Here is a 128,503-nt window from a genome sequence, read left to right on the forward strand (position 1 = left end):
TATTAGCACCCATCCCTGGTGCAGGCCTGCATATTTTATTTTAACTTTTAGTCACTATAGCGCCCAAAACTGCCCTGCCTGTTACTCACTGCCCTGCCTGTTACTCACTGTAGCACCAAAACTGCCCTAGCACTCTTTAGGGTACATTCGAGTACAATGTGCATGTAGCTCACCCGGGTCGATGTCTCAGTGGTGGGAACAGGTCACATGCATACATGTGTTTGTTTGTTCATTTCAAGAAACGAACAAATTTGGCGGCTGGACAGCAAAAATCTTGAGCGAACCCAAAAATCCACTTATTTCAAGTAAAAAGGTCATTATTTATTTAGTTAATTTCAACTTTAGAGGCTGTAATTCAAGCCAAACTTTTTTTACTTTTTCAACTTACTGCAAAGCAGTAAATCTCAAAGTTAAGACCCAGTCTGAAATGGGCATTTTGTACAGACATCACGTGAGGATCGTGATGGCCCACGGTTGAATGTTCGATTAGTCCGGCTGTCATAGCTAACGTCTTCTTTTTACAGAGACGATCCCAGTGAGCTACTTGAAGGCACCCTATGATTTATTATTCAGTGAATAATACACTGTAATACAATACAGACCCAGATGCTGATGGGGTAATTATATTGAATGACAGAATTAAAAATCAAAACGATAATAGCAGGTGGTAACTTTGCTCAGTTACAAAACTTAAAAGAATAAAAACAGTATAACAGCTGTTTCTAAACTTAATTTTTTGGCTCTATTGTGTTCTGAAGTTCAGTTTAAGTAAACAGGGTGCCCCCTACAAAATGCAACAGTTGTGATTTTAGGAAACTAAAATGGGATTGTAGGACAACCTAATATTGTCATGATAAGTTTGGTATTGCAAGATGTGCTTGGGCATTAGCTTCAATATGACACCAATTGTAAGTTGATCCTTTTCCAGATGCCTGAACATTCATTGTTTGACTAAAGTAGTCGGAAATGCCCACTACTGCACTTTAGAAGCATTGGTTATCTGGATTTCACATCTAACATCAAAATCAATGAGCTGCTTCCAACAGAAACAAAAACTCGATTGAATCTTAACTTTTATCACTCTTAAAAAATTTCAGATCAATCATATCAATAGTTATTTAGAAGTCTTTTTGCCTATTCTCCAAATCCTTCCACATGTCCAAATGTGGCCATTGTCATTTTATCGTACATCAGTTAAAAAAAAGATTGCTCTCAGCCAACATGAAAGAACATAAATTGCAATTGGTATCCAATCAAAGCTTATGGTCAAGTGCACTATACACTACCAAAGTTTATATCATCAAATTTTCTTGATTGTTCATAATTACAGTTTTTGAAACTGATGCGTTTTTGGAGGGACACCTATAATAGCTGTTGAAATGCTTTTTGGCAGCCAGGGGAGAGTAGGATTCTCAAAGGGAAGACAGTGGCGTACATATAGCGCATTTGGGAAATAAACTCTTCATATGTTCATACACCGCACAACAAACATTTCTTATTACAGCTTCAACAATAAAAATTTCTCGCTGATAGGAAATCAGATCTTCATCATTCAAACCTAACTATGAGGTGTTTCACGTGAAAGGGGCGGGGGGGGGGGGGAGGACTTCCAATAATGACTTCTTTTATCAAGTGGTATTAAATTTGTGTTTCTTTTTGTTTAGAAGTTGTGCACCATGTTACACATACATTTTGTTAAAAACATGGTTAGATTATCAACTATTTTTTTTTTTCATTCTTGCAAAATGTTTCATAGAATTCTCTGAGAAGTTGCAGTTGTAAAGAGGAGAGAAATAAAATCTGATAACGCTTGTCCAAAGCTTCACAGAAAATCCTGTTGCCGACCAAGATTTGGTCATTAAGAGAAGCCATAATTTGTGTCAAGTTAGCATTTTAAAGAGATTTTACACTTTACATCAAACATTTGTTTGAAAGTGATATTTATTAGAGCATATGCAATACAGCAACAGTAACACCCTTGAGAAATTAATTGCCATATTCGGTCACATTGCAATATTTGGTCTTTTTGTCAGGCAAAACAACCTACATAATGACACACTAGCAGGGCAATTCATCAAGGCAACAGAAAGGGACACAGGGGAAAAAAAGTGCCTGAGTGAATCATAGAAGACCAAGCTCTCGGTGAAAGATTTACTCAAACAGGAAAGAGGTACAGCATATAAGGGCAGCCAGCCTCCAGACTGTTATGATGGAATAGAACCCGTGTTTGTATGGTTTAAAGACATGCAAACTTAGTTGACAGGAAAATGAACCAACTTAGGTATTGACTAGATGCGTATTATGATTTGCAATGTGTCAGGTCACAAAGACAATTAATCCACATGACAAGAACAACTTTGCATGAGGGGATTCAAAAGTAGAGGTCAACAATTGCTGTGTTATTTAGTTTTCACCAAGGAGATAACGCATTTCTCTTCAGAGATATTTTCTCTTCACAACGATTAAAAAGTGTGGCACAGTCTTACCTTTAAAGTGAAACCAGCAACTGGGGCAAGCTCATGTTTTCCATGACTCCCGGTCTTCATTCTGTGCATCATCAGTGACAGAAGATGCTACTGAGACGAGAGAAGCTGGGGCTATCCTTGAGGGCTGGATGACTCCTGACTCCTTGGCTATGGAGATGCTCCTCACAGAGTACAGGCAATCATTACTGCTCCTCCAGTGAAGGTTAATGAAGCACGTCTATTGTCTCTGGGTCCAGCACAGGAGTAAGATGCCATGGGTATAGAAGACCCGTAGGCTTGCTAAAGTGGGGAAACATTGCTATGGGTGCCGAGTCCTTGGGTATAGGTGACCCGTCGGACTGTCCAGTGAGGATGGGCCAAAACAGGGATCTTTATTCACTGAGTCTCGTAGGTGATGTCTTGCACTTCACCACATTCGCAGCAGATTCTCCAAGTCTGCACTTCAGGTCCTGCTTGTCCTTGTAGGATTGTAAAAGGCTGTGAATACTGATTAGTGTGCCCTTATAAAATAGCATAGCTAACCACCAAACAACTGGCCAGTGGTAAGGTGGTCTTCCAACTGACATTCAATGTGGCACAATGCAGAAGTTTCATTGGAGTCAACATTGATTTGAATTTGTTGACTCTCAAGCAATTTGATCGTCAGAGAAAGCAAATCCCAACTTAAGTGTCCTACATGTATATATTTAGACCTGTTCTGTATACCAATACTCTAATATAGTAAAATGCCATTTTTAATATATTTTCAAAGAGTATGGTGGCATATTGATCTCATTTAATCAATGTTCGCAGTAGCGTTAATCCTTTATCATTGCCTTCAGTATTATTCCCATGCAATATTCACATGCAACTAAACTTTCAAAGTTAACCTGATGAGTATAAAGTATTGACTCAGACATATTCAAGTTGACTATGAAAGGACAATAAATATTACCATATTATGCTATGAATTATCAATAACATATATGCGTATGAGTAATAACTTGAGTACTATATTATTCAAACATTTCCAGAGTTTTCAAATTTAAAAAAATAATTTCACATTTTACTGGTATTTTCAATGGTTTTTGATAGTCGGTAATTGAAGAAAGTAAAATATTTATGGTTAGAAAGTTGGCACATGATCCATATGTGAGAAGAATTAGATTACCATTTTTATTTGTCAAGGTAGGTCTATAACGTGTTTAAATGAAATAATCAGAGAACAGTTTCCAAATTATATTTCGATGAAACACTGAGGCACACAGAGTATGGTGGCATTAATGTTAAATCTATTTTTGCAGTAACATTACCAACCCCCCCCCCCCTTCATTGCCAAAGGAATTATTCCAACGAAATTTTCACATCCATTTTTTTTATTTGCAAAGTTAAGCTGGTGAGTATACAGTATACATGTAGATTCCGACATATTAGAGTTGACAACTATAAAGCATGTGAAGTGCTGCTATAAAGCGTGTCACCTTTTCAGATTGGTAGCGCACGATCATTGAGGGCGTACTTGTGGGAAAAGAGGCATTGTGCATAAGTCTGTTGCTAGCCAGGGAACAGAGTGCTGCATAGACTCAAATCGGGGTAATAGCGCACCAGGCCCGTCATTTTTAATCCTTGTTCTGTTCTTTCAGTATATTTTATTTTTTTAAGAATGTGGTGATTATGTGATGTGAACATGTTTTTTTTTCTTGTTTTGTTTTGTCTCATACATGTAGTGCAATATTGTGGCACACGTATCTTCTGTGCATAATTCTTATAATTTACTATTTCACTGTATTGATGTCCTTTATATTATTATATTGTTATTGTAACATGTGTGTGTCACTATTTATAGCTATAGCTTCCTATGGTTGTGAGTCCAAGGGCAGACTAGCGTAGAGTGGATGCCTTTGAGATCTGGGCATACAGACGCGTTCTCCGAGTGTTGTGGATGGAGAGGAGGACCAACCGCTGGGTATTGGATACCACAGGGAGTGAGTTGATGCTGAGACAACAGATGGCTGTGCGGAAGATGCATTTCTTTGGCCACGTCATGCGCCGCAAAGGAATCGACAAAGAAATAATCCAGGGATTGGTCTATGGGAAGAGACGTCATCCAACAACATCATGGAACCAACGACATAAAGCAGTGGACCAGACAGGGACTTGCAGCAGCATCAAGATCAGCAGTGGATCAAGATTGTTGGCGTAGACTAGTAATGGCCACTGAGTGCAAATTGCGCCATCGGACTGAAGAGAGAGGGAGGCACTTGACCATGATTCATTCATGTGGTATCCCCCATTCAACTACTAAAGTGGCATGGTGGCAGCGTTGATAACATTTCCATGCACTTTTCAGCTCATAAAAGGACTGGTCACAACAAAACCGCCGACTTTGAGTGCTACATTTGGACTTCCGACCCTGTGCATCATTCACAAACAGGTGAACAGCTAGCCAGCTGATACTACAGCTGCGTAATAACACTAACCTTCAGTTTTTACCAACAAGAGTGTCTTTACCCTTCCAATCACCATGGCCAGTTCACATCGAGCACCAAAACAATGGTGTTTGGACAAGAATGAAACTGTATACTCCTTCGACATCTGGAAACACAACCTACAATACATATCATTTCAAATATTTCAAGCTTCCTTGTAAAGTTCACATGGAACTCCACCGAGTAAATGAAACCCAATCCCGAGCTTATTTGGCCAAAAACAAAAACAATGAACACGTTATATTCAACCTATCGTAAGCTATCCATCTCCACATCAGAGAAAACAGCCCGGAGTAAAGATTTAAACTTTGTTCCCACTCCGGCCAAACCACTTCCAAAGACGAATGAGAATTGCATACCTCATGCAAAACAAACCCTTCAAACATACAAAGACCATTCAAACCTTCGTGAGGAACTTTTCACAGTCTTCTTCCTACTACAAGCACGGCCACTACGTACACTGTTTAAAACCAAGAAGAATCGTGATTTCATATGGGACGAGTAGTGTGACGACTCTTTCAACACCCTCAAGACAGGATTGCAGGAGGCCCCTATCCTGGGTTACTCTCAACTGGAGGGCCAATACATACTCGATCTGATGCCAGCAGTGATGGGATCAGTGAGTTCTCTCGCAAGTTTAGGAAGGGAAAGAAAGAGTTATCGCCTATTCAAGTCTGGCATTGTCCGAACCAGGTGCCTACCTATGTTGCCCAATACCTACATGTTCCACAACCCTAACCCTGGAAGCATCTGCATGTAACCCTAAGCATCTAACCCTAAGCATCTAACCCTAAGCATCTAACCCTAAGCATCTAACCCTAACCTAAACCCCAACCATCTAACCCTAACCATCTAAACCTAACGATCTAACCCTAACCATCTAACCCTAACCATCTAACCCTAACCATCTAAACCTAACCATCTAAACCTAACCATCTAAACCTAACCATCTAACCCTAACCATCTAAACCTAACCCTAACCCTAAGCCTAACCCTGAGGATTTGGGGGAACATATATAGGTATTGGGGAACAGGTATTGGGGAACATCGGGTAGACCCCGTCCAAACCCAAACCTAATTGCTGTGTAACAAGGCGTAAATTGCTAGCTGTTGTCCAGCTTCCTCAAGCATCGAATGCAACACCTCTAGGGCCGAGCCACCTGTAGAAGAAGCCATGCAGGCGGGATCTCTACATGCAGAGCCAATCAAAACATGCAGAGCCAATCAAAACAAGCAAGGCCCAACTAAAGAACGACACCATAACCTGGGTTCTGAAGGAGAAAAATGCAGCAGTCGACCATACCAGAGTGCTGTATCAATAAATGGTCCAGCATCAAAAACTTACTGGTCCAACTGGGACCACTTCGAGTGAGCTGGTGCCAGACATCGATCTTGAGGAGACATTGAGCTGGACTGCTACCAAGATGACAAAAACGTTCATCGTCACCAAGTTTCAGTCCGGCATAGCAACCAAGATCAGAAAAGGATGTGGATGTTTGACATCATCTTCAATGCCAAGCTTAAGAAGAAACGAACCGTTAGGTCCCAAATTATTCTTTCTGAGTACTGCTCCCATTAGAGACGTCCCATAATTTAAAAGTGTTATTAAAGTGCTCTTTATAAAATATTCTAAAATCTTTCTTAACTTGTTTGGAAAAGGTTCTTAAATGGTTCTTAAATTGTTATGAAAATGTTCTGAAAAGTATTCTCTTAATTAAAACAAATTAAACTGGGAGTGTAAGACATCTCTAGTACCACAGTTAACAAGAGGTAACTTTTCATGTTGGCAAAATTGTTATTTTTTATGAATGTAATTTGTGAGTTATTGTGTATAAGCTTTCAGGTCGGGACACCCTGGCTTAATTAAAGAGGGCCCATTGTAATGCAAATCATACATCGCTACGAGTGTTGCTATGAAGCACGTCACGTGATCAGTTGCATAGTGCGCTTTCATTGAGGGCGTACATGTACATGTACTTGCATGAAGAGGCGCAGCACATCAGTCTGTTGCTAGCCAGGGCACGGAGCACACGAACAGTTTACCCGATGGTAAGTCTACACTACACTACGCTACGAGTCATACGCTGCACTGTGTACAGCTGGAGGTCCAGACTGCACCGCCATATCAGTGTGACGAGCCGACATGCTTATTGGTTGGGCCTTTGAGTACGCATACATCCATTATTTAATGTGTGGCTTGGATGCGCTGCATAGCGAGCACTGTATTGACTCAAACTGGGGTAGAAGCACATACTGTGGAGGCATGCAATTGAAGCACGAGTCCATTTCCTACCCAGGCTGCTAAGGATTGCATCCATCGTGTTTTTAGCATTACATTACTAATAAATGTGTTGCATCTAGTAACTGCTGTCACTGTCATTTTATTGCATTGTTCACTGACTCATTCAGTTTTCTTGCCTATAGATGGGGATATGTTTTCTCTAAACAGTGAGGATTACTGGTGACCAACTTAAAAATACTAGTTTCCTAATTCGTGTAACTGGAGGAACATAGGGAGCAAATTGCTAGTTCAGGAATATTTTTCAAGCAAAATAATCAATTGAAATAAATCATGTTACAGCCTAACATTGTACTGAATCATTTCTAAAAAGTCAAACAAGCCCTTTTGAAATACTGTGTGCCTCAGTGTTTTATCAAAAGATATTTGGAAACTTTTTTCTAAATAATGATTATTCAAATGCTCATGAACGTTTATTGTTTTCAGGCATACAACTGGGACTTTAGGGGAAAAAAACAAGGAACTCTAAAATCACACAAGACTTTGTATGGTATTTTCAATTTGTAATAGCATTCACAAAAACTTAAAAACAAGGAAATCAGCAGATCCAAGTAAAACTTGTATGCCCTGGTGTTGACTTCTGTTCAATTTTTTTTTCTTGATTTTTAGTACCAAAATAAAATGGAAGACAAAGTAAAGTAATAAACTGCTGACAATTATTTAAATTCGGCCATTACTGTTAAGTAGACTTCAACATTTATCTTTTGTTTGATCAGTCACAGAGTCAAAATTTCACTTCTTTTCCCCTCCCATGCCTTTTACTCGGGCTTGTCACCAACAGTCAGATCTTGTTTATAGGCACTGTGACAGTCCATTCCATCAACAGACAAAAGCAGGAGATTGAAAGGTTTTTAAGTCACAGTTGGCTTATCAATATATGACAGTCAAAGCATAGCTGTATCAGGTTGCATAAACAGTCACAGCCAGTCAATCCTGCTTTATGAAGACAGGGAGCACTAAACTGTTAAAAACAGTCACTTAATCTCATTTGACTGCTGGGCTAGACTTGCTGAAATTGCCCCCCCCCCCTTCCCCCCCCCCCCCAGAGAGGGAGGGTTCACTGAGCATTTGTTTATAAAATATCTTGTCATTTTAAAATGTATTTTTTTTGAAATCAGAAATTATGATTTGTTTTTGACATTTATGTCCTCGCACTTACTACGTGGACAAGCACAAAGTTTCGACTTGAGAACGCCTACTTGAGGCAACACTTACACTCACTTAATAAGCTAGTGAAAACAGCATAATCCTTCTTACATGTAGTTGGGTTTGCCTTCTCTGACCCCAAATTCTTTAGAAAATAAAGAAAAGTCAAATGACACCAACAAAATGCATATCAAAAAGTAATTAACAATAAAAAGTAACACAAATTTGAAGTTAAAAAAAATTTGAAAATGTTGAATGTATTTAATAGTAGAATTAATTTTTTTATCAAGTATCAAAGATTTAAAAGTGTTGCCATGCTGAGTCACAAAGTCAAGATTTAGGATAAGGGGGGGGGGTTCATAGACTTGTTTTTTCTTTTTGTTCCAAACAATTTCTATTTCAAGAGCTCTGGTGAACATGTTTTTCAAAGGAAGTGACAAAATTAAGTGGTTACTCACCATATGCATACATGTGCATTACTTGTGCGGCCGTCCACATAAAAGACAAATGGTGCCAATGGTTTGGCTTTGCATGGTTTACCTAATGTGGGTGATGACCTGCTTGCAAGAGCAATACTAACATCCAGTACAATTAATTGAAATAAAACAATGCAAAGGGCTGTGGCTTTCAGTGTGAACTTTTACCCAATTTTCTTTATGACTAATTACAAATTAGCTAGGGATTACTTTGAATTAATCTTAACCTAAAAAAACCTAATGAACTAGACCTTCAATCCAGCCAATGACTTGAAGTTGAAGGCAACTAACTGAGGTAAGAACTAGAATTGTGTGTCTAGAATGGGAGTGTACATGCCTGACAAGGAGGGTTGATGCATGGCAGCTTTGATTGGAACAACATTTTGCACGTAGACAGTATCGGTAAAGAAGGGATGTAATTATGGCAAGTGATGGCAATAGGCCTAGAGACATTAGACAACATGGCAAGAATTATCACTTTAGGCAAGAATTAATTGGCACTTTAGGCGAGATTTGGCACTTGAGGCAAGAGTTGGCACTTAAGGCGAGAGATGGCACTTTAGGCGAGAGATGGCACTTTAGGCGAGAGATGGCACTTGAGGCAAGAGATGGCACTTGAGGCTAGAGATGGCACTTGAGGCAAGAGATGGCACTTTAGACAAGGATTGGCACTTTAGGTAAGAATTAATTGGCACTTTAGGCGAGAATTGGCACTTGAGGCAAGAGTTGGCACTTAAGGCAAGAGATGGCACTTTAGGCGAGAGATGGCACTTTAGGCGAGAGATGGCACTTGAGGCAAGAGATGGCACTTGAGGCTAGAGATGGCACTTGAGGCAAGAGATGGCACTTTAGACAAGGATTGGCACTTTAGGTAAGAATTAATTGGCACTTTAGGCAAGAATTAATTGGCACTTTAGGCAAGAAATAGTTGGCACTTTAGGTAAGAATTAATTGGCACTTTAGGCAAATATTGGCACTTTAGGCAAGAAAGGTAGCAGGCAAGACAGGACAATTAACATAAGGCAAGAAAGGGCAATTTTCGTTCACTATAGAATGTCAAGTGAGTACATGTACATGAATGTTACTTACAGAGCTGAGTTTTGAGGACAGACACCCACAGACAAGCTAAAAGGGGAACTAGATGTTAACTATTGGTGGAGTGAGTATTGGAGGCCTGTGGAATATTGAGATGCTAGCACAGCAAAGGACTCCAGATATCACTGATGATGGAACTGATGTCCTGCAGAAAAATCCTGTGCCAGACATCCAAGGCCTTTCAGACTCGGCACTTTGTGGCACTCAATACTTATGATGAGGTGCTACCGATCGGTAAAATGCTGAATTATCAAAAATTTCCTGCAATCTCCTCAAAGAACCATGCGCCTTGTGTTCATGGAGTCCAGTGCTAAGATCCTCACCGATGTACCCAATGCAGACCTTTCTGTATTCACAGGTGTTACATCAGGTTAGGTCTCAGAGTCTTACTCATCCTTGTAGGCTATTGCAGATCATGTTAGGCATGGAAAACCTAGATGCCAGTGTCATTCAGGAAGGACTAAATGCAATAAGAGCTGCCTATGAAGGGAAGTGTAATGGACCAGATGAACCTGATGGGTAGACCTTGAGTATACGAAACACTTCAGTCAGTGAAAGACTTTGGATCAAGTGTCTCAACTTGATGTACCCCAAATCGGTTGTGTTGGATTGTTGCCTTGACATAGCAAAGTTGTCGCAGGAAAGGATCGTGGTCAACGATGAAGGATTGCCAGACAAGGGTGCCAATGACTGATGAATAGATCCCAGGGCACTGGACAGATTGATTGTGGAGATGCCTGTCAATGTGTGGCTCTCTGATAGACAAAAGGGCTGAGGGTACTGCCAGACTGCCTGGAGGCCTCAATATCCAGGAAGAAGATTCGATCCAAGGTGAGCCAGATGCTGCTGTGTGTGAACCAGCTGAAGTGTCTCAGGAACTGCTGGAGGTACTGTGCTGTGTAATAAAATGATGAAAGTGTCATCCACAAACTGAAGATAACTGTTGCTCTCAAATCCACCAAAGCTGTACAGAACTATATGATGATATTGGCCAGAACTGGAGATGGGGTTAATCCTGTGGAAGTTCCAGCTGACTGCTTGAAGAATTGACCTGTCCACTGGATGAAGGACGGCAGGATGTAGATGGGTAGGAGATCACAAACCTAATCCAGAGAGAGGGTTTCACACTCACACAGCTTGTCTTCATGAAGGTTTCCTGACCGAGACCTTGAGACATGCCTCACCCATGGGATTGGTGATGAATACCTGGAGTCTCCACTGAAGCTGCACATGGCTTTGTTGGGATCACAAGTGAGGTGTTCGCAGCAGCGCAGCGGCGCGGCGGCGGCGGCGGCGGCGGCGGCGGCGGCGGCAGCGCGGCGGCGGCGGCGGCGGCGGCGGCGGCAGCGCAGCAGGTGATGGTGATGGTGGTGGTGAGGGTGAGGGGGGTGGTGGCGGCCGCCAGTGGGGGTGATGGGGATGGTGGGGGTGATGATCCCAATGACACCATGATCGCAACCTCACAGTGTTCCCAACTACACCATGGTCAACCCCGATGAAGGCTACCAGATATTCACTGCCATCCCCACAGGCTACTCATGCCTCGGTGCCAAGGGGGACTCCGACTTGACTACGCCCTGCAGAAATATGAAGCCCCACACTCCAAACCAGGTTCATGATCTCTGACCCACCTACATCCTGCTGTCTTTCTTCCAATGAACAGCCAGTTGTCCAAGCAGCCTTCTGGAACTTCCACAGGATCAACTCTATCCCCAGTTTTAGTCAATGCCTTCATATAGGAGTACTGCCTTCGTAGATCTGAGACCAAGAGTTTGTCTTCAGTACACGGATGAGACTCTCATCACTTCATCATACAGCATGGGACCTCCAGCAGGTCCTGAAAGACTTCAACTGGATTTACAGCAGCATCTGGCGCAGTGAGGATCAGGCGCCTTGAATCTCATCCCTGGATGCTAAGGTCTGAAAACAGTCTGACAACACCCTCGACCCCTGAGTCTATTAGAGATGACCGACAGACACTGACTGGCAACATCCACAACCAATCCTTCCTGCACCCGGAAATCCAAACACCAGTCAAAGAGCAACCTTGTCCGGGAAGCCTGCATCAGCAACCACAATCCTGGCCGGCAACAACTTTACCATGTCAAGACAGCACTACAACACAACAGATTCAAGGCTCATCCAGTCAAGACGCAAGATCCAAAGTCTTTCACCTACCAAAGGGTCCCCTACACCCAAGGTCGAACCCACTAGGCTCACCCCGCCTATTACACAGCCCAACACAAGCAGTTCTCATCACATCCAGTACTTCCTAAATGACAAAGGTATCCGGGCTTTCCACACCCACAAGATCCACAATAGCCCACAGGACAAGCAAGCCTCCAAGACCGAACCTGATGCATCCCCTGCGAATGCAGAAGGTGTACACTGGGTACACCAGCAAGAGAACTCAACGCCAGACAGCACAAACACAGAGCACATGGCAGATGGGGAGAATTACAGGAAATCAGTGAACACCCAACACTCACCAAAAGGGACACCATCATCATGAGTATCAAGCAGCTACATCCATGCTCTGTCCGTCTAGCAATGAAGGTCAGCAAACAGACGATAGCTCTGCAAAACTTCAGCATCACCATCAGAGACATCTGTTACCCTCTACATGTACGTAGTAGCTCAAACATCCACAGACCCCCAATTCCCTTCCTCCTCCAATCTCTTAGACCTCCTCCTCCAATGTCTTCTAAGGATGTGACGTTTCATTTTGTAAATGTTTAGCAAACATTTAAAGAACCATCTCAATGTTGAGCCCTTTCACAAAGACTGATGACTGCCCATTGTGCAGACCAACATGATCGACACAATAATTTAATAATAAACGAGTAACATAATAAAAAGAGGGCTGTCATTGAAAACAATAAAAGATGAGCACGTAGCCTGAAAGTTATCTAGTACTGCAGTTCTCCTTAGCTTTTAGCAAATTGAATAGGTTTGAATTATTTTTGTTATGCGTGCTCAACTCAAAGGAAGATAGCGGAAAATAGGTTCCTGTTTTTAAAATTTGAGTTTTGTTAAAACCTTTGGAAAAATACGATTTAGAACTTTGTTTATTATTTTAAATGTTTAAATGTGTAAATGTCACATCCATAATTTCCTCACTCCACCAATACATAGTTCCCCTTTTGCCTGTGGATTTCAGTTTAATGTTGACACTCAGCCTGCAGAGGATGAAATTACTTTTTGATATCAGATTTTATATATTTATTGAATTTGTTAAAAGCACAAGTAAACTAATGTGCACAGTTTAACTGGCTAAATTAAATGTATGATATACATCTTTTGTCCAAGTGGATTTTTGTAAATTTTCACTTACTGCTTCTAACGGTTTCAGCTTCTTTTCAAAAAAATCAATGTACCCACTGACACCCTATAGTGAACATAGTTAAACAGTACAACTGCCAATGCATCAACCTTCCGCTAGAATCATTCGTGGGTTTATCTCTATCCTAAATGCTGGAGATAGTTTATCATGAATTGCTTCCTGCATGTACACTCCCAGCAAGTTCTTATTAAAAAGGGGCCTATGGGTCATTCTTCAGTATCAAGTGTCTACTTTCATGTCCCGACACTTTAAGGCACTATAAATCAAAAAAATATAGAATGAAAATGAGATTTTTACGCAGTGAAATTAACTTAAAAACGACTCCTATTATGTGCAGTGTTAAAAACTCTTTAAAATAATGGACAAGATGCTCATTTGTTACAATACTCCCTCAAAACCCCCTCAAAGTGCATGTCCCAGTGTATTTCTCAATATGTACCTACTGCCATAATTTGTAAAGTAAACAACTTGCAAAGGTAATTATACCTCCAAAAGCCAATTAATATAATAATTGTCATTTCCGTCACAAAAGGTGTGACGGATATGACTTTTGCATTCTTTTCACAATCAATATTTCTTTGGGCCCTATTGAAAATAAAGGAACCCAGCATTAATTATTTCCTGTAGAAAACTACTTCACATAACCACTATGATACAATAGATACTAAAATAACAGAGAGAGATATGTTGCAAGGATTAATGAAGTCCCTGAAAGCCATCAGCCCTATTTTGGGTGCATAATAATTGTCAATTATCAGATTGATCTTCGATCAGGCCAATTAAATATGTTGAACACTTTCAAGTGCTTCAACATGGGGGGGTGCACATATTGTGATGTACGTGAGTAACCACTAGCTTAATTGTCACTTCCTTAACATGCTCAAAATTCAACAAGTTTAAATAGGATTCTGTGAGAATCTTAGATCTGCAGTTTATGCAACAGGATTGGTACCATTGCGAATCCCGCGCTTTGTGAATGCAAATCGCCATGATCGCAACCTTGGTAATACGATTCTTTCCCTGCTAAATACTCACGACCGGACCATGAACGTCTTGCAGTTTTTCAGGTTTTAAGAAAATCGAGTTGATGGCGGACACACTGAAACCACCTCACAAGTGGAGATACAAGACGTTCCTCAACAACGAATCTGGAGAAAGTTGCATGACCCAACATGGCAACGACACCAAATTTTTCGAGACGGGCATTGTTACAGTTTTTGCAGGCTAGGCTACACATGTGCAGCGCACGCAGACAACAACCACCACGCGTGAATATTATCCATTCATTCTGCGCCTGTCAGTGTCACAAAACAAAACACCACCACCGGTGCGCGCAATCACGTGGGCGTACGTCATACCAAGTGCATACCTTCCGATTTTTCGTAAACATCGGTTTCGTTTGAAACACAGCTTTCACTTCCAGTGCGATGTTATTTTGTCACGTTTTGTATATACTGGTAACGGTCTTTGTTCTGCTTTGAAAACATCAATTTTTGTCGACAGTCTCAATGTTAGAGTTGCTATGCTTGCATTGGATTGTTTAATTAGATGTCGAAATGATTACGTAAACCGTCATGACTCTGAGCCAAAGCAAGTCCGAAATTTCAGAAACGTCACTCTCAAAGATTTTTTTTAGAGGGCGCTGTACACAACTATCTGGGGTACCTGTGCGCTTTCCTATGGGGCATTTAAAAAAAAAAAAAAGCTGGAGTGGAGGCTACTGTTTTTCAACTTGGTGCGGATTTTGGACTTAATTTCCCTTTTTTTTTTAAATCCTCCAGAGCCTCGGATCAGAAAAGAAAAAGAAAATTGTTGCTGTACAAGTAGTATACTACGGAGCTCTGGAAGTGCCATCCGACTTGTTCAGATACTGACTTATTTTATCTTAGGATGACGACATAATACAGGCAAGATGACGACATCCTGAGATGATTCATTAGGGGATGGCGACATTCTGAAAGTAGGATGACGACATCTTGAGATAATATATTATGGGACGACGACATCCTGAAAATAGGATGACGATATCCTGATATAATCTATTAGGGCATGACAACATCCTAAAAGTAGGATGACGACATCCTGAGATAAATTATCAGGGGATGACGACATCCTGAAAATAGGATGACGACATCCTCATACAATTTATTATGGGATGACGACATTCTGAAAAAATAGGATGACAACATCTTTAGATAGTTTGTTATGGGATCCTGGAAGCAGAGTGACGACATCATGACATAATTTATCACAGGGTGCATTGAAGCCATCTTCAATACGCACAGGTGGACGTGCGGCTTGTAAACAATTTACCCTATCGCTGTATATACAAGGTATTTATTTGATGATGAGAGGTCATGATGTATATGCGTTTCCAAGATGGATTCAATGCACCCCGTAATATCTCAGGATGTCCTCATCCTACTTTCAGGATGTCAGCGTCATATCATAATAAAATATCTCGGGATGTCGTCATTCTATTTTAAGGATGTCGTCATCCCATAATAAATTATCTCAGGATGTTGTCATCCTATTTTCAGGATGTCGTCATCCCATCATAAATTATCTCAGGATGTCGTCATCCTATTTTCAGGATGTCGTCATCCCCTAATAAACTATCTCAGGATGCCATCATGCCAGAAGACATTGTCTTAAGATGTTGTCATCCTATTATCAGGATGTCGTCATCTTGCCTGTATTTTGTCGTCATCCGGAGATAAAATATGTCAGTGTCTGAACAAATCGGATGGCACTTCCAGAGCTCCCTACTTATCCAATGAAAAGCCGCGCAAAACAACACGGTGTTGTCATATGAAACTAGGACTCCTGTAAAATCTGGATTCTGTACCTGTTATTGGTTAAACCCTCCCGCGTGACCATCACCAGTCTGCTTAATTACTGCGCATGCCTAAGAATAATTTAGTAGAGCGATGGCGGTCACGTGGAAAGGTTTAAAGCTAGTACAGTCCATCATTGGCAGCTATCCAAAAAGTAACTGAGGTAATTATTGTTGAAAAATAACATACTCGGTTGAAAGATAGTAAGGGGGCTAAACGCCCTGTGAAATTATTCTTTCTGGCAAGCTGTCATTTTGAAAATTTCCGCGGCAAATTTCCCTACTTCGTTTTTTATTCAGCGAAGCGCTCACGCGGGTGCACTTGCTAAACATCATGACTTTTATTTTGACTGAGCACGTTGCTTCAAACAAACAGTAAATGCACAAATTACAAGAGATGGACTTTACCTTTAACCAATAACGGGTCACAGAATCCAGTTTTTGTAGGAGACGCGTTTTCATATGACACCGTATTGTTTTGCACGGCTTTTGATAGGATAAGAGCACAGCCGCGGTTGAACCGCGTGTAAAACGAAAGAATGTGCGTCCACGAGTCGGGTAGCTGCATTGGCCCACATGTACTGTACGTACGGCATGAGAAGGGCGGGTCCATCACTGCCAGTGCTGGTATGGTATGTGATGGGTTGCTCGTGTTTTCCAGCAGGACACGTAGGCTCTCGGCCAAGAACGGGAAATTTCACCTTCTATATGAAATGTAAGTTAACTTAGTGTATCAACATCTTAATGCTGGAACTTGTACTGGATTAGCCCCATAAATGTGGCCTATTTACTGGACTGCCTCCGTAAACATAGGCCACACATCCACATGTACAAAAATCGTGTCGACGGAGCCAAATTTTGATTTTCACATTTAGGCTTAGTTTGTAGGGTTTTTTTGCTTTAGAAGCATACTCACCCTCTTTACAGGCTAATCAGAAAGTGCTGCCTTTTTCAGATGTCTAATTTTTGTGAAATTTCATGTTGAAATTTTGATACGCAAACGTGTAAAAATGAATCTGGAAATTTCACGAAAAATATACATCTGAAAAAGGCAGCACTTTCTGATTAGCCTATAAAGAGGGTGAGTATGCTTCTAAAGCAAAAAAACCCTACAAACTAAGCCTAAATGTGAAAATCAAAATTTGGCTCCGTCGACACGATTTTTGTACATGTGGATGTGTGGCCTATGTTTACGGAGGCAGTCCAGTAAATAGGCCACATTTATGGGGCTAGTACTGGATGTTTTGGGCCAAATTTAGAGATACCGAGATCACACAAATTTAGCTTGAGTAACTCCAGCTGACATGTTCCATATTCATTCATATGTAACGCTGGAGGAATAACCTGTTCGTTTCCATGTGGTAGCAAGAGACCCTAAAAAAACGGCCTCTCCAAAATTGTCCGAATTTCACCTCTTTTCCACCCCAGCGTTCATTTACATACTTCATACATTCAGCAGTCATTTACGAAGCCTAATGATCGACTTGAAACAGACCACAAAAAAAGTGAAAAATCTTGACGATTTCGGTGGCTTGTCCGTAAAAATACACCAGTTCCAACGGCTGTCTTCCATTTTGTTTTACTAATTATGTAAATGTATGCATCACGTGATGACATCAAAAAAAATCTGCGCGCGCGATGTATGTGGGTACCACACCGCTTTCAGGCGCCGCATTTTTCGTCTGGTGCGTTGCCGTGGAGGGCATTCTCGTTGTCCTGCTTTCCGTGACAAAGCACCAGACGAAAATTGAACTCACTTGCGGCGCCTGAAAGCGGTGTGGTACCCACAAACATCGCGCTCGCAGATTTTTTTGATGTCATCATGTGATGCATACATTTACATAATGGTAAAACAAAATGGAAGACAGCCGTTGGAACTGGCGTATTTGTACGGACAAGCCAACGAAATCGTCAAGATTTTTCACTTTTTTTGTGTGGTCTGTTTCAAGTCGATCATTAGCTGCCTGGGGTTACCCAGCCCTGAATTTTATCATTGGGTTGTCATGTAGGGCTGGAGCTAATTTTTCACGTAACCGAGCAGCGTAGGCAGGTCCCAAAAAAAATTGCGAGGTTATGAATATGAGGTTTACCACCCGCATCACAGCTTTGGTACTGGAACCGCAACCGATAGTGCATGAAACAGTCATCGGGTGTTACGCTTCCGCGTGACGTCATGCGCCAACAGCCAGCGCAGCCGGCAAAAACGAGTAGTTGACAGCACTCTGTGCCTGGTAATCGACCGCCATTCATTGTACACAATTTTTTTTGTGCACAAACCAATTGCAGTCTTGGCCATGCCTGCAAGGTTGTCAGGTTAGCGGTTATTCCTCCTTTTTTCCATTTTTGGAAAATGTTCAATTTTGTCCCCGTTACACACTAATTGCAACTGCAACTCACCCCAAACTTGCCTGGAATAACCATTACACAGGTCCTTGAAGTAAAAAACGATCCACGATGAAGATTCAGCCTACAATTGCAGTGAAAAAAGGAGGAATAACCGCTAACCTTACAACCTTGCAGGCATGGCCAAGACCGCAATTGGTTTGTGCACAAAAAAATTGTGTACAATGAATGGCGGTCGATTACCAGGCACAGAGTGCTGTCAACTACTCGTTTTTGCCGGCTGCGCTGGCTGTTGGCGCATGACGTCACGCGGAAGCGTAACACCCGATGACTGTTTCATGCACTATCGGTTGCGGTTCCAGTACCAAAGCTGTGATGCGGGTGGTAAACCTCATATTCAAAACCTCGCAATTTTTTTTGGGACCTGCCTACGCTGCTCGGTTACGTGAAAAATTAGCTCCAGCCCTACATGACAACCCAATGATAAAATTCAGGGCTGGGTAACTCCAGCTAGTCGATCATTAGCTTCGTAAATGACTGCTGAATGTATGAAGTATGTAAATGAACTCTGGGGTGGGATAAAAGAGGTGAAATTCGGACAATTTTGGAGAGGCCGTTTTTTTAGGGTCTCTTGCTACCACATGGAAACGAACAGCTGTTATTCCTCCAGCGTTACATGTGAATGAATATGGAACATGTCGGCTGGAGTTACTCAAGCTAACACAAATTTAGCCCGGGCGTGTCATCATCAGTGCCATTGTCACTGACAGCAGCAAAAACCGACAACGGGACCGTCCGGAAATTAGGTATAAAACTCCAGGTTGTACCACTTAGGCTAATTTATGTTTTTCCTTTGAATAAAAACAAATTCCTCAAAAATTATCTCAAAAAAACCCCTCAGTCTTAGAACAAAATAGTGGATGAAAATGAACAGCCAGATGACAGATACTGAGATACTGAGTCCCATCAATGTGACTGAAATACTGGACTTAAGTCACAAAGCCACGTACAGCCTGTGCGCGGAGCGTCCCGTTGTTAGAGGGAGCCGAAAATTAATTAAAGATTGAAATTATTTTGTGAGATGAAAATCAACCTAGCTATAATATGACTGCTAAATAGCACAAAATCGTTAAATTCGGCACCTTCAGAGGTCTAGTTACCCCCAAAACATGGTAATTCGTCAAAGAAAGCAGAAGGTTTTTGACAAGCATGATGTCTCCAGACTGTTTCCCGGCCACCCTAATAATAGTCGAGAGGCTAAAGGGGTCAAGAAATCAGATGAAAGCTTTTAATCATCTACTGAGCGTGTGTCTATTTTGGCAAAGGCTCCACGGCTGTTACCTGTCATTCCAAAATCTGCAGCGAAGCGCGCCATCTTGGTGCGCTCTTCATCCGCGGTGGCCATGGGTGTCGCGAGGGGGGGGCAAGGGGGGGGCACTTGCCCCCCCCTGGAAAAGCAAAAAAAAAAAAAAAAAAAGGAAGAAAAAAAAGAAAAAAAAAAAAAAGAGGCGCGAAGACAAAGTGGTGTAAATTTAATGAGTTGGGGGGGGGGGCAAAATGTCCCTGCCCCCCTCTAAAACTGATAAATCGAGAATGTGTTGAGAAATGCAACCTTTTATTGGCAAAAATTTTTTTGGCCCCCCTTTAGAAAAAATCCTGGCGACGCCCATGGCGGTGGCGCATTGCATCCGAGCACTTTACAGAGTGCCAAAGATTTTGGAATGACAGGTAACAGCTTTGCCAAAATTGACGCACGCTTAGTCGATGATTAAAGCTTTCGTCTGGTTCCTTGACCCCTTTAGCCTCTTGACTATTATTAGGGTGGCGGGGGAAACAGTCTGGAGACGTCATGCTTGTCAAAAACCGTCTGCATTCTTTGACGAATCACCATGATTTTTGAATAACCAGACCTCTGAAGGTACCGAATTTAACGATTTGGTGCTATTTATCAGTCATACTATAGCTAGGTTGATTTTCATCTCACAAAATAATTTCAATCTTTAATAATTTTCGGCTCCCTCTAGCAACGGGATGCTCCGCACACAGACTGTACGTGGCTTTGTGACTTACAATACGGAGGTAGTCCAGTATTTCAGTCACATTTATGGGACTAGATGACAGGGATTCAAATTAGGGATCTTGTAATACTCGTAGAAAATTTTTTTTTTCTTCATATATATATCATCTCAACAGCAGCGTATCCAGCTTTTGATGTCACGGGGGCAACTGCACATCCGCGCCAAAATGTAGACATGTTTTTCCCTCTGGAAACTTGCCCTCCGTAAAATTGGGGGGGGGGGGGGCCTCCGGACACTTGCCCCCCGTAAAATTAAAAAGTGTGGGGGGGGGGGGGGGGGGCTGGTACCCATCTTCCAAGTGGGGGCGCTCCTCAAAACTGACCATTATTATGCATACTACACATTTATACATTTCACTGCGCATTGTAATGGTTGTTGAGCAGGTTTTCTTTGGTGGGATTGATGTCGGAAAAATCTTTAAACATTTATTAAAATCATTGCTGACAAAAAAAAAAATTGTCAAAAAAATCCGCCAGGGGGGACAAAGTGCCCCCCCCCCCACTGGATATGCCACTGCATCTCAATGAAGGTCATTCATTGCAAAAATGATAAGACATGAATGTGGGACTGAGAAATTTTTCCAAATTTGTTAAGAAATACTTCAAAAATGTTCTTGTCTCTCCATAGACTTTGTACACAATCGTGGAAGTGCTGTCAGGTTGCAACATTTTTTCCCATCTTGCTACCCACTAAGCTACTGCTCGATGACAAATGTTCTTTAAAATGCTTTCATATAAAGTAATGATGTGCAAACCCGACCTGAAACCGCAGTGTTGGAGGTCTCGAGGCCGGCCTCGAGGCAGATTTTCATGGCCTCGGCCTTGGCCTCGGAGGTGCAATGCCTCGGCCTTGGCCTCGGCCTCGGAGCCTTCTGGCCTCGGCGAATCAGTCGAGGCCGGCTCGAGGCCGCCCATTTTGATGTGTTTTCTATTCCTATTAATTTAAATTTAAGCCCTCGAGATTCTGCCGCAGTGGGTTCCGTGAAACGAACGCATATATATACAATGTACGCACGAATGAACTGGAAATGGTTGCATTATAGTTTATACGTACTCACGTACCTAGCATCTTCGCCTAGCCTGCGCTTCAGTTTTCCACGTGCGTGCAAGCGTTATAACTGTCACCGCGTGCCAGACTACAATAGTCTGGCACCAATCCCATTTGCGTACAATAACATGTGGTAGTAGACTAGTCTGGTTGCAGTGTTGTACAAAATTTTCTCGTTTCGCCTCTGTACCCCGACCTTTAAAAATAATTTGCAGCAAGGTGCGGCAAGCTTAATCATTTCTTTTTATAGGCCATTGTTTCAGTAAAAGTCTGAACTTTCTGGGTACGATCGAGTGTACAAGTCCGTACCATTTTCCCCCCATAAAGATATGATAAAAACAATTACGATTTATCAAGTAGATTTTATTTTTAGACGGCAATTTAAATGAAAGTTCCGGCTCACACGGTAATGTTTGGCGCAAATGGTCAATATGGAAAGCGCGATTTCAATATGGAAAGTGCGTTTTTCCATCCAAATGAATGCAAAGTTCTGAATGAATGTTTTAATAATAGGAGTCAGTATTCCTCGTGGTACCAGGATACTTTTTTTGTATTTTTAGAGCCATGTTGATACTTATTACATGTATAAGCACGGTTTGAAATTGACTAATTTTGCGTGGTTACAGATATACGGCCAAAACCTCTGGACTCCCTACCTCTTGCCATGATCTTAAAATTCTTCGAAGCCATTGGATTCAAATCGGATGATCCGAGAATTCACGGTCATTTTGATGAACTGAGTGATATCATGCACGCATGTTCCGTGTTGCCGTGTTGTTTGGAGCGGGATTGGCCATTGCCAGACTTTGCCTGGTACCGTGGTATTAACAGTGATAATGCGTGGACACTTATCCCGTTGTGTGGAGCGGGATTGGAACTATGCTTTGCCCGTGCGTAACGGCGGGCCATCTGGCATTGTCTGGTCGCATCGCGGTGTTTGCTCGGCGCGCGCCTGGACAGTGCGAAGGTCGGGGGGGGGGCGTAACTTTTTGGTTATGAGTGGTAAAAACCTGATTCAAAAATCAAGTTGTTGTATATTTAATGGGGATTCCTATGATATTAAGCATTTTGATAGGTTTTTTAAAGTAAGATTCATAAAACATGCCAAAAGTAAATGATGTAAATCTTACAGAATTGAAACTCAAAATTTGGCCATTTAAATTGTTGTATCTCCAAAGGGCAAACACCTATGAGTCTGATTCAAACGCCATTGATTTTGTTGTGTAATTTGCTTTCAGTGATACAAAACTTGAGATTTCTTTCTTTAAAAAATAAAATCTGTACAAGAGGAAACCCGTTGCAAGCTGTAAATTTGTAAGCCAGGCACTCCAAAACTCATAGTTCAGTCGGAAAAGGGGGGTATCGTGCACCCTCGGAAATCAATTTCTAATCAACGTGTCTAGGTCAGAAAAAATGCGTAGAAAACGATTTGCTATGTTAAAAAATTCAAAAAATGTCCCACGTATTGTTTTTATGCAAATTAGTGCCGCCATTACCGAAAAATCTATTTTTAATTATATCTCAGCCAATATTGCTGATAACTGAACGAACTAGGTGTCTAAACCCATGTTTTCAAGGTCAGAGATCACAATAAAACTATTCTGGAAGTGACCACATGTGTCTGTGGCATAGGAATATGCAAATTAGTGCCGCAAATACCGGAAAGTCATGTTTTTGGCATATCTCGGCCAATATAGCACATAACTACACCAGTAAGGTGTCTAAACCCATGTTTTGAGGGTCAAGTATAATTAGAAGACCATTCACGAAGTAACAATGTGTGTCTTTGGCATGAAAATATGTAAATTATAAAGTGTCGGTTTATCCGATATTTGATTTTTAGCCAATATATCGGCCAATATTTCACATAACTACACAAATAAGGTGTCTAAACCCATGTTTTGAGGGTCAGGTATCATTAGAAGACCATTCACGAAGTAACTATGCGTGTCCTTGGCAGGTAAATATGTAAATTCAAAAGTGTCGATTTATCGTAAATTTGATTTTTAGCCAATATCTCGGCCAATATTGCAGCTAATGTTGACAGAAGGGTTTTTGATAAGCAATAATGATCAAAGTTTATTTTAAGCCATCATATTTAAAATAAACTGTACTATTGGCTGAAATTGAATATAATATTGGCTAAAAATCAATTTTTTGATAAACCGGCAAATTAGAATTTACATATTTTCATGCCAAAGACACACATAGTTACTTCGTAAATGGTCTTCTAATGATACCTGACCCTCAAAACATGGGTTTAGACACCTTATTGGTGTAGTTATGTGCAATATTGGCCGAGATATTGGCTAAAAATCAAATATCTGATAAACCGACACTTAATATTTTACATATTTTCATGCCAAAGACACACATAGTTACTTCGTGAATGGTCTTCTAATGATACTTGACCATCAAAACATGGGTTTAGACACCTTACTGGTGTAGTTATGTTCTATATTGGCCGAGATATGCCAAAAACATGATGTTCCGGTATTAGCGGCACTAATTTGCATATTCCTATGCCACAGACACATGTGGTGACTTCCAAAATAGTTTTATTGTGATCTCTGACCTTGAAAACATGGGTTTAGACACCTAGTTCGTTCAGTTATCTGCAATATTGGCTGAGATATAATTAAAAATAGATTTTTCGGTAATGGCGGCACTAATTTGCATAAAAACAATACGTGGGACATTTTTTGAATTTTTTAACATAGCAAATCGTTTTCTACGCATTTTTTCTGACCTAGACACGTTGATTAGAAATTGATTTCCGAGGGTGCACGATACCCCCCTTTTCCGACTAAACTATCAGTGAATTCAACTGAAAAGATGTTAAAACTCCCACATAATCTTAGCCTTGTTTTAGTGATTTATATTTTATTACGTGTTTTGATAGCTGGCCTCGGCCTCGGCCTTGGCCTCGGAGGCGGTGGCCTCGGCCTCGCGGTTGTGGCCTCGGCCTCGGCCTTGGCCTCGTTGGTTGTGGCCTCAGCCTTGGCCTCGGCCTCGGAGGTTGTGGCCTCGACTACAACACTGTGAAACCGAAACCGACCCGACCCGAAACGGACTTCGGGTCGGGTCGGGTCGGTTTAGATACATTGTAACAGTTTTCATGATACCGCGTGATGATACCAAGCGTTTGTTCAATAAGCAGAGTTGCTCTCGATGAACCAACTGAGTGTGACAGACAGAGAGACGATGGTTTTGCAAAAGAATTCATGCCATGTGGGTAAGGGCAGGCACAAAAAAATGATAACTTTGTCCAAGCAAGGTATATTCGTTTTTTTCGGGGTTTTTTTCAAGTCGGGTCGGTTTGGATCGGTTTCACCTTAATTTTTGTCGGGTCGGGTCGGTTTGAGGGAGTTAAGATTGGTTTCAGTTCGGATTCGGTTTATATCTCCAATGTTTTGGGTCGGTTTGGCCTGGTCAACCCGACTCGATGCACATCATTAATATAAAGCCCCTGTCACACTTTTGCGTATCCTAATTCCTTATGAGTTCCTTATCAAAATTTTTCAATACCCAGCCATACGCTCAAAACGTCAATTTTTTAAAATTATTTTGACTTTAATGTACGACGCACATCTAGTGTACAAGTAACGAATCCAGTGCATCCACTGCATATGAGATGCATATGAGTTGCGGCAAGTACGCTATCTGTGTGTTTCTCATAAGTTACGAATAAGTACAATGCGCTGCCCACTCGCAGAATGAGCAGTACTAATTCTTGCAGCACGTCGGCATTCGCTATGGGTTCGTTCAGCGTGTGCTGTATCTTCGCTGCAAGTACGCTATGTACATGTATACACCGGCTCATATGCTGACGGGGTGCGTGGAGATCAGCGTATTACCGCGTATGAACCGCTTATCCCCTACGAACACATAGCGTACTCGTATCGCGCTCGACCGATGCGGGGCCGATGTGCTGCGTATATAACATATGACCTGCGTAACAGCGTACGCAGCGTAGTTTTGTGCATGCCCAAAACTATCCGGCGTATTGGGCCGTACCATGCGTATGCCTGCGTACATAAAACTTACACAAAATGCTAGAGATGCATATGAGGTGCGTATTGTACGTACGACTGCGTATGAAAAAAATGTCAATGCGCAACTCATAAGGAATTAGGATACGCAGAAGTGTGACAGAACCCTAACCAGTTAATTAGAGGCTTCGCTACAAAACCTGGATCTGATAAAATTTGAAAAAGTTGTTGAATAGGATGTGAATTTCTTTGGAATTTTAGAAAAGTGAATTTTGTAACCCAGAAATGTCTAAGTGATTATATTACACAACATGTACTGCACAAAAAATTGTACGGTTGTCCCTGCAACAAGGATTAAAACCTGAGTCCCAATTAAACAAATTCAGGTTTGTTTGTTTGTGTTTGAAATTGGATTGGAAGATTTTTCTCTCTCTTTTTAGTCCTTTAAAGAAGCGATTGGAATCACTTTCTCATTCTACGTTATGTTGCAGGACACAGTGGAAGCCAACTTTTACAATTAGAGGGTAGAGGACCTGCTGGGTCGGGCAACAAGAAGTATGTGCAACATCAAGTTGGTGGATGGATGTCTAGGTTACCAAGTACACCATATCGTGACGGTTACCAGCAAGGGTCAGGTGCAGTCACTGCTAGGTCAGATTCACACAATAGCGCTGAACCACCAACTGCAACAAGCGGCCCTTGCACAGTCACAGCGTCTTTCGGCTGAACCTGAGCGGCTATTACTGATAGGCCAGCTTCGTACAAGTGGGCCACCAACTGCAAAGAGCGGCCCTTGCGCAGTTACAGTGCTTCTGGCTGAAGCTGGGTGGCAGCAACTGTCTGACCAAGGAATTTGGTGGGGTTGTTTTGCGGCCCTGCCCACACTCCCCTAACAAGAACAGGATGAGTCATCTAGTCCCTAACCCAGTCCCCAACAGTGGGTGCAGTGCCAAAAACCCATTGAGCTGACACTGGGCGTCACGTGTGAGATGATCTACCAGTCTTTTGGAGCCACGTCATGGTTGGAGCGCACTTGAACCTTCTTTGAAGGTATGACATATCAAATCCTTTGTGGTCAGAAGGACCCCGTGTAAACTGGCCAAAGCGCACAGCAAGATGACCTTGGACACATAGAGATAAGAGCTCCTGGGCTCTGTGTATGTCCACTAACGCTGCCTAGCACATATACAATAAACAGACCCAACGCGCTGAGCCATTGAGCAACGGCACATTTTATTGGAGTTTAGATGTACAATTAATACACCAAAGGAATTCATATGCCACTGTTTGGTTTAACAGCACTGGGTTTTTTTGGCAAGCAATTCATGTGAACTGTTCAGATATTCCTCTTTCATTCATCCTGTTTTGTTGTAATTTGACTTGTGATTTACACAATCTCAACTCTGCCTCTAACTTGTTCTTCAAGAATTATTTCTAATTTTGCTTTTTATCTATGAACAGGCTACTGACTAGGATCCTGGCTGCGAGTTTTGGAGCCATAATACCCTACGCTGCCCCGACCTCTTACTTTGTAGAGACCCAGACCAGAGCCCCTATAGAGCTGACAGGCTGACGCTGGAAGCCATGCTGGAGGAGACTAGTGATAGGCCTAAGACCAAGCTAGGCATCCGCAAATGCAAGAATGCATGGGGACAATCGCCAACAAGTGTGACTGCCAAGGTATGCAGTTTACTCTTTGCAAGTGGGCCGTCAGTAAAGAACTTATGCAAGAAATGCCTCTTCCCTCCTGTCCGCATGGTGTATACGCAGTGGTGTCAGTGGCTCCCCCCCCCCCCTTCTCTCCTCCCCTCCCTTTTATGCATATATGCTTTGTGTTGTTTAATGAACCACACAAAATAAGGACACAAATAGTACAATCAAGCTGCTTTGGGTATATTTTGTTGAAATCAGTGCTTCTGAGTCTTGATTCAGGATGAAGCTGATCTCACTTGCCAGCCGTAAAGGGAATATACAAACACCTAGGCCAACACTGAATGGAGCCTTTTCCCACTGGATGAAAGTTGAAACATTGACCTGCTGACATGGAAAGCGTGTGATGCTGACTGTATCGCACGGTAATTATACAGTGTGTGGTGCGTGAGTGCACAGCACACGATGGTACACAACAGTAGGGTACCACTGTACATACCGCACTGCCCGCTAACATGTGGCCGGTCTGATCCGGACAACCACATGAACGATAAAGTGGGTAAAATCCAACACATGCGATTTTAGAAGGTTTCAGACTAAGTTATAAAAAATGCAATGCTTTAACAATCACAGTGTGTCTTGAGTATTATTAGACCTGTGATTTGACTTGTAATTGACTCTACATGTATTTCAACTCGGCGTCTTGATCTGATATTATGTATTATGTTTGATTGGTGAACAGGCCGTGCTGGTTTCCAGTAAAGGCTTGCGAAGGAGATCAAGAGACCACTTGGCTTAGCTCCAGCACCCTCTGCGGCCCTCACCTGGAGACCTCTTACCCAGAGACATATAGACTGGATCATACAGGTGGAGCTAGAGGGGACCCATGCTGTAGGGAGCCCACACTGGAGGGGGCCTACGCTGGAGGGAGCCCAGGCTGGAGGGATCCCACGCTGGAGGGAACCCACACTGGAGGGGACCCACTCTGGGGGGACCCACACTGGAGGGGACCCACGCTGGAGGGAACCCACACTGGAGGGAACCCACGATGGAGGGGATCCACGCTGGAGGGGATCCACACTGGAGGGGACCACAGGCACAAGACCAGGGGAATGTGGTAACTGTTTACTTCTTTCTTGAATGTAAAAATATATCCTAGTTCGGTGTTGATTTGCATTGTTCAAGTATTAACAGTGGCGGATCAGATGGGCAGAATGGGAAGTGCATTCATCTTGTCTGTTTTCCTTTTTTTTCACTTCACTTGTGATATATTCAAGACAGAAACTTTTCAACCACATTGAATATCAAGTACAATGTGCCCTGCTTGAATGTTCAGGTTTGCATCCTTTATTGGCACCCCCCTCATTTCTGTAAATGTTGGATCCGCCACTGAATAACATAGTAATATTTCTTTTAATATGTTTTTGGTATTAATCATATGTTATGTGACACAGTATGTCAAAACCATGCTGTATTATCAAATTTCAGAAAAAAAGTGGTGTTTGTAAGAGCAAAGTCTATAGATGTATCTCTTATAAGACATATTAAGAAAAGTACGTTGTCATTTGCACAACGCCATTGTGCACGGTGAGACAAAATGTTCTGAACACGTGCGCATGTTACTCAAATTTTCTGAATTGAAAAATTGAAAAAAGGTGCAGCCGATGAGCGTCAAGAACATTTGAATCCAAAATGCCGAGATGCATGTGGCAATCTGTAGTCGCATCATTTGAGAGAGACCTATATGTCACTAATATTGCAGTAACTGAAAATTGACTTCTTGCCCAAATGTGCCTGAATTTGACATACCACGTCACATATATATGCTCTATCAACTGATATTCCTGCCGTAATTTGTGCAAATTAAGTTGTTTTGTACATTAAGGGTAAAATGTACATTGGGGAAAAATGACTTGGTTTTGTGAATTCAAAAAAATCTGCTCATTAAACAGGTACTTGAGAAACGTTTGCTCATTGGCTAATGCTATTTACAATACCACAATATCCAAAATTGAAAGGGGTATTCCTGCCTGAAATCCCCCAAAATGTCATGTTTTGGATTGTTTACTTTTTTAAGGTCTGATTGCAAGGAAACTAACCTTATGCCTTACCGTCCCCTTATGTCTTAACATCTGATGTGAAGGCATATACGCATACGTTAATCCTGTCCGGTCCATTCAACGTTCAATACACAGTGTGTGTCACATAAACTACACAGAGCACCAACACAAATGGTTTTTTCTGATGCATCCACAGCTTGATTTTCGAAAACAAAATATTGACCCCGGAAATTTGTTCTCGCACGGTTCTTGCAAGAATAACACAAACGCAGCCAGTTTTTAATGGATGCTTGTATGGAAGTTTATATTTTGCTTTTACTGTTCTTGCCATTTAATTGTATCCAAAAGTGTTTTGTAGCCAAGTGGGTGCACTCCAGGCGGTAATGTACCATTAACCATAACCCCTTGGGTATTGTTAATAGAAAGTATCCTGAATCCGCCAAAATCCATCAGTTTTGTCATGCAAACAAATGTTGGTATCCAGTGAGTCCATCAGTATCCACCAGTGAGCCAGGGGTTCAATTGTTGAGATCCTGAATCCGTCAAAAGCCCCCCCCCCCCCCCCCCCAACTGCTCAATATGGAAGCATTCTGAATCTATCAAAATCCTGCCGTGCTATTGGGCTTACTGTCCTGAATCCATCAAAATACCCCAACTTGTTCAATATGAAGTATCCTGATTCAGCTGAAATCCTCCAAAACAGGGGTGTGGATTTTCAGGTACGTAAGAGTTAAAAACAACTTTTGGTACTGAGTAGTTGTAACAATGGGGTTTTGGCCTGAAATGACGTCACACCAGACAGAAAAATTAGCCTGAGCTGAAGCAGGCAAGCAACTTTTCCTCGGATCAGCCGATTTCCTTGGTTTTAACTTCTCAAGAATGCCATTCATAAATTGAATAACACTGTACAAAGTCTTGTTGTGGTTTGGAATTTCTGGTTTTTTTTTCTAAATTCCCAATTGCATGTCTGCAAAAGGCTTCTATGTACACATACCCTTGCAATTGGCAAAACGAAAACTGAAAAATGGCTAGAATTTGTCTATTTGTTGCATTGGGGACAGATTTTGTTTTTGTTAAGGTTTTTTGTCCCCTTTTTGTGTGTTGCTTTTCTGCAAAGTAGCGGAAAAGCCTTTCTGTTTGTTCTCATTTTTTTTCTCTCTCCTTTTTGTTCCGTGGCAAATCCCATAGACTTTGTACACGATTTTTCTACTTGTAAACGACTTTTGGTATTAATCTTTGTTATATATATATATATACTGTGTACTGCAGCTGCGGTAGTCGGATTTGACATCCCGCAGCCGCAATCAGTCCTTCACATTGGTCTTCGGCCACCTGGTCCTGTCGTGGGGGAGTTGCTGTAGGCAATGGAGTTGTTTCGCAGTGCGGAGGGGTCCGAATCCAGCCCATTTGAGGTCAGCACGTATTGTGCCCAGCAGATTTATGCAATTCCGTCCTCGTCTTGGTTTGTAGGCTTGAGAGCCAGTAACAGCAAAGTCTAAGGCCCTCTGAGCGGGTGTGTCGGGATCCATACGTAGGACATGGCCTAACATTGACCATCTTTGCTTTGTGACCTTTGATGAGAAGGGTTCTTCATTGCACAGTTCGCATAGTGCCTGGTTGCTGATAAGGCTCTTTGGCCAGCAGTGACCTGTGTCTGCGGTGGCACGCATCCAGCTTGTCAAGCATGACTTTGGGTGCTGCCCAGCTGTTGCAATTGTAGAGCATGATTGATACGCAGTATGTGTTGTAAAGACGGAGTCTTGTCTTCAGCGGGATCTTGGTTCGCTGGCTCCAGAGTTTCTGTAACGTGTGGAATGTTACATTGCCTTGAATGCAGCGAGCTGTGATGTCTGAAGTGCTGCACAGTAAGGAGCCTAGGGTCTTGTTCTTGTGCCAACTCTCATTGCCGCGGACAGCCTTGCCATGTGAGTCCGTCTCCGTGGCTTCTGCAAGGTATACGTGAGTAAACTCTGTCTTCGTCTCGTTCATGAACAAGTTGTCGACTTTTAGTTTCTCCGCTGCTACTGGCTGGAGATGGTCCAGGGGTTTCTTTTCTTCATCCGGAGAGTCAACATCGTGTGCGTACTCCATTTCTAGTGGCAGACCTAGGCTGGAGATCGGTGGGTTGGGCCTGTTGGAGCTTTCTCGGATGGATGAAAGTGCAGCAGCAAGGTAGCAGGTGAAAAGGACTGGTGATAGGCTATCACCCTGGGGGGATCCTATTGAGGTCTGAAATGAGTCTGACAGCTTGTTTTGTACACAGACCCTGAGCTTTGTCCCTGCTAACAGTGATCTTGCTAGTCTTAGTTCATCTTCGTTGCAGCCTGCTTGTAGTAGGACATCTAGGATGTGTTTCCGCTTGATGGTATCTAAAGCTTGCGACAGATCAATGCCCATCTTGTGGAAGTCCCATTTCCTTGTCTTAACAACTGAGGTCAGCATACATTGTGCCCATACAATGTCTGCGCAGCTCCTGCCTCTTTTGAAACCACTTTGATATGGTCCGGTGAAGCGGTCGAGCTTGTCTCTGATGCGGCGTAGGGTGATGATGGACAAATCTTTCTTATGCTGTTCAGCAGGGCTATCGGCCGGAGGTTGGCTGGTGAGCTGGGGGGGGGGGGGGCTTCTTTGGCTTGGGAAGAGTGATTAGTGTGCCTTCTCCTAGTGTCTCTATGATCATGTGATGCTCAAACGATGAGGTGATGGTTTTGGCCAGTGGGTGGGAGACAAGGTTTTTGGAGTGCTTGAAGAGCTCGCTGTTGATACCGTCTGGACTGGCAGCATGGCCATTGCGGTGGCGTGCATTGATGGCGCTCTTGACTTCCTCCTCTGTTATGGGAGTCTGGAGTGGCCGTGGCCGTGTTATACATCATTCAAAGTACTACAATGTATGCTACTTACTTTCACATAAGAAATGATACCAGTCTTCTCTGCTTCTGTCTGTTTCCGTCTCTGCTTAGATACTCAAGGCACTGGTAGTAAGGTCTATTTTTATTAAAAGACAGGTAATTATAAATGAAGTTTATGAGGAATATGCAATGTATGAGACCCATTGGTCACCGTATACAAGGTGCTGTAGCCAGTGCCAGAATAACACTGGGGCAATCCCCTTCCCTTAGGTCCAGCGTCCTTAATAGTTTACTCAGCGTGCTGGGGCGCACCGTACTGCGGCACCTTTGCGGTGGTTTTTTTGCCTGGCCAATGTTCTCAGTGAGCCCGGCGCTCTGCGGTGGGATGGCTCTCGTGAGGGCTCATTAAAATCGGCTATTGTGTTGGTAGCATTGATATCTTAATCATGCTCATGACACAGCCTGACGTTCGGCCCGCCCTGGCACGCTGTGAAGATTAGCGTTAAGCGCGCCTCGGCCAGCCGGTAAGATTATCTTGATCAATAACAAAACACAACAAACAAAAGCCTTATCATCTGTCCCCAAAGATGCCACCGAAGTTTCAAAAGCTTGTTTAACTTTAAGTACTTTCATTGTTGAAGCTTGAAAATACACATGTTGAACGCACGACTTTGTGACAGTACACATCTAGTGTTTACATGTACATACAGGACTGCATTTACGGAATGTTGATTTTTAGTTTTCGGATGGAGAGAAAATCAGTCAGAAGAGGTATTTTATATAGGGCCTATTTTGTAAAATGTTATGTTATGGTACTAAACCTAAAAGAGTTGATGCCGTTTTAACGGATCTAATTTTGAAGACAAGTGGTACTCTTTCAAAAAAGAAGGAATTTTAAGTCATTTACAAAAAATGCCGCACCTTGGCCGGACTTGGTCCGTACCGTGCAGTAACACTCGTGGTGCGTGGACTGCTATGTTGACCAGCCGTGGCCCCACGCAGGCTACGTATCGCCGGTGGTCACTGGCACATGGTGATGTTCACACAGAAAATTGTGCTTCGTAAAATCGCCACAAACAAAAGCATTGCGATCTCAAAACAAAATTAATGAAAATAGAAAAAGCACCAAGCTTTGTTGATTAAAATGTTTTCGAGTTGGCTCGAGGATGAGAGAGTCATTTATCAGCAAAAAAATTATTTGAGAAAATACTCAGTTTACAAAGAAATGTACAAATATTAAACATTGGGCCGAATGTGAAAACTGGGGCGGGCAGTGATGAATACCTTAAAAAAAAAAAAATTAACGTCATTTTTTAACCTTCCAAAAACGGTAGACCTATTGTTGTTTCGGTCAGGGAAGAAATATAAACATCATCGGCGGGTGACGATTACTTCAAACCTTTCTTAATAGATGAGTCGTGCTATTTGGGAATTTATGTACATTCCTATTGAAGTGGCAATTACTTCTTTCCTGTGATATTTGCATGCCCAGTCTCACTACGATGATCATCCACAAACTACATGTATTTTTTATATCAATAACAAAGGGATACAAGTTCTACTATTGATAGATTTGTTTGATATCAGTTGAAACTACAATGTGAAAAAATATATCAGTTAACTTTTAACTGAAAATAAACCTTTCCCAGTCTGGTTAACATCAAACAGAAAACAAACCTGATTATTTAATTATCTGTGTCGACACTTCATGATTTTAAATTTTACTGCCTCAGTCTGGTTAAATTTAAACCGAAATTAAACCGGATTATCTAATTATCTGTTGGCAAACCATGATTTTAAAATTTAGTTGCTATCTTTCGACACTTTCCGTTGACGGCGTCTGTGAGTGCCTTCCTGTATACGTCTCCTTTTGTGGAATCGGGAACTCTTTTTCCGCTTGTGCCAGTATTGCCTGAAATACCCTAGTGTGCTTCAGCACGTCCTTTCTGATGACCCCTCCCTTGCAGACAACTTCCCCCCATGAAAGTTGCTTCTAGCCAGATCTTCACTTGAAAAAAAGAGCCGACATCAGTTTCAGGACCAACTCTTTTGGGCCTGATGCCTTAGTGTACAACTCAGAATAGGCAGCCCTATTGATGGTACACATACCAATTCCATCGCATCCCAACAATACCTGATCGTTTGAAATTTACACAACCCTCGGTTCCAACTTTTGTCCCTGTGTTAAAACTAAATGGCTCTTAATAAGGGCCTGGTCCGTCTTGATGTTGTTGATATCTTCTTGTTTCCTCTCAAATCAGCTCAAAATCATCCACAAAACGGCTTCTGTACGGCCTTCTTCCTGGACAGGTTGGGCTGGATACATTGCAGTTCTTCAAAGTTGAGTCTGGCTGACTCCTTTATCCGGAAGTTCTAGTTTCTTTTATGGTTGACAGTAAAACCTGTACTTTTCCGATAATAGGAGGGCCTAATGTGGGAGCAAATTGAATTAACAGAATAATACAATAGTTTGTCTAATGCGGGATGTAATTTTAATAAGCCCAAGCTTGACTGCTACCTTCCTACCCTCGTCATTAATGGCATCTCTTACAGATGTCATGTGAGATTCTGTCTTGGTCGACTTTGGGTAGTCTTTTGCAGCTTGCAACATAATGGCTTGACATATTGAATCCAGCTTTAAAGTGACGACCTTCCCACCCTTGCATAGAACATCACCCCCATGGTAGTTGTGTTCGGCAAGTTGTCCTTCTCTGGTGGCCCTAGAGGAAAAACCGGGGAGGTTGGTGATAATTTAGCACTTGGGGCAGATAGCGATGCTTTATAAATTTTCATTATTGTTTATTAATCTTATTATTATGTTGTAGTTAGCTTGTTTGGCATAACATGCCTGCGAACAAGTTTTTTAAGGAACCCCCAGCAAAGACGCGCCTTCCTCAAAAGCCTTGTTGAATCAGAAAAGAGTTTTTAACTCATTTTGGCTGGTAGCCCCCTCTTGCTCAGCACATACATTTCTCTCATGTGAGATGAAACTTTCAGTTCAATCATTCGGGAAGCCGGCTTCTTCTTGTAGACCCGGGATGTTTGTTTGTCTGAAAGATTGACAAAAGTACAAGGTACAGGTTTAGCCCTTACATATTATTACAAATATTTTGATAGAACCTTTCTTGATTTCCCTGAAATCCTCTGTGGAGAAAAACTGTTACATTTGAGGTACGTGTATTTCAATTTTGGAGAAGATTCAAGCCTATAAAATTAACAATAAAGATAATTAAAAAACAATGTCTTTGTAATTAATTCGTAACGACTGTATAAGCATTACAATAACAAGTGCAAGTGCACACCACCGTACTTTTGGTCAATTTGGGGACATTTCCTCCTGGATACCACCCAGCCATTACACAAAATACCACGTGACCATAATATTACTGCACATATTTTGTCTCCATTAACACAATTATAATAAACATCTTTCTGAATTGTTACAAATTTTTAAAAACTTTTTGAACCAACAAAATCGCTAAGACACATTACCAAGACGGAGACGGGGGCCAAACACACTCGACCCACTGTGTTTGTTCCTTACGAGATTCAAACCAATGGTTTGGGGACCGTTTCAAGCCACATACATACCTCACGACCAGTTTATAGGTCTTCTGGCTGGCCATTACACCAACTGAAAGGGGTAACAAACGTTGACAGTGTAAATGAAATTTGTTATTAATAATTTGAAAATGTGGCACATGATCTCCATGCACTGGCAGTAGATAGGGCTGTTGTGAATACTCCATCAAAATCTTTTTGCCTGTTGGAATATTCAAAGGGGAAAAAATATGCAGGCACAAAAATGCATCTGCACATAAGTGTGCAGTAGTAACCCAGATTCTTACAGGAGCACATCTTATGCTGTTTTGTGTATCTCCCAGAATTCTCTTTCTTCAATTTTTAGGAACAACTGTTAGTATTTTGAATTCTTCTGCCCTGTATAATTGTAATAAAAAAAATGTATAGCAGTATTAATTACATTCATACTCGTCAATTGTTAATGCATATGTATCACTACTTTGGGGCATTCAATTTAATCAGCACTTAAACTTGCAGCGTTTGAAAGGCCTCTTTTTCAGAACTTTTGTGTGCATCAGAAATGCAATTCTCATTCGTCTTTGATATTTGTTTATATCTTGGATAAGTGAGAGACGGGTTGGTTTAACTGGGGAGGGAACAAAATTTAATCCTTTACCTAAAGCTATTTTCTGGGTAGGGAGAGTGATAGATTTGAGAGGTTGGTTATGAATTGTTCATTTTGGTTGGCTAATTCTTTCCGTTGGTTGGCTTGGGACAGCCGTTGGAGATTTGAACAAGAAAGGGCAAATCGTTGGGCTTTTTTTCTTAGTTTTCCTTTTTTGTGGAATGAACTAATGTTTCTCCTAGTCATGGTTAATTACTGATGATAATAATGATAATTATTATAATAAATAAAAGGTAAACACATTGATCAATCTATTTTGGAAGATGTGGTGGCTCTGAAAAGAGCCGTTTGTGTTTAATGGAGACCGGATGTGGTTTAGTGGGGCCGCTTGGTTGGCTGCTTGGTAGACCGCTCACGCAGGAAATGGGCCAGCAGTTTTTTGGCTGTGTTGATGTTCCCCTTGGTTAGGAGATGGCCCTTGATCTGGTCCAGGGCCTCGAGGTGCTGTCTGTTGAAAGAACGGTTGTGCTCCCCCTTCCAATCCTGCAACTGCTGTAGGTTGAGTCTCACCCGCCCGAGTGCAGCTGACACGGCTACCTGCTTCCACACGTTCGTCAAATTCGATTGAATTCGATGGCCTTTGGGTGGAGTAGGGACTGGAACTTGGCTGAGGAGGTACTTCGGTGGGTTCTTGTGCTTGACGGCGTTCTCCAGCAAGTTGATCTGTTTGTTCAAGGAGACTCGCTTTGAAACCATTTGTTGGAGAGGTACCGCTAGTCTTCGGACAAATTTGTAGTCCTCGTGTTCTAGTCGGTGGTCTCTACTGGTTTGCTGCTTGTCTTTTGTTCTGGGGGCCGGTTTATCCTTGTGTCTCTTAATGAGATATGCCTAATTGAAGTTTGCACTTCATGGGCCAGACGACTATTGAAGAGAGATTTTTGACTGCTATCAGACGAGTCTGAGTCAGACAAATCAGTTTCAGGAATAACCTGCGCACATGGGAACGGCGAACTTGGAGGGCTTGAGTCTTGGTTTGACATGATGTCGGATGACCAAGAAAGTGCCCCGAGCCTGTATATATGCCTGGGAAGCGGACGTGTGATAAACCACAAAGGATGGTGTCCCTTTGCTTGCGTGAATGAATGGCTGGTCGGTTTTCAGTGGTGCGTATCTCAGTGGAAGCTCTGCGTTCAGTGTTGAATGGTGGGAAGGTTGGCGTGTGTGTGCGCCAGGATCCTACTGTGGTCACTGGGATGGAACATGTTGTAGGTGTGTGTGCCTTGTACATGTCTTGGGGTCAGAGCTTTGTTCCAGTAACCTTTGCGCGGGAGAGTTTGCAGGGTATTGTGCCAGGATCTCTGCGTAGCTACTGGTGTGGAACATTTCTTTAGGCCGGGTGTGCCTTGTGTATGTTTCACGATAGGGAGATTTCACCTGAGATTGCATGCGTTCTGGGATGCAATTTAGGCATTGATTTCGTACACAATGATAACAGTGTCAATCTGGAGGATACGAATATCCTAATTCGAGAGAAAGCAAACCTGAAGATACCGCTATCACTAATGGATTGGTATTCTAGGGCAGGATTCTTGTTTATACCATCAACCCACAATACACCCTAAAGGTGCAAGGAGTAAAAACTGAACAGATAAGAGAAATGATGGCTCTATCCCATTCGGAGACGCCTCTCCTATAGATTGGCTTGTGAATAAAGAATGTGCGTAAGAACAACACATTGAGTTATTCCATGGTGTGATATTATGTGGTTCATTTCTTCAATTGAGACACATGAAGGGGTCTCAAGAATTGGGTAGAAATATGAGGGAGAAATCAATGGAAGTTTTGACCGTAGCCAAATTTACTCAGGCAGTGGGGTGGGTTAGGTTTTACCTGAGGGCAATAGTGGGAATGCATTTTCGTCCCTTCAGGGACTCATCAGCCGCTGGATTCAGGGAATCCGTAGGTATGTGTTAGTGAGTTAAATGGAACTCACTTTGAGGAAAAGTGAGTCTAATTTCCGCTATTGCCCTCAGGTAAAACCTTACCCACCCCACTGCCTAGGTAAACTTGGCTACGGTCAAAACTTCCATTGATTTCTCTCTCTTATTTCTACCCAATTCTTGAGACCCCTTTCATGTGTCTCAATTGAAGAAATGAACCACACAATATCACACCATCGAATAACTCAATGTGTTGTTCTTACGCACATTCTTTATTCACAAGCCAATCTATAGGAGAGGCGTCTCTGAATGGGATAGAGCCATCATTTCTCTTATATATTTGCGCATATCAAATGCACTATTGTGGTCTCTTACACGTCCGCAAAAGGTGAATACTTAATGGCTGGATCGCAACTATACCGCAGCCCGTCTTTTGGGGGTCGCAAAAGTGGACCTCCACATCGATCTCCCACGCATAACACAAGATTATTATAACAAAATGCCCATTTCTTTAACAGATGGTTGTGTGATGTTTATATTCTACTTTCAAATGTTTTGTAGTTTTTGGAGCCCAATTGGGCTCATTCCAGGATGTAGTTCCCTGTGTCAAACTGCTTTCTTAAGAAGGCCGTTTTTACTATTTTCCCTTATGAATAATTTATGAATTCATAACAACACATTATTTATATCTCACCTCTCTGTCCCTTCCATCATTTTCGCATGTGCCCTTAGCACATTTGCACGACGGTGTGCAGGTTGTTTGCATTCGAAAGCATTTACACATGTTGTTTGAACAGTCGATAAGGCTGCCAAAAAAAGAAAGAAAAATCCAATCCAATCATATATAAGCATCATCAAAATAATGCCACAGTTTGTTCTGTTGTATATTTTACATTAGAAATGGAAGTGCTGACTCAATACATTTCTAAACTGCAAAATGCATGTGTGTAGTAAACCATAAAAATGAGATCATAGTTATAAAGTTGTTGCAAATGTTGTATTTTCCCTTTAAGAGGGCCGTTTTTACTATTTTTCCTTATGAATAATGTATGAATTCATAACAACACATTATTTATATCTCACCTCGCGGTTCTCACAAGTGCCTGTTGTACATTTGCAAGATGGTGTGGAACTTTTTCGTGTCCGATAGCATTTGCACATACCATTCGAGCACTTGCCTCCGCACCGACAAGGTCGATAAGGCTGCAAAAAAAAAAAAAAATAATCCAATCCAATCCAGTCATATAAAAGCATCATCAAAATAATGCCACAGTTTGTTCTGTTGTATATTTTACATTACAAATGGAAGCGCTGACTCAATACATTTCTAAACTGCAAAATGCATGTGTGTAGTCAACCATAAAAATGAGATCATAGTTATAAAGTTGACTCTCGTAAAAACAAACTCAGCGCGGACCTATCGAAAATATCAGAATATTTTGAGAGGAACGTCGGTCCCACTCATCAGCGTATAGAAAGCAAAGTTCAGTAAAGGTCAAGCGGACAGAAAAATGTTTATCAATTGGTCTATCTGATTACAGAATACGAACATCACTGAATATTTTGTTCGAGAGTTATAGGTGAAAGCAATTGGTCACTTTTTCAGCTAAAATCACTTGTTATTTGACACATGATGACGTCACCATGATGTCAGAATAATGTGCACCACTTGAGATGAGGGTTGATATATGTTAAGCGTTACAAGTTCATAACATATACCGTTTAGGAGAGAACCCGCGCAGAATGATTAAACAAAGAATAATCGGAACAATTGTAAAGAGTGGTCGGATTGTGCCCGACCACTCAATAATGTTTCCCCTTTGTTAAAACCTTTGGAAAAATACGATTTAGAACTTTGTTTATTATTTTAAATGTTTAAACGTGTAAATGTCACATCCATAATTTACTCACTCCACCAATACATAGTTCCCCTTTTGCCTGTGGATTTCAGTTTAATGTTTACACTCAGCCTGCAGAGGATGAAATTACTTTTTGATATCAGATTTTATATGTTTATTGAATTTGTTAAAAGCACAAGTAAATTAATGTGCACAGTTTAACTAGCTTAATTAAATTTATGATATACATCTTTTGTCAAAGTGGATTTTTGTTAATTTTCACTTACTGCTTCTAATTGTTTCAGCTTCTTTTCAAAAAATTCAATGTACCAATGACACCCTATAGTGAACATAGTTAAACAGTACAACTGCCAACGCATCAACCTTACGCTAGAATCATTCGTGGGTTTATCTCTATCCTTCCTGCATGTACACTCCCAGCAAGTGGGGCCTATGGGTCATTCTTCAGTATCAAGTGTCTACTTTCATGTCTCGACACTTTAAGGCACTATAAATCTAAAAAAATATAGAATGAAAATTAAATTTTTACGCAGTGAAATTAATTTAAACACCCCTTTCATGCGTCTCAATTGAAGAAATAGACCACACAATATCACACCATGGAATAACTCAATGTGTTGTTCTTACGCACATTCTTTATTCACAAGCCAATCTATAGGAGAGGCGTCTCCGAATGGGAGAGAGCCATCATTTCTCTTATATATTTGCGCATATCAAATGCACTATTGTGGTTTCTTACACGTCTTTTGGGGGTCGCAAAAGTGGACCTCCACATCGATCTCCCACGCATAACACAAGATTATTATAACAAAATGCCCATTTTGTAACAGATAGTTGTGTGATGTTTACATTCTACTTTCAAATGTTTTGTAGTTTTTGTAGCCCAATTGGGCTCATTCCAGGATGTAGTTCCCTGTAATGACTCCCCGCAGAGGTCCAAAATGGTGTGTCAAACTGCCTTCTAAAGGGAATATACATCATTTGCTTTTGCTGTAATTTTCAGAAATGGATGGAATTGGGGGGGTTGGAAATATATAGCAAATATGGTTACACTGACTTTTTTGAGGTTTTGGGTTCGGAAATGCTATAAAAACCAAGAAAAACAATCATTTTTCTGTAGTCTGGTTCCCTGACTCCATTTAAGAAGAAACAGAGCAGTTTACATATATTGGGGAATTGTAAGGTCAGGGAACCAGTCTAGCTGGCTTGTACCCGTTCATAGGTGTGTAATCGATTGCAAACAAGTGTGATGGTCAACTGGGGCCAGTATTTGAAAAAAACAACCGTTTTTTTCCAACGCTGATCGGCCAATTTTCTTGAAAATGACAGTATACCAGGTGCCATTATTTTACAGGATGCTTTACACTGTCATTCACTCACAGTCCAGCAAGGTATTTCAAAATGATTTGGTAGATTAATTTTTTGATGTTTGCAAATGTTGTATTTTCCCTTTAAGAGGGCCGTTTTTACTATTTTTCCTTTATCAATAATGTATGAATTCATAACGACACATTACTTATATCTCACCTCTCTATTGGCGCACTCTTTTTCTTGGCATTTGCAAGATTTCCTGCATTTAATATTGAACCTCTTGCATTTGCACATTCCAGTTTGGCACCCGCTGGTGCATCGGCATGGTCGTTGTGGCTGCAAAAAAACAAAAAAAATCCAATCCAATGCAATCATATAAAAGCATCATCAAAATAATGCCACAGTTTGTTCTGTTGTATATTTTACATTACAAATGGAAGTGCTGACTCAATACATTTCTAAACTGCAAAATGCATGTGTGTAGTAAACCATAAAAATGAGATCATAGTTATAAAGTTGACTCTCGTAAAAACAAACTCAGCGCGGACCTATCGAAAAAATCAGAATATTATGAGAGGAACGTCAGTCCCATTCATCAGTGTATAGAAAGCAAAGTTCAGGACCAAGGCTTTATAATGATTATATTCAGAATTTGTATTAACAATGTTTTTTATCTCACTTCCGGTGAAGTTCAAGCGCTTTTGTGCCCGGGAATAAGAATTGTTGATCGAGGCATCATTTATAACCTCACGCAAAAAAGGAACACGACATCTCCATTTAGTTCTAAAGATATATCTCAAACTGTTAATTTTCACAAGTTTGGCCCTTAATATGCTTGTAACTTGATAACCGATGACGTCATGATGAAGTCAGATTTTTTTGCATCGGACGGGGGTTCAAGTTCATACCAGGTTTTATCGAAATCCCATAAATCACTTGGAAGAAATTCGGACCGTTTTGATTTTGAGGCTTCTGTTTGTATTTTAAATTCACCTTTGATCTTCCTTCCAGTTGACCCAGAAGTAAAGGTCAAGCGAGTTCACGTACACGACATAAAAATGTTTATCAATTGGTCTAGGGCAATTCCACACCAAAGTGGACATGACACCAAAAATTCAAATACATGTGATTTAAACAAATTTGGCATCAAATGAAAGCTAAAAGTCTATATTTTCAAGATTTGAAGTCGGAATTTAATTTTTTTATACATTTCGGTACCAAAAACTAGGATTATGTAATAATCCTGTTTTAATCCTAAAAATGTGATTAATAGTGATATGAAAGTATTCTACCAATAGACACACAAAAATATGCACTAATGCCATCAGTTTCTGTCATGAGAAAGTATTGGTCTTGAAAAACCGACTAAAACTTGTTTTTAACATTTTGCGTAATTTGTTTCGCTTCAGTGACTTCTAATATTTCAGCCTTCGAAAATGTCCTTCCGTTACCGAAAAAATACATATTTTTAATTTATTTTTAAAACTTGCAGTATGAATGCATTGAAAGTTATTGTGCAAAGCAAGTTTAGGTAGGCCTTCAATATGACATTATAACTGACACTGCTGTACTTCTCGTTTTTTAATTACAATTAATCAAATCACGTCCTTCCGTTACCAAATTGGTAACGGAAGGACGGTAACGGAAGGACAAATCGTATTTTTATCAAGTGTTACGACATTTGCGCTCATGTTTGAATAATGAAAATCACTGCAAATTCATTCATGTATAATGAGCATTGAAAGGACATTCATGTGACCCACCTTCACAAAAGCGGGATAAGCAGGGCAAGGTGTTTATTACAATTTGAAGGCACAGGCATGTACAACATGTACAATGTACATGTACATATATGCCGATGTACCAGTACTTGTACATGCATGGAGTTGTTGCAGAAAATCAAATCATAAAGTTGCTGCCATCAGCATTCATGGACAATAGAGAAAGATACAAATTCTGTGAAGCCATTCCAGAAGCAAATTAAGTCAAAAATGAGATGGCAGAAAGTACCAGTACTTTGGGGCACTTTCATTCAATTTACATGTGTAAGACATGTGAGGTGCAGTCTTTGACAAATTATGCCCAAGTTAACAACTTCAGTTTGGATGTTTATACATTAATTGTTACTACTCTAAATCATTGTAATTTGATTTCAAACATTGATTTTAGAGTTCAATTAAAAGCAACACCTAACTGAAGCCATCAGTTCTACCGGTAGATGTCTTGACCTTAAATGTACATGTAGGCTGGTCGCCCCCCCCCCCCCCCCCTTTAGGTAAACCTTTGAACCTACCGGTATTATTATTAAAAGTTGTTGGTGAACATGTAACCAATATACTCAAGAGTTCAAATATTGTGTATTTAAACTTTGAAGGATTGAGGTGATGGGTTTAAAGTCTATTTCTGTAGTAGTCCTGTGTTCGTGAATTATGTGTTTTGGGTTGTTTTCGTTTTTCTTTTGTTATCATTAATTAGCAGTCTTCTATCTTTATCTCAATAGTATCTTGGGTATAATTATTTATGCCAGGTCTGCATATTGTTGATTTTACATTCAGTTACACATTTAAGCAATTTGTTTCACTTGTATAATTAGTGTAAATTCACATTTTGTTTATGCTATAATTGAGTAAACCTTTTGTCCGTTACCGTCCTTCCGTTACCAAATTATAATCTGCTTAAAACGTTGTAATTATATAACCAAAACACTTAAAGTCAAATGAAAGGCGGTGTAGTATAGATAAAGCTTCAGGGATTCCATTTCCTACCTTTAAAATATAATTGCCCCATAAAATTCACAGAGTTTTGCAAAACGCGAGTAAGTTGGAAAACCCTTGTCCGTTTTACCGTCCTTCCGTTACCAACCTCATTAATATTCATAATCATAAACGAGAGGCATTCGTGCCCCCCAAAAGTGTGGAAAATGAAAGTAGCATTATAGCAATACAATTGTGACATTTGTTTGCTGTAACTATGAACAGTGTCTGTGATACACACATTTGAAATTTTGTTTAATGAGTGAAAACGTCCTTCCGTTACCGTGGAATTGCCCTCTATCTGATTACAGAATACGAACATCACTGAATATTTTGTTCGAGAGTTAAAGGTGAAAGCAATTGGTCACTTTTTCAGCTAAAATCATTTAAAATTTGACACCTGATGACGTCACCATGATGTCAGCATAATGTGCACCACTTGAGATGAGGGTTGATATATGTTAAGCGTTACAAGTTCATAACATATACCATTTAGGAGAGAACCCGTGCAGAATGATTAAACAAAGAATAATCGGAACAATTGCAAAGAGTGGTCGGGTTGTGCACGACCACTCAATAATGTTTCCCCCCCCCCCCCTCCGCTCTGACACCCGAAAACAATTTCACTGGTATGTATACGCCTGTGGAATTAATACTGTGTAACCAGCTGGGTTATGGGGGCAGTGTGTACACTGTTTTGAACAGCGCCCCATTGAAAGTATGGTACGAACCCCCGCCCCCCTCACCCCAACCCCACACACACTTAACAGCCAACTAAAATTTTGTCCACAACCTGGACTAACATAATCATGACATGACTCAAATAAAAAGTTACACTTTCAGCAACTTATTGTTTAAAAAACTGACAAACACTGCAAAAAGCATGACAAAAAAACAACATACCGCTCGTTTGATATATTTCCGTAAACACCATACATGTACATACACAGATCATAACAACGTGGTCTGGGGCTACTCTTCCATAACGCCAAATAAACGTAGTGAAACATGGGAACCAGTCTAAGCATGTGTTTGTTGCGCTGAGTGAGCTAGCCTTGCACACCTCCGGTGAGCGAAAGGTAATACTACTACGCAATGCACATGGCATCACACGTCACAAAAATGATTGCATATTCATGACCCACAACACTGTACTGGCCCACATGGCACACCACGCACGTGTTCGCGCTCTCCCCCTGGCCAGCATGCAGACCCCGAAAAAACAAAAACATTGCGGCCGGGTTCTCGACCGTCGAGCTGCCCGGTCATGATGTATTGTCAGAAAAGTTTTACTAATTTTAGGTGTAAGCGACCGGCTGGGAGTGGCGTACGGCACTGGACGTCGTTCCAGCATTTGCTTTATAAATAAGGGAGGCATTTTTTTAAATTTTTTTTAATTCTTTTTTTAATGCGACTATGGGTGGGTGTAATTTTAGTCTACATTAATCAACAAATGGAACGATGGCCGCTATAAATATAAGTTTATTTTTCGGACAAATGTTTGGGATAGAAATGACAACACACACAAAGCAGAGAACTAAATTAGTTTAATTTACAAGGAAAAAGATTAGAACTAACTGAACGCCCTACAGAAAATACTTGACAAGAAAATAAACCTAAAAAGTCGAGCATTGTTAGGCCCTAAAAATTGATTTATTTTTGTTTCAACATCTCAAAACTCACCTCTGCAATGAAATGTACAAATTTGCGTGCCGCTTTGTAGGTCCGGTATGCAGAGCCAATATCGAGGCCTTTGGTGAGGTCCAATCGGGTCATCCAGCTGAAGTCCGTAAATGGACGGCAGTTGAGTGCGATTGCATCCGTTTCTGAACAGAATCTGTAGACGCTTCAAGGCAGCTATATATTCATGTTTTTCAGCATGACTTCTGCTGGGCTGGTTCCTGGGGCACATTTTTTGGCCTTGTCTCTGTCCAACGCAAGTTGGTGGTTGTCACTTGTAGCGTGGACCTTTACTGAATCTTTCTTGAAATTGTCGGTGCAGAAAACGTTGGTTTGCTTCTTCCCCTTGTCGCCTGTAACTCCGTTTGCCCGACAGGTCTTTCTTGCAGAACATCAGGTCTTCTTTGTCATCGTAGGACAGCCACTTGAATTCTTTCTCCCACCCTTTCCTATAAGATTGTTTGCGTTTAGTCTTGTCATATTCGGTGTCTCGTTCACGTTTGAAGGTCGATTTCTCAGCATTTGGTTTCGAAACGGATGGCAAAAATCGCCACATTTTCAGACGGAAAATTGAAAAACATTGTGCTTGGAACACCAAAAATCTGCCGAATGACACGCAATGCCCAGCAGAAAGAAACATCTTGTTGATATCTTGATACAATCGTTTGTATAAACTCATTACTGGACCAAGCCCAGTCTAATGTGGCTTTCTTATATCAGATGTAGGTAGCTTTCCAGCACTTAACTGGTTCGTCACTCATCACTCAAATTCTGATGGGAGGCAGGCTGGCTCTGGACAACAGACGGCTCTGGACAACAGACACACATACATGTACATTGGGGATAGCCTGACTGTTTATCAAGGACAAACCACTGCACTCCCACCCCTATTATTAACAAGCTGAGTTACCCGATCATAGATCGGGTAGGGCGTATTTGTGTTGGGGTTGAAAGTGTGGGGAGTTAAATGTAAATGGGGGATTTAGTTGAGAAGACATGTAGCTATAGAAAAGCAAGTGACGCGATCTGAGGCAATTTCTGACCACGTACGATAGTAAAACAAAAGATCATCTTTTAAACATCATTTTCGAGTTTGGAGGCATTGAATCAGCTGTTCTGAGCAAAAGAATATTATAGTAGGCTACAATTTTTATTCGGGGAAGAAAAAGTGGGGGTAGGGAATCAAACGATATTGCCCGCTTTAAAATGTTGGGGTGGGGGTCCCCCGTCCCCCACCGATTGACGCCGCGCCCATGATAATTATGTACCATGGCATGTATAACTGTCTGTAAATTTTCCCGTTGGTCTGTTAAATTGCATTTCGTGAGGCAGTCGCGTTTGTTAATGTGGGAAAACTGAGTTGAAAGACTTACCGTATAGTACACAGGCGAAGGCTGATTGTACTGTTTTGACAATAAATCATAATGGAATAAAACGTGAAGGTGGCATTTGCAATGAAAATGTTGAGTGTGTTACCATAAAATTACATAGTCTGAATCATGGAGGAAGGTCATTATGAAGGTACAGTATTGGACTCTTCAACAAACGTAAACTTGAACTTCTTACAATTTGCGAGACCTGCAAGGAAAAAGTCGATTTAACTATTTTATTCAAGTTGGCATGGTTCAACCATAATTTAAGCAAGGCCAAACAGCCAACAACCACCAATATTATTATTTATGCACTCTTCGTTATTCCAACCCAACATAGTTCAAAGATCACAATATTTGAAGCAATGCATCGATCCCTCGTTGATTTACCCCATCATAGATCGGGTAGGGCATAGAGTTGGGGATGAAAATGTGGGGAGTTGATGATGTAATTGGGGGATTTAGTTGAGAAGACATGCAGTTATAGAAAAGCAATTTCTGTGGTGCGATCTGAGGCAATTTCTGACCACTAAAACAATTTTTGTTTAGCAAAAGATCATCTTTTAAACATCATTTTCGAGTTTGGTGTCACTGAATCAGCTATTCTGAGTAATAGAATCATTATACATGTAGTAGCTACAATTTTTATGCGGGGAAGAAAAGTGGGGGGAGGGGACCAAAACAGTGTCCACCGCTTTAAAATGGGGGGGGGGGGTGGAGGGGTTCCCCGTCCCCCACCGATTGACGCCCGTGATAATTATGTACCATGGCAACAGTCTGTAAATGTTCTCGTTGGTCTGTTAAATTGGCATTTTGTGAGGCAGTGGCATTTGTGAGAAAACGTACTTGAAAGGCTTACCGTAGTACACAGGCGAAGGCTGATTAGGAAGGTCATAATTAAGTTTCAGTATATTGGACTCTTCAACAAACGTAAACTTGAACTTCTTACAATTTGCGAGACTGTCTGCAAGGAAAAAGTCGAGTCAACTGTTGTGTTATTCAACTTGGGTCAACCATCTATATAAGAGCAAATTTTACTCGGCCTCCGAGAAATGCTTGCTCCTGAAACGTTCTGAGCCCGCAGTCTTTCGCGACGCCAAAATCGCTCCACGTCCGTGGAAAAATGTGGAGGGTGTCTTCCGCCGGATAAGACACATTTTCGTCGATTTTTTGTGTGACTGCGTTTAAGATCGCGATGTTTGAAGCAATGCGTTGATCCCAGACAGGCCCCCGAAATTATAACGCAACACTGTGGCGGGCAGCGAACTCACAACGCTCAGCCTTGGTGGAAGCATGGAGCTGTATTAACACACGATGGAAGCAACAGAGCACTATACACGTCACATGCTTGTGCTTCAAATCATGCAAATAGCGAGCACCGTAGACCCAACCTCGTTTCCAGGGTGTGGAGCAGGCTGCAGTACGCGTTGCCATCGACAGTTTTGCATAGCCCGGAAATACTACGCAGTGTAGACTTTCGATTGGTCAGACCGCGCAAGGCATACTTAATGTGTAGTCCTTCTGAGTATTCGTTGCACTCGGCGCAGGGGCGGCAAGCGAAGCATATGAAAGAATAGGGGCACTTGGTGGCCACGCACCATGGAGAAAAAATATTTTACCAAGGTCACCCCATACCACAATTTGGTGAACGCTTTTGCAGAACGGCCGAGTAGAACACGTAAACGGAACCCCTACGTCGAAGCCGCTGACCTCGCACAGTCTAGACACGCAGAAAAGCCAGGACAGGGGGCGGCCAGGCAGTCAACGTGAAAGCACACACGACGGCAAATTCCTGCGCAAAATGCAGTCACGAAAAATCGACGAAAAGGATCGCCGGTCCGTACGGGAAAATCAGGACGACCCGAAGCGTCCAACCCGCCGGAAGACACCCTCCGCATTTTTCCACGGACGTGGAGTGATTTTGGCGCCGCGGGAGCCCGTGGTCTCGGATCCTTTCATGAGCAAACATCGTCTCGGAGGCCGAGTTAAACTCTCTCTTATATATATAGATATCTGCCAACATATTTAAGGTCTATTTTGATTAAAGAGCCATTATCTCAGTAGGGCCTGGGGCTCATAATACGAACCCTGAAATCCCGGGTGGGTTCGTGAACTGGGCTTGGTCCAGTAATGCCACAAACTAAATTAGTCTGCCCTTGCTGATTAGTCTGCCCTTGCCGATTTTTTTCAGCTGGCCAGCCGGACCACTTGGCAAAGGTGTTCAGCTGGTCCACCGGCAATTCAACTGGCATTTGGCCAGCGGACCACCGCTAAGGTCGAACCCTGATTTGTAATATGTTATGTTATGGTACTAAACCTAAAAGAGTTGATGTCGTTTTAACGGATCTAATTTTGAAGACAAGTGGTACTCTTTCAAAAAAGAAGGAATTTTAAGTCATTTACAAAAAATGCTGCACCTTGGCCGGACTTGGTCCGTACCGTGCAGTAACACTCGTGGTGCGTGGACTGCTATGTTGACCGGCCGCGGCCCCACGCAGGCTACGTATCGCCGGTGGTCACTGGCACATGGTGATGTTCACACAGAAAATTGTGCTTCGTAAAATCGCCACAAACAAAAGCATTGCGATCTCAAAACAAAATTAATGAAAATAGAAAATGCATAAGCACCAAGCTTTGTTGATTAAAATGTTTTCGAGTTGGCTCGAGGATGAGAGAGAAATGTATCAGAAAAAAATTATTTGAGAAAATACTCAGTTTACAAAGAAATGTACAAATATTAAACATTGGGCCGAATGTGAAAACTGGGGCGGGCAGTGATGAATACCTAAAAAAAAAAAAATTAACGTCATTTTTTAACCTTCCAAAAACGGTAGACCTATTGTTGTTTCGGTCAGGGAAGAAATATAAACATCATCGGCGGGTGACGATTACTTCAAACCTTTCTTAATAGATGAGTCGTGCTATTTTGGAATTTATGTACATTCCTATTGAAGTGGCAATTACTTCTTTCCTGTGATATTTGCATTCCCAGTCTCACTATGATGATCATCCACAAACTACATGTATTTTTTTTATATCAATAACAAAGGGATACAAGTTCTACTATTGATAGATTTGTTTGATATCAGTTGAAACTACAATGTGAAAAAATATATCAGTTAACTTTTAACTGAAAATAAACCTTTCCCAGTCTGGTTAACTTCAAACAGAAAACAAACCTGATTATTTAATTATCTGTGTCGACACTTCATGATTTTAAATTTTACTGCCTCGGTCTGGTTAACTTTAAACCGAAATTAAACCGGATTATCTAATTATCTGTTGGCAAACCATGATTTTAAAACTTAGTTGCTATCTTTCGACACTTTCCGTTGACGGCGTCTGTGAGTGCCTTCCTGTATATGTCTCCTTTTGTGGAATCGGGGAACTCTTTTTCCGCTTGTGCCAGTATTGCCTGAAATACCCTAGTGTGCTTCAGCACGTCCTTTCTGATGACCCCTCCCTTGCAGACAACTTCCCCCCATGAAAGTTGCTTCTAGCCAGATCTTCACTTGAAAAAAAGAGCCGACATCAGTTTCAGGACCAACTCTTTTGGGCCTGATGCCTTAGTGTACAACTCAGAATAGGCAGCCCTAATGATGGTACACGTACCAATTCCATCGCATCCCAACAATACCTGATCGTTAGAGATTTGCACAACCCTTGGTTCCGACTTTTGTCCCTGTGTTAAACCTAAATGGCTCTTAATAAGGGCCTGGTCCGTCTTGATGTTGTTGATATCGTCTTGTTTCCTGTCAAATCAGCTCAAAATCATCCACAAAACGGCTTCTGTACGGCCTTTTTCCTGGACAGGTTGGGCTGGATACATTGCAGTTCTTCAAAGTTGAGTCTGGCTGACTCCTTCATCCGGAAGTTCTAGTTTCTTTTATGGTTGACAGTAATACCTGTACTTTTCCGAGAATAGGAGGGCCTAATGTGGGAGCAAATTGAATTAACAGAATAATACAACAGTTTGGCTCATGCGGGGTGTAATTTTAATAAGCCCAAGCTTGACTGCTACCTTCCTACCCTCGTCATTAATGGCATCTCTTACAGATGTCATGTGAGATTCTGTCTTGGTCGACTTTGGGTAGTCTTTTGCAGCTTGCAACATAATGGCTTGAAATATTGAATGCAGCTTTAAAGTGACGACCTTCCCACCCTTGCATAGAACATCCACCCCCATGGTAGTTGTGTTCGGCAAGTTGTCCTTCTCTGGTAGTAGCTACACCAACCAGGAAAAAACAGGGGGTGGTGATAATTTAACACTTGCAGCGGATACCGATGCTTTATATATTTTTCATTATTATTCTTATTATTATTATGTTGTAGTTAGTTTGTTTGGCATAACATGATGCCTGCAATCAAGTTTTTTAAGGTACCAGCAAAGACATGCCTTCGTCAAATGGTACCCTCTGTACCAGAATTCATAACAACACAGTAAGTTATCTCTGCCTATTACTGTCTGTCCCGTGCTGCTCAGTTTTTGCACTTGGTGCATCTGCACATCAGTGTGCAGTAGTAACCCAGATTCCTACAGGAGCACATCTTAGTTGTACATGCTGTTTTGCACCGCCACTTCTTTATCTTGGATACAAAATATCTTCTTACACATCCGCAAAAGGTGAATACTCTATGGCTGGAATCATAACTAACCGCAGCCCGTCTTTTGGGGGTCGCAAAAGTGGACCCCGAAAGTCATTCCCGCACGCATAGCACAAGAACAAAACAGAAACGCCTAGTTTTTAATGGATGTTTATATTCTACTTTTGAATGTTCTTTCTGATTAACAACATTTCGTTTAAAGCATGTTTTGTAGCCCAATTGGGCTCATTCCAGGATGCAGTTCCCTTTAATGACTCCCCACAGAGGTCCAAACTGGTGGTGTGATGAAACTGACGGTAGCTTTCTTAAGAAGGCCGTTGCCACTATTTTCCCTTATGAATAATTTATGAATTCATAACAACACATTATTTATATCTCACCTGAACTGTTTTGGCAGGTCTTGCATTTGTGCACGTGTAGTCGCATTTGAACATAAGCCGCCTACACTTACACTTGTTATTCATGCAGTGCACTTTGCACCTGCACCCCCGGCCCCCACGCTGCAAACAAAGACAAACCCCAAAACAATCCAATCATCACAAAATACAGAAAATAATAACATCTTCTAACTACTATCAACATAATAATTACTAAAAGCACAAGAAACAAATTAGCAGAGATGAAACTTTTCCGATTTTAATCAACAAGATAATATTAATAATTACTAAAGCACAAGAAACAAATTAGCAGAGATGAAACTTTTCCGATTTTAATCAACAAGATAATATTAATAATTACTAAAGCACAAGAAAAAAATAAGTGAACAAAATAAATGACAAGATACATGCAAGCAAGCTAAATGAATATTAAACATATAAAACAACAAATTACATGCACACAAAGCATGCAAAGGCAATGAACAATTTAAATGTCCAGAATCTTGTTAGAGGGAGTTTGATATTTATGACTTGTAAAAGTCAGCGAATACTCCACCGTTTCCACGCCACTTATCTGCATAGAAGCAGAATTTCTTCCCTGCCTTGCAAGCTTTGCTGGCCTTGCCTGCCCATTGACGCTTTTCTTGGAGATCATCTTTTGTCAAGTCATCAACGCAGAAGTATTGATCATCAGATAGTTGTTTGCAACTTTGTCTTGGGTAGCAATTGAATTTGCCATAAAAGTCAGTTGCTAAATATACTTTATTAAAAAAGTTTAGTCTTGCCTATTTCAAAGTGTTAATATGTTTGCCACAAGATTTCTCAAAGTGTTTCTTACTTATAAGAATTCACATAAGATTCTTCGTTTTTATGCCTCATTATTAAAGATCTTTTAGTTAGAAATTATGTAGGGTACTGTAAAACTTTCTTTAATGAAGAGTTTTAATTCTGTGTATACTTTTGGTGTCTTTTCTTCTGAGACACCTGTCCTGAAAATTCTTTAAGAGTGTGTGTACACATGGTGTACTTTCCAGGTACATGTATGTACATGTATGTACGTACCACATGAAATATGTACATACCAGTATGTATATGCAACCTTAAGTGCAAAGTACATGTACTTTCAAAGTCCATTGATGACTCTTGATGTTTCTTTGGAGACTGAAACTTAGTTTTTGGAGGATTTGATGACTGAAACTTAGTTTTTTGAGGATGTGATGCCTCTTTCTTAGAAAGTTTCTCAACAGTCATCCAATGTGATGACTGTGATGCCAGTTTTTGATGACCATTGATGCCTCATGATGACCTTTGATGCCTAAATGATGACGAGTGATGCCTTATGATGACAAGTGATGCCTTATGATGACTGTTTGATGCCTGTTGATGACCCGTTGATGACCTTTTGATGCCTGTTGATGACCGTTTGATGCCTGTTGATGACTTTTTTGCCTACTGATGACCAAATGATGCCCAATTCTACTGATGATGACCGATTTTTCTAGTAGGGGTAGTAGAGTACTTTTCCACGAGTATGAGTACGAGTACTTTGCCATGAGTACCTACATGTACAGCAGTGTCAGTTATAATGGCATATTGAAGGCCTACCTAAACTTGCTTTGCACAATAACTTTCAATGCATTCATACTGCAAGCTTTAAAAATAAATTAAAAATATATATTTTTTCTGTAACGGAAGGACATTTTCGAAGTCACTGAAGCGAAACAAATTACGCAAAACCTAAAAAAAAAAGTTTGTCGGTTTTTCAAGACCAATACTTTCTCATGACAGAAACTGATGGCATTAGTACATATTTTTGTGTGTGTATTGTAGAATACTTTCATATCACTATTACTCACATTTTTAGGATTAAAACAGGATTATTACGTAATCCTATTTTTTGGTACCGAAATGTATCAAAAATAAAAATCCGACTTCAAATCTTGAAACTATAGACTTTAGTTTCAGCTTTCATTTGATGTCAAATTTGTTTACATGTAAGTCACATGTATTTGAATTGTTTTGTGTCATGTCCACTTTGGTGTGGAATTGCCCTATATTATAGACTGGCGCAAGTCCTGCCTCTAATTAAAAGTTAAGAGCCATCTTAAAGTTTGAAAATCTTACTCGGTTTTCCAGGCTTCGCAGCCGCAGTCACTGCACCTTTGTCGTTACCCTGTGAGGAGGTTTTTTTGGGGGGGGGGGCAGGGGGTGTTGTGTTAAGAAAGGAGGACACAAAGTTAATACAAATGTATAAAAATCAACAAGAAATTTATGACTTTTGTTCAGAAACTGTTTTAGCACCCTCTAATTTATGAATAGTTAAAATGCAGTACCCACTGCTATGTACATCAGATTCAAACCGGCCAATCGATCCGGCAAGCTCGGTGGTCGAGTGGTAAGACATCTGCACTTGCGAAAATGTTGATAATTGTGAACGGCCCCTAAGGGGAAAGTAAGGAAGAGCCAATAAATAAATGGCAGCTAAAAGTCTCATGAGATTTGAAGGTTTGCATTCGACAAGGATGTATTGTCCACAAGAATCCGACCAACAAATACAGAGAGTTTGTCAATGCTTTTGTGTTTGTGAATGATCTACGCAAGCGAGCAGATGTCGTGTGTGAGGGCCAGAGACAGTGAAAAGCTGTTCGACGAAGTCACATGCAAGTGTCTATACATGTATATAGACTTGTGTGAAAAAAAAATCAACATTTTTTCGTACACTTTTAGGGGGGGGGGGGACTTGAAAAAGTGTACGCTTTGTACACTTGTGAAAATGTTGATAATTGTGAACGGCCCTTAAGGGGAAAGTAAGGAAGAGCCAATAAATAAATGGCAGCTAAAAGTCTCATGAGATTTGAAGGTGGTGGAAAAATACTAAGACAAGATAAGTTTGCGGTAGCACCATGTGATTAAAGCTCTTTTGTGAGAATGTGTGGTTCTGAAAAGAACCGGAACTAAAAGTCTGTGTACGCGTGTGCGTGCCCATTGTCAATGGTCTAGAAATAAGCCACTAGAGCAACTTAGAAGTGTAGTCATTTTTAATGCTTTTATAATGCTTTTATTGGCCCAAAATATGTCCACAGAACCGATGATTAACTCTCTATCTTCAACTTGTTATGAATCTTATCAGTGTAGAAAATAAACACAATTACTCTATTTGTAGATATAGTGTAGGGGGGGGGGGAACTGGGGGGGGGGATGACTGGGGGGGGGGCAAATGCTTCTTTGACGACGATGCAACGTTACTCATTAAACAATTGAATGATCCCCACTGTAGCGCCGCCACTGCCGGCTAGGACCATATGTGAGTAGAATTGTGCATTGGTTCTCTCCTGTGCCAGGAGGGTTTTTTCTCTAGGCCCTCCGGTACCCTCCTTCCAAAAAAAACAACCACTCTTGATCTCAGGCTGTGCTCCGTGGTCATATATGGGTTGATGTGGCTGGCTGCCAAAGGCGCCTTTACATGCCTGCGGCTCAACCACATTGTAGCCGCGTCCTTCGCAATTCAGCTTCTCAGCTGCGAGTAAGGATGATTAGCCTCCCATTTGAATTATTTATTATAACAAGTATTTTAACTCACCTCGTCCATGGCTTTGACTTTCAGTTTCACCTGGGGAGGGCGAGGCTTGGAGAACACTGGCAGCTTGCTCATGTTCATGGGATGTTTGCGCATTAAGATCCCGTGAAGACAGTGCTGCCCTCTGTTGGTCGTAAAGTGAAATTTACAATTTTGGGGATTCACAACTTTTGATTCTTTGATATCATGCCAAAAGCAATGTATAAAATTCTTAGATAATGTGGGTATTTATAAAGCGCATGTATCCACCAGTACTGGTGCTCCAGACATTACAATGAGCATCGTTGTTACCCTGCTCATTGGGCCAGTGAAACATTCCTCGTCCACGGCTACAGGTCTTTTGACTTTCACCTGTAAATATAAATATCAAAATAAAACCAAGATAGTAATAATCAAAATGAGACCTCACAATGAACAGCATTCAAAAACAGAAATAAAAGCTGAAAAGAACACTTTTTAAATTCGACTAAAAGCATTGTGAAACAGACCAAACACTATGTTAAACAAGTCAAACAAGATTACAACAACCGGATCAACCAAATAAACGATATAATTAACGCAAAGTTGTATCAAAACTAGAACAATGCTTAAATCGTACAAATAAGAAATACAAAACTGACTTAAAGTGGTCAATTACCCAAATGATTATTACAAAATACAAAACACACAAAAGATTCCACAAGCAACGAAAACATTACGACAGTATCACAATTACCCTCAAAACCAGAAACATTCTTCTTTCGTATGATTTGCTGACCACTAAACAATTTTGTGCAGCTGATGTAGCCATGTGACAGTCTCCGGGGTTGGGTTGGTAAGATCTATATGGAGATCTCCAGGTGGTCCGAGGTCCGGGCACTCAAACAGGATGTGGTGTGCAGTCTGTTCAGGGGTACCACAGACGCAGGCCGCGGAGGGCCTCAAGCCCCATCTGTGCATGCTGGCATTGAGACGTCCAACCCCGGTGCGCAGGCAATTGAGAGTGACCCAATCTCTGCGGGGGAGGTGAGCACCTGGTGGAAGTTTAGTACTCGGAAGGGTGGTGAACTGGATTGGTCTCTCAGTCTCTTGCCAGTTGCTTTCCCATTGTTCCATGAGGTAGACGTTGGAACACTCGGGGGAGACTGCATGACGGCCGAAGGGGTGACGAGAGCGGAGGCATTTTCTGCCGAGATCTTCAGCAGCCTTGATGCACTTGTGCAGAATGTGATTGTCATCTTGGGAGGCCTTCTCTGCCAGCACGTGCATATGATGTTCTTAATGTGTTAGTACTTGCACCCCAGGTAGGCCCTGCAAGGCGGCGGAGGAGGTTGTACCTTGATGAAACTTTTGCTCGGTGTGATTCCAGGTGTTGCCTGTATGTTAGCTGTCTGTCAAGTTTGACTCCCAGATATGCTGGCGTAGGAGTGTAGGGCAAGGTTGTTTCTCTAGTTGGACTTTGAGTTGACGATTGGCATGCTTATTTGCAAGATGGAAGGCTGTTGCTGTAGTTTTGGCCAGAAACATTCATGAACTGACATAAAAAATATAACAAGTCAATTTACATTAAAGTCGCAGCGCACAAACAATCACAATCAATCAAAAGTACATGCAACTAAAACAAATATCAACATCGTGAATTACAAAATCAAAACAAGACAAAGAGATAAAAAGGACATGTGGTAAAAAATTGGCAAATTACTAACTAACAAAATCACGAAGTTGCAGACATCACGTAAAGAAGGTCAATCAATTTGGAATCAAAATACATAATCACGTTTAACCAGTTACAAATAGATGGGTTTTTAAAGCCTTCTTAAAAAGATCAAGAGACGTAATGGAGCGAATGTTGGCTGGTAACCTGTTCAAGACTGACACTGATGATTTAGCAAAAGACCTATCACCGTAGAAAATTGTTGGACTTGGACTTGGATGACTGAGGAGGTGTTGAGTTGAAGAACGCAAGGCGCGGTTGGGTTTATGTTCGGTTAGGAGTTCACTGATATATGATGGTGCCATGTCTTTGAGCGCCTTGAATGTCAGAAGTGCAATCTTGTAGTTGATGCGTTGCCTTACAGGTAGCCAATGCAAGTCATGAAGGATGGGTTGTATGTGATCATGTTTCTTGCATCGGGTCACCAACCGGGCTGCAGAGTTTTAGACTCTTTGTAACTTATTAATCTCACAATCCGGAAGTCCATAGAGGAGACTGTTACAGAAGTCAAGACCGGAGGACACAAACGCATGGACTAACCGCTCAACCGACTTACGATCGACATATCGATTGAGTTTACCAATTTTGTAAATTGCAAAAGAAGCAGCCTGAACGACATTTTTCACGTGATCTTTCATGTGAAGTGTGTGGTCGATGGTCACTCCAAGATTCCTTGCAACACTAACTGTTTCAATGTCAAATTCACCGACAGTGAGTTTAGGGAACGCCGGGGTCTTCAGAAACTTATAACTGATGTGGACGATCTCAGTCTTGGAGCCGTTCAGTATCAGGTTATCGGCAGCTGTCCAAACCTTGATATCTCGCAAACACTCCCTTAGTCTCGATGTAGCTTCTGAACGCTCCTGTCGTTGCAGTGTATATCTGCATCAGCATATGTCATGTAGTTGATTCCATGAGCGTTGAGAATATCTCCAAGGGGAGCAGTGTACATTGTGAAGATGACTGGGCCTAGTACGGATCCTCGGGGTACTCCGTGCTCAAGTATGTGCTTATGCGACAGTACATCTCTAATTCTTACAGCTTGCAACCGACCCTGAAGATAAGATTGGAAACAATCAAGGGCGGATCCAGTGATGCCGTAACGATCACGCAGACGTTGGATGAGAAGTTGATGGTTAATTGTGTCAAACGCCGCGGAGAAATCCAACAGGATAAGAACCGCCTCCTGTTGTTGATCTACAGCTCGCAAGAGGTTGTTCTGATTGCGAAGCAGGGCTGTTTCTGTACTGTGAAATAGTCGGTAGGCAGATTGCATTGGTGAATGAAGACTGTGTTCATCAAGATAGTCAGTAAGCTGTGTCACAACAGCTCGCTCAATGGTTTTGAAGAGAAACTTCAAGTTTGAAATCGGCCGATAATTCTTTATTTCGTGCCGATCCAAAGTGGTCTTCTTGAGCACAGGAGTAACATGAGCCTCTTTGAGGGAGTCAGGCATAAGGCCACACGCTAGGGATGCGTTGATGATACGGGTGATAGATGTCAATAATGAATCCAGACATTGCTTGAGAAGACTGGTTGGAATTGGATCCAGTGTACAAGATTTAGTAGCAGATTTCAAAATAAGTCTTTTGACGTCGTTGCATGTGACTGGTTGAAATGAAGAGAGTGTGCTGTTACAGTCACGCTGGATATCAACCGAGAGGTCGACGGCGTTTTTGTCGATGGAACTGATCAGGTTGTTCACCTTCTCGTGGAAGAAACCTGCAAAAACATTGGCGAGTGTTTTGACGTTATCATGACGCTTTTCTTTTCTTTTCCAGATCAAATTATCACGAAATACTAGTGTTGTAGTAGAGTACTTTTCCACGAGTATGAGTATGAGTACTTTGCCATGAGTACTCGTAAGAGTATGAGTACAAGGCAAACATTTTCCATGAGTACGAGTACTTATCCAATGTACGAGTAAGAGGAGTAAGAGTAGTTTTCCGTGTGAACGAGTACGAGTACTTTTCCAAAAGTACCGGTACGACGACATTTCCATGGGTAAATAAAGAAAATAATGAGAATAAGTGAGCATTTGTCCATAAAAAGGCACTAGTAATGCATGTCTTAAGAAAAGTGAAATGTCTCCACTTCTGTACATCTGATTTCAAAATATAAAAAGTTTTCAATTTCTGAAAGCCAGCCCGGCATCTTGAAATAAATTCAGGTTTAACACGAGCCAGAACAAAAGAGAAAAAACAAACAGAAAGTGCCCAATAAGAAACGTGCAAGCAACACCAACAGAGGAACTGTTTACCTTTCTCATTGGCGCTTCCGTTGGATCCGGATCCTCACCAGTGGTTAAATTCTAAAAAAAAAAAGGTAAATGTTTTAACCCAGTTTTACATTTTTATTATAGATTATATATTCAAGTATGAGAACATTTTTTTTGAGAAATCGTGTCTTAAAGTAACAAATATTTTTTTTACTAAAAAGAACTCCAAAAATGTGGTAAACTTATTGCTATTAATGCAATTACAGATTTCAATCATAATATGATTATATTAGATATGATATTTTAATCATGTCCTCCGGACTGTAAATCTGCTTGTCTACACTAAATGCCACAACTGGGTGACATACCAGTTCAGAAGGAATTTCCAACTGTATAATTGTTCCCTTATTTTTTGCAGGCACATATCTTCCCTCTATATTATGCTTATTAGAATTGGAAATATATCAGGACAAGCAAAATGCTAGTGATGAAACCAAATTACATATGACAGATATTACTTAGGAAAATATATATATACACCCCTTTAAAAACAAAGAAAAACTACAATTTTTACAGTAAGGAATCACATGGGAAGAAACAAATCATACACATCTAAAGCATCTGAAAAATACAAAATGCATACACATATATAAGCATTACACAAACACACATAAAACTGATATATTGTATATTGCTATAAAGCACACTGGACACACTTGTATCTCACTGTATTGATGCACCGATGTGGTAGTATTTTTTTTCTACAGTTTTAAAAAGAGCGCAATCTCAGCATTACTGCTGTGAAGACCACATGTTGGTACCATCTTAACATTGTAGTTAAACAAATTATGGAAGTCGGAACACCTACTGTACAGATGTGATGAAGTGGCCCTATTTTGGCCTGAATCTCCAAAGCATGCACAGATTTTAGAACACGAAATTTAAAAAGAAAATTGTGGCCTAGTTTTATGGATCTTCTTTCCATTCGGGAATAATTCTTGTTTAAAAAGGTACATATGGGATATTTACCCAAGTAACCGGCTCGGCAAGTCGGTTACTTGGGCCAGGCTTGACTAAGCGCGACAAGTCATGTGAGAGGTAAATCTAACGCTGTCGCGCTTGCATGAGTAAGTGCGGGAGAAGTAATTGAATGCACTGGAGGTGACAGACGGACTGTTCCATTCCACAAGGAACATTCCATCTGTCACCAATTACTCTGTTCATTGCATTTACCGCACCTTGGCCTTAGCCAGTTCGCCCCTGGAGTCGCACAGCTGGCTCTGCAACTGGATATTGGTCTGCAGCAGGTCGCTGTTTTCCTGTTGCAGACGAAGAATGGTGGTGGATGCAGGATCATTTTCTTGCATCTTTTTGGGGCCTGAGTTTGACAATCGAGCTAGATTCAGAGATGGTCTGTTCTCGTCAACTATTATAATCTTTTTTTAAATTTTGTTTTAAAACTTCTCCCAAAGACTTTTATCAGATTTTAACAAAACAGGTATTCTTTTTTCTACTGTGGGCATCTGGATTGTTACAAAGTGTAATTATCTCATTTAAAAAAAAAATGTTTTGGTGTCAACGATTTCTACATTGATTATTTTCTCCACATTGAAAAAAAAATGCACAATAGACCTTTATCACAGTGCCACCATTTCAGTCATGTTCCCTGTATCCAATAATAGTATTGAATGATAATGTTTTTTTGTGCAAAAAGGAACCAGACAGTTTTTTCTTCCAGCCTGCGTATTTTATTTTTGCAGCGTACATCCTATTTTAACCATTTTATTTTAACGCTGTCGCGCTTGCATGAGTAAGCGGGGGAAGTAATCGAACGCACTGGAGGTGACAGACGGACTGTTCCATTCCACAAGGTGAAGCCGGGTGGAATGGAACATTCCATCTGTCACCAATTACTGTGTCGAAACTTTCTTTCGGCCCGTTCCAGCGCATCCTGCTTGTTGCTGGTTGTTCAAATGTCTTCAAATAAATTGGTTAAACCTCTTGCCTGGTATTAAGAATTTTCTAATAATTCAGTTTTTTTTCTTCTTTTTTTTTCTTCCAACGAAAAGGCAGTGATCTTAAAGTTCTTGTCTTGCCATTATAAGTATTATTCGTAATTTAAGCCCTTTTATCTTCTTTCTTTTTTCTTCATTTTTCTTGGTACGCTCCTTGTTTTCTTAATGAACAAAATTAAATTCAACTCGATCTTGTAATCCTTAAAAACCACTTGTTTCTGTCATTCAACAGTAAGGCTTTAAAGTTTTCATTTCAAAAGCTTAATCATTCCTAATAACAATTTATTGTTGGCAAAATAATTTGCGTTTACAAACATAACCACGTTATATTTTGGTCAATACCATTTTTTTTTCTTGAAAGTCCCTTCTTGGTTGGACTTTGTTCAACTTTAAAGGGCCTATGAAATAATATTTTTCTAGACATTCAAACAACTCTTTATTCATTCCGACAAAAGAGGTTTCTTTGCCGAACAGACTCTTTTTTTTTTTTTTTTAAACTTAAATTAGTACAAAAAATTACTTAAACAAAAAGGCACTCCATGGGCCCCTTATTTCTGGAAGACAAGTTGCTGGTGTACATGTAATTAAAAAGTAACACCGTACAGAAATGTGGTGTTGCGCAGGCAATGTGTCCGGACATCTTCCTCATTCATCCGTCGGATGCAGGCAACCTCGTGGGCGACTAGGCGGGCATTTGTTGGGTTGCTGTAGCTCGAGCGGGACCATGGAGGAATGAAGTGGGGGGCGTCCGTTTCCAGTACAAGCCGTTCCAGCGGAATTCTTTTGGCCACCTCTTTAAACTCTGGATCATTCTTATGATGATAGGTGTTAGGCCAATAAATAGGTTTGGAAAAAGCCTGCACCAGGTTCTTGCCGTCTTCCAGTTGTTGATGAAACAATGGAGGTGGATCTTCCATTGTTGGAGAAGAATCTCTTTCTTTGTAGCAAGAATGTTTGAATATGAAATAAGTGTAAATGATTGAAGTTCCCAGTAAAAGACGCCAGGGAGTGTGAGGATAGAGGATAGAGGTGTCAATTATTGTTACAATTCCCTTCCAAGCAGGCCCATCACGGAGGTGGGTGGGCAGAGGCCGCCCCCCAAAGGGGCAACTGCCCCTCCCCTCGACAAAAACCATAAGCGTAAAACGTATAGAGGTGTGTTATTGCTTGTAGTGTGCCTCCCTAATTCATACTGTGGCCCCCCTAATGCCCGGAGCTGGTGACAATTAGTAAATCCATGATGTCCTGGTTGATGATCCCTGAAAGCCAGCTTGATTCTGCCTGTGGAATCTAGCTTCCCTGAAGACCTGAATCTTCCTGGTTGATAGTGCATCATATCAAGTCTTCAGGATCAACTTTTCTTGTCAAGGTTGCATAATTACAAAATCATCTTTGCCTTTGCTTGCCCCGTCTGATGTCTCTTCAGAAAAAAATCCTGCACATAAAAAAATCAATCCAATACAAAAGACCAAGTTTACACGGGTGTTTCCTAAAATATAGAAATGTGGATTAACTGTACGATCCAAGAAGAAAGCATCTGCGAAGCATGCCGGCAGGAAAGTTCACCATACCTTCATCAGTGAAGTCCTCCTGAAAGTCAAAGTCCAGGTCGCTCGGGTCATGGGGTCTCAGTTTCTGCCTCAGAGCCCGATTCGCCTGCCGTAAAAGGTCGACACATAAGAAGCAAACAAAAAATAAGTTAAACTTAATAATTAAACAGCAAATGTACAATAAATGTGTTAATCAAAAACTAGAAAATAAAATTAGTTAAAATATAAACTATAGAATATTCATCAATGAGAACGGCTACATACAACGAATATATTGACATGGAATGCTGACCCAAGATTAATGCTTGATCTCCTCCCTTAATGTCCTTTTCCAGCTCCTCTCTCCGTTGTCTCTCCTCTTCTATGTCCACCTCCATCGCACAAGTCATTTTGACCCAGAAATTTGGGAGGAGGATGTCCTCTCCCATGTGGTGATTACTAACCTTGATGTCCCCTGTGGAGATCAGCTCCTTGATAGTGTCCTCGATGACATCCTCCAATTTTGCATCTTGTGCATCTTGTGCATCCTAGGGCATTGAGAAATGGGGGAACATGAATCTAGTTAATATAACCCTTGCTTGTAGTAGTGAAATTGATCCCACAGGTTCGGTTCGGTTGCGGCTGAGGTTCAGATTTTTTTCCCTGAATGTTTGTGCATGGCTCAGGCAGTGTTCCATAAGCTCCCGCTGCAGTCCCTGCACCTCACCCTTCTAATCTTCCTGGGCGGCCTGCAGGGGCGAGTGGTCCTTTTGACATTGTTTTCGAGTACAGGCAAATATATCTCTTCCCCTCTTACATTTGCAATTCGAATAACCTTTCTTTGATTTTTCAGAAACGAATCCTAGAAAGGGAAACAAAAGTCACAAAATGTATAAACATGTCACAAAAGTCACAAAATGTATAAAGTCACAAAATGTATAAACAGCAATGTAATATAACCACTTAATTATAGCAAGAATGTTTGATTATGTATAACTCACTTGACTGTATGTGAATTTCCTTTAAAGCATGGCATCTCAGTTGCGCTGTCATTTGCAAGAAAAGTAGAATTTTTGTTTCAATTTTAAATGATGGGGGCCTACAATTGTTCGAAGAAAACCATACGTTTTTCAAATACTGCCCCCCCCCCCCCCCATTTACCAAATTTATTTGTCCAAATTTTGCTTGCAATCGGTTACATCTGCGAACGGGTGCAAGCCAGCTAGTCTTGTTCCCTGACCTGGCAATTCCAACGTCTATAAATTGCTCCCTTTTGTCTGAAGTATATAGGGTCAGGGAACCAGACCAGTATTTTTTTTCTTGGGCAAGACACTTTACTACAATTGATTCTCCACCCAGGATTATAAATTGGTACTATACATGTAGCTAGCTGTGAGGATAGAGATATATTGTCCCTAGATGCTGCAGAAGACAGGTTCTCTTGGCATTGATGAACATTCCCGATGGAAGAAACTCAAACATGGTTTTCAACACATGATTTTCACTGGCTACGATCGACTTGGCTTTTCTGAGTACTTGTTGTTCGCAAAACTGACTAAGATCTCTCTGGGGCTCTCCGGTAATTTTGGACCAAAGGTTAACTATCTTTTGCAAACTGTTCCTATTCTTAGCATGGAATGCTTGGGAGTACTTCATCTGTCTTACTGCCAGATTTGGATTATTATGAAAAAATGATAAGGTATGCTTGCTTCTTATTTTCTCAGTCTAAGTCTGTTTTTTCCCTTTGACCATTTAATGCGACTTAATAAAAGGGCCCATGCAATGTAGTTTTTTGATACAGTCCTTGTACCTTTGTGCCCCATTTCACCTTTTCAATTTTCGTTTTGCCATTTTCAAGGGTATTTAGGCGCCTTTTTTATTTTTATGCTAATGCCAATTTCCATATTCATGAGCAAAAGTATGATGTCATTTAATTCAGGCAGAAACCTCTGTTACAGCCATTTCAGCACAAAAAGTTACCAAATTTGTGATATTTTGCTTTTCTAAATTTTGCTTTGGTGATTCGTTTTTGAAGGCCAATGAGCAGCATTTTCTCACTCCTGTTTTCAATTAGCAGATTTTTGGATTCACATTTGAACGGAAAACGCCTATAAGTGAACAGTGTTTTTCTGAAATGACATCACGGCCAACAGTGCCCTCAGTTGTCTGGAAAAGCAGGGAAAATTGTAACTGTTGAAAGAAAAAAACGGGGATGTGAAATAATGTTCATACATTTAAGAGGAGTAAAAGGTTGCACAAGAAGTGTTCCCAAGAAAAAAAAACCCATTTTTGTTGTGGGCACTTAAAAAAATGTGTGAGAATACTTATAATAAACTGATAAGGCAACAATCACATGTATTTTATATACAATTATGTCCATGGGTGGATCCAGGAGGGGGTTGTGGGTTTAGCTGTTCTTATTGTCTTAAAAATAGTCTTAAAGTCTGTGACCTGTCTTGCAGCATATCCGAGTGAGCTTTCAATGAAATAATACAAATGACTGTAAGGAATAAAGTTGACATTGTTTTTTTTGGGGGGGGGGGGGGGGCCATAAGTGAGTAAAGGATATTTAAGATCAGTCCTCAATTTCACTTGTGAAGAATGGATATACATGTACAAATGGTTAATTTTAGTTGGTGTAAATATAATTAATACAATGAATGTATAATAACATATAAAGAATACTATAATATTGAGCTTAATTGCCTGTTGTGATAAATGAGGAAAAATCCACTATTGAAGGGCACCTGTTATGCATCTTGAAGTGAGTTGTGTATCAGTCTTAATTGTATTGAATTGTAACAAGTGCGAGTGCACAATAATTAAGCTCTGGCTGTCTTGCAAGAAAGTCTTGCATGAAATCTATCAATATGATCAAAATGATCCCTGCCAGAGCTTAAAATGTGAACAGTGGCGGTTCTACGGGGGGCTGGGGGAGGGCTTTAGCCCCCCCCCCCAATTTTGTCTGCCCCCCCCCCCCCAAATATTCCATAAAAATAAAAAATTGCATTAGCGAAAAGAAGGAATGTGACGTACATTCGAACGGTCTCAACTGGGTCAATATTGGTCAAGACCTCCATTGGTTTGTACACAGTAGGCCAGGAGGTGAGGAACAAAATGTTGACCATTGATGACCTCTTAAGTAAAGGGAGGGTTCTAAAGAAATAGTTGTGACAAGGGTGCATTTGAAGTTAATATAGTGTGCCCAATTGTAGGATTTTATTGGGACTCCCCATTGAAAATAAGGCACGCCCCCTCCCCCACCCCCTTATTGATTTTTGGAGCATTAAGTGTCTGTAGAAAATAAGCAGTCTACATTTCAGCACGCCTCCCTGTAAAATATTCTGGATCCGCCCTGCTAGCCCCCCCCCCCCCCCCGAAAAAAATATTGGCTCTAGAACCGCGCCTGAATGTGACTCCCACAAATGTGACGCTGATGGCACATGTGGAACACCATACTTTAGATATACAGTCAACTCTCGTTAGTACAAACTCTGTTAATACAAAATTCTGGTTATAAAAAACATAAAGACCTGGTCCCGACTGCGCATTTATGTGCACAATGAATGGGACTGATGTTCCTCTTAATACAAAATTCTGATATAACAAACAGTTTGGCTAGGTCTGAACGAGTTTGTTATAACGAGACTCAACTGTATACCTAGATTTGTAGCGCTTTGTGGTAAATACCACATGACTATAATCAAAGCACATATTTTGCCTGCATTTACACTCTTTTCATAAACATCTTTCCGAACTGTTACTTACAATTGTTGTTAACTATTTAGTTTATTTTGTTTGCTATTTCTTGGAATTTAAAGTTATATTTTGTAGGAAACTTAGGGGGCTTTATTTTGGTCAAGTGACATGTAGAAGCTCCTGCTAGAGCTTAAAAAAATGGTTATTATTGGCACAAGCTCTGAGCTTGTACCTAATACCAGAGCATGCATGTATCAACTTATTACTGTCAAATTAGACATTGATGATTTAGTCTACTTAGGAGAAGACAATCTAATGATGGCTCAAATTACTCCAATTTTATTCTACCATAGAGTAATTCGACCAAGTCAATGCAATGAGTCGCCCACAAGAAAAATGGGTGTCTCACAAAAACAAATATTTTCTGAACAGAATTGTTTAGTTATATGGGTAGGTCATTCTATAAATTAGGGGTCCAATAGGAAAATGTGTCTGGTTTGTTATATAACTAAATAGGAATGTATTCAAGTTAGTAATACTTTATGTTTAACAAACTCCAATAAAATTTGCATTGATAAAACCTACAAGTTTGTTATCTTGATCCCATTTAGTTCCTGTTTTGGTTAAAAATAAGCCGAAAATTCTCATATTTTTGGCTAAAAAGTGGGACAACAATTACGGTCTACAAAATATTTACATTTTTTCCTCCTTAAAAGGTAAGCTATGCCATTTTTTTAGGTCAAAATGATGGATGTACTAACTCAATTTTACCATCCGGATGGAAGTAAATACATCTCATATTATGAAAAGCAAGATTGGCCATAATTAAAATAACTTAAGGTTTTTGAGCTCTTTTAATGCAATGTCCCACTTTGGACCCCTAATTGATAGATTAACCCATATCCATCTTTCATAACTGTACAGTACTCTTACCATATAATGTAGGTCAAAGCAATGTGATAATTCTCGGGGAAAAAAAACACATAAATGCATTGGTAACGAACTGCTTGAATTCCAGGTCATGTGGCTGGAAAACGCTTCAAACTTAATTCTGATAACAAAAGTGGCACCACAATAAGATTATGATAAACTGTAGCATGACTTGTTGTAAATCCCCAAGGTTAAACTTATTTGAATATGTGTTTGTACATGTGTATGTATTATCAAAGTATGTATTATCAAACAGAATGTATTTTTTTACAGTATTAATTTCTGACTTTAATACTATTAAAGGGAAATGTACATCATTGGTAATTGTTGTAATTTTCAGAAATGAACTATTTGATCGGGTTAGTATAATAGATCAAATATTGTTACACTGACATGTTTGAAGTTTTGTGTTCGAAAATGCTGGAAAAACTAAGAAAAACAAAAATGTTTAAGGAGTCTGGTTCTCTGACTCCATTAAAGATGAAATGGATCAATTTATCTTTATCAGGATGCTTTAAACTGTCATTTACCAACATCCTAGTAAGGTTTTTCGTAAAAAAAAGGGTAGTTTTGTTTTCCGATGTTTGCAAATGTTGTATATTCCCTTTAAAGTCAAATACAATGTCGTGGAGGTACAGAAAATGTGTTACTTTAGTTTTCATTGTCCATTTTTAAAGGTTCATTTGATTTTGGCCATTTATTAGCCTTTGGCCGTGTTGGCTCAGTAAAAAAAAATGCTTTGAACTCGGACATGCATCAAGACTTTTTTTTAAAGTTATAACATATATGATATTCAGGTTTTTTTCTAAATGAGGAACAATTGATGAAAATTGTGTATAGAAAGAATTGGTTTTGAACTCCGACATGTATCAATACTTTTGTTTTTAAGTTATAAAATCCGGTATGCAGGTTTCCTTATAAATAAGTAGCAATTGAGGAAAATTGTGTAAAAGAAAAATGGTTGAACTCTGTTATGTATCAATAGTTTTGTTTTTTAGAACAATTGAGGAAATACCGTGTAAAAAAGAGTGTTTTTTTAGTGTTACATGATCTGTATGGTATTCTGTATGGTATGGTTTTCTTCTTAATGAGGAGCAATTGATGAAATTCACTAAAGTACATGTATGTCTTCTCGCTGTGTTGAAACTACAGCAACCTGCAGCAGGGGCGCTAAGGGGGGGGGGGTGCTTGCCCCCCCCCCCCTTCCAAGAAAAAGGTTTCCCATGATTTGACCTTGGTGATATGTATGCGGCCTATTTTCGAGTAATATAATAGGGGTGTAAGTGGCGCCACCAACGTCAAAATAGTCCATCCCCTCTCCCCCCCCCCCCCAAAAAAAATTCTGCGACGAAAAAATTTGGGAAAATTTAACATTTTGAAAATTTTGATATCTTCTAAGAAATAATAAAAAAAATCGAGCCCCACCCCCCCCCCCCCCCCGAAATCCTTGGTGGGCCACTGACCTGTAGCACATATAGTGAGAAACTTTGCAGGTTTTAAATAAAAAACTTTGAATAGCATGTAATTAGAAATGTAATATTGGAAGTTAAGATGAACAAAAAGGTTAAGATGAAAGATTATAATGTCTTATGATTTTTGACACCTATTTGCAATGAATATTAGGCAACATTTTCAGTGTAAGTTAATAAAATATCAGTGAAAACTTCAGATGATTTTTTTCTGTTTTATTCATTCGCACGTTTGTTGCATTGAAGTACGTACATCATAAGATATTAACAAAATCCAATGGAGTCGGCCCCTATCCCTCATCCAATTTGAGACATGGCTTGTCTGGCCCATGCTAGAGAAAAATGCTGTGGATTTGTGGTGCTGCCCCGCTCCCCCCCCCCCCCCCCTCCCTACCACCACCAGGATGAAAAAAATCCAAGCTACCTACACCACTGCAGTTCGAATATCTGCATTTGGTTGACACATCCCCCATTGATACTAGTATGCTTGCATATTGGAGCCAGCGGCGCATCCATTGACAATTTTTTTTCTAGTTGAGCCCCCCCAACCCTCCCCCAAGCCAAATCCTGGGTGCGCCATTGATTGGAGCTAAAATTAATAAAGCATACTACTTTAATAGCCTTTGATACTGTCTTGGGAGGGGAGTATATGCCCCTTAATGGCCTCTTAGCACTGTTGTCCAAAAATAATTTGAATACTTGCAATGGGTGCATACGTATTTTTGTTTTGCTTGGGAATGGCCCGATCCAGTAAGCACCGCCCCATGGTGTTCTGACCAATCAGTGATCACAGCCGTGATTTATGTCCGACGTGCGTGCACGCGCGTATGATGTGTATGATGCACGCGGAAAGAAAATGCAGCGTGGCATTGGAGAGGAGCACGTGTTAATTTGCCCACATGCGTACTGGGCGGAGCTTACTGGATTGGTCCATTGGCCGTACTTTCTATCAAAGGCTGCATCCGAATCAGCTGTCTAGAGCTAGGTCTACGTCTGCGTCCATTGAAAATACGCGGGGACGCGCTGACAACAGACGTAGCCGTAGCTCTGGAAGCCCGTTTCGTACACGGCCAAAGATCCTATCTTAACCCTTTCAAGCCCCATTGAAAACAGTGTAAAATTGACAAAGTTCAGGGCCAAATAACATGGAGGCCGACATCACTGGGGTTTCTCAAACCAAAATTAAATTATTGTCTTGTCCTTCATCGTTTTATTCCTTTTCAATTTTGGGTAGACAGCCAATTATATTTTTAAATACATTGATATTCACACCAAAACGCAACAGTTCCCAAGCCTGCATGAAGCCCTTCCAGAAGTTCCACTTTCTCAGGCAAATAGGACTCATTTTTCAACCGTAATTTTATCAAGTCTGCCCTCAGATGGAAGTCCCGAAAACCAGGGAGTTGATCCTTGACCATATTTACACAATTCCACTGTTTTTAAAGCCGAAACGGTGTCCGTTTTCAAAAGAAATGGGGGGGGGGGGGGTTACTTTTATGCTAATGTTGTGAGCTCGCGTAGAAATTCTAACTTGAATGAGTGCACTGCACGCCTAGCGCTAGAGGGCGCAACGTTGGCTCGCTTGTCATCATTTCCATTATTTTAGCAAACACTAGAGCCAGCTGAACGGACCGTAATTACTGGGCGAAAACACAACTTTTCTTTGAAAATGACGCGGCATCAAAGAAACTGTACTGCTGGGACTGTTTACACTTATCATGAGCGGCAGAAAGATACAGGTAAGTTTTCTCATGGAGCTGTTTCATTTTTTACGTAGGCCGCCCTGCTAGGCCTAAATGAAAATAAACGGCCACAGGTAAAATGACGGGAAACAGGACAACTCGTACGCGAGACAACTCGTACGCGAGACAACTCGTACGCGAGACAACTCGTACGCGAGACAACTCGTACGCGAGACAACTCGTACGCGAGACAACTCGTACGCGAGACAACTCGTACGCGAGACAACTCGTACGCGAGACAACTCGTACGCGAGACAACTCGTACGCGAGACAACTCGTACGCGAGACAACTCGTACGCGAGACAACTCGTACGCGAGACAACTCGTACGCGAGACAACTCGTACGCGAGACAACTCGTACGCGAGACAACTCGTACGCGAGACAACTCGTACGCGGTTTGGTCAACTCGTACGCGGGCCAACTCGTACGCGCGACAACTCGTACCCGGGCCAACTCGTACGCTGGCCCAACTCGTACGCTGGCCAACTCGTACGCGGGTCAACTCGTACGCGGAGGATCGCCAACTTGAAGATGAATTTTACCCCAAAACACACGCCAAAGTTAACGATTCATCACAGCGGTGTGATTGTATGACTGAATGACTGTAATTGTAGTTATATATATTTTCAACAATTTTAAATTCCATAAATGCAACGATGTTCAAGTTCACAAGTTTCAATGATAAATTAAAAAAAAAAACATGATCCTTTTTGCGACCGATGTGTAGTGCAATGCCGCGGCATGCTCTTCCAATCACGCAGCTAGTGTGGAGAATTTGTCAAGATATATAATCAACGACTTGATTTACACATGGCGTGGGGCCGCTATAGCAGTGTATTGTTGGAAGTCTACAAATGCAGTGGACATTATACATTTAAATTCTCACTACACGGCATCATCTTGTCGTAAAGTGTGAGCTAGGATCGGACCGTCGGACTTGCCCGACCGTGTGCGAGCATGGCGAGTGGTCTGGGAAAACAAATCATAACTTTTTTGTTATGAGCAAAACAAGCTGATTTAAAGATGAACTGATTGGGACCACTCAGTGACACAAAATAATCCCCTTAACTTAAGGGAAAAAGAATGTGCTGGACAACTGACCGACCCTAATTTCCTACACGCCTGAACCTACGGTTTCAGTAAAATCCCTTGTGCTACGGCTGCTAGTCTATACTCACGCATACGAGTTGGCTCGCGTACGAGTTGGTCCGCGTACGAGTTATCCCTCGTACGAGTTGACTCGCGTACGAGTTGGTTCGCGTACGAGTTGTCCTGCGAGCGAGTTGGTCGCATACGAGTTGGCTCGCGTACGAGTTGACCTGTATTCAAATGAGGCACTCGTGGAATGACGCACTCACCTTTCATGCAGTGTGCGTGCGCGATGTATGTGAGTACCATACTGCTTTCAGGCGCGCTAGTGGTTTGAATTTACTTGGTACTAGCTCTACTGAGTGGAGCGTTGAATTACGGGTACCCCTCCATACAAACGCTCCACCGATTTACCATACTTTGGTAGCACTTACACGGTCGTCATGACGGTATGCATTTTGTGCATGCCCTCGCGAGGACAAGGCCCAAAAAAACTGATAAAGAAAATACAAATGAGGAAGACAGTAACCCTGGATAGATCCACACATTCATGACATTCCATAAGACCCCTCAAATTGTTTCAAACAACCGGTAATTTTGAAAAAAGAACAAAATAGTCTGAACTTACCGCTCACAATTAAATGTGTCTGCCGAATTGCACAGTCTATTTCACTGACATGACTGATGCATAATTCATTGCGCGCGTGTGTGACGTCACTATTGAAGAAAAACAAGTTGCGCTTACTCAATAGCTGTTTCATGTAGTCATATGTGCCCCGCGCCGTCTGACTGTGGGTTTTTGGTGCGGGGCACATATCAGTACATGAAACAGTCATGAATGTGTGGATCTATCCAGGGTTACTGTCTTCCTCATTTGTATTTTCTTTATCAGTTTTTTTGGGCCTTGTCCTCGCGAGGGCATGCACAAAATGCATACCGTCATGACGACCGTGTAAGTGCTACCAAAGTATGGCAAATAGGTGGAGCGTTTGTATGGAGGGGTACCCGTAATTCAACGCTCCACTCAGTAGAGCTAACTTGGTACTTGGTACTTAGGGTACAATTGCAGAATACCCCGCCATTCAATCTATCCAGCTCGTACTCGTAGCCTAGTTTGAGTAACTCCAGCTGACATGCTCATAAGTCATATTCATTCACATGTAGCGCTGGAGGAATAGGCCTAACCTCGTTAGAGTGTGGTAGCAAGAGACCCTAAAAAAATGGCCTCTCAAAAATTGTTCATTTTCACCTCTAATATCCCACCCCAGAGTTCATTTACATACCTCATACATTCAGCAGTCATTTACTAAGCCTAATGATCGACTTGAAACAGACCACACAAAAAAATGTGAAAAATCTTGACGATTTCGAAGGCTTGTCCGTAAAAAAATGCCAGTTCCAACGGTTGTCGTCCATTTTAATTTGCTAATTATGTAAATGTATGCATCACGTGGTGACATCGAAAAAAATCTGCGCGCGTGATGTATGTGGGTACCACACCGCTTTCAGGCGCCGCAAGTGAGTTCAATTTTCGTCTGGTGCGTTGTCGCGGAAAGCAAGACAACGAGAATGCTCTCCACGACAACGCACCAGACGAAAATAAAGGCCACACTTGGAACATGTACCTGAAAATGTAGAACTTTGTCAAGTTTTTATTTTCACATTTAGATTTTGTAGTGAGGCACAATTACAGAATATGCACGTTTCCCCCGACTTTCTTTGTGTAATGTTGCCAAACCTCTCCGTAGAAAAACCTTCAAATTTATTCAGTTTAATAGTGGTACCATTTCCTTAATAATGCTTGCTGTTGAACCTTTGTGAACAATTTAAGTGTCATGAATAAGTCCAATATTCAAAAACGGTGGCGTCCGGAAATTGGGCTCAAATTTGGCCGAGAGTTCCGTAACGTGGCGCACTTGAACAAATCTCTTAAAATCCCACATTAGCGTCCAAAGAATTTCATTAAAGTTGATAAATTCTATTGAATCATTATTATCTACACTCACATACACAACTACAAGTTTGTCAGCAAATTTTTCATATTTTTGGGCAAATTTTAAAAGGGTTCATTGTGCACTTTGAAAAAAAAATCGGAAAATCATACCAAAATAGAATTTTCCTAACTTCGTAGCGGGTACATAAACTCAAGATTTAGGAATGTGAATGTCTAGAGCTTGATTAAATTTCTTTCTTTTTTTTGTGAAATTTGACGTAACAATTTTGCTCCAACAAGGCACTAGAGAGCGAAAAATCAAAGTGCACCACTTTGAGGGCGCGCCACATTAGGGTACATCAACAGTAGGGTAAACTGGGGTAAAAACGCCCGATTTTTAAGTTTTTGTTAAATATCTCAGTACTACTTGGAGACACCAGGAAATAAATGTGTGGTTTTATGCAATACATGTCTCCTCTATCAGGTGCAAATATAATATCATGGTCATAATATTGATAGGGGGAAATTTTCCCCCCTTTTCGGAAGGAAGTTTGGCGGGCGTTTTTACCCGGGCCTCGGGGTAAAAACGCCCGCCCACATTTATAAAAAAAAAATGGCTATACCACAGGCTTCCCTGTGGTATAGTCATATTTTTGTAATTAATTTAATATTGAGGGATACTTCATCAAATACAAATAACTTTTTAAACACAACTGGTTAATTATATCTACAAACTTGATCATTTGAAACAGGTATTTTTATGTGAAAGGAAGCGGAACATTAGCGTACATAATTTGCCCATGACAAACTTGTATTGAAAAATCTATTTCAATCTTGTTTAGCCAAATCATAGTTCCATGTTATTAGGCATGTATGAATGTTTCTAGCCTTCTGCTGATAACCTTAGGCTTTATCAAAGGAGAACTACGGTACTAAGATACGCACATTTCTGTAACAACGAGTTACAGAAGTTCCTAGAGAAAAGAAATGTGTTCGTGGACATGATGGAGAACCTTCTACTCTGTAACCACAAGAAAGAGGAAATTGCTAACTGGTCATAAAAGACGTACAATTTGAAATCTGTGAGCAATACATCATGAATGAAACACGACCAAAAGAACCACCTCTAGTCTTCAAGATCACCTACACACCACTCATCAAAACCCAGCAGCTAACAAAAGTATTGCTGAAAGACTGGCATTTAATTCCAGAACACCTGAAATTATGCAATCCGTTTCCCAGCGAACCAATTACTGCTTATTATAAAGCCAAAAATCTTGAAGGTGTACTTGTCAAATCAAGATTTATCAATAACCAGGTATTGGACTCATTACAAGGTTCACAAAAATGTTATTAGATGCACTTATGTGTATCTATGCACTCTAACATTTGACACGACTAATTTAGCCGAATATAAAATACTGGTTTTGGCGTACTACTGATGAAGCTCTGCTATTAGAGCATGAGAGCAGAAACCAGTCTAGTTGGGTCTTGGAACCATTTCTAGTCATTTTTACTTATTAAAAGTACACTGAAATCACCATAGAAGTGTTATTTTTTTTCCTTGAGAAAATGCCATGAGCTCATGATTTCTCGGGCATTCCCTAACAAATGCTAGTCTGAGTACTGTACGTTATCCACGGAGCTCAGACTCCTGTCTAACGTCTGATATATCAAAGCATGCAGATTTATGCGATCTCACGCCTCAGCCAATTGGAGTCGACTTTACTAAACGTCATTGCATTCCCAAATCAGGACTACCGGTAAAAGTTTGATTGGTCAATTCGAATGCAGTGTTTTGTAATGCAACAACAGCCGGGCGCGTTATTGCGTAACACGATAACAGAGTGCGTGACGCAGGGCTTTTTAATCCATTGTCTATGACGCGCAACGGGTGAATGAAGGAAAACCCGATAAAGAAAGCGCCCGCTGATTGGTCAAAATCTAGGAGGTCAAGAGGCGGGGTCTTGCCTAATTAATCAGCGAATCTGCTCACATATCATAGACCCATGGCATTCGCCATGGGTCTATTACATAGAATAAACAAATGCCAGGTTCCCTTCCACTACGTAACGTCAGTTAGTTATACGGCCTACATGTACCTCCCCACTTCACACAATACACTGTTTAATATTTATGTGGTAGGACTCTGATAGCTAATACTTACTCATACAACAAACATAATGCTGTAGAAAGTTCTAACAGCAAGGTTTTTGAAGATAAATGAGGCTTTATTAGATTTTGATGTCAAGGAAAGTACTGGGCGTTTTTACCCCGAGACCCCTATTTTGCCCGGGGTAAAAACGCCCACTCAAATAAACATTATTAAGCAAATATTAAAATAGATTTTAATATTTTAATCATTTATAATTATGTAAATGGGTGTTTACATAAATGTGGAGGCCAGTGTGTGACATTAGGGTCAAATTTTCAAAATAACCAAATTAAATTCAGCTTCACATGGTTTTGCAGTCTAAGGTCTATATTTTGTCAAAAACAAAACCATTTTCCTATAACATGACCCTTTTTAGAGTAGCAACATGATAAACTAGCATATGGGACACAAATTTCACCTGTAACAGTGACACCAAATTGTTAATTTCTTTTAGAGCTCTCACCAGGTTATTGTTCAGGTATGGTAAAGACATGTTGCTTTTAAGCAATTATTTGCACCACATATAAGTTAAGAAAAAAAAACATTAACACTATCCTTGTTCAACATTTGTTGAAAATCAAATATCAAGTTTCAGGAAATTTGACATATTATGATGATTGCAAAAATGTAGCTCTCACTTGACATAAAATTATATTATTTTAAGACAAACACTCACAAGTTCTCTAAAAGCAAGTTTGACAGCCAAAACTGCAACTATGAAGAGCAATGAAGATTTACAAACACTACTAGAAAGCATGTTATTGTAAGTAAAGCCTGGTGTTAACCAACATTTCACCTGTAACGCTGACACCAAATAGTCACTGTTACAGAGTGACAATCCTACAAATAACTAATAATAATAGTAATAAATGGTATCAAACCATTTAAACCTTTCTATTTAGTGATAAGATTGATGGTTTCTACATCAGATACTTGTTTCTGAGACTGGAAGTTTACAATGTAGTTTGTTATAATAATCATTTCACCTGTAATGCTGACACCAACACCAAAAACACTTTTATCACTTTTCTTCACCGTAGTTCTACTTTAACCTGTCCTATGCCAAAGTTTTCATTGTATTAAAAAACTTGGTCATTATTTTAGCTAAAAACTCAATCATCAATCAAACAGGTGCTTTTGCTTCATTGTTTCAGCTGAAAAGAGGTACATGTATTTCACATGTAACGGAGTCAGTGTTGACACCAAACCTTTATTGCCTCTTATTTCAAATTCTAAGAGAAGGATTCAAAATTTAATGACATCTATATTCCAAGCCAATCTCCAGGATATATTTTTAGTTAAACTTGTTGACAAATACAGTTTGACAAATTCAGAGTGCAGCTGCAAAGCATCACACTGTAACGTTTTTTTGATGACACCAAATTGATCTGCCAATATTTAAAATTGGTATATTTCTTGTACTTCTTTGAATTTCACTTTTGGTCTTCTTTAGTCTCTTTATTTAATAAAAGACTTCAATAATCACTTAAAATTTAGAATAGTTGACAGTTTCTACAAATATTATAATCAATGGTAAAGTTCACTCTGTAACAGGATTTGCTGACACCAAATATTACAGAGTGATGGTATTTTTAGCGGGCATATCAAAATGATACAAAGTTGCCGATGCACGAACATTGTGTTTAATATTAAGTTTTGGGTTATCGTCAATCATTTATAATTAAAAAGGACCAAATTTATCAATTGAAAGAATGAAAACTGTGCACCATTGGACAAGCTGTAAAAATGTCACGCAATTTTACCTAAAAATGTCATAATTCTGGCAAATTTTTGATCAAAATTATACAAATGCATTGTGGTGATTTTTTATTTTTTTATTTCAGTGGGTACATAGTGATAAGGGCAACAAAGTAAAAACACAAATATTAGCAAACTGGTTATTTTAACATGGAAATGGCCCTTGAAAGGAAAGAACATGTGCATTATGCCACTGGCCTCCACATTTATGTAAACACCTATTTCCGTCACATTTATGGGACTGAGTTCAGGCTTAAACTTCGCATATACATGTAATTGAATACCCCATTCAATCTGCATAAAAAAAATGGCAAAAAAAAATAGTTCATTCAAGAGATTTCAAGCAAATTTTTAAAAGAGGAAAAACGTAAATGATTTTGAAACTTTTGTCTTCAGCGCAATGGCAGGAACTCAGGCACGGACATCTTTGACACAGCACACAAAATTGATTAACGCACGTGTACATGTGGTTAGGTCGTAAGTGCACGCACGATCCGGAACTAGGCAAAAGCATACGGTCATCGTTGGCGAATTAAAAAAATTAGAGAGACTACAACTTATTTTGATTCAACAAACATTTGATGGAAGATTTTATGCGACTGTAGTGTATGAACAAAATATTTGAAATCACACAGTACGAGTAATGTACCGAGGAGAAAATTTAACGTCGATTCGCAGCTCCCCCGGTTTTCTACAAACCGTCCCAACATGTCAAAGTGCGAGTCGGAAATCTGGCCAAAATTTCTCTTGTAAAGATTTTATCGAAAAGATCTTTGTGTATCAAAGGAGCTTACAGTTTTTTTTTATGCAAAATGCAATTTGTCAGAAATTTTTTTTATTGGAGACTATAAATCCAAAAGAGGTAGGTTTTTTATTTGCAGCTATCCGGAACTAAAAAAAATCTGGAACTAGGAAAACGACTGTATACTCCTAGAACTACATTGTATGATGCTCCGTTCTAGGAGTACTCTGAGTAACTAGCTAAGGACTCTAGGAATCGCCTTTTTTAACATTTGGACATGGTCAGGCGACCGGGAAAAAAGTTGCAACTGACGCCACATGTGTCTTAATATATCATCTCAATGAAGGTCATTCATTGCAAAAATGTCGATAAGAGTAAGACATGAAACCGTGTTGAATTAAAATTAAAAAAAACTTTTCAAAATAAATGATAAAAAAAGGAAAGAATGTAGGCCAAACACTACGCCACCTCTCTGGTTGTGTACAAAGTCTATGGACATGATGAAGAGATGAGTGCATTTTCAAAGTATTTTTTAAACAAAACCGGAAATGCCTCTCGGCCCCAATTTTTATCTTTTCAACTTTTCTGCATATATGATGAAAAAATGTAGTGTCAGGATGCAACATTCTTTCCGAAAAACCCCCAATTGCTCATACATCACAGGCTTAGTAACTACATTTAGCAGGCTACTACTTGTGTAGACCATTGTAGACCCAGTAATGGGGCACTAGAAGTAGTCTCCTTTTTTCCCTGGATTTTTGGAGGGACAAAATCACAACAATTCAAACAATGGAGTTAAAGCACTCAGTATTACACTAGTAATAGTAACACGGATTTGATCCCAAAACCTTTGGCATGGTACACATACACGTATGTACACGTACTTGCATAAATTGGTACTCCAACAATTTACAAATCAAGTTACCAAAGCATCCTGGTTTGAAGGGCAGTAATCAATTTATATGGTTTAGATTTGCAATGGTATTTTTTTGCAATGCCGTAACGTTTGTTGAAAATCGCACTACAGAATCGTAACGATAGCCACTGCAAGAACCCAACAATAAACAAATATTGGACTTAGGACTTCTAGTAAAAGTTCAGCCCTCCCCTTGCTATTTTAGAGTTCCACTTCTTTTGATGCGCATGGTTGTAACAAATATTAACAAGAGAAAAACCTGCAGTCTTCAATTTTGTTATCTTTATTTAATTCATTTATGTGTTTTCTTTTTCAGTGACTCAGAGGTATTAACGATGTCTACGGTAAGTTCATTGCAAAATCCTTCTTTAACTCTATCAGGACCTCTGATAGGAGTGTCGTGGCCTCGTGGTGTGGAGCATTAAATTTGTGGTCTGCGGGTAATTCTGCAGGTTGTGGGTTCGAGTCTAGCCTGGGGTTGTGGTGCGTGTGCCCTTGGGCAAGGCACTTTGTCACTCATTGCTTCTCCCGCTCAGAAGTCAATTGGGTACCTGTGAGAGCACAGATGGTTATTGTGGTTGATTCTAGCTGCTTTGCGCCAAAATACCGGTAGCATCAAGCTGTAAACTCCACAAGGGAGCTGAGACTGTCTTTGGAATGTTTCACTGGCCCAATGAGCAGGGTAACAACGATGCTCATTGTAATGTCTGGAGCACCAGTACTGATGGATACATGCGCTTTATAAATACCCACATTATCTAAGAATTTTATACATTGCTTTTGGCATGATATCAAAGAATCAAAAGTTGTGAATCCCCAAAATTGTAAATTTCACTTTACGACCAACAGAGGGCAGCACTGTCATCACGGGATCTGAATGCCCAAAGATCCCAGGAACATGCCAGCAAGCTTCCTGTGCCCTCCAAGCCTCGCCCTCTCCAGGTGAAACCCATGGACGAGGTGAGTTATAATACTTGTTATAATAAATAATTCAAATGGGAGGCTCATCATCCTTACTCGCAGCTGAGAAGCTGAATTGCGAAGGACGCGGCTACAATGTGGTCGAGCCGCTAGCACGTAAAGGCGCCTTTGGCAGCCAGCCACATCAACCCATATATGACCACGGAGCACAGCCTGAGATCAAGAGTGGTGGTTTTTTTTGGAAGGAGGGTACCGGAGGGCCTAGAGAAAAAGCCCTCCTGGCACAGGAGAGAACCAATGCACAATTCTACTCGCATATGGTCCTAGCCGGCAGTGGCAGCGCTACAGTGGGGATCATTCAATTGTTTAATGAGTAACGTTGCATCGTTGTCAAAGAAGCATTTGCCCCCCCCCCCCCCAGTTCCCCCTTCCCCATATCTACAAATAGAGTAATTGTGTTTGTTTTCTACGCTGATAAGATTCATATCATCGGTTCTGTGGACATATTTTGGGCCAATAAAAGCATTAAAAATGACTACATTCTAAGTTGCTCTAGTGGCTTATTTCTAGACCATTGACAATGGGCACGCACACGCGTACACAGACTTTTAGTTCCGGTTCTTTTCAGAACCACACATTCTCACAAAAGAGCTTTAATCACATGGTGCTACCGCAAACTTATCTTGTCTTAGTATTTTTTCACCATGCAAACCTTCAAATCTCATGAGACTTTTAGCTGCCATTTATTTATTGGCTCTTCCTTACCTTCCCCTTAGGGGCCGTTCACAATTATCAACATTTTCACAAGTGCAGATGTCTTACCACTCGACCAATGAGCTTGCGGGATCGATTGGCCGGTTTGAATCTGATGTACATAGCAGTGGGTACCCCATTTTAACTATTCATAAATTAGAGGGTGCTAAAACAGTTTCTGAACAAAAGTCATAAATTTCTTGTTGATTTTTATACATTTGTATTTACTTTGTGTCCTCCTTTCTTAACACAACACCCCCAGCCCCCCCAAAAACCTCCTCACAGGGTAACGACAAAGGTGCAACGACTGCTGCTGTGAAGCCTGGAAAACCGAGTAAGATTTTCAAACTTTTAAGATGGCTCTTAACTTTTAATTAGAGGCAGGACTTGCGCCAGTCTATTTAATATATAGGACAATTCCACACCAAAGTGGACATGACACCAAACAATTCAAATACATGTGACTTACGTGTAAACAAATTTGACGTCAAATGAAAGCTGAAACTAAAGTCTATGGTTTCAAGATTTGAAGTCGGAATTTTATTTTTGATATTTTTGAAGTGTGGTTTCTCGAAGAAAAAAAAACAGTTGGTTCTTCTCTGTCTGTCCTCGGGAGGGTGTCCATGAGGTGACAGATGGATTGTTCCATTCCACTTTGCCTTGCCCCAAGAGTTTGCCGTGAAGAGTCCATTTTTCGATTTTACGGTTGACAAAACATGGTTCATTTGAACGAGTGTCAGTAGACAACTTGAGCTAATTTGTTAAAGATTTGGGCATAGCGTCCTGCCACCTTACAAAAAAAACACCATATCATTAAAAAGAAAAGAAAAGGGCAAACAGATACTCGAATCATACACGTACTAATCTACTGACAGTAAATACTAACAATTTCAAATGTCCTGCGCTGCGAATTGGTCAGCAATTTCCCACAATGCACTGGGAAAAATTAACTCTCCGTGGCAAACTCTTGGTGGCACAATGCATTGTGAAGCACCTTAATTGAAAAGTTCATCTGACACTTCATGACATTGTTCTAACCATTGTACTCATAAAAATTCCTTACTAGGAGCCACACCCATCCTGGCAAATTCCAACACCATATGGGAAACTGCACACACATATTTATGACTTTGATTCTGGAGGTGTGCCAACAAACTTGATCAAACTTGTTGTCCCTCGCACCCATCGTTCATGGGGTACTCGTGCATTCCAACGCTCTGCAGCATCCCTTTGGAACAATCTTCCTTTACACATAAGTTCAGCAGACTCAACTAACCAGTTCAAGAGAGCACTTAAGACTCATTTATTGTAATACTTGTCACATTAGAATTGTCATTGATTTTGGGATCAGACTAAATCTGCTTGTTTGTTATGATCATTTCATTCGTTCGATGTGTCCAGTTGTTTTTATCGGCAAATTGTATATACAATATATCAATTTTATGTGTGTTTGTATAATGCTTATATATGTGTATATTTTGTATTTTTCAGATGCTTTAGATGTGTATGATTTGTTTCTGCCCATATGATTCCTTACTGTAAAAATTGTAATTTTTCTTTGTTTTTTAAAGGGGGTGTATATATATTTATTCCTAAGTAATATCTGTCATATGTAATTTGGTTTCATCACTAGCATTTTGCTTGTCCTGATATATTTTCAATTCTAATAAGCATAATATAGAGGGACGATATGTGCCTGCAAAAAATAAGGGAACAATTATACAGTTGGAAATTTCTTCTGAACTGGTATGTCACACAGTTGTGGCATTTAGTGTAGACAGACACATTTACAGTCCGGAGGACATGATTAAAATATCATATCTAATATAATCATATTATGATTGAAATCTCTAATTGCATTAATAGCAATAAGTTTACCAAATTTTTGGAGTTCTTTTGAGTAAAAAAATATTTGTTACTTTAAGACACGATTTCTCAAAAAAAAAGGTTCTCATACTTGAATATATAATCTATAATAAAAATGTAAAACTGGGTTAAAACATTTACCTTTTTTTTTTAGAATTTAACCACTGGTGAGGATCCGGATCCAACGGAAGCGCCAATGAGAAAGGTAAACAGTTCCTCTGTTGGTGTTGCTTGCACGTTTCTTATTGGGCACTTTCTGTTTGTTTTTTTCTCTTTTGTTCTGGCTCGTGTTAAACCTGAATTTATTTCAAGATGCCGGGCTGGCTTTCAGAAATTGAAAACTTTTTATATTTTGAAATCAGATGTACAGAAGTGGAGATATTTCACTTTTCTTAAGACATTACTAGTGCCTTTTTATGGACAAATGCTCACTTATTCTCATTATTTTCTTTATTTACCCATGGAAATGGCTCTTCCTTACTTTCCCCTTAAGGGCCGTTCACAATTATCAACATTTTCACAAGTGTACAAAGCGTACACTTTTTCAAGACCCCCTCCCCCTAAAAGTGTACGAAAAAAATGTTGATTTTTTTTTCACACAAGTCTATATACATGTACATGTATAGACACTTGCATGTGACTTCGTCGAACAGCTTTTCACTGTCTCTGGCCCTCACACACGACATCTGCTCGCTTGCGTAGATCATTCACAAACACAAAAGCATTGACAAACTCTCTGTATTTGTTGGTCGGATTCTTGTGGACACTACATCCTTGTCAAATGACGAATTTTAACAATTGGTCCAAGTAAACAGTGCGGCTTGTCCGCCATTGGCATTGCTAGTGAGTGCCAGTGTTATTCAACCGGTGTAGCGTGAATATCCGACTCCATGCAATGTGGACTCATTGGTAGTAGTGCGCACGCGTGAGTACGATACTATATGTATGCTATTTTGAGGATCGTTTGGGGAGAGTGACCTGTCACGTGCGAGGGATTAACCAATAAAAGGGAAAAAGGGGTCCGATTTTCATAGGAGTCGGATTTTCATGTGACACCGGCCGTTAAAAACACGCAGTGGATACGGACTATACATGTACATGTACATCATGTACTTGTACAGTACAGTACATTTTCATGTACGTGTGTAGCACAATGCCGCGCATGCTGTACACAATACGTTCATGGGATGCAATGCGGGGCCTGGCGCGGGGCGCGACTGGCTCGGCAAGTGCTCGATCGGCATCGGTTGCGGCTGTCGGCTGTGGCGACGGGCGAGAAAACAGATCAACATTTTTAAAAAAAGCGTTAGGCGGGCATTAACGGGCGAAAAAACATATCAACATTTAAAAAAAAAAAAGCTTACGGCGGCCAATAACCCCTCCCCCCCCCCCCCCAGCGTACGGTTTGTACACTCGTGAAAATGTTGATAATTGTGAACGGCCCCTTAGATTTTGGATATTATCAGATTTTGTTTTGACTGCCCCAAAAACTATTTCCTTGCCCCCCACTTTCCAATTGCCCCCACCCCTCCCAATTTCCCCCACCCCCCCCCTACATTTTAGAGTCTAGTGCCGCCACTGCTAGTCGGGAACGCACCAGGGCCACAGCTTTATGCACTATAGCCATCCATGCCACCCAAGTTAGCAAGGAAACAGGAATACATGCAAACAAGGCGAAATAATTTTGTTAGTTTGAGTGTTTTTAGGTGGTGAACGTTACAATGTGGAGGAACCCTTCCAGCACTGTACATTGGTCATTCTGTAAATTTAATATCCAAAGGTTTTTTTTCTTGTCACTGTTATTTTGGTTAATATGGCATTCAAATGTCATCAAGGCCCCCCAAAATATATATTTTTTTGCAATTTTTTTTTGGTGTACAATCACATGCAGGCGTCTGCATGTAGTCAAGGGTAAAAGGTAATAATTGATGGTTTGGGGGGTTTTCTTTCTAATTTTTTTCCAAAAACAAAGTACAGTAGTGTAGGGGCTGTCTGAATAGGGTAGAAAGGAAAGCCGAAAGCAAAACTATTTTCTTTTCGGCCTAAGCATGACTCTGTGCTCTCGGAGGACGACTGCATTAAGGAGTGCCTTTTAATGCCTATTAAATTAAGTATGCCAGATGTAACAGGGACAGGTTAAAAAGTAGACCCACAATTTATAGAATGGCCCATGTATGCTCTTTGTTTTCTAATAAATTAAAGGTCTGCAGTGATTTCGATTGTCCAATCAGGCCCTAACTGATGAGATTGCCATTTAGACGCTTACATTTTTGGTTCACTTACATGAAACTGAAAACCACTTTGCAGTGTTCTCCAACTTTGAAAATTAAAAGGTCGGTGCGCCGTCAAAAAGCGAAGGGTTGGGGCGCTCTGTGCAGTCATACATTTCTATAAGCTAGGGGCGCTATTTGCAGATGAACATGTAATTTATGTATGGATAACAGCTTTTAGGCCATTTCTAAAACAGTAACACTTACAGTTTAATACAATACTGGCTCAGCATCATCTTTTTTAACACATCAGTGACCAGGGTCTTGAGCTCCTGCTTTTTAGTACAGATGTCTTACCACTCGACCACCGAGCTTGCGGTATCAATTGGCTGGTTTGAATCTGATGTACATAGCAGTGGGTACCGCATTTTAACTATTCATAAATTAGAGGATGCTGAAACAGTTTCTGAACAAGAGTCATAAATTTCTTGTTGATTGTTATACATTTGTATTAACTTTGTGTCCTCCTTTCTTAACACAACACCCCCTGCCCCCCCCCCCAAAAAAAACCTCCTCACAGGGTAACGACAAAGGTGCAGTGACTGCGGCTGCGAAGCCTGGAAAACCGAGTAAGATTTTCAAACTTTTAAGATGGCTCTTAACTTTTAATTAGAGGCAGGACTTGCGCCAGTCTATTTAATATAGGGCAATTCCACATCAAAGTGGACATGACACCAAACAATTCAAATACATGTGACTTACATGTAAACAAATTTGACGTCAAATGAAAGCTGAAACTAAAGTCTATAGTTTCAAGATTTGAAGTCGGAATTTTATTTTTGATACATTTCGGTACCAAAAAATAGGATTACGTAATAATCCTGTTTTAATCCTAAAAATGTGATTATTAGTGATATGAAAGTATTCTACCAATACACACACAAAATTATGTACTAATGCCATCAGTTTCTGTCATGAGAAAGTATTGGTCTTGAAAAACCGACTGAAACTTTTTTTTTAGGTTTTGCGTAATTTGTGTCGCTTCAGTGACTTCTAATATTTCAGCCTTCGAAAATGTCCTTCCGTTACCGAAAAAATACATATTTTTTATTTATTTTTAAAGCTTGCAGTATGAATGCATTGAAAGTTATTGTGCAAAGCAAATTTAGGTAGGCCTTCAATATGCCATTATAACTGACACTGCTGTACATTGTACTTCTTGTTTTTTAATTACAATTAATTAAATCACGTCCTTCCGTTACCAAATTGGTAACGGAAGGACGGTAACGGAAGGACAAATCGTATTTTTATGAAATGTTACGACATTTGTGCTCATGCATGTCATGGTCGAAAAATGAAAATCACTGCAAATACATGCATGCATAATGACCATTGAAAGGACATTCATGTGACCCACCTTCACAAAAGCGGGATAAGCAGGGCAAGGTGTTTATTACAAAGGATGGCACAGGTATGTACAATGTACATACATATGCCAATATACCAGTACTTGTACATGTATGGAGTTGTTACAGAAAATCAAATCATAAAGTTGCTGCCATCACCATTCATGGACAATACAGAAAGATACAAATTCTGTGAAGCCATTCCAGAAACAAATTAAGTCAAAAATGAGATGGCAGAAAGTACCAGTACTTATGGACACTTTCATTCAATTTACATGTCTAAGACATGTGAGGTGCAATCTTTGACAAATTATGCCCAAGTTAACAACTTCAATTTGGATGTTTATAAGTTAATTGTTACTACTCTAAATCGTTATACTTTGACTTCAAACATTGAATTTAGAGTTCAATTAAAAGCAACACCTAAAAGCATAATGATTATGAAGCCATCAGTTCTACCGGTAGATGTTTTTACCTTCAATGTACATGTAGGCTGGTCGCCCCCCCCCCCCCTTTTTTAGGTAAACCACTGAACCTACCGGTATTACTATTAAAAGCTGTTGGTGAACATGTTACCAATATACTCAAGTGTTCAAATACCGTGTATTTAAACTTTTAAGGATTGAGGTGATGGGTTTAAAGTCCATTTCTGTAGTTGTCTTGTGTTCGTGAATTACATGTACTGTATGTGTTTTTGGTTGTTTTCGTTTTTTATTTGTTATCATTAATGAGCAGGCTTCTATCTTTATTTCAATAGTTTCTTGGGTATAATTATTTATGCCAGGTCTGCATATTGTTGATTTCACTTTCAGTTACACATTTCAGCAATTTATTTCACTTGTATTATTAGTGTAAATTCACATTTTGTTCATGCTATAATTGAGTACATGTAAACCTTTTGTCCTTCCGTTACTGTCCTTCCGTTACCGAATTATAATCCACTTAAAACCCCTCTAATTATATTACTGAAACACTTAAAGTCAAATGAAAGGCGGTATAGTATAGATAAAGCTTCAGGGATTCCATTTCCTACCAGTACCTGTTAAATATAATTGCCACATAAAATGCACATAGTTTACGCAAAACGCGTGTAAGTTGGAAAACTCTTGTCCGTTTTACCGTCCTTCCGTTACCGACCTCATTAATATTCATAATTCGTAAACGGGAGGCATTCATGCCCCCCAACAAGTGTGGAAATTGAAGGTAGCATTATAGCAATACAATTGTGACATTTGTTTGTTGTAACTAATAACAGTGTCTGTGATACAAACATTTGAAATTTTGTTTAATGAGTGAAAACTAGGTTTTACAGATCCATGCATGGCCGTTGTTATATTACAAAACATTGCATTCGAATTGACCAATCAAACATTTAGTCCTTATTAAGGTCATAAAAGGTCCCCCAATATTACTACCACATTGGTGCATCAAAACAGATTCACGTTTATGACGCTTGCAAAAATGCAAGTTACACATAAAGCTAAAGAGCTCACTAAAATAGGAGTTAGCTCTTAATTAGCTTTACGGTGTGAATTTCATTTTGAAAATCCCCCATCAATGACATTCAAAATCTTTCTTTTTCATATAGTCTCAGAAGTAACTAAGTAATTTGTAAAGTTGGTTACGGGTACTCGTTACTATAATCTGGAACTGGTTCCTGACATCAGCGGTCGGGTACTCAGTTCCAATGAACAGCCCTAATGCAAACTGTATCAATATATGCTCCTTGATATACGGGTGATACTCAGACTAAAGGAGCACTCACCAACATCACAGACTTGACGTCACACAAAATTCTCAGCAAAGCTCACCAGATTTGAAAAGCGTTAAAGTTTTGAGAGTTTGCAGAATGAACGCTTGCAACATTACAAATTTGCAATGTCGGTTTGCTTTTGTGCTCCATAATAAGCTGGCTTTAAATGGCTGAGCTAACCCTAACCCGCCAGGGTATGTTTGGTAGAACCCTGCCAAACGTAGCAACATGCAACACTTGACTAAGTGACAAGCCTGTCAAATGTAGCAAGATCCATCAGGGGAAAAGTCTCCATTGCCTCAGAGTCTGTGGTCACCGCATGCAGCAGGATGCAACTGTTGCATTGTTCAATGGGACTAGCTCTCATTGTTTCAGAATTGGCCATTCATGCACTGATGTTGCAAAAGCAAACAAACCGGAAAACAAACCACAAAAGAAAACTCAGTTCAAATGCGTGTGTATTGCAATTATTTTGCTTGGTAAATAAATACTAATTTCTTTATCCTTTTTTTTCAAATTCACTCAAAAGTGTCAATTTTGGTCAGGTCAAAAACTTCAAATTTTGCCTCACAATATGTGATGCGATCAAGCTAACTGAGTCGTTTGTCGGAAATTTTCATTTGGAGGTTCCAGCCAAAATCGGGCCACTTCATCACATCACTTCATCACATCTCTTGGGTTCCGACTTTTTGAACTAAAGATGGTATCAGCATGTGGTTTTCACAGCAGTAATGCTGAGATTGTGCCCTTTTCAAATCTGTAAAAGAACAATTGACCAGGGTCGACAAACAAGTCATTCAGCTTGATCGCACCACATACCGTAATTTTCGGAATATAAGCCGCGGCTTATACGTTGATTTTGCCCATGAAAATGTTTACTGCGGCTTATACACAGGGCGGCTTATACGCCGAGCCTTGAAGAATAAAAATGACATTTACATGTGTATTTAATGTTGTGGTATAAGAAGAGATGTGTTGCTGAAATACAGTGTAATTATCAATTAAGAAAGTCATTAACAAACCGAAAGCACGTCCCACAAAAAAGGTACCGAGCGGTAAAAACGTACGGCTAGTAAAAGCTGTCTCTTCGACATCAACAACCGGCCGTACGTGATGCTGCATGCATGCTGCATGGATTCCCCATGGACCACACCGTTTGTGGTAATAAAGGGGTGTACTTTCTTGGGAACAATAATTACCAATATTTTCCCTGTTTAAAAAATGAAAAAAAGACAACTAATACTTTTTATGGAGTTCGAAACATATCTTAATTTGATAATCAGTTGTTCAACATCACAATATATTTTGTTTCTTGAAATGTATTCAAGAAATGATGTAAAACTCAAAACAGGGGTGAAATCACCCCTTATGAAATTAATGGCTTCGTCCACAAAAATTTCAGCATCGTGTTGACTGTTTTCGAAGAAAATTACGATCCAAACTTGAATTTTTGACGTTACTACTCATTAGTAATCACAACAATTTGATAAGTTTTGCTGTAAAAACGGACTTGTTTATTCTTAGGGCAAAACAACTCAGCGTCTGTTGCCACAAAGCAGGATTTGTAGCACTCCAGTCTGACGACACATGGTGGGTTGCATGCTCTTTCAAGTGCTGGGGGAAAATGTTATCATTCGCCGGCGCAGGCTCACTGACGAGCCAGCCGGCAGCAATTCCCATTTTTTATTTCTCATCATCAATTTCCATATTTGTTTGTAATAGTATCGACTGTAAATGATTTGATATAACTTTTGTGGCCCTTTTTATAGCTTTCGTAGTGTAAATGGAAATGGTTCAGAGCATTTTGACTAGAATTTGGAGGCCTTACAAAATTTAAACCGCTGCGGTCGGTGCGGCTTATACGCCGGTGCGGCTTATACGCCGACTTCAAATCTTAATTTGCAGATTTTTGCGTGCTGCGGCCTATACGCCGCGCGGCTTATATTCCGAAAATTACGGTACGTGCATTGCTAATTTCACAAAAAGCTTTACAGCAAGTTGTGTTAGTTTGTTTTTGTGGGTGTTTTTTTATTTAAGCAAAATAATTTTTTTTGTCAATTGATCAAAGCACAAACTGAAAAGTACTACAATGTAAGTTTACATGAGCTCAAGTGTCAACAAGTACCAAGTGGTACAACCCACGGCAGCACCCGGGCCGTACCGGTACTCGAGAGTACAGAACAAAATGAAAACGAATGGGGCGTGATCTAATATGCAGAAATATGCAAATTAGATGCATGGGCATCAGTGTTATCAAAAGCGGCCCTTGGAAGCAAAGCTATAATTCTTGAGTTGCAAGAATACAATATATGGCCAAGTATACAAACCCACCCACCAATCAAAATCAACATAAGCAGCTCAAGCCCATGGCTGTGGAAAAAAGTGGCTTATTTCTTTCATGTTTTCTTTTAATTGCTTTTTGCAAAATACCACTTTCCCTTAAATGCTGCAGTCGTTGCTCGCAACCCAGCACCTGCTAGAAGCACAGCAAGGCCTAGGCCTACTAACACCTCAACAGCTAAGCGTGGCGTGACCAGCGCTTCTGATGGTGAGTCATTATGCAAGGTTGGCTTCTCAAAATCAAAGCTGTGTTTGTGCTGATTTTTTTCCCCCCGTAGTTTAAAAGTAACTTCCACTGACCAACCTTTGCCACTTGAAACTCACAAGATCAGTTTTACTGAGATACAGGATGAGTAAAAAGAAAAAGAGAAACCCAAATGTCGGGACTATTGTATTAGTGAAGTTCTGCATGTAGCACTTTCAAAATCTAGGCTATGAAAGCCCAATTCATAGGCTTTCTTTTAGTACAAGATTCATTCAAATCACTCATGTGCTTTCCAAGTTACAGAATTTTAAACACAACCACCATTTTAGAGTTCTTTCGCGGATCACAAAAAAGGTGCGCATTCTTTCAGCAAAACGAATACAATTCACACATATCCCTATGAGATTTGTTTTCGTTTTGCTGAAAGAACACTTACCTTTTTGTGATCCGTGGACAGAACAGAACTTTAAAAACGGTGTTGTGTTTTTGAATTATAATTATTTTGAAAATAAAGATGACGTCACATCATTGCTATAATTGCTATCACTCAGTCATGCATGAACATTAAAGCATTTCAAAGAACGGCTTTCATCGAGCTGCCACAGTGGCCTAGTGGATAGCAGAATGAATATGGATCGAAAGATCTGCGGTTTGAACCCACGTCCATTTTCATCAAATATTTTTTGTTGGTTGGGATGAGTTTATTGAAGGGAATACACTACGAGAACCTAAGTGTCTTCCATCCACACAGCGTGATAAATATTCATGTTAGGGTGCGTGATGTCATTGGTTAAAATAGGATGTACGCTGCAAAAATAAAATACGCAGGCTGGAAGAAAAAAACAGTCTGGTTCCTTTTTGTACAAAAAACCATTATCATTCAATACTATTACTGGATACAGGAACATGACTGAAATGGTGGCACTATAATAAAGGTATATTGTGCATTTTTTTTTCAATGTGGAGAAAAAAAATCAATGTAGAAATCGTTGACACCAAAACATTTTTTGTTAAAATGAGATAATTACACTTTGTAACAATCCAGATGCCCACAGTAGAAAAAAGAATACCTGTTTTGTTAAAATCTGATAAAAGTCTTTGGGAAAAGTTTTAAAAAAAAAATTTAAAAAAGATTTTAATTGTTGACGAGAACAGACCATCTCTGAATCTCGCTCGATTGTCAAACTCAGGCCCCAAAAAGATGGACGCATCTACCACCATACTGCGCCTACAGCAGGAGAAGCGAGACCTGCTGCAGACAAACATCGACCTGCAGAGCCAGCTAAGTGACTCCAGGGACGAAGTGGCCAAGGCCAAGGTGCGGTAAATGCAATGAACAGAGTACTTGGTGACAGATGGAATGTTTCTTGTGGAATGGAACAGTCCGTCTGTCACCTCCAGTGCATTCAATTACTTCTCCTGCACTTACTCATGCAAGCGCGACAGCGTTAGATTTACCTCTCACATGACTTGTCGCGCTTAATCAAGCCTGGCCCAAGTAACCGACTTGCCGAGCCGGTTACTTAGGTAAATATCCCATAAGGCCATGCAACGTCCTGCGGGCGCCTCATCAGGCCGTGTCCAAAAACGGGCTTGCACGGAGCATAGAGCTACAAACACTATATAGCTCTATGTGTCCCCGCGTATTTTCACTGGGCATGGACGTGCTCTACAGTTAATTGATTCGAATGTAGCGTGGGAAAACTGTTGCAACCTGACGCCACTTCTGCAATTGTGTAAAAAGTCTATGGAGAGTCAAAACATTTTCCTCAGAAAATTGGAAATATTTCTCAGTCCCAGATTCATGTCTTATCATTTTTGCAATGAATGACCTTCATTGAGAGGATATATGAAGAAGATTTAATGGGGGGGGGGCAAAAATGTCCCTACCCCCCACTAAAACCATGAAAAATGATAAATCGAGAAAATGTTGAGAAAAACATGAATTTTTTGGAAAATATGTTTTGCCCCCCTCGAGAAAAAATCCTGGCGATGCCCATATTTCCAGCTCTTGCACGAAACTTTACCCGAAACCGTTTATTTAGCTTCACTGCGCGTGTCTGTCATTACGCGAGGAGCCAGGCGCGAGTAAGCTGGGGGAAGTAATCGAACGCACTCCTCATAAAATCATTCTTACCATTGCACTCATAAAAAATCTTTCTTTGTTTTTTTTATATTCCAACAGCTGAACTACGAGCAGTCACTTATTCCATTCCACCCGGCTTCGCCTTGTGGAATGGAATATTCCGTCTGTCACCTCATGAAATTATTCTTACCATTGCACTCGTTAACATTCGTTACTTGTATTTTGGTATCCCAACAGCTTCACATCGACCGTATCCAGAAGGAATTGGATGTGCACGAAAAAAAAATGGAAAAGATTACAGAAAAAATAACCAGGTACCTTAGTGAAAAAATCGTTACAAGGTGGATAAAAGCACAATTTTTTCACCAAAGCATCTCTCTTTTCGAAGAAAAGACGGACGCATGAAATTGGATGATTAAAAGGTCAATTTATGACTTCATTATGACGTCATCAGCTAATTAAAGCCTTTCCTCTGGCGAGAGGACCATCAAGCTTCTTTTATAACCCTTAAACGCTCCATCTCAACTCAGTACTGGCTACGATTCTCTGACCCAGAGGTATAGAAACCATCTTCAAAGTAGATGGTATTACCCAGGAAGGTAAACCCATTGCATTTTCCTCAAAAAGCCTATAGATCCTGTTCCAGAGCATATTCTTCAATATCGAGAGGAAGCTGTGGCACTGCTGCAGCTTTATTCGGCTGCAACTTCATTGTTGTCACTGACCATTACAACCATTGGTTACAATTTGGTGCAAAATCCTAGCCAGTGCACCACCTCGCTTGTAGCGTCTTAAGCTACAAGGATACGACTTCAACGATGTCTACAAACCTGGTCCTACGATGGTGATCGCAGATGCACCCGGCAGATTGCCCAACTCTCCAAGCTCGACAACGTAACATGTGATGAATCTGTAACTTAGATACACTGAGATGGTCATCCGACTGTAACTTATGTTATGTTTTTTGTCTGCCTATCTTTGGAATAAGTTTAAACATTTAAGATACCAATAATCAATTACAAAAACTCTCTTGGCATAAAATTTGAACCATTCTCTCTGACTTAAGAACAAAAACTCACATTGCCACTTACGGTTCGCATGTTAAAACAAGGTGCCAAAATGATCACCCCAAATCCATGATTTTAGCACCTTTTTTTTTACCAAAAAAGGCTTTTTTGGCCCAAAACAACATCCGGTACTACATTAAATCCCACTGACATACCACTCTAATGAAAGATCTTGTTGTTCCCTTTAATTTGATACCACATTTGTTGTTGTGATGTTTGTAGTTCTGAAGATATTATCAATTTTTTTTATGTAATAGTTAGCTGATGACGTCATAATGAAGTCATACATGTACATGTCCTTCCCATCATCCAATTTTTTGCGTCCATCTTTTTTTTCGAAAATGTATACCATGGAGATACTTTGTTGAAAAAATGGTGCTTTTGTCCACCGTGTCACGATCCTTGGCATTATTATGCCCCGCCGGCGAAGCCGAAGGGGCATACTGTTTCCGCCTTGTCCGTCCGTCCGTGTGTGTGTGTGTGTGCGGGGGGGTGACTACAAATTTGTATCCTTGTGGAGACACACACACAATAGGGAACAAAACATTGTAAAGGTCTCCACAGGGCAATTTCTATAGATGAATAGGTCTCCACAAGGTTTTCACGAAATAGATATATGGGTTTTACTCAAAAAATAGGAATTTCCAAGGTGGGTTGATTTGTCGCAAATGGAAGAGTTTTAGAAAAGGGATATTAAGTCCAAATTTCAGCCAAGGAAGCTAATTCTGGTTAAAATAAGAGCATTTTGAAACTTCACTTTCAAAATTGAACACTTTACTACACGAGAACAAAGGAACGTCTCCTATACAAATTTGCGAGTGTGTGTGTGTGTGTGCATGTGCATACAAATGGTTCCACATCGGAATCTGGATTGTCCATGTATGTCTTGAACCTTGATACAATGTAGCTTGCTAGTATAACTTACATGTGTAAGTTTGGACCCCATAAGACAGGCCAAGGTCATTAGGATTAAAACAATAGGATTTTATTTCATTTGATTTTTTTTTAATAGTTTTTTCTTAATTTTTTTTTTTTACGAAACCAGTGTATGTACATGTGGCTTGCTAGTATAACTTATAAGTTTGGACCCCACAAGACAAAGGCCAAGGTCATTAGAATTGAAACAAAAGGATTTTATTTTGTTTTATTATTTTCATTTCCCCCCCACCAAACCAATATACATGTGCAAATGTAATCACTCACTCAAATATTAGGGGCCTGTACACTGTCTATGCATGTACATGTTTTGTGTATAATCAATGTGGCTTCTTCACCTTTTTTCTTGGACAGCCATATTTTTAATTGAAACAACAGAAAACAAACACATGTACATGTACATGTATCCAAAACTTGAGACTTGCATCGTAGTACATGTACATGTTTATGCAGCTCTGTAGGTTGTTTTTAGGATTTTGAGTCACTTTAGGATCCCATAGGCCAACTGTTCGCATTATTAAAACCCAAAGAAATAATGTCGTGATGATAACTCAAGCTTATTCAAATAAGTATATATTCTTTTGATTATTTAAGAATTCTTATTTTCATGTAGGCCTTGTAAATGCTCAAAGGATTACGCTAAAAGGATTTGCCTTTGAGAAAGGTCTTGCTTTAGACTGAAAATATTCTGTCGCTAAAAACAAAAATTCATTATGGGATCATAGCCTAAAGAAAACAATAACGATGTTGAACGTTCCATGTGACCCAGTTAATGTTAATAATAGAGTGGTGTTATGTGATGGAAATAGGCATGGTTGCGGGGCATTTGTGTTTTTTAACACTACTTTTCTTGTTGTCACTAAGGTACATGTCACTGGTGACGTCACAGGATCTGAAACTTTTGAAGAAGGAGAGACATCTGAAAGAGTCGAAGGTGGGGTGTAGAGAGGGTAAGGGCATTTTCGACTGTTTGCCAGTAATTCATTTACACCACTATTTGTCCAAGCAAAGACTCTAATTCAAACAACATCGTGTAATGATGACGTCATGATGACGTCATCAGGTGTTTATTTATAGGCAATTAAATTGTGACACTTTTAATATTTAAAATGCATAAGAAGTCAACCGTACGCGTCCGCAGCATTCTGTTGCCGGCAAGTGGTAGAGTAGGTTGAGGTCTTTATTTCATTCAGTGTGCGTGCAATCACGTGACCCTTGCTTCCGGTCGAAAAAGGCCAAAACCGGAAGTGGCTTATTTTTTAAAAGCGGCAATAGGTATGAACTTGCTTTTAACGGTGTTAGTCACTTGGCTGATAGTATTCTTCAAATCATCTACGTCATGCAATCTTCGAGCGCCCTCTAGCGACAGGTTGAAAAAAAATTTAAATGTATTTTGAATAGATGTCTGAGGTGAAGTTTGTCAGAATCACCTTAATATTGGTGTATATGATGACCTTGACCCACTTAAGACGTGTGCGTAGTTTTAGGCGAATGACGTCATCAGACCGGAAGTTATAATAAAAAGACTCTTTTTCATTTGAAAATTCCTGAAAAATCAACCATGGCAGTTATATTAGTTTTTACTTCAATTGTCGATTCAAGGGTAGGTCTAAAATATTTCAAAGCTTCGAGGCAATAAGCGAACTCGGACATGCCCTGCGTATGCTTAAAAGTTCAGGTTGACAATACATCTGCTTTAAAATATGCACAGGACGTCCACAATGTATATGTACATGCACGAACGTTGTACATACGCACATACATCGTATGTCAGTCAGCCCGCAGAGCACGTGTTGCTGAGGTCAAATCCTGTCCACAGTGACCGTTTTAGCCGATTCCGCCTAACTTTGACAGATTTTATGTTCATGCATGCGCATAGTCAGGGACTTATAATTGATAAAAAAATCATTCTGCAGAAAAGCCCTATGTTACGTATTTAAAGGTGCAGTTTTTCTGCAGTGGGATTTTCCACAAGTCTTTTCCTATACAACACTGATATCTTACTGAGTTGTTCTGAACTTCGGCCAAGAATTACTATGAGAAGGACAGAGAAATCATATTTTTTCGCGCTGTCATTTGATTCAAAATATTCCCAAGAGTCAGAATATCAAGTACTATTTTCTGAAAATGTTTCAGTTCAAAAGCAAATCACATATTTAAAGGTGCAGTTTTTCTGCAGTGGGATTTTTGAGCCCATTGACTTTGAATTTCATCTAAAAATATGCGGACTTTGGATAACTGTGCGCTGAATTACCCCAAGCTAGACTTGCCCTAAATTAAATAGCTGGGAAAAGTGTCACGATATCAATAACACTATTTTCTACTCACAATATTAGTTGTGGAGACAGCAAATGGCAAGTGAAGTGCGCCGCACCTGCGGCGTACACGTAACCAAGCTCCTTAGCAACTTTAAGATACGCGCTATAAATTTGGCTTCAGTAAGCGCCCAACTATGCGGTTTGTGCATGCAGTGTAATGCCAATGCGCCCAATTCCGCACCGCACACTAAAAGAGCCCAACGCGCAACAGCGCTTTCACTGGTACCCTGTACTGCCAAGCACTCATGCTTGCGCACTATGTACATTTTATGTGCGCAGCTAAAAAATTTCTTATTTTTACCACCCTATAAAGACCAAACCGAAGCTGCAGAGCATCAGTTTCAGCACTACAAGCAAGGGTTACATTAATAGTCACTAGAGTCATGTTTCTCCAATGTCCTAGGGTGTAGCCAGTAGTGTCACTGAATGACTTGCCACCGAAGGACCACTCGCCCCTGCAGGCCTCCCAGGAAGATTGCGTGCATGAGTGACGTGGAGGACTTCAGCGGGAGCTTATGGAACACAGCCTCATCTGTGCACAGGCCCGTCACCAAGGGGGGGGGGGGGGGGCTGGTGGGGCCGGGCCCCCCTCGGCGAGCAATTGGCCCCCGAAACGGTGGGCCCCCCTTGTTGGTACTATTTGGCCCCTCCTGATGCTCAGGGCTGGCGACGGGCCTGGCTGTGCACAAAACATACAGGTTAGTAATCATCTCATTGGAGAGGGCATCCCCTGCCCAAATTTCTGGGTCAAAATTTCATATTTCACAAGTTCCTCATTCAAATGCCACCTACATGAACATGCACCGAAGCCAATGAATTGAACAAATCTCAACCAGTTAACTTTGGTTGTTGACATGTAATAGTTTACAAATAATGAATGTTTGTAAGTGCAATGGTAAGAATAATTTCATGAGGTGACAGATGAAATGTTCCATTCCACGAGGTAACAATTTTACCTCCGAATGAAATTATTCTTTCCATTGCACGAATGTGAAACATTCATTATTTGTTTTATATAACACCTGAATAAATCCTCTTCCTCTGATTGGTTGACTTTTAATAGCCAATTTATTCAAGTTAACAACTGTTTAAAAGTTCGACAAGTTCAGAGCTGTCCCATTTAACTGATGTAAAAGGTTGAGAACTATCATATTCATTTTATCTCGATTTAAAACTATTCCACAAGTTTAGAAGTGTTATTACCAATTCATGCAAGGCAAGTTAAAAGCTGTTCCACAAGTGCAAAACTTGAACAGTGCAACAAGTTCAGAACTTTTACATCCAATTTATGTAAGTTAAAAGCTGTTCCGCAGTGCCACCATTCGCAGCAGTCAAACCGTGCAATGGAAGTTCTATTCACCATGCAATAGAACCTTCATTGCACTGTGTGCTGCGTGCCGCGTGTGCGCCGTGCGTTGAGACAAATAATTCAATGACATGTGATCAATGATCCACCAATCAGATGACAGGGATTTATTCAGGTGTTTTATAAAGAGAGACAATTAATGGAGGTGGCAGTGACTAATTAATTACTTGTGTAAATAATTGTAATTTATTAGATACTATTATGAATATTATTATTTGCATTTGCAACTGTATACCTTTTACCGACATGAAATAAATGTTGAACAATGAGATTTATAGTTAACAAGGGGTAAATTAAGCTTCAAAATCAAACAAGCCCAATGATATGTCCCACAGTGACCAAAGAATGGCCCAGCAGGGGTTGGTCACAATAGTAAAGTTCCCCATTCCTCAATGCCCCATGCGCACGTAAAAAAAACAAGGTAACACTCATCGCTAAGAGAAGGAGTTTGCCCGGTGTTTTTGGCAGTGGCTGCTTAATGCGTTGCAGCAGCTTGTGAACTTTTTTTTCTTGAAGAGGTAGAAGAAGACAAAATCGACCGCGAGAAAAGGCAACACACGCGAACCGCAGATAAATTGTTTTTATATATCTTGTATGATTTCCTGTAAAATATTGTGCAGGGATGCTGAGCAAGAGCTTGCGACCAATATCCGCCGTCTGCAAATTGAACAGTGAGCTTCTTAAAACTAACCAAAAGATGGAGAGGCAGCTTGGCGACACCAGAGCCAACCTGGCTGCCTCCAGGCAAGAGTGCAGCGGCCTGAAGCAATCCATTGCACAGGTGACCGCGGCACAGGCTGGCATCACGGCCGAACTATCCCCCGCTAAAACCATGAAAAATGATAAATCGAGAATATTTTGAGAAAAACAGGAATTTTTTGGGAAAATATGTTTTGCCCCCCTCTAGAAAGAAATCCTGGCTATGCCCATATTTCCAGCTCTTGTACAAAACTTTACCCGAAACCGTTTATTTAGCTTCACTGTGCATGTCTGTCATTATGCGAGGAGCCAGGCGCGAGTAAGCTGGGGGAAGTTATCGAACGCATTCCTCATAAAATTATTCTTACCAAAAAAGGATAATTTACATCTTGTAAAAATTTTTAAATCCTGCCCAGGTTCCAATCTGAAGTCCATCCAGATGATCCTTAATAAGACAGCAGACGGTACAGGCATAGACTCCAACACCCTGGCCTTACAGATGAAGGGCCATCCTGAGCTGAGGGACAAGCTTCATGTCGTCACCTCTTGAGGGCCTTTGCCTGTCTACCCTGGGGTGGTCAACTCAGAATTACCTGGTAGGTACAGTGGACTCTCTGCCCAAAAACTCTTCCTTTTAAGGAAAAAAGATGGAACTCTTGAACGCATTGTCGCCCAACACCTTGTGCTGATGTTAAGATATTGGATGATCGTAGTGCAGTGTTTATACAGCACTCTTATACCACACTCTTGGATTGCTCACACTTATTACCCCTGTTCATCAGGCCATGAGAACACTTTCCTGCTGAAGCTCGAGATCAGCAGTATATGGTCTGCACCCCCCATATATACTCAATGGAGAGAGGTAATTGTAGTAATGTATCTTGCCCAAGAACAACAGCGACGTGTCCCCTGTCAAGGTTGACCCAACATGACATCATGCATGAGTCAAACATGGGAACCTTTTGACCACAGGATTCCCCCCGATTTTTAAACACTGTATACTCAGTGTGTTACCTCCTGAGTAAAAGTTGGAAAAAAACCTCCATCTTATGCAAAATTCCATCTTATGTATGCGATACTCGCTGCTATGTACATCATATCCCCTTAGATCGGTGGATGAGTGGTAAGACATCTGCACTAGAAAGCAGGAGGTCGTGGGTTCGAGTCCCACCCGAGGAATTTTTTCCAACTTTCACTCAGGAGGTAACACACTGACCATTTATACTGTCCGTTTATACGTACAGTTAATACGTCGGTGAAGGGCAAAACCTAATTGATTTACATCACCCCGACGCAAAATTCCATCTTATGAATACTGCATCAAATAAGTCATACATCTTTTGCATAAAAACATTTGTTGTGTGGGAGAGGGAAGTACCTCAGACAGTCAGACCACCATTTAAACAGAAGATCTGACCTGACACGTGTACATGAGGACATACAAGGGCCTCATGATTCTGACATTTAGTATGCCTGTACAAATTTTAATAATGTTGAACCCTGCGTCATAGGTCAATCTAACAATCTACGCACTAACCAGCTGACAATCTACGCCCTTGCCAGTATCAGACTTTAAACGGCCAGCAAGAACCTGCCGTTTTGAGTCTGTGTTTAGATTAACCACCATTTTGCTCGTCTCAGTTTGAATATTCTTTGGGGTCTTTTTTCCTCAGAGGATCTCAAGACATCTATCACCAGGCATCTTCTCAACATGCATCTCGACCCCAAATGGCAAGCTCAACTGAACCAATACATGGTGTCCAAATTTGTGCCGGTTACGCTGGATCAGAACAAAGGTTTGTTAAAATAAACAAACAAATGTCCCGATAAACCAAAAAGGGAAACCGACGATTATTTCATTATAAAATATATTGCATTATTACAATATAACAATTGTAACAAAATAAGGAGACAATGCTATATTTTAAAAAATAATAATAAATCGTTGTTGAAATCAGTACTCATAAATTGTAACTTGTCATGATGCAATTTTGTGCTCTAAATTAATAATGAAAGATACATATTTTATAATGTAAACATGTTTTTTATTTTTTTTTATTTTACTGAAACCAAAGAGACTATTTGTCAATGTTCAAGTTATTGTCACATCTTGCTGTGTGCAATGAGTTCGTTAGCAGGGCTCAAGTTTTGTGTGAAAACAGTACCTGAAAGTATTATTTACTGGACCAATGTACATTGGCAGTTAAAATTGAAACACTGTTACTTAGAGCCATGTGAATCATTTGCAATGACCTGGAGAAGCATTGATTTAATGACAAAACTCTGCTCAAAGTCAAGATAGGAGTGGTACCAAATACCCTTTGAAAATATTCCAGCTGAAATTGTTTCGTTTGGATGAAAACTGAGGTGGTGTTGAAAGAGGGTGTCCACGGAACATTTTAACATTAATGCATTAGCAATGGAATCGAGTTACAAGACACCCCAAAAAAGTGAATGTATTTCCTCGGTTTTCTTAAAATGTATGCTATCTGATCAACCTTCAACAGGTTAGTTTTCATGCACCCTGCTTCAGACTTTTAGCAATTTTGTTGCTTCAAACAAAAGTAAAGGCACAAGAAGCAAATAATCATATGTACCTTTTAAGAAAGTTGCAGTCATTAGGATTATACAAGAAGTGCATTTCATTGCTTCTGATGGTAAACGGGAAACATCAAATGTGAACATTTTTAATAGTCAACTGACTCTTGCATGTGTAGGATTAGTCATGATCATGATAATCTGAGACCAGATTTGGATAGCACATGCAATCATGAAAGGCATGTATTCATCTGAGTGCAATGTGTAATTATAAAACATCAAGATGAATTTGTATTCCCTTTGTTTTAAGTTACCAAAACTTCCAAAGAATTTATATACGATTTAGAAGTGTTTTTGTCATTACGCATAACCATCACTAAAGAGTGAAATACATTTGAACATCAAAACAATGTGAGTTACAGTGAAGTGCAAATTTATTTATGCAAATGCGATAAGGTTTTCTGTCATGGATATTGGTATGAACGTAGATGATGTGGATATGATTCGCCTACTTTAGTGTACATGTAGTTGTGTTTGTCATTTATAATACATGCACACCATATAGTTATTAAACTTATCAGAATTTATGTGCTGTAAATTTTGGATTTTTGTGACTTGGTTTAAAAATTAACAGTCACTTCTTTCATTTCCAATGGCAAATTATTAAAGTGGATGCGGTGTTTAAAACGAATCAGACTTTCTATTCTATAAATGTTCTAGTTTTCTGGCAACGTGATGTTAGAAATGAACTCTTTTGAACTTTTAATAAAATTGTATTTTCAATGGCAAATTTTATATTAAATGCATGTACATGTAGATCTGAGCCAATTTACTTGTTTTAGTCAAATTATTCTGTGTGAAAGATTGACCATTTTTTCCTCTGGCTTATTTCATTGGGTCACGCTTAATTTCTTGGTTACAGATTCCCAATGTGTAAAAGTAGATATCATGGCTAAAGGAAAGTACTCAAGAAAAATAATCAAACCCAACTTTAAAATATCTTTAAAAAATTTAAGTATCTTCCTTTTCTTGTACATATATTCAGTGGGGAGTGCCCAGGGGAGTGCCGATAAAATCCTACAATCGTGCACACTAAATTACCTAATAGTGTACTGGGGCGGATCCAGGAATTTTCGCAGGGGAGGGGGGTTCATCAGCCAAAAAATTAGAAAATGTAAAGGGGGGGGGGCCTGGCCAAATTCGACGATTAGTAACACTAGATTACAGACTGGTGTACCGTATTTTTAACAGGCGCACATTATACAAGTATATTTTTTTAGGAATTTGTATGATAATTTTTTTTTAAAGGTGAGTACCCTCAAATAATCCGGCCCATTTCGGTTCTGTAGGCCACATCTCTTGCGTTTACCACAATTTGGTAAATAATGGACTGAGCTGCAGCTCTGCTATTTGCCCAGGATATCATACATATACGTAAACACAAAAACATACATACATAATCTTAACACCGTTCTTAGGGAACTTTGTTCTACTTTTTTTCATTTTAAGGTAGCATTTTTGATATCGGGGGTCAATCTCTCTGGGGGTTATCCTGCCACCAAGTCTATCTTAAAAAGTTTCTACTGGTAACTTCAACAGCGCCCTCTAAACAAATCTTTGAGAGTGGCGTTTTCGAAATTTCGGACTAGCTTCGGAGTCAGTAACGTAGTCATTTCCACAACTAATTACATGTCCGATACAAGCCTGTCATAACATTTGGGCTGTTAACAACAAAAAATGTTCATAGCAAAACAAAGACCGATACCAGTATATCCCGAAAGTGACAAAATAACATCGCTGGAAGTCAAAGCCAAATCTTTCGAACGAAACCAATGTTTACGAAAATTCCCAAGGTATGACGTATTGCCCACGTGAGGGCGCATACAGGTGGTGTTGTTTTGTGACACTGACAGGTGCAAAATGAATGGTTACAATTCACATGTGGCGGTTTGTTGTCATGTCAGTGCTGCATGCACATGTCACAATGAAAAGACTCTGCACTCAAGCCCGTCTCCCAAGTGTCGTCGCCATGTTGGGTCGCTTTCTCCGGATGTTTTCATGGTTGTATCTCTGCTAATTTGTGACTGTGAGGTACTTGGTTCAGTGTGTCCGCCGTCAACTCGATTTTATTAACCCCGGAAAAACTGCAAGACGTTCATTGCCTGGTCAGTCGTGAGTATTTAACAGGGACAGAATCGTATTACCAAGGTTGCGATCATGTGCATTCACTAAGCGCGGGCTTTGCAATCGCATCAACGTACCTTTTCCATAAACCGTAAATCTAAGATTTTCACATAATCCTATTTAAACATTTTGGATTTTGAGCATGTTAAGGAAGTGACAATTAAGCTAGTGGTTACTCACGTACGTCACAATATGTGCATCCCCCCATGTTGAAGCACTTGAAGGTGTTCAACATATTTAATTGGCCTGATCAAAGATCAATCTGACAATTGATAATTATTATGTGCCAAAAACAGGGCTGATGGCTTTCAGGGACTTCATTCATCCTTGCAACATATCTCTCTCTGTTATTTAAGTCTCTGTTGTATCATAGTGGTGATGTGAAGTAGTTTTCTATAAGAAATAATTAATGCTGGGTTCCTTTATTTTCAATAGGACCCAAAGAAATATTGATTGTGAAAAGAATGCACAAGTCATATCCGTCACACCTTTTGTGACGGAAATGACAATTATTATATTACTTGGCTTTTGGAGGTATAATTACCTTTTCAAGTTGTTTACAAATTATGGCAGTAGGTACATATTGAGAAATACACTGGGACATGCATTTTCAGGGGGTTTTGAGGGAGTATTGTAAAGAATGAGCATCTTGTCCATTATGTTAAAGAGTTTTTAACACTGCACATAATAGGAGTCGTGTTAAAGTTAATTTCACTGCTCAAAAATCTAATTTTCATTCTATATTTTTTCGAATTATAGTGCCTTAAAGTGTCGGGACATGAAAGTACACATTTGATACTGAAGAATGACCCATAGGCCCCTTTTTAATAAGAACTTGCTGGAAGTGTACATGCGGGAAGAAATTCATGATAAACATCTCCAGCATTTAGGATAGAGATAAACCCACGAATGATTCTAGCGGAAGGTTGATGCATTGGCAGTTGTACTGTTTAACTATGTTCACTATAGGGTGTCAGTGGGTACATTGCATTTTTTGAAGAGAAGCTGAAACAATTAAAATCAGTAAGTGAAAATTTACAAAAATCCACTTTGACAAAAGATGTATATCATACATTTAATTTAGCCAGTTAAACTGTGCACATTAATTTACTTGTGCTTTTAACAAATTCAATAAATATATAAAATCTGATATCAAAAAGTAATTTCATCCTCTGCAGGCTGAGTGTCAACATTAAACTGAAATCCACAGGCAAAAGGGGAACTATGTATTGGTGGAGTGAGGAAATTATGGATGTGACATTTACACATTTAAACATTTAATATAATAAACAAAGTTCTAAATCGTATTTTTCCAAAGGTTTTAACAAAACTCAAATTTTAAAAGCAGGAACCTATTTTCCGCTATCTTCCTTTGAGTTGAGCACGCATAACAAAAATAATTCAAACCTATTCAATTTGCTAAAAGCTAAGGAGAACTGCAGTACTAGATTACTTTCAGGCTACGTGCTCATCTTTTTATTGTTTTCAATGACAGCCCTCTTTTTATTATGTTACTCTTTTATTATTAAATTATTGTGTCGATCATGTTGGTCTGCACAATGGGCAGTCATCAGTCTTTGTGAAAGGGCTCAACATTGAGATGGTTCTTTAAATGTTTGCTAAACATTTACAAAATGAAACGTCACATCAATAGAAGACATTGGAGGAGGAGGTCTAAGGAATTGGAGGAGGAAGGCAATTGGGGGTCTGTGGATGTTTGAGCTACTACGTACATGTAGAGGGTAACAGATGTCTCTGATGGTGATGCTGAAGTTTTGCAGAGCTATCGTCTGTTTGCTGACCTTCATTGCTGGACGGACAGAGCATGGATGTAGCTGCTTGATACTCGTGATGATGGTGTCCCTTTTGGTGAGTGCTGGGTGTTCACTGATTTCCTGTAATTCTCCCCATCTGCCATGTGCTCTGTGTTTGTGCTGTCTGGCGTTGAGTTCTCTTGCTGGTGTACCCAGTGTACACCTTCTGCATTCGCAGGGGATGCATCAGGTTCGGTCTTGGAGGCTTGCTTGTCCTGTGGGCTATTGTGGATCTTGTGGGTGTGGAAAGCCCGGATACCTTTGTCATTTAGGAAGTACTGGATGTGATGAGAACTGCCTGTGTTGGGCTGTGTAATAGGCAGGGTGAGCCTAGTGGGTTCGACCTTGGGTGTAGGGGACCCTTTGGTAGGTGAAAGACTTTGGATCTTGCGTCTTGACTGGATGAGCCTTGAATCTGTTGTGTTGTAGTGCTGTCTTGACATGGTAAAGTTGTTGCCGGCCAGGATTGTGGTTGCTGATGCAGGCTTCCCGGACAAGGTTGCTCTTTGACTGGTGTTTGGATTTCCGGGTGCAGGAAGGATTGGTTGTCGATGTTGCCAGTCAGTGTCTGTCGGTCATCTCTAATAGACTAAGGGGTCGAGGGTGTTGTCAGACTGTTTTCAGACCTTAGCATCCAGGGATGAGATTCAAGGCGCCTGATCCTCACTGCGCCAGATGCTGCTGTAAATCCAGTTGAAGTCTTTCAGGACCTGCTGGAGGTCCCATGCTGTATGATGAAGTGATGAGAGTCTCATCCGTGTACTGAAGACAAACTCTTGGTCTCAGATCTACGAAGGCAGTACTCCTATATGAAGGCATTGACTAAAACTGGGGATAGAGTTGATCCTGTGGAAGTTCCAGAAGGCTGCTTGGACAACTGGCTGTTCATTGGAAGAAAGACAGCAGGATGTAGGTGGGTCAGAGATCATGAACCTGGTTTGGAGTGTGGGGCTTCATATTTCTGCAGGGCGTAGTCAAGTCGGAGTCCCCCTTGGCACCGAGGCATGAGTAGCCTGTGGGGATGGCAGTGAATATCTGGTAGCCTTCATCGGGGTTGACCATGGTGTAGTTGGGAACACTGTGAGGTTGCGATCATGGTGTCATTGGGATCATCACCCCCTCACCCTCACCCCCACTGGCGGCCGCCACCACCCCCCTCACCCTCACCACCACCATCACCATCACCTGCTGCTCTGCCGCTGCGCCGCCGCCGCTGCGCCAGCGCCGCCGCCGCTGCGCCGCCGCCGCTGCGCCGCCGCCGCTGCCGCCGCCGCCGCCGCCGCCGCCGCCGCGCCGCCGCCGCCGCCGCCGCCGTCGCCGCCGCTGCGCTGCTGCGAACGCCTTCACTTGTGATCCCAACAAAGCCATGTGCAGCTTCAGTGGAGACTCCAGGTATTCATCACCAATCCCATGGGTGAGGCATGTCTCAAGGTCTCGGTCAGGAAACCTTCATGAAGACAAGCTGCGTGAGTGTGAAGCCCTCTCTCGGGATTAGGTTTGTGATCTCCTACCCATCTACATCCTGCCGTCCTTCATCCAGTGGACAGGTCAATTCTTCAAGCAGTCAGCTGGAACTTCCACAGGATTAACCCCATCTCCAGTTCTGGCCAATATCATCATATAGTTCTGTACAGCTTTCGTGGATTTGAGAGCAACAGTTATCTTCAGTTTGTGGATGACACTTTCATCATTTTATCACACAGCACAGTACCTCCAGCAGTTCCTGAGACACTTCAGCTGGTTCACACACAGCAGCATCTGGCTCACCTTGGATCGAATCTTCTTCCTGGATATTGAGGCCTCAGGGCAGTCTGGCAGTACCCTCAGCCCTTTTGTCTATCAGAGAGCCACACATTGATAGGCATCTCCACAATCAATCTGTCCAGTGCCCTGGTATCTATTCATCAGTCATTGGCACCCTTGTCTGGCAATCCTTCATCGTTGACCACGATCCTTTCCTGCGACAACTTTGCTATGTCAAGGCAACAATCCAACACAACCGATTTGGGGTACATCAAGTTGAGACACTTGATCCGAAGTCTTTCACTGACTGAAGTGTTTCGTATACTCAAGGTCTACCCATCAGGTTTATCTGGTCCATTACACTTCCCTTCATAGGCAGCTCTTATTGCATTTAGTCCTCCTGAATGACACTGGCATCTAGGTTTTCCATGCCTAACATGATCTGCAATAGCCTACAAGGATGAGTAAGACTCTGAGACCTAACCTGATGTAACACCTGTGAATACAGAAAGGTCTGCATTGGGTACATCGGTGAGGATCTTAGCGCTGGACTCCATGAACACAAGGCGCATGGTTCTTTGGGGAGATTGCAGGAAATTTTTGATAATTCAGCATTTTACCGATCGGTAGCACCTCATCATAAGTATTGAGTGCCACAATCCTTGCCGAGTCTGAAAGGCCTTGGATGTCTGGCACAGGATTTTTCTGCAGGACATCAGTTCCATCATCAGTGATATCTGGAGTCCTTTGCTGTGCTAGCATCTCAATATTCCACAGGCCTCCAATACTCACTCCACCAATAGTTAACATCTAGTTCCCCTTTTAGCTTGTCTGTGGGTGTCTGTCCTCAAAACTCAGCTCTGTAAGTAACATTCATGTACATGTACTCACTTGACATTCTATAGTGAACAAAAATTGCCCTTTCTTGCCTTATGTTAATTGTCCTGTCTTGCCTGCCACTTTCTTGCCTAAAGTGCCAATATTTGCCTAAAGTGCCACTTAATTCTTACCTAAAGTGCCAACTATTTCTTGCCAAAAGTGCCAACTATTTCTTGCCAAAAGTGCCAATTAATTCTTGCCTAAAGTGCCAATTAATTCTTGCCTAAAGTGCCAATCCTTGTCTAAAGTGCCATCTCTTGCCTAAAGTGCCATCTCTAGCCTCAAGTGCCATCTCTTGCCTCAAGTGCCATCTCTCGCCTAAAGTGCCATCTCTCGCCTAAAGTGCTAACTCTTGCCTCAAGTGCCAATTCTCGCCTAAAGTACCAATTAATTCTTGCCTAAAGTGATAATTCTTGCCATGTTGTCTAATGTCTCTAGGCCTATTGCTATCACTTGCCATAATTACATCCCTTCTTTACCGATACTGTCCTACGTGCAAAATGTTATTCCAATCAAAGCTGCCATGCATCAACCCTCCTTGCCAGGCATGTACACTCCCATTCTAGACACACAATTCTAGTTCTAACCTCAGTTAGTTGCCTTCAACTTCAAGTCAATGGCTGGATTGAAGGTCTAGTTCATTAGGTTTTTTTAGGTTAAGATTAATTCAAAGTAATCCCTTGCTAATTTGTTTAGTCATACAGAAAATTGGGTAAAAGTTCACACTGAAAGCCACAGCCCTTTACGTTGTTTTATTTCAATTAATTGTACTGCTGTTGCAAGCAGGTCATCACCCTTATTAGGTAAACCATGCAAAGCCAAACCATTGGCACCAGTTGTCTTTTATGTGGACGACCACACAAGTAATGTACTTGCATGCATATGGTGAGTAACCACTTAATTTTGTCACTTCCTTTGAAAAACATGTTCACCAGAGCCCTTGAATTAGAAATTGTTTGAAACAAAATAAAAAACAAAAACAAGACTATGAAACCCCCCTCCCCCAAAACACCCCTACCCTTATCCTAACCACTGACTTTGTGACTCAGCATGGCAACACTTGTTAAATCTTTGATACTTGATAAAAAATTACTTCTACTTTTTAAATACATTCAACGTTTTCAATCCTTTTTGTTATAACTTCAAATTTGTATTACTTTTTATTGTTGATTCTTTTTGATAGGCAATTTGTTGGTGTCATTTGACATTTCTTGATCTTTTAAAGAATTTGGGGTCAGAGAAGGCAAACCCATCTACATGTAACAAGAATTATGGTGTTTTCACTAGCTTATTAATTGAGTGTGAGTGTTGCCTCAAGTAGGCCTACTCAAGTCTAAGCTTTGGGCTTGTCCACGTAGTAAGTGCGAGGGCATAAATGTCAAAACCAAATCATGATTTCTGATTTAAATATTTTTTTGGTATCTCCATCAGTTTTTTACAAAAAACTTGAACACCTTTGAATCTCCTGCTTTTGTCTGTTGATGGAATGGACTGTCACAGTGCCTTTAAACAAGATCTGACTGTTGGTGACTAGCCTGTGTAAAAGGCATGGCAGGGGAAAAGAATTGAAATTTGACTGTCTGTGACCGATCACACAAAAGTTAGTGTTGAAGGCTACTTAACAGTAATGACCGAATTTAAATAAGTGTCAGCAGTTTATTACTTTACTTTGTCTTACATTTTATTTTGGTATTCAAAATCAAGAAAAACCAAATTAAACTAAAGTCAAAATTCAGGCATGCAACTTTTCCTCGGATCTGCTGATTTCCTTGTTTTTAACTTTTCGTGAATGCTATTACAAATTGAAAATACCATACAAAGTCTTGTGTGGTTTTGGAGTTTCCTTTTTTCCCCCTAAAATGCCAGTTGCATGCCTGAAAACAGTAAACATACATAAGCATTTGAATAATCATTATCATTAGAAAAAAAGGTTCAAAATATCTTTTGATAAAACACTGAGGCACACAGTATTTCAAAAGGGTTTGTTTGACTTTTTAGAAATGATTCAGTACAATGTTAGGCTGTAATATGATTTATTTCAATTAATTATTTTGCTTGAAAAATATTCCTGAACTAGCAATTTGCTCCCTATGTTCCTCCAGTTACATGAATTAGGAAACTAGTATTTTTAAGTTGGTCACCAGTAATCCTCACCGTTTAGAGAAAACATATCCCCATCTATAGGCAAGAAAACTGAATGAGTCAGTGGACAATGCAGTAAAGAGACAGTGACAGCAGTTACTAGATTCAACACATTTATTAATAACGAACGCTAAAAAACGATAGGTGAAATCTTTAGCAGCCTGGGTAGGAAATGGACTCACACTTTGATTGCATGCCTCCACAGTATGTGCTTCTACCCCAGTTTGAGTCAATACAGTGCTCGCTATGCAGCGCATCCAAGCCACGCATTAAATAATGAAAACGTGTAGTCACAGGCCCAACCAATAAGCATGTCGGCATCCAAGCCACGCATTAAATAATGAAAATGTGAGTCACAGGCCCAACCAATAAGCATGTCGGCTGGTCACACTGATATGGCGGTGCAGTCTGGACCTCCAGCTGTACACAGTGCAGCGTATGACTCGTAGCTGTCACAGTTACCCTTTTGTTTTAGGGACTGTGGCTGGAAAGATAAAATGATTAGATTGCAAACACCAAATAATCACAACAATGGACAAGATCAGTTCTATTTACACAATTATTATTTACAATTTAATTTATAAGTCCACTTCTTCTTGCAGTATTTACAATATTTCTCCTTAAGAGAAATTTATAATCCTTTTTATGACTTAAGTCATAAAATGGATGATTAATGCGGAAAACAACAAAATTATCTCACACAAAAAACTATAAGTATTCTCTCTTCTCAGTTTTAAACTCTTAACTTGAAACACAACTGAACCAAAAAAATAGTAATTAAAGGAATATCTGTTTTTACTTTCTGAACAAATTAAACTCAAACAAGAACGCTAGGCGTGGATACTTTCAAAACCACTTCTACGTTTGTCCACTAAGTCATAAAAAAAGCAATGTACCGGTATACTAACTTTGGATGTTTTCCAAAGGATCTATTAAAAAACAACAATGACCAGTTAACTACTACTTCCAAATTCAATTTCCAGTCAAATTTGCCAAAAACAAAATACCTCTTCAATTTATAAATCACAAAAAAACATGTCTTGTAAATCAAGATGATCAAAGAAATCTATTTAAATAGATTTCAATAACAATTAAATGTTATTGCAAATAATAAGAAATACAGTTCACCGTATTTTAAACCTTTGGTGTTCTGCTGCTGATTTCAGCCTCTCAGTGGTGTTACACTAGAGATGACAGCCCTTCCGGTGTCCTCTGTCAACTCGACGGTTGCTACTGCATTAATCCACGTCTTGAGCATCCCGGCTCATCAACCATCTACCTCAAATTTGCACCTCAGGCTACAGGCTACAAGGGCCAAGGGCCATGGTTTCCTTGTCATTCACGATCTTGGATTCGCTGATCCAGCCGCTCTTGGTCTCAGCTCCACACCACTGTTTGCCTTTATAAGCAGTCTGTAATATCTGCTTCTGCAAGTTGCAGCAAATGCGGCAGCTATACCGGCTTGCAAGAAAGCGCGCGGCTCAGAGGATCAAAGCATGACATCCATGTCTATCAAAAATCAAATGTGCTCTGCAGTGGCACACCCAAAAATCTCTCTTATACCAGCAATCACTGCAAACCAACCGTGATACCTAACATTCCGCTTCATTCATTACAACCTCAAGGAATTCAAACACAAAGATTGAGGAAGAATTGGATAAGCTTATTCAATTAAACACAAAAGGCATTACATGCTATTGGTATGGGTAACACAAAGGAAGAGAATTCTACTGCTCCTGTCAGTCCTGTATTGCTAAACAAATAGTAGGTTATTTACATGTTGGCAAAGAAATCCATGGCCCTGTGTAAATAAGAGTCAGAAGTTAATGAATAAACATGAAGAAGTCTACAAGCACATTTGGAAATATATAAAACACTTCAAATCTAAGGGGAATTCTGACAGAAGCATAGTGTAGTGTAGACTTACCATCGGGTAAACTGTTCGTGTGCTCCGTGCCCTGGCTAGCAACAGACTGATGTGCTGCGCCTCTTCATGCAAGTATGCCCTCAACGAAAGCGCACTATGCAACTGTTCACGTGACGTGCTTCATAGCAACACTCGTAGCGATGTATGATTTGCATTACTATGGGCCCTCTTTAATTAAGCCAGGGTGTCCCGACCTGAAAGCTTATACACAATAACTCACAAAATACATTAATAAAAAAATAACAATTTTGCCAACATGAAAAGTTACCTCTTGTTAACTGTGGTACTGGAGATGTCTTACAGTTTAATTTGTTTTAATTAAGAGAGTACTTTAAAGAACATTTTCATAACAATTTAAGAACCATTTAAGAACCTTTTCCAAACAAGTTAAGAATAATTTTAGAATATTTTAAGAGCACTTTAATAACACTTTTAAATTATGGGACGTCTCTAATGGGAGCAGTACTCAGAAAGAATAATTTGGGACCTAATGGTTCATTTCTTCTTAAGCTTGGCATTGAAGATGATGTCAAACATCCACATCCTTTTCTGATATTGGTTGCTATGCTGGCTGAAACTTGGTGACGATGAAGGTTTTTGTCATCTTGGTAGCAGTCCAGCTCAATGTCTCCTCAAGATCGATGTCTGGCACAAGCTCACTCCAACTGGTCCCAGTTGGACCAGTAAGTTTTTGATGCTGGACCATTTATTGATACGGCACTCTGGTATGGTCGACTGCTGCATTTTTCTCCTTCAGAACCCACGTTATGGTGTCGTTCTTTAGTTGGGCCTCACTTGTTTTGATTGGCTCTTCATGTTTTGATTGGCTCTGCATGTAGAGATCCCGCCTGCATGGCTTCTTCTACTGGTGACTCGGCCCTAGAGGTGTTGCGTTCGATGCTTGAGGAAGCTGGACAGCAGCTAGCAATTTACGCCTTGTTACACAGTAATTAGGTTTGGGTTTGGACTGGGTCTACCCGATGTTCCCCAATACCTGTTCCCCAATACCTATATATGTCCCCCAAAATACTCAGGGTTAGGCTTAGGGTAAGGGTTAGGTTTAGATGGTTAGGGTTAGATGGTTAGGGTTTAGGTTAGGGTTAGATGCTTAGGGTTAGATGCTTAGGGTTAGATGGTTAGGTTTAGGTTAGGGTTAGATGCTTAGGGTTAGATGCTTAGGGTAAGATGCTCAGGGTAGATGCTTAGGATTAGATGCTTAGGGTTAGATGCCTAGGGTTACATGCAGATGCTTCCAGGTTAGGGTTGTGGAACATGTAGGTATTGGGCAACATAGGTAGGCACCTGGTTCGGACAATGCCAGACTTGCATAGGTGATAACTCTTTCTTTCCTTCCTAAATTTGCGAGAGAACTGACTGATCCCATCCCTGCTGGCATCAGATCGAGATCGTTTCATTCTTGTCCAAACACCATTGTTTTGTTACTCGATGTGAACTGGCCATGGTGATTGGAAGGGTAAGGACACTCTTGTTGGTAAAAACTGAAAGTTAGTGTTATTACGCAGCTGTAGTATCAGCTGGCTAGCTGTTCACCTGTTTGTGAATGATGCACCGGGTCGGAAGTCCAAATGTAGCACTCAAAGTGGGCGGTTTGTTGTGACCAGTCCTTTTATGAGCTGAAAAGTGCATGGAAATGTTTCCAACGTTTCCACCATGCCACTATAGTAGTTGAATGGGGGATACCACATGAATGAATCACCATTGCAGGCCTGCACCAGAGACGGGTACTAATACATGTACCGTTGAAAAGTGTTATTTAGCTAAATCATATTTTTGTTGTGTGATTTATATCTTGCAGACACTTTGCGTCCACAATTTAAGTCTTTACAATTTGCAATAATTAGGTTTTGCCCTTCACCGACATATAACCACTGTCTACTCGGTGTGTTACATCCGAGTAAAAGTTAAACAACCTCACGTGCTTGGTGGTCGAGTGGTAAGACGTCTGCTCAACAAAGCAGAAGGTTGTGGGTTCGATTCCCACCCGAGTGCTTTTGCTGACTTTCACTCAGGTTGAACACACTGAGTATACAGTGTTTGTACGTCGATGAAGGACAAAACCTAATATTGATGCAAATTCTATCTTATGAATAGTCTTTGCTACTTGATATGAACACTCCCCGATAGAAACAATACATGACACTCATTTGAAAATCCTCTGTACAGGCCTGGCATATCTTTTAAAAGTAAAGGCCTCAGATGCAGATGCTTCCAGGGTTAGGGTTGTGGAACATGTAGGTATTGGGCAACATAGGTAGGCACCTGGTTCGGACAATGCCAGACTTGCATAGGTGATAACTCTTTCTTTCCCTTCCTAAATTTGCGAGAGAACTGACTGATCCCATCCCTGCTGGCATCAGATTGAGTATGTATTGGCCCTCCAGTTGAGAGTAACCCAGGATAGTGGCCTCCTGCAATCCTGTCTTGAGGGTGTTGAAAGAGCTGTCACACTACTCGTCCCATATGAAATCACGATTCTTCTTGGTTAAACAGTGAACGTAGTGGCCGAAGGGGGGATACCACATGTTGACTGGGGTATACCACATGAATGAATCACGGTCAAGTACCTCCCTCTCTCTTCAGTCCGATGGCGCAATTTGCGCTCAGTGGCCATTACTAGTCTACGCCAACAATCTTGATCCACTGCTGATCTTGATGCTGCTGCAAGTCCCTGTCTAGTCCACTGCTTTATGTCGTTGGTTCCATGATGTTGTTGGATGACGTCTCTTCCCATAGACCAATCCCTGGATTATTTCTTTGTCGATTCCTTCGCGGCGCATGACGTGGCCAAAGAAATGCATCTTCCGCACAGCCATCTGTTGTCTCAGCATCAACTCACTCCCTGTGGTATCCAATACCCAGCGGTTGGTCCTCCTCTCCATCCACGACACTCGGAGAACGCGTCTGTATGCCCAGATCTCAAAGGCATCCACTCTACGCTAGTCTGCCCTTGGACTCACAACCATAGGAAGCTATAGCTATAAATAGTGACACACACATGTTACAATAACAATATAATAATATAAAGGACATCAATACAGTGAAATAGTAAATTATAAGAATTATGCACAGAAGATACATGTGCCACAATATTGCACTATAATACAAAACAAAACAAGAAAAAAAAACATGTTCACATCACAAAATCCCCACATTCTTAAAAAAGTAAAATATACTGAAAGAACAGAACAAGGATTAAAAATGACGGGCCTGGTGTGCTATTACCCCGATTTGAGTCTATGCAGTACTCTGTTCCCTGGCTAGCAACAGACTAATGCGCAACGCCTCTTTTTCCCACAAGTACGCCCTCAATGATCGTGCGCTACCAAACTGAAAAGGTGACGCGCTTCATAGCAGCACTTCACATGCTTTATAGTTGTCAACTCTAATATGTCGGAATCTACATGTATACTGTATACTCACCAGCTTAACTTTGCAAATAAAAAAAATGGATGTAAAAATTTCGTTGGAATAATTCCTTTGGCAATGAAGGGGGGGGGGGTAATGTTACTGCAAAAATAGATTTAACATTAATGCCACCATACTCTGTGTGCCTCAGGGTTTCATCAAAATGTAATTTGGAAACTGTTCTCTGATTATTTCATTTAAACACGATATAGACCTACTCTTGACAAATAAAAATGGTAATCTAATTCTTCTCACATATGGATCATGTGCCAACTTTCTAACCATAAATATTTTACATTCTTCAATTACCGACTATCAAAAACCATTGAAAATACCAGTAAAATGTGAAATTATTCTTTTAAATTAGAAAACTCTGGAAATGTTTGAATAATATAGTACTCAAGTTATTACTCGTATGCATATACATGTATGTTATTGATAATTCATAGCATAATATGGTAATATTTATTGTCCTTTCATAGTCAACTTGAATATGTCCGAGTCAATACTTTATACTCATCAGCTTAACTTTGAAAGTTTAGTTGCATGTGAATATTGCATGGGAATAATACTGAAGGTAATGATGAAGGATTAACGTTACTGCGAGCATTGATTAGATGAGATCAATATGCCACCATACTCTTTGAAAATATATTAAAAATGACATTTTACTATATTAGAGTATTGGTATACAGAACAGGTCTTAATATATACATGTAGGACACTTAAGTTGGGATTTGCTTTCTCTGACGATCAAATTGCTTGAGAGTCAACAAATTCAAATCAATGTTGACTCCAATGAAACTTCAGCATAGTGCCAAACGCCAAATTGAATGTCAGTTGGAAGACCACCTTACCACTGGCCAGTTGTTTGGTGGTTTGCTATATTATTTTACAAGGGCACACTAATCAGTATTCACAGCCTTTTACAATCCCACAAGGACAAGCAGGACCTGAAGTGCAGACTTGGAGAATCTGCTGCGAATGTGGTGAAGTGCAAGACATCACCTACGGGACTCGGTGAATAAAGATCCCTTGGCAAATATGGGATAGTGATAAACTGCCCAACCTGGCACCAGCAAGGATCTATTTACAGCAAGCTGACACTGGTTCCTATAGCTGAGCCACCTCTAAGATATCGACATCCTGGTGGTGACATGTTTTAGCCCATCCTCACTGGACAGTCCGATGGGTCACCTATACCCAAGGACTCGGCACCCATAGCAATGTGTCCCCACTTTAGCAAGCCTACGGGTCTTCTATACCCATGGCATCTTACTCCTGTGCTGGGCCCAGGGACAATAGACCTTCTTCGTTTACCTTCACTGGAGGAGCAGTTATGATTGACTGTACTCTGTGAGGAGCATCTCCATAGCCAAGGAGTCAGGAGTCATCCAGCCCTCAAGGATAGCACCAGCTTCTCTCGTCTCATTAGCATCTCCTGTCACTGATGATGCACAGAATGGAGACCAGGAGTCATGGAAACACGAACTTGTCCCAATTGCAGTTGCTAGGTAAGACTGTGCCATACTTTTTAATCATTCTTAAAAGAAAAATCTCTCAAGAAAAATGTGTAATTCCCATGGTGACAACTTATCTGAATAACACAGTGCTTGTTGGCCTCTACTTTTGAATGCCCTCATGTAAAGTTGTTTTTGTCCTGTGGATTAATTGTCTTGGTCCTGTGGATTACTTGTCGTGACTTTGAAACATTGCAAATCACAATACGCATCTAGTCAATATCTATGTTCGTTCATTTTCCTGCCAACTAAGTTGGCATGTAAACAGTAAAAACATGATATTTTTTCCATCGTAAACTATGTACCTTTCCACCCAGCACTTTGTCCAGTCTGGAAGCTGGCTGCCCTTATATGCTTGTACCTCTTTCCTGTTTGAATCAATCTTTCACTTTGATTCACTCAGGCCACTTTTTCCCCCTGTGTCCCTTTCTGTTGCCTTGATGAATTTGCCCTGCTAGTGTGTCATTATGTAGGTTGTGTTGCCTGACAAAATGACCAAGTGGCCATATTCAAGGGAAAGTGTCACTGTTGCTGTTAGGCATACAGAGTGCATACTCCCATAAATATCACTTTCAAACAAACGTTTGATCTGAAGTGTAAAATCTCTTTAAAATGCTAATTAAACCAAACTATGTCATCCGTCACTGACCAAATCTTGGTCAGCAACAATGTTTTCTGTAAAGTTACTGGACAAGCATTATCAGATAGTGATTTTTCTGTGGCTTATATCTCTTCTCTTTTATACAACTGCAACTTCTCAGAGAGTTCTATGTACATGTCAACCATTGCAAGAATGTAAAAAAAAAGAGTTTTTAATCGGGTTTTAAACAATTGTGTAACATGGTGCACAACTTAAAAACAAAATGAAAGAAAAGTTAGTATCACTTGATAAAAGAAGTCATTTGTGGAAGTCCCCCTCCCTATTTTTCACGTAAAACACCTCATAGTTAGGATTGAATGATAAAGATCTAATTTCCTATTAGTGAGAATATTTTTCTAGCTAAAGCTGTAATATGAAATGTTTGTTGTGTGGTGTATGAACATATGAAGAGTGTATTTCCAAAATGCGATATACGCCATTTTCTTCCCTTTGAGAATCCTACTCTCCCTGGCTGCCCAAAAGCACTTTATAGCTGTTACACAGGGTGTGCATAAAAAAATGCATCAGTTACAAAAACTGTGCTTAAATAAACAATCAAGGAGCTATGATGATATAAGCTTTGGTAGTGTGTATAGCACTTGACCATCAGCTTTAATTTGAGACCAATTGCAATTTATGTTCTTCCGAATGGCTGAGCAATTTTTTTTAACTGATGATTTTATATCTGTCATTCAATATAATTAACCCATTAGCATCTTGGTCTGTATTTTATTACAGTGTATTTATTCACTGAAAAAATTAATCATAGGGTGCCTTTTAAGTAGCTCACTGGGATCGACTCTGTAAAGGGAGACGTTAACTACTGTATGACAGCCGGACTAATCAAACATTCAACCGTGGGCCATCACGATCCTCACGTGATGTCCGTACAAAATGCCCATTTCAGACTGGGTGTTAAGTTTGAGATTTACTGCTTTTTAGAGAGTTGCAAAAGTAAAATGTTGGGCTGGAATTACAGCCTCTAAAGTTGAAATTAACTACATAAATAATTACCCTTTTGCTTGAAATAAGTTGATTTTTGGGTCCGCTCGACATTTTTAGCCGCCAAATTTGTTCGTTTCTTGAAATGAACAACACTTGTATGCATGGGACCTGTTTCCACCACTGAGTTTGGTCCTTGAGCAGTTTCTGTGGTGGCTGACTCGAGACGTTGGAGCGAATTGAACAGCAAGGGGTTAACCTGAGACATCGATCCGGGTGAGCTACATGTACATTGTACTCGAATGTACCCTAAGAGTGCTAGGGCAGTTTTGGTGCTACAGTGAGTAACAGGCAGGGCAGTTTTGGGCGCTACAGTGACTAAAAGTTAAAATAAAATATGCAGGCCTGCACCAGAGATGGGTGCTAATACATGTACCTTTGAAAAGGTGTTATTTAGCTAAATCATATTTTTGTTGTGTGATTTATATTTGGCATACATTTTGCTTTCACAATTTAAGTCTTTACAATTTGCAATAATTAGGTTTTGCCCTTCGCCGACATATAACCACTGTCTACTCGGTGTGTTACACCCGAGTGAAAGTTAAACAACCTCACGTGCTTGGTGGTCGAGTGGTAAGACGTCTGCTCAACAAAGCAGAAGGTTGTGGGTTCGATTCCCACCCGAGTGCTTTTGCTGACTTTCACTCAGGTTGAACACACTGAGTATACAGTGTTTGTTCGTCGATGAAGGACAAAACCTAATATTGATGCAAATTCTATCTTATGAATAGTCTTTGCTACTTGATATGAACACTCTCTGATAGAAACGGTACATGACACTCATTTGAAAATGCTCTGTACAGGCCTGGCATATCTTTTAAAAGTAAAGGCCTCATTGGCCTACATGTAGGTTGGAAGTAACATGGCTTGACAGGATCATTTGCAAGTACTCAAAAATTTGCCTTTTGAAATAACCTGTTAAATAAAAGCACAAATTGTGTACATTCATGATCTTTAAAAGATACATGACACTTGAGCTGAAAAGTCAGCCATTTATTTACATTTCTGTTATTGCAAATGATGCTATTGGCCTTTCAAGATAGCTTTTGCTATTGGTTTTAATTTCTGTTGAAAAGCACTGATTATACAGTGCCAGTAATTATAGTATACAAATAATGAATATTTGTGAGTGCAATGGTGAGAATAATTTCAATAGTGGAATGGAACTTTTCATTTGTCACCGAATGGAATTATTCTTACTGGCAAATATTTAGTGCCAAGTGCATTTGGGTTAATATATATATGTTATATTCAATATCATGTTGATAAGCAGCACAGTAATTCGTATTTTCAAATGATGCAATGTAATTTGCATCTAGATGTATGCGAATAAAGGATGAATAGTGATTTCATAGTGATTGATTATCATTTACTGAAATCTTACACTGCACCACTGACGAACGTGAAACATTCATTATTTGTAAAATATAAATTATCCTGATGCAAATTCCATCAAAAGTCAAATACTGACAAAGTGTAATTTTTCTAATGATGAATGGAAAGAGAGCCCACATGTTTGCAATTGTAGTGGCTTGGTGTAAGAGTATGGTGTTGTAATTGTAACAGCCCTTGGGTATGTTGCAGTTAGAATGTTAAGTGGATTGCACCAGAATTCCTGGTGTCAGTTTTACAGGACAAAAAGTAATGACAAAACTCTTCAATGAAAAGTATGCTAACATACAGTAGTCTGCTTTTACAAATATGTCTAAAAATAGGGAAATTGTTTAAACTGTATGTTGACCAGTATAGCTCAGCATGTCAATGCAATACTGTGTATTTACTCATGTAGGGCATTTATTGCTCAAGATGCATGGCACTCAAACACAAAGCTGAAGGTACCATGGAGCACTTGGTCTTGGTAAAACACCACGCCCCACACAACAGGAGTCTTACAATATTGATCCAATTTTGTACCAGAGCCCATCTGCCCATTCACTGCTTGTACACGTTATACCGTGGTCAATGCAGGGTACATTGAAAATCAAAGTGGGATAGCAGTGGCACCCAAGTCATATTTAAGAGGATGACCTCCTTGGTGTGTGCAAGATACAATTATTACACATTATTGATGTGCAATGCCGTACATTTATTTATTTGTTGGCAAGATGGCTTTTGTGCCAAAAGTAAGCCACTACTTCCTGCATCTTGGTGCCAAGACATGATATAACTGTGCGTTTATTTCGGTGTAAAGTAAAAACTTTACCCTTGGTTAAAGCCAAATTTATCAGATTTATAAATAAATGCAAATGTGAACATGTATGATCCGGCAAGGATTCTAAAGAGTAATTTAATAAGCAGTGAATGCAGCTGTGTCATTGCAATTGCTTCTTCAGGGAGTTTGGACCCTTCCCGTGCCGATCCCCAGGTCCAACTGACTCAGTCGCTAGTACCTGATAATAAAAAGGGTCTCGATCTCAGGGTGACAAGTTTACAGTGCAGTGGAAACGATCATAGGTGAACTTTGCGCCATCCCTGATCAACACGAGGCATTGATGCACGGTGGAATATTTGTCTCTAAAGAAACACAGCAGAGCTGTTCACGTACAGTTTAAGTTAGCAGGGAAATGACAGTGACAGCTCATCAGATCCTGGTCGACTTTTACCCGTATTATGCAGCAGAACACCTGCAGTATTAGAAATCCAGGATAAGCCTTACTGGATGATATGCAAGAAACTTGGCATAAACACCTGCAGACTCAACTAGGCCTGAAGTGATTGCAAGTAGTACAAGCTGCCCCTTGCTGTACATACGCCTAGTGAGATGGTTGTTTTTCCCCGAGTTGTCACATCGGTAATCCTGCCTAACCTCCACTAACGGTGTAACAGATAAGCATCTAGTTGGCCGTTTAAAGATGTCTGTATCCTAGGATACATGTACTTCAAAGCCAGAGATGATGTACATCAGAGATTCTGCCATTGAAGTAGCTCAATAAAAACTGTACGTGGACATGTTTTCTTGAGCTGTAGAGATGTTGCAGAGACTCTGCTTAAAAATGGAAACTTTGCAGCAGAACATGGAATACCTGCATGTCGATGATTTTGTTCTGATAATGTTTTCTGAGCTCGTTTGCATGGCAGTGACTGGTCTCATTATCCTCAAGTATTGCAGCGGGATATCTGATACAGCAGCTTTGTGTATGTCCTGGGTTAGTTTGAGCTGTGGGTCACCCTGCATAAATCCGCTGAACCTGAAACTTTGCAGCTGTGATAGTGATATTTTCTGATGAGCTCTTCAGCATTACAGAGACTCAGCTAGATCGAGACCCTGAAGCAATGCAGTGGCACTTGGCATAAAGGCGAGATGCTTGTAATTAGCAGAGAGTTTAAAAGAGGAGGTGCCTGATCCTTGGAATAACCCAACATCAGGGTGACAGTGGGGTATCAGTATCTGGCTGTCGGTGAAGGCAGTGTTTTGGCTCATTATCCTCAAGTATTGCAGCGGGACATCTGATACAGCAGCTTTGTGCATGTCCTAGGTTCATTTGAGCTGTGGGTCTGGGTCACTCTGCAGAAATCCGCCGAACCTGAAACTTTGCAGCAGGACTTGGCATAGATGATCAAGGATTCAGCTCTGATAATGATATTTTCTGATGAACTCTTCAGCAGTACAGAGACTCGGCTGGATCAAGACCCTTAAACAATGCAGTGGCACTTGGCATAAAAGCGAGATGCTTGTAATCAGCGTAGAGTTAAAAAGAGGAGGTGCCTGATCCTTGGAATAACCCAACATCAGGGTGACAGTGGGGTATCAGTATCTGGCTGTCGGTGAAGGCGTAATCCATACTGTCGTTTGAGACTGAAGTATCACATGATATGCATAATTCATCCGTTGTTTTATTAAACAAAAAATTTAGATTCTTGAAAGTGACAGTTTAATATTTGATCCAGCAACATTTAAATGTATTGCTGTTTATATTTTATGAAACAAAGCATTTAAAAGCTGTTATAATTTTACTGATTGTATATTTTTGTGTTCACTTTTCATTGTGAGGAATTCTTTGTAATTAATACTTTATACGCAGTACAGACTTTTGATGGAAATTGCGTCAGGTTGGTGTAATTTTAATGTAAGGTTTTCACAATGACATGATTTCTCAATTTTAACCCTCCTGCTGTTTCAACAGTCACAGACAGTAAAAAATAATCCTCTTCCTCTGCCATGCTTTTTACCTAAGCTAGTCACCAACAGTCAGATTATATTTCAAGCAAGCTAGCATGTGACTAGTCAAATTCAGTCATCAGGCAACAGCAGGCAGGAAGTAGGCAAAGCTGTCTTATCAATTATCTACAGTCAAAGCATAGCTGTATCAAGTTACATAAACAGTCACAGCCAGTCAATCCTGCTTTATGTGTGCTGGGAGCTCTAAACTGTTGAAAACAGTCACTTGTGAGAATTAGACTGAAAGGACAACTTTTAAACAGAATGTATGTTTGCATAGGAGGGTTAAATGTTGGGTTTTACCAGAGTTTGCCCTTCACTGATTACGGCAGTGGAGGGCAAAATCCAGTGAAATATATTATATGAAGGCGTTCAAACCAAATGCCTTGGTAAAACTAGTTTGATGCATAAAAGTACAGTGGCGTATAGTTAGCTGGATGGTGGTGGGGGGGGGGGAGGGAAGGCCCCTGGCAGTATTTGATGGTGACATAAAAAACAGTCTTTTTAAGGCTTTTAAGATGGTTCAGACACCCCCCCCCCCCGCCACAAAAAGCTATGCTACTGATTGCATTCATACATGTACATTGTACACTGATTTGTGTTTGCTAATTAATTCATTAGTTTAATTCACTTGTGCCTTCCAACTTACATGTACCTGAGATTCATGTTTAACAACCGATCTCCCTTTTTTTTCCCCAAATATTTTGGGCTAAATATTCCTTTCAGTTTTAGTGGCAAACGCAAGCAGAGGTGCTGGTTTGTCGTATAGCCCAGCCATAAAGCCAAGGCCACTAAAATGTGTGGGCTACAAACCATCTAGGAAGCACACAGAAAGACATTAAGTCATTGTAATTTTTTTTGTATTTAAACTGCAAACACTTTTGTTGGCTCATAAAATTGAAGATGAATTCATCATGCCAATGTGGTTTGTGTTGCCTGTGAATGTGCTTTCCATGAATATGATGCCATTTTCTACAACATTTTTGGGTGTATGTGGAAATAAGGAATAGGCGCCCAATCCTCGGAATAACCCAACATCAGGGTGACACTGGGGGTATCTCCAGCTGTCGGTGAAGGCGTCGATGACCCTACACTTCGGTTTAGGAGCCTCTTGTTGACTGTTTTTACTCTTCATTAAACTCATGCTTTTCATCTGTTGCTTATTAAAGCTATACATGTACCGGTACCTTATTTGAAGGCAAAGTAAAGCCATATTTTTTTCTGACCGTGTACCTCACTCATTACAGTAATGAGTTCAATGGCTTTTAAAGTTAATGTTAGTTTTCCATAGTCTAGCATTTCAATAATAATTCTTTAAGTAATGAAGGCTAATCCTTCTTATGGATGTACATGTAAACTTTACATGTACATCCATAAGAAGGATTAGCCTTCATTACTTAAAGAATTAATTACCCAACCCTTTCATAGGCACTGAAGTGTCCGAAACTGCCATGCCTAATCACTGTAGTGTCCAAAACTGCCATGCCTAACTGTAGTGTCCAAAACTGCAATGCCTATTCACTGTAGTGTCCAAAACTGCCATGCCTAATATTAGGCATGGCAGTTTTGACACTATAGTGATTAGGCATGGCAGTTTTGGACACTATATAATCACTGTAGTGTCCAAAACTGCAATGCCTAATCACTGTAGCGCCTGAAACAGCCTGTGCACTCCATGGTTTTATTGATTAATTGTTTATTGATTACAAACTACACAATGCAGTACAAGTGCTGATGGAATTAACATTTATTTAAAATATGACCAGGAAGGAATGCATAAAATACTGTCATTTTCTTTGATACAAAGTTAGTCAGCTGATGCTGTTTTCCTAGATGAACTTTTGTGTCAAGTCACTGTAAATATTAACATTAGGTATTTGCAATTTTGTCTTTTGGGCAATCCAAATTTCCTAATTATTTGAGCTAAATATATTTGAATATAAACAGGAGTTCATTTGTTCACTAAAAGCTGACTAAGCTTGTGATTTTTTTCCTACCAAGCTCTTAGAAAGCACTGGTGTACCTGTACATGTACATATACCCACAATGACAAACTATCCAATCATAAATCAGGTCTTCATCATTCAATCCTTTGAATCACCTTTCGCATCCGTTGAATATTGTCCCTTGCAATATTTAAGGTCGTTCGCGTAATAGGTACTAACACAGGTACTGAAATAGTCTTAAATATATTTAATATTCTGTTGTTCATAATGAACGATTCCATGGCAAACTCTTGGCCAAAGAAATCTTGTCCACTTGACCATTATGAAAGCTAATTACATTGAGCTATTAGCAGATACCCTTCAAGATATTCTTGGCTGGTTCATGTTCAGATTCCGAGGAAGTGCAGTTGAACCCTTTATGATATCTTTCACGTTGCCTCTTGCATTTTCTTTGCTCTCCTTAACTTCAACAAAGCCTCTGATACAAAATCTGGACAGGGTAAGACTTGCTTTGATGATGTCTACAATCATATATCTCTTGTTCTTTGAGCAGACAAGACTGCTCTTGCCAGTCTATTCTAATGATACATCCTTTCCTATGAACACAACACCAAATTAATATACGACATATATCACCATATAGGGTACGGCTTGCCAAGGGGCAGTCAACCAGTTGGTGCTGGATTTTTTTAGAAACAATAGGCTAATTATACAAATTCCATGTAATTGAATTTTTTAAACACTGTTACAAACTCCCGAAGAAACCCACTGGATTAAAAACCAGAGATAAAACTCGATGAGCAAAAACTCTGGAAAACCTTGTGGTTGCCAGCAAAACAAAACATTTCGCACGTTTACACAAAGCTATTTTTTAAAGCTGATCCATTCTCAGTTTGTCCTTAACTGAACTGAAGTCGCAAGCTAGAATGATCCCACCACACCTTCGCCTCGTACGTTCTACGTACGTTCTATGTTAAACGCACGTTCTTTCCTATGCAAATTTGACACACCCTTTCTACCCTTATGTAACTCCGCCTCCCAGAATTCATTCCTCAACCGATTAGACACATTTGCCTGCTATACAACTGTAACGCAGGCAAAGATAATTCTTATTCTGGAATTAATCGTGACAGGGCAACACATGTATCCCCACAGGAAACAAAAGGGGACGCTGCATCATTATGCCAACAATGCTGTGTTATTTTGATAAATTTTCACCAATTTTGTATTGTGTGCTGAATGCTTATTTTTGCTCTGCACTGCCAGTATTTTTTTTTGCAGAACCTGAAAATGTAGGCCTAATCCTTTGAAATAATTACTTTCTTGTATAGCAACATGAGAACTACGTGTGTAGCCCTCTTAAGCAGGGACACTATATTGTAGTTGCAGCCCATGAGGTCTTGGTGAAGTTTACAATGTATTTTGCTGACAAACACCAATGAGGAACAGGGTGATGATACCATGTCACGTAGATACCCTGAATAACTGGATAACTTGCAGATGGGGTGTAGTGAGCTTGTCATAATTGCCTGTCAATACAGCTAGGCATGATATGATGATTTTAGGTTGATCTGTTTTGACTCTGCATGAATGCCAGAGAGTAGCACATCAGTGGAGCTTGAAAAGATCAAGACGATCAGAATACAAAAACCAAATATTGGACAAGTTCAGTTCTATGTACACGTTATTATGTGCAATATAATTTGCAAGTCAAATTCTTCCACTTGCAGTATTTACAATTATTATTAAGTCATAAAAAGATCTGTTGTCAAACTTTATACATATGTACGTCAACTTATGCAGTGCCCCGAATCACTAGGAAGGTGGAAAACAATAAAGGTATATCGCAAAATAAACGCGGTATATTTCTAAGTTATGAACTCTTAATTCAAACAATTCAAAAAAAAGAATTGTGAAATGAAATAAATCACTGGTTTTAGTTTCTGATTATGCGCAACTTAAAGTAGAACGCAATAGGCTTGGTACTTTTCATTTGCTTTTCCCACTAGTATAAAAAGACATTACTGTAACTATCAGTTTAAAAATATCAGCAACAACTTCAAATCTCAATTCTCAACAAAAGTGGGGATAATGTACACCCCTGCTTAGCACCTTTGAAATTGAAAGGGGTCGGACATAAAACCATTAATTAAAACCCTTAATATAATGAATAAAAACAGGGCCGAAACAGGTTCCAAAGCTTTAAAATGAAAATTCTAATTAACTCTTCAAAAGTTTTTTATTGATAAGGCATATCAATTTGTTTATGGCCGAAACCGCACTCCTATTTATCTTATTTGATTCAACTCGATTTTGCGCATTGCTCAATTTTAACAAAATGTAAGACAAATGCGCGCACGCATGTGTGTGGAAGTGAATGTACTTTGTGCGCTATATCTTTGGACCTGATTATCGAATAGCACACGCACGCACACACAAAATGCAATGCCCATGGCTTATGTGAGCGGGGTTATGATTGGCGATCATCTTCTTCAATCCTAAAAGTACAGGTCTTAACAAGGTCTAATCAGAATACATAGTTAGTTAGACCAGAACCTTCCCTAACAATGCTTTTTTTAAGAAGGCCATACGGTGGCGCTGTTTGTATTTACGGCGAGTTGAAATGGTGCAGGTTTTACTGAAAACTATGATTTACACATAATCGTGTTAAATTCTGCTAAACAACAATATAAATCCTGAAAAGTACAGGCTTTCCTGTTAATATAAATTCAATATTTCTTATCAGTATGATGTACATGTAGGATATTATTGTCTGTCTTGTATTCTTTAAGAAGTGAAAGCATTGTTCCGTTTTTCAATGGTGTACAAAAAGAGACATCGAGGCACAGTTTTTGATGGCAACTCCCATAGCGGAAAATCAGGGACTGTGTGGGCGCTTGAAAAGGAGCGCTAACAAATTGATATGAAATGACCAAGGAATTAATACCCTTTGAACTTATCCGCTCTGTTCACAAGTACCC

General features: G+C 40.3%; 3 protein-coding genes and 3 long non-coding RNA genes across 8 annotated transcripts; 4 read left to right on the plus strand and 2 right to left on the minus strand.

Annotated features, from left to right (window-relative positions):
• The first annotated feature begins 16,703 nt into the window (after positions 1-16,703).
• Positions 16,704-29,264, plus strand: LOC119746426. Its single transcript, XR_005273747.1, has 4 exons — positions 16,704-16,864; positions 26,101-26,659; positions 27,071-27,289; positions 28,002-29,264. It is a non-coding gene; the product is annotated as an uncharacterized LOC119746426 (long non-coding RNA).
• Positions 29,265-30,909: 1,645 nt separating this feature from the next.
• On the minus strand, positions 30,910-31,716 carry LOC119718757. Its single transcript, XM_038188165.1, has one exon. It carries the CDS (start codon positions 31,714-31,716, stop codon positions 30,910-30,912), a length of 807 nt encoding a protein of 268 aa, XP_038044093.1.
• A 26,599-nt stretch (positions 31,717-58,315) lies between these two features.
• Positions 58,316-65,204, minus strand: LOC119718766. The gene is made up of 7 exons (XM_038188176.1): positions 65,199-65,204; positions 63,707-63,790; positions 63,285-63,369; positions 62,312-62,650; positions 60,937-61,076; positions 59,779-59,791; positions 58,316-59,202 (listed from the first exon to the last, which is right to left on the minus strand). Exons 1-7 carry the CDS (start codon positions 65,202-65,204, stop codon positions 58,316-58,318), a joined length of 1,554 nt encoding a protein of 517 aa, XP_038044104.1.
• A 5,709-nt stretch (positions 65,205-70,913) lies between these two features.
• Positions 70,914-80,630, plus strand: LOC119746162. The gene is made up of 3 exons (XR_005273697.1): positions 70,914-71,079; positions 79,993-80,020; positions 80,526-80,630. It is a non-coding gene; the product is annotated as an uncharacterized LOC119746162 (long non-coding RNA).
• A 986-nt stretch (positions 80,631-81,616) lies between these two features.
• On the plus strand, positions 81,617-96,826 carry LOC119718767. Its single transcript, XM_038188177.1, has 8 exons — positions 81,617-81,684; positions 83,371-83,421; positions 86,007-86,055; positions 91,038-91,133; positions 92,321-92,448; positions 93,454-93,530; positions 96,084-96,169; positions 96,822-96,826. The coding sequence occupies exons 2-8, from the start codon at positions 83,413-83,415 to the stop codon at positions 96,824-96,826; spliced, it is 450 nt and encodes a 149-aa protein (XP_038044105.1). The 5' UTR covers positions 81,617-81,684; positions 83,371-83,412.
• Positions 96,827-98,142: 1,316 nt separating this feature from the next.
• On the plus strand, positions 98,143-101,367 carry LOC119746516. 3 transcript variants are annotated; one of them, XR_005273760.1, is made up of 4 exons: positions 98,146-98,235; positions 99,524-99,684; positions 100,019-100,198; positions 101,276-101,367. It is a non-coding gene; the product is annotated as an uncharacterized LOC119746516 (long non-coding RNA). The 3 variants fall into 3 exon arrangements; XR_005273758.1 differs by lacking the exon at positions 99,524-99,684 and having other exon boundaries at positions 98,143-98,235; XR_005273759.1 differs by lacking the exon at positions 98,146-98,235 and having other exon boundaries at positions 98,654-99,684.
• Positions 101,368-128,503: the final 27,136 nt, after the last annotated feature.

This window comes from Patiria miniata, unplaced genomic scaffold (genome assembly GCF_015706575.1).
Source record: "Patiria miniata isolate m_02_andy unplaced genomic scaffold, ASM1570657v1 HiC_scaffold_7, whole genome shotgun sequence".
Taxonomy (NCBI): domain Eukaryota; kingdom Metazoa; phylum Echinodermata; class Asteroidea; order Valvatida; family Asterinidae; genus Patiria; species Patiria miniata.

What these genes read in the sequence shown, in the direction of transcription:
- LOC119718757 (XM_038188165.1), bottom strand. Translation starts at nt 31,716, where the DNA reads ATGGGCATTGATCTGTCGCAAGCTTTAGATACCATCAAGCGGAAACAC.
- LOC119718766 (XM_038188176.1), bottom strand. An exon ending in TCTCCACAGGGGACATCAAG is followed by an intron (nt 63,370 to 63,706) that starts GTTAGTAATCAC and finishes CTTTTACGGCAG; the next exon opens with GCGAATCGGGCTCTGAGGCA. An exon ending in GGAGGACTTCACTGATGAAG is followed by an intron (nt 62,651 to 63,284) that starts GTATGGTGAACT and finishes CTTGCTACAAAG; the next exon opens with AAAGAGATTCTTCTCCAACA.
- LOC119718767 (XM_038188177.1), top strand. An exon ending in TGCGAAGCCTGGAAAACCGA is followed by an intron (nt 86,056 to 91,037) that starts GTAAGATTTTCA and finishes TAAATGCTGCAG; the next exon opens with TCGTTGCTCGCAACCCAGCA. An exon ending in ACGAAGTGGCCAAGGCCAAG is followed by an intron (nt 92,449 to 93,453) that starts GTGCGGTAAATG and finishes GTATCCCAACAG; the next exon opens with CTTCACATCGACCGTATCCA.